Genomic DNA, 144,179 nt, shown 5'->3' with positions numbered 1-144,179 from the left:
GAAACCGTTCTCTGAAAATTAGGATCTTTTATTCAGGCATCAATTAGAAAGAAATCACAATGTAAAATGACTGATACAGGAATAAAGGTTTGCAATATAGCAGATAGCATGTCTGGATCAGTAAAAATCATAATTTCTTTTTGCTAAGCTTTCAGACCATGGTAATCATTAGCAAAGTTAATCCTAGGCAAACTAAAGCGAACATCAGTTTCTCTATGGTGCTGATTGTTTACTTAGCTAACCATATACTCACTAAGCCCGTTACTCTGAGATAAGGACAAAACGGGATCTCAGCATCCAGTTCTTATCTTTTATAATAAACTTAGATTATGGAACTCAAAATGAGAAGCTCTACTCCTGTTCTGTGTGTCCTAAGACCTCTGATGATGTGGCTGTAAACTGTCCCAGAAAAGTTCCAGGGAAAGTCCAGGAAATAAAGTTTATTCTGACATCTTGTCAGTTTACCATAGATCACTTCTCATTTTGCAGCCCCCTTTTCAGAACCTTCTATTGATCCATGTCATTATTCTCATTAGCTTATCTGCGGCGACATGATCTCCCTCAAGGACAATGTCACCATGACCAAAACATCTCTAAACATGTTTGCCCAAATGCAAACATTGGCCCTGGTTTTCCCTGAACAGGTGAGTAGGTCTGGGTCCAACTCAACAGGGCCAGTCTTAGCAATTGTAGGGCCCTATGCAGACTAGTTTGGTGGGGGGCCCCCGCTCCCACCTAGCCCCACCCCTTGTTGACAAAATGTGTTTTAAAATTTTTTTTATTTCAAATAAAGGCAAATCAAGCAAAACTTGTACAGAAAAACAAATTCAAATAAGCACAATCCTATCATAAGCTAAATAAATAAGTCGCTACAGATTTGTCACAATAATGCGGTGGCGTGACTTGGCAAGGTGGAATGGAACTCTCAGAAAACACACCAGAGGGCACTGTAAGGTCAATAGAAAAAACTTGATTAGCTGGCGACAATGTAATACAACAGGGGACATGTTCCATATTTGGTGGACCTGTAAACACGCTCAGGCTTACTGGATAGAGATACTGAAATTTATACGGGATGTCACTGGAGTGACTTTCCCATTAAAAATGGACCATTGTTTGCTGCACTTTAAACCTGAAGGGGTCCAGAACCCATCGATTTGCAGGGCAAGTATTTGTGGCAAGCAAGTTGGTCCTGGCAGCAGCATGGAAACAACCGTCACTACCTGGTCTTGGAAAAGTTTTGCAGAAGCTAGACTATGTCAATCTGATGTCAAAGCTTACAGCATTGCGAACTGGTCGACTATTACAGCACCAAAAAATTTGGAAGCCATATGAACAATGGAAAGCCTCACATCAGCTCTCTGGCCAATAATGAATATAGGAAAAATGGGAAAGACTAAGTTTGTTGTCTGTTAAGGAGAAGGGGGGGGGGGGGTAGGGAGGGAGGAGGGATTCGGGGGGAATAGCCATGTTGTATGATAAATGTTCAAGAAGCTTTGGCTAGCAATTTTGATGTACTAGCAATGTGTTATCTACTGTCAAATATATATATGAAAATAATAAAATAAATGGTTAAAAAAAAAGAAAAAACTTGATTAGTATGTACAAGGGGAATAAACAAGTAGTAGCGCTTTAGAAATGTTAAGTAGTAGTAGTAGTAAACAAGTCTGTTTCCTCCCAGGTTCAATACTCTGCTCTGATCCAGGGTGTTTAACCACCTCACAGCCGGAGACCCACTCCTCTGACATGGCAACTTTAGCACCACCTGCTGTAAGGAGGCTAAACTGCAACCTCAGTGAGGGAGTGTTCCTAGGGCTACCTGCCATTATACCACTCACTCCCTAACAAGCGGCTTCTGATGCGGAGTGCTCATTACCGCTTTAGAGATTGCCAGATGTTTTTTGGGAATGGTGAGTGCTTAATGGTGTAAAAGTTTGAGTTGAAATGCCATATCTTTGCTGATGATATCGGATTATATCTCATGTTGATTCAGATCACAAAGAAGTCAAGGTATTTAAACATGTTTCTGGACGTTTTGGCATAGCATTTGAATACGAATCATCCAAAACTGAAACCAAACAAATTAGAATGTCATAAAAGAGACTGTTAGTGCAGCCCATTATTGTAGGTGTCCAATTGAAATTGATTTCTATTGTTAACAGTTTAGGAGTCAGATAAACAGTAAATTGATGAACTTGCTTTGTTAGATCATTTTTTTACAGAAGGTTGATTTTATTACAACTGCTTATACTCTTGACTATTGCAGTTGTCTTTATGTTGGCATTACCTAAGAAACAGTTGAATACATCCACTAGATTATTACTGGAAAAAAAATCTTAGGATCATATTACTCCTCAATTTTACAGTCAATACGTTGGTTGCTTGTTGAACATAGTATTTTCAACACCAGCAATATCTGGTGATTTATCTGTCCTCATCCTACATACTGCAAAGATTGCTTAATTCATCTAAGCAGTCACTGTACCTGATTGGGTTCATTAACCAAGTACTAGGCTGGGGGGTGGGGGGGTTGCATACTTTGGTTCACAGCTGTAAAGTTCTTTACTGACATTCCACAAATGGTTAAAACCTGGCTTTTTTTTTTTGCAAGTTAAGAAACTCTTTAAGCTGGAGAATGTCTGATTAAATTTTAGGAAAGAATATGGATTGGGAGGGGGATGAAGTGACTGAGAATTAACTGCACTTAGAGTTTATACAGATAAAATGGGAAGAAGGGCGACAAAGATGATACAGGGGATGGGACGACTTCCCTATCAGGATAGGCTGAAGAGGCTGGGGCTCTTCAGCCTGGAGAAAAGGCGGCTGAGGGGAGATATGATAGAGGTCTATAAGATAATGAGTGGAATGGAGGGGTCGATGTGGAGCGTCTGTTTACGCTTTCCAAAAATACTAGGACAAGGGGACATGCGATGAAGCTGCAGTGTGGTAAATTTACAACGAATTGGAGGAAATTTTTCTTCACTCAACGCGTAGTTAAACTCTGGAATTTGCTGCCGGAAAAGGTGGTTAAGGCGGTTAACTTAGCGGACTTGAAAAAAGGGTTGGATGGCTTCCTGGAGGAAAAAGCCATAGAATGTTATTGAATGGACGAGGGAATAATACAGCATTTCTAAGATGGGCGGGACAAATTGCTTGTTCTTTTGGCCGCTGTCGGTGACAGGGTGCTGGGCTCGATGGACCCTTGGTCTGTCCCAGCATGGCAATGCTTATGTAATTATGTACTTAAGATCATTTGGTTTAGATATAGAGAAAAATACTAGTTGGGAGTGATTAATATTGGGTTTTATATTGTAACTTGCCATAAGTGATTTCATAAGGCATGCGATCAAGTTGAAATAAATAAATAAATTATATATATATATATATATATATATATATATATATATATATATATATATATATATATATACAGTGGGGGAAATAAGTATTTGATCCCTTGCTGATTTTGTAAGTTTGCCCACTGACAAAGACATGAGCAGCCCATAATTGAAGGGTAGGTTATTGGTAACAGTGAGAGATAGCACATCACAAATTAAATCCGGAAAATCACATTGTGGAAAGTATATGAATTTATTTGCATTCTGCAGAGGGAAATAAGTATTTAATCCCTCTGGCAAACAAGACCTAATACTTGGTGGCAAAACCCTTGTTGGCAAGCACAGCGGTCAGACGTCTTCTGTAGTTGATGATGAGGTTTGCACACATGTCAGGAGGAATTTTGGTCCACTCCTCTTTGCAGATCATCTCTAAATCATTAAGAGTTCTGGGCTGTCGCTTGGCAACTTGCAGCTTCAGCTCCCTCCATACGTTTTCAATGGGATTAAGGTCTGGTGACTGGCTAGGCCACTCCATGACCCTAATGTGCTTCTTCCTGAGCCACTCCTTTGTTGCCTTGGCTGTATGTTTTGGGTCATTGTCGTGCTGGAAGACCCAGCCACGACCCATTTTTAAGGCCCTGGCGGAGGGAAGGAGGTTGTCACTCAGAATTGTACGGTACATGGCCCCATCCATTCTCCCATTGATGCGGTGAAGTAGTCCTGTGCCCTTAGCAGAGAAACACCCCCAAAACATAACATTTCCACCTCCATGCTTGACAGTGGGGACAGTGTTCTTTGGGTCATAGGCAGCATTTCTCTTCCTCCAAACACGGCGAGTTGAGTTCATGCCAAAGAGCTCAATTTTTGTCTCATCTGACCACAGCACCTTCTCCCAATCACTCTCGGCATCATCCAGGTGTTCACTGGCAAACTTCAGACGGGCCGTCACATGTGCCTTCCGGAGCAGGGGGACCTTGCGGGCACTGCAGGATTGCAATCCGTTATGTCGTAATGTGTTACCAATGGTTTTCGTGGTGACAGTGGTCCCAGCTGCCTTGAGATCATTGACAAGTTCCCCCTTGTAGTTGTAGGCTGATTTCTAACCTTCCTCATGATCAAGGATACCCCACGAGGTGAGATTTTGCGTGGAGCCCCAGATCTTTGTCGATTGACAGTCATTTTGTACTTCTTCCATTTCTTACTATGGCACCAACAGTTGTCTCCTTCTCGCCCAGCGTCTTACTGATGGTTTTGTAGCCCATTCCAGCCTTGTGCAGGTGTATGATCTTGTCCCTGACATCCTTAGACAGCTCCTTGCTCTTGGCCATTTTGTAGAGGTTAGAGTCTGACTGATTCACTGAGTCTGTGGACAGGTGTCTTTCATACAGGTGACCATTGCCGACAGGTGTCTGTCATGCAGGTAACGAGTTGATTTGGAGCATCTACCTGGTCTGTAGGGGCCAGATCTCTTACTGGTTGGTGGGGGATCAAATACTTATTTCCCTCTGCAGAATGCAAATAAATTCATATACTTTCCACAATGTGATTTTCCGGATTTAATTTGTGATGTGCTATCTCTCACTGTTACCAATAACCTACCCTTCAATTATGGGCTGCTCATGTCTTTGTCAGTGGGCAAACTTACAAAATCAGCAAGGGATCAAATACTTATTTCCCCCACTGTATATATATATATGTGTGTGTGTGTGTGTGTGTGTGTGTACTCTAGAACCTTAGCAAGCAATTCCAGTCCTTGAGATCCCCAGGCTAATAAGGTTTTCAGGATATCCACAATGAATATGCAGGAGATTTGCATTCCAATGAGGCAATGAATGTAAATTTATCTCCTACATATTCATTGTGAATATCCTGAAAACCAGACCTCCCTGGGGCTCTCGAGGATCGGACTTCACAATCCCTGCTCTAGAAGAGAAGAGGGAGCAGGGGTCTGAGAAAGGCTGGCAGAGACATAAGCAATTCACAAGCAGTAATTATTTTCTGGCATTCTGCTTCTGTGTAACCAGGTCCCACAATAAAATATGTTTTATGTAAAAAAAAAAGGTCAGGTTATTATTATTATTTTTTAAACCAGATGTAATTTCTAAAACCACAGTCTTTTTAAGGTAAATGATTCCAGTGTGAGCAAGTGCAAAGTGATGCATGTGGGAAAAAGGAACCCGAATTATAGCTACGTCATGCAAGGTTCCACGTTAGGAGTCATGGACCAAGAAAGGGAGCTAGGTGTCATCGTTGATGATACGTTGAAACCTTCTGCTCAGTGTGCTGCGGCGGCTAAGATAGCAAATAGAATGTTAGGTATTATTAGGAAAGGAATGGAAAACAAAAATGAGGATGTTATAATGCCTTTGTATCACTCCATGGTGCGACCGCACCTCAAATATTGTGTTCAATTCTGGTCGCTGCATCTCAAAAAAGATATAGTGGAATTAGAAAAGGTGCAGAGAAGGGCTATGAAAATGATAAAGGGGATGGCATGACTTCCCTATGAGGAAAGGCTAAAGTGGCTAGGGCTCTTCAGCTTGGAGAAAAGGCGGCTGAGGGGAGATATAATAGAGGTCTATAAAATAATGAGTGGAGTTGAACGGGTAGATCTGAAGCGTCTGTTCACGCTTTCCAAAAATACTAGGACTAGGGGGCATGTGATGAAGCTACAATGTAGTAAATTTAAAACGAATCGGAGAAAACTTTTCTTCACTCAACGTGTAATTAAACTCTGGAATTTGATGCCAAAGAATGTGGTAAAGGCGGTTAGCTTAGCGGAGTTTAAAAAAGGTTTGGCTGGCTTCCTAAAGGAAAAGTCCATAGACCGTTATTAAATGGACTTGGGGAAAATCCACTATTTCTGGGATAAGCAGTATAAAATGTTTTGTACATTTTTGGGATCTTGCCGGGTATTTGTGGCCTGGATTGGCCACTGTTGGAAACAGGATGCTGGGCTCAATGGACCTTTGGTGTTTCCCAGTATGGCAATACTTATGTACTTATATGTTGATTTGCAGTTGTATTTTTAAAATGTGTGGCAGTCTGCTTCAGAAATAAGTATTCTGGTAGTTCTGAGGTTGGCATGGTCAGGGATTCCAGACTTCAGTGGTTTCTTCTGTGGGGCAATACTGCCACTGTGTGGTCATGCTGTCAGAAACTGAAGAGGGTACCACTTTATTTCCAAACTTTGATACTGAAAGAAACAAACAAACAAAAAGCTTAGACTATCCAGTGCATCCCAGGATTTTGACCAGAGGCAGGAGGGAGTAGGTGTTCCTCCTGCCTCCAAGGTTAACAAAATAAAACATGGAAAAGAAAATAAGATGATACCTTTTTTATTGGACATAACTTAATACATTTCTTGATTAGCTTTCGAAGGTTGCCCTTCTTCGTCAGATCGGAAATAAGCAAATGTGGTAGCAGATAGTATATATAAGAGAATCATCAAAGCATTACTTTGACAGTCTGACAGAGTGGGAGGGTGGGGGTATGCATGGGGACATCAAAGCATTTCATTGATATTCTAACAGAACGGGTGTTGGTAGGTGAGAGGAGGGTAATAAACAGAGAAATAAACAGAGAAATACAGCTTATGGTATATAATGGGCTATGAATGAAATGCTTTGATGTCCCCATGCATACCCCCACCCTCCCACTCTGTCAGACTGTCAAAGTAATGCTTTGATGTTTCTCTTATATATACTATCTGCTACCACATTTGCTTATTTCCGATCTGACGAAGAAGGGCAACCTTCGAAAGCTAATCAAGAAATGTATTAAGTTATGTCCAATAAAAAAGGTATCATCTTATTTTCTTTTCCATGTTTTAACGGCTACCACACCTCTCTACTCCTGCCTCCAACAAAGGTATGTGGAGGGGTTTGGGAGAGATGGCTGAATCCATACTTACTCTGTCCCATTAAACTATGTTTGTCTATGTGATCTGTCATTTTATTCTTTATAATAGTTTCCACTATTTTGTCCAGCACTGAATTCAGGCTTACCAGTCTGTAATTTCCCAGATCACCTCTGGAGCCCTTTTTAAATATCAGCATTACATTGGCCACCCTCCACTCTTTAGGTACTATGAATGATTTTAATGACAGGTGATCACTAACATTAGATCAGCAATTTCATGTTTGAATTTTTTTAGTACCCTAGGGTGCATACCATCCAGTTCATGTGATTTACTATTCTTTAATTTATTGAATTGGCACAGTACATCTTCCATATTTGCCAAGACTTTTTTCAGGACTAGATCTAAAATAGCTCCCCCTCTTGTCAGTTCCTGGACCAGTTGCTCCAAGAAGCAGTAATTTATTACATCTAGGAATTTTACCTCTCTAGTACTCCCAGATATAACATTTATCCAGTCACTATTGGGGTAATTGAAATCATCCAAATTAAATAAGGGATTAGATGGGGGAAACCCCAAAATCAAATATAAATCCCACTTTTGTCCAATGGGGAACCAAGGCCCACTATTTATTATTTTAACAAAAGAAAGTTGTTAGAAAAAGGCCTCAATAAAACAGGACCTATACACATGTAGAAAGCTGACAAGTAGGTAAGCTGACATTAATCATGTGCCAAATAAACTCCACTATTATAAAAAAAAATGATGGCCACAGATGATATACCTATGTTGGAAGATCTCTTAATAGTAGTGGATGCTTGGAATGCCCTCCCGCGGGAGGTGGTGGAAATGAAAACGGTAACGGAATTCAAACACGCATGGGATAAACATAAAGGAATCCTATTCAGAAGGAATGGATCCTAAGGAGCTTAGCCGAGATTGGGTGGCAGAGCCGGTAGTGGGAGGCGGGGATAGTGCTGGGCAGACTTACACGGTCTGTGCCCTGAAAAGGACAGGTACAAATCAAGGTAAGGCATACACAAAAAGTAGCACATATGAGTTTATCTTGTTGGGCAGACTGGATGGACCATGCAGGTCTTTTTTTGCCGTCATTTACTATGTTACATGTTTAAAATTGCACAGTGCGTCTCTGGTGGAGTATTGTAAACAAGAAACCAGAGGAATTTTCTGGAATGTGGCAGCTTAGATTTAATGCTAAAAAAAATACAGGGTCATGTATATGGGCTGCAAAAATGTGAGGGAACAGTATAGTTTAGGGAGTGAAGAACTTTTGTGCACAAAAGAGCAGGACTTGGGTGTGATTGTATGTGACGATCTTAAGGAAGCCAAACAGGTAGAAAAGGTGACAGCAAAAGCTAGAAGGATGCTTGGGTGCATAGGGAGAGGAATGGCCAGTAGGAAAAAGGAGGTGATGATACCCCTGTATAACACTTGGTGAGACCTCATTTAGAATATTGTGTACAATTCTGGAGACTACACCTTCATAAAGATATAAACAGGATGGAGTCAGTCCAGAGGGAGGCTACTTAAATGGTCTGTGGTCTTCACCATGAGGAGAGACTTAAAGATCTTAATATCTATACTTTGGAAGAAAGGTGGGAAAGGGAAGTGTATAATTATACTACAGCAAGAGGCCCTCACTGGATGCCCACCGGAAGGGTGGAAGGCCAGATTTTAGGACTCGGGCTGTAAAAATACCAGCTGGGTTTAAAGATCTATGACTGGCTGAGCAAGGACTTGCTTTTCCTGCAAGTTAATATGTGTTCTACCCTAAGATGTATCCACTGGAATAGTGGTGGGTCAATTTACATACCTTAAACAGCTTAAACTGCTAAAAGGCACTGACTAGGCCTCATTAGAATTTGGTGTGACATTAAAAAGCAGTGCAAAAGCCAAGATCAAGGAATTGATGGCTAAAATCCTAACCCAGATCACAAAATAATATGAAATTAATATATCCAAATTTAGATATCTTCATAAAAAAGTTGTTTGTTCATGTTTTGATGTTTGGATGTTCGTATCTAAGGAAGTGTTTAGAAAAAGGGAAGTTGCACAACAAGTTGCAATACTAAAACGGAAGAGCACCTGGCCGGAGGGCATGACTCATAGATGAAGCAATATTAGAGCTCTCCATAGACTTGTATAGTGACCAAATTGTATAAAAGCAGGGTGCATGCAAGCCCTCGAGAGTACTTTTCTCCAACGCCTCGAAAGCAGCAGAGCTCCGGTCAGCTGAATCCAGAATTTGTCTGATGAATGTACCTGATTAAAATCTGATATGCAAATAAACTCTCCATTCTAAACGATGGTTTGTGGGCTTCACTTAATGATGAAAGGCTGTAAGTACAAATGCTTTTGCTACATCTGGCTATCATTCGCTGCATTATATAACCTGTAGCCTAAATCCAGTTTGTCATAAGGCTGGTATCTATTCCTTGCCAGTGCTGAGAGGCGGACTAATGCGGGGATTTGAGACCTAACGTCTCTCTCAGTGGCAATTTCTCTTAGAACTTCACAACCCCCTGATTACCCCAGTCCTAGTGCTATTTAGAGATGGAGTCAGATTGAGGTCACTCTAGCCTTCTTGGGGGGCTTGGGACCCCTTTATTCACAACAGAAGATATGATAGAGACATTTAAATACTTATGCAGCATAAGTGTATAGGAGGCAAGCCTCTTTCAATTGAAAGGCAGCTCTGGAATGAAGGGACATAGGATGAAGGTGAAAGGGTATAGACTCTGAAGTAACCTAAGGAAATACTGCTTCACGGAAAGGGTGGTGAATTCATGGAACGGCCTCCCAGTGGAGGTGGTGGAGATGAAAACAGTATCTGAATTCAAGAGCGCCTTGGACAAGTGCATAGGATCTCTAAGGGAGTGATAGGGAGAATGAATAAATGGCATGGATGGACAGACTGGATAGGCCATATGGTCTTTATCTGCCAACATTTTTCTATGTTTCTAAGAAATCATCCCATGTGGTTTGTGAATGCTCAGAGCTTCCACAATGTTTTTGGATGATACAGACTTTGTTAACAAATGGAACATGATTTTAAATCGTTGTTCTTTGGATTTAATGTTGCTTGTAATTAAATGGATTAAAGGGAAAACTGATACTGAAAAGTCAAATTGTGAGGAATTGTTGAATGCACAAAAATGGAAAATGGGTTTGATATACAGTTGCAAGATATGAAAATTAAAATTGATAAATTTAGAAAACAGCTATAAATTCAGAAAATTAAAACATTTCATAGAGATGAACATGACTACAAGGAGGATGTGAGACCCGGGCAAGGGTTATGGGGTGGCCCTGTCAATAACACAGCCGGACAAGTTTGTAAACATGAAATAAGTTCTTTATTAACTTAAATCAGAGGCCTGTTTCTTCACAGGCTTAGAACAAAGGTAAAGTCTCTTATCTTAAGAGGGGGAAAAGATTTTGCATGAGCCTGTGGCTAACAGGGCCCAAAACACAGTCTATGGCCTGTGACAGCCACGCCCCAAATATAGTTATTAGTTTCTCTGTTTCTTTCTTTATATTTCCAGGTCTGATTCCAGCAATACCTTAGAACAAGGCTCACAATTCTTCAAATAAAAGATTGGCTTGCCTCAGCCAGATCACAGCAGCTAGAAGTGTTCAGTAAAGAGTATGTTAGGGCTTCAGATCTTCCTTCCCTAGGCCTTCTTAATCTTAGCCTGGTCCTGTCTTTTAAACCCCCAGGTATTGACTCTGCCCCTTCTGGCTTAGTTCCTCCCAGGGCGGAATCAGTGCTCTTAAGATGAATATCTGCAACACAACGAAACCAAAGCTCGTAATGGACATAATGTAACTCTTCCTCGCTAAGATCCCCTAATGTATCTGTCACACATGAACCTTATTCTACAACATCACTTTGTATTTGTTCATACCGGAATTGGCGAATGCTGATACGGTGCTATGTAAGCCACATTGAGCCTGCAAATAGGTGGGAAAATGTGGGATACAAATATAACAAATAAATAAATAAGATGGCCCAGGCTAGTTAGAGAGGGACTTTTCTTAAGGGTGAGGGGCAGTGTTCTATATACTCTGTCACAGAGGGGTATTTTTACCCTTGGATGAAGAAGGATCATGAAGGACAAACATCCAAGAAAGTCAAGTTTCAATTTTCTTCAGAGTTTATCAATAGAAATCAAACAAAATAAAACATGTAAAAGAAAATAAGATGATACCTTTTTTATTGGACATAACTTAATTCATTTCTTGATTAGCTTTCGAAGGTTGCCCTTCTTCGTCAGATCGGAAATAAGCAAATGTGCTAGCTGACAGTGTATATAAGTGAAAACATTCAAGCATTACTATGACAGTAAAATAGATACTATTGGAGATTCTACATGGAATGTTGCTACTATTGGAGATTCTACATGGAATGTTGCTATTCCACTAGCAACATTCCATGTAGAAGGCTGCGCAGGCTTCTGTTTCTGTGAGTCTGACGTCCTGCACGTACGTGCAGGACGTCAGACTCACAGAAGCAGAAGCCTGCGCGGCCACATTGGTGATCTGCAAGGGCCGACTTCTACATGGAATGTTGCTAGTGGAATAGCAACATTCCATGTAGAATCTATAGAAATCAAACAAAATAAAACATGGAAAAGAAAATAAGATGATACCTTTTTTATTGGACATAACTTAATTCATTTCTTGATTAGCTTTCGAAGGTTGCCCTTCTTCGTCAGATTGGAAATAAGCAAATGTGGTAGCAGATAGTATATATAAGAGAAACATCAAAGCATTACTTTGACAGTCTGACAGAGTGGGAGGGTGGGGGTATGCATGGGGACATCAAAGCATTTCATTGATATTCTAACAGGATGGGTGTTGGTAGGTGAGAGGAGGGTAATAAACAGAGAAATAGAGCTTTATGGTTTATAATGGGTTAGAAAACCCAGATCCTTATTAAGTCCTGTTTGTTGGGTGTCAAAATATTCAATCATTCTTATTTCAAAGGTCTTACGTTCCTGTATTGTTTTAAAATTACCTTTCAGTATTCTTACTGTGAAATCACTGGTGCAGTGTTCTGGTCTTGTAAAGTGTTGGCCCACAGGGGTGGGGGCTTGACTGGCACCGGCTATTTTCATGTGATGTCTGTGCAGATTGAATCTTGTCTTGAGCATCTGGCCTGTTTCTCCAATATAGCATCCTTCGTTACATTTTTTACACTGAATGATATATACCACATTGGAAGATGAACATGTAAAATAGTCCTTTATGTTGAATATTTTTCCCTTGTGAATGACTGTGGGGTCTTGTGAAATGTTTTGGCATAGTTTGCAGCTGGATGTGTTACAGGGAAACGTGCCCTTTTCTTTTTCCGTCTGTGTTGGGAGTTTACATCTGATCAGCTTGTGTTTTAAGTTTGGTGGCTGTCGGAAGGCCAGCACTGGTGGGGATGGGAATATCTCTTTCAGTAATTTATTTTCCTGGCTGTAGGTCTCTTATGATTTTCCTCAGTTTCTCCAGCTCTGGGTTGTATGTCACTACAAGGGGAATTCTGTCTGTGGCTTTTTTTTCTTTGTACTGTAGCAGATTTTCCCTGGGTGTTTTGAGGGAGGAGGCAATATTCTTGGAGATTATTTTGGGGTTGTAGCCTTTCTGTTTGAAGGATGCAGTCAGGGTTTCAAGGTGTCTGTCTCTATCCTCTATCTTCAGACAATTCAAGCAGTGGAATGGATCCTCAGAAACTTAGCCGAAATTGGGTGGCGGAGCAGGTGGGGGAAGAGAGGTTGGTGGTTGGGAGGCGAGGATAGTGGAGGGCAGACTTATACGGTCTGTGCCAGAGCCGGTGATGGGAGGCGGGAAATACTGCTGGGCAGACATGTATGGTCTGTGGCCTGAAAAAGGCAGGTACAAATCAAGGTAAGGTATACACATATGAGTTTATCTTGTTGGGCAGACTGGATGGACCATGCAGGTCTTTTTCTGCTGTCATCTACTATGTTACTATGTTAGTGGAGGAGATCAGAAGGAAACAGGTTTGGAGGATCCCACAGCAGGGGATCACAGACCAGTGGCGTAGCCAGACTGCCAATTTTGGGTGGGCCTGAGCCCAAAGTGGGTGGGCACAAAATTTTGTCTCTGCCCCGCTCCCTTCCTCCCTCTATTCTCCATCTCTTCCCCAGCACCTCCCAACTCAAAATAGAAACAGAAACACTTTAGCTCATGAGGATCCCCAAGCACTATCAGCTGAAGATTTCCTCTGAAGATGGCCAGAACTCCATTTTACCAAGCTTGGCAGGCAGCAGCAGCAACTCCTTGAGCTACTGATGCCGGCACCCCAGGCATGCTTAGTTATTGGTGACTCGAGGATGTTGCCGCCGCCTGCTAAGCTTAGTAGAAGGAAGTTTTGGCTGCCGTCAGAGGAGGTCTTCAGCTTATGGGGCTTAGGGATCCCCTCCAGTCACAACAAAGGTCAAGACTGGTGTTTGACATGCTAGGGCCCAGGGCAGAAAATAAAGATGGTTTCCCCCCAATTCCCTCTTCTCCCTTTCTCCCCTCCAATCTCCCCACCTGCCATTGCAATCACACCAACAGACCCTCACCAAATACAGAACAAGTGATCACAAATTAGAAATAAAAATATGTAGACAAAAAACTGAACTGGGAACCTTGGCATATACTGCAGGTTCTAGGTCAGTTCGCACCTAGGACAATTAACCACCTAACCAATTCCCACTGTCTAGGGAGGACAATTCCCACCCTTAACAATCATGAAACATCACAGTCTTAAATTTATCTCCTTCCCTTTCTTCTTCCAGATAGTTTTTGTTTGGGGGGGGGGTAATGCCCCCCCCACTTAAATATTACCGTTAACACGCCACACCACACCAAAAAAATTATGAATAAGCCAAAATCCAAATTAACACAGAGCACAAAATGTTATATATAAAAACTTACACAAAATATTACCAACACATCCACAACACGCAACGACACTCCTCATAAAAAAATACGATGCATAAGAACCCCCCCCCCCCCCAGCAAAACATCAACACAAAAAACCAAAACAAAACTACATGTCAGTAAGAACTAGCCAGGGGGGAACAGACCTAGGAGGGAATTGTCCACCTTGGGTAAACGTCCTAGGAGGGAATTGTCCAGTCAGGAATTGGTGGGTGGCAACTAGCCAGATACCATACTGCAACAGTGGAGAAATAAAAATAGAAATACAGCTTGGTGGAGAAATGCCTAAGCTTGCAGTGTGTCTGGCAGGGCTCCTATGTATGCAAATTGGCAAACTGGTTGAAGGTGGGACGGGGTAATTAATGACAAACCCCAGTAGCTCCAGCACCTGAATAGTTAGGTGCATTGATGCCAATGCCTCTTCCTACGATGAGCTCTTGACAAGTCAATCGTCTCAGTAGGGAAACACTTACACTCCAAGTCTGTGTAGAATGCTGCAACTACCGCTAGACATTTGGTGAAAACTCTAGGAGCTGAAGCTAGGCCGAATGGCAGAATGCTATACAGATAGTGGCATTTCCCTACTCGGAATCTGAGATACCTCCTGTAACTGGGAAGTATTGAAATGTGGGTATGGGCACCCTTTAAGTCCAGAAAGCATAGCCAATCATTTGTCTGAATCATGGGAAGAAGGGTACCCAGGGATTATGAGGGAAGCAAGGTAATCAGGCTAGCCAAGCCTGAGAGCCTTAAAGGTGAGTATTGATATCTTGAAGATTACGCGCTGTTCAAAGGGTAACTAGTGATGCTGTTTTAGAATAGGAGTAGAGTGATCTGAACAGCGAGCAAAACCTATGGAACTTTGAAAATGAGCCCCAAAGTAACCTGATTGCAGTGTTCTGAAGAGTTTGTAGCTTTTTCAGTGATCAGTTAAGTAAATCTGCATAAACAATGTTGCAGTAATCAAGACGGGTGGAGAAAAGAGAGAGAATGAAGGTATGAAGTTATGATTGAAAAATGACGTATGGTGTGAACCCGACGAAAGAAAACAAAAGAGGCTTTAGATAGTTGGGATATTTGTGGCTTAAAGGAGAGGGAAGAATCCCATATTTATAAATGATGATCTGGAAATGAGAGGGGACAACGAGTGAAGTGATTACATTTGCAGATGACACAAAACTATTCAAAGTTGTCAAAACGAATGTGGATTGTGAAAAATTGCAGGAAGACCTTAGGAAACTGGAAGACTGGGCATCCAAATGGCAGATGAAATTTGATGTAGACAAATACAAAGTGATGCACAGTGGGAAGAATAATTTGAATCATAGTTATCTGATGCTAAGGTCCACTTTACGAGTCAGCACTCAAGAAAAAGTTCTAGGTGTCATTGTAGACAATACACTGAAATCTTCTGCCCAGTGTGCAGTGGTGGCCAAAAAAGCAAACTGGATGCTAGTAATTATTAGGAGAGGGATGCAAAATAAGACCAAAAATATTATAATGCCTCTGTATCGCTCCATGGTGCAACCTCACCTTGAGTATTGTGTTGAATTCTGGTTACTGTATCTCAAAAAAGATATAGTGGAATTAGAAAAGGTTCAAAGAAGAGCAACCAAAAATGATAGAGAGGATGGAACTGCTCCCATGTGAGGAAAGGCCAAAGAGGTTAGGGCTCTTTAGCTTGGAAAAGAGATGACCGAGGGGGGGATATGATTGAGGTCTACAAAATCCTGGGTGGTGTGGAGCAAGTGGAGGTGAATTGATTTTTCCCTCACTCAAAAAGTACAAAGACCAGGGAACACGCAATGAAATTGCATGGAAATACTTTTAAAACAAACAGGAGGAAATATTTTTTAATTCAAAGAATAGTTAAGTTCTGGAACTCATTGCCGGAGGATGTGATAACAGGAGTTAGTGTTATCTGAGTTCTAAAAAGGTTTAGAAAACTTTATGGCAGAAAAGTCCATAGTCTGTTATTGAGATGGACATGTGGGAAGCCACTGTTTGCCCTGAGATTGGTAACACGGGATGGTTCTACTAATTAGGCTTCTGCCAGGTACTTGTGACCTGGATTGGACTCTGCTGGAAGCAGGATACTGGGCTAGATGGACCATTGGTCTGACCCAGTATAGCTAGTCTTATGTTCTTATGTTATTTTCAGATAATCCCAAGGTAGCGAAAGTTGGTGACTGGGGTTGTTTGAGTTCCAAACAAAGTAAGAAAATACATTGGTGGGGGGGGGGGGGGGGGGGTAGGGGATCAGAGAACAAGCAAGCAATGGTTTTGTCAGCATTGAGAACTAACAATGATCATGTAGCCACCGAGAAACTGAATCTAGGCAAGCCTGGAGTGAGGCAACTGAAGGAGCCTTCCCTTCCCTTCGTTCCCTCTCAGTGTCCCGCCCTTACGGACACAGGAAACGTCAGAGGAAGGCGGGGCACTGAGAGGGTACAGTATGAAGTAAGCAGAACTCACGGTGGATTAGATAAGAGCAGTAAGAGGGCTCAGGAAAAGGTTAAATAGTAATAGTGAGAGAATCGAACCCTGGGGGACGACGCAGTGAGGTTCCTTAGTAGTTGAGGAAAAAGAAGAACTAAACTTGAAAAGAACGGTGGGACAGAAAGGATGCGAGAACCAGGTAAGAACTTCACCGATGATACTGAGGGATGCTAGGTGAGAGATAAAAAGATGGTGGTTAATGAGATCAAAAGCCACGTTGAGCACAAGGGAAAATGCCAGGATGATCTTCTGTTGGTCAAGGTGGGTATGGATTTTTCTAAGCAGAGCCATCAGTATGGTCTCTGTATTATAATGGGCTTGAGACCCAGATTGTCTTGGATGCAGGGCAAGGACTATACCAGTGAAATACATAAGCTGATGGAACACTATTTTTTCAAGAATTCTGGACATAAATGACAGGTTGGAGACTGGATGGTAATGGCTAGGAATGAAGGGATCCAGATTAGGCTTCTTTAAAATAGGGTGGACCACTGCCGTTTCCAGAAATCTGGGAATTGGCCCGAAGAGAGACTGAGATTGATTATAGAAAGGAGTGTGGGAAGAAGATGAAGCTCAGGAGCTTTTAGCCATGATGGAGGAATAGTGTCAGAGAGACAGAAGGTGGGTTTCATCGTAGATAAGACTTTAAACAAGGAAAATAGGGTCTGCAGCTGGAAAGAGGACCAAGTGGAGATATTAATGTAGGGTGCAATGGAGAGAGACAACAGGGCAGACAAAGAGAGAGAAGAGTGAGTATGCATGGGAGGGAAAGGCTTAAATAATTTATAGATTTTTTTAAATGAAAAATATGGAAATGGTCTCAGCAGTGGGCACTGAGCTTACCATGATCGTAGAATGAAGAGTAGTAAGTTGACGATAAGTAGAACAGAGGTCTCCCAAAGGATTGAGGGACTGTGAAAGCTTATAAGAGTCGTATTCCTTTTTAGCCTGTTTTAGCAGCAGATTGTATAAACGATGGATCTCTGCACTTCTGCAGGACTAAGTGAGATTTGGATTTTCTCCAGATTCTCTCTGCTCAGAGATATTGATGCTTTAGTAACCAAAGTTTAGGGGAAAACCATGGGTTCTTGTGGGTAGATCTAGAGTGGTAAAAAGTTTTGGGGGCAACAGTATCAAGACCTCATTCTAGAGTAGAGTGCCAAATCTCACATTGATCATTGAGTTTGCTGGAAAATCTGGAGGGACTGAGAATAGCGAAAGGGAGAGAGAACGCACATCAACCTTGGAGAATATCCTAGACCATCTACCTAGGACGGAGGCTGGTGGGAGGGAGATGCCATGGAAGGCTTGAAGAGAATGAGGGAATGATCTAACCAAGACAGGCTCACAGGAGAAATGGAGGCTAGAAAAATTGGGAATCCTGTAGGGTAATGATCAAGTCTAAAGTATGGTCAGCTATATGGGTTGAGAAAGAGACCCATTGCTGAAGAGATAGGTTAGATAAGAAATCCAGAAAAAAACCTGGGTCTCTGCATCGGCCCACTCGAAAATCTTCTTGTTGAAGAAGATGCAGATATAAGGTGACTAGATTAAGTTTGGATGGTGTCAGTATGTTTTTTTTAATAAGGAAAGCAACCTTTTCCACCTTGTCTACAAACACACTGTCCCTTTGGCACAGCACGTCCACTTGTCTCTCCTGAACTGCCAGTTCAAGGTTAGAGACGTGCAGCTATGCGAGTCTGCACCAGGGGCGTAGCCAGACCTCGCCGGGAGGGGGGGCCAGAGCCTGAGGTGGGGGGGCACTGTTTAGCTGCCCCCCCTGAGCCGCTGCCACATTGGACCCCCCTGCCGGCCTGCCGACCCCCTTGAACCCCCCTCCCGCCACCAACCCTCCCCCGCCGTCGCTGCCCGCCCGCTGCATCAGATACCTTGTTTGCTGGCGGGGGTCCCTGAACCCTGCCAGCCGAAGAGAGTCTTCTTCAGCACCGGAGTAGCGCCTTCGTTCAACGAAGTACCTGGTGCGATCAGCTGTTTCTGACGCCTTACGTCCTGCACCGTGCATGTAGCCCCATGCAGGACGTAAGGCGTCAGAAACAGCTGATCGCACCAGGAACTTCGTTGAACGAAGGCGCTACTCCGGTGCTGAAGAAGACTCTCTTCGGCTGGCAGGGTTCAGGGACCCCCGCCAGCAAACAAGGTATCTGATGTGGTGGCGAGGTGGAGGGCGGGGGAGGGTTGGTGGCGGGAGGGGGGTTCAAGGGGATTGTCGGCAAGGGGGCCAGGGCCTCTCAGGCCCCACGTAGCTACACCACTGGTCTGCACATCCCCATGTCCATAGCGGAGAGTGTATGCAACATCCAAAGCAGGGGCATAGCCAGACCTCGACGGGAGGGGGGGCCAGAGCCCAAGGTGGGGGGGGGGCACATTTTGGCCCACCTCCTTGGTGCTCCCGTACTGCCGCCACATCTGCCCCCCCACAGCTTCTGCCTCCTCATCACCGCCACTGATGCTCCCCTGCTGCCGCTGGAAGGTACAGCCTCTGCTTCCCTGCCGCACGCTCCCACCACCACCACCGCCGCCACTGGAAGGTACCTTGGCTGGCAGTACCTTTGCATCCTGGGCCCCCTCAAACTGGCTGCAGGGCCCCCGGTTTGGCTGGCGGGGTCCCCAACCCCCACCAGCTAAAGCATTTGTTCTGCACTGGTCTTACATTGTTGGCGCCCTGTACTGCTTTCAGTGTCGTGCACGCTCGTTTTAATGAAAATGAGCATGCATGCTCAGTTTCATTAAAACGAGCGTGCACGACGCTGAAAAACACGACAGGGTGCCAGCAATGTAAGAACAGTAAGGGACAGACGCCTTAGCTGGCAGGGGTTGGGGACCTCACCAGCCAAACCGGGGGCCACAGAGCCAGTTTGAGGGGGCTAAGGCCCCCGTAGCCCCCCATAGTTACACCACTGATCAAAAGTGTCATAAGCAGTGCTTTTTTCATGCCGGTACGTGCCGGTACGCTTTTTTTTACCTAGGGCCAGCTCACCTGCTCGCCCTTAGCTCCCCGACAGCCCTGCTTTCTGTTCCTGCTGCCTCGCAATGCATTTAAATCTTTTTTTTTTTATCTGAAGTCGCAGCGTTAGTGAAAGGACCAGGCTTGCCTCCTCCAGCCTTCCCTTCGTTCCCGCTCAGTGTCCTGCCCTTGTGGAAACAGGAAATGTCAGAGAAAGGTAGGGCACTGAGAGGGAACGAAGGGAAGGGAAGGCTGTAGGAGGTGAGCCTGGTCGTTTCACTAACACTGCTGCTGGCGCTGCAACTTCAGGAAAAAAAATAAAAGATATGAAGGCATCCCAGGGCAGCAGGAACAGAAAGCAGGGCTGTCGGGGAGCTAAGGGCGTGCAGGTAGGGCTGGGGTTGGTACTGGAACTTGACAGGGGCAGGTAGGGCTGGGGTTGGTACTGGAACTCGACAGGAGCAGGTGGAGGCTGGGGCGAGTTACTGGACATGGAGGGGAGGATAGGGGGCAGAGGAGATCACTGGACATGGAGGGCAGGGGAGAGAGAGGAGAAATCGCTGGACATGGTTGGGGGGGAGGATAGGGGCAAAGGAGAATCACTGGACATAGATGGGAGGTGAGAGGAGAATCGCTGGACATGGATGGGAAGGGAGGGCAGGGGAGAGAGCAGAGCTGCTGGACATGGATGGATGGCGGGAAGGGCAGGAGAAATGCTGGGCATGGATGGAGGAGAGGAAAGACAGGAAAGAGATGCACATGGATGGAGGGGAGGGGAGAGGAGAAATGATGGACATGGATGGAGTGGAGGGCAGGGAAGAGAGGAGAAATGTTGGAGGGAAAAGGAGATAGGAGAAATACTGGACATGGATGGAGGGTAAGCTCTCTTGAGCAGGGACTGTCCTTCCCCATGTTTAAACTTGTACAGCGCTGCGTAACCCTGGCAGCGCTATAGAAATGCTAAGTAGTAGTAGTAGGGTAGGGAAGACAGAGGAAGTAGATGCACATGGATGGAGTGGAGAGGTACAGGAGAAATGCTGGACATGGATGGAGGGGAGGGAAGACAGAGGAGGAGATGCACATGGATTTAGGGGAGAGAGGAGAAATTCCGGACATGGATGGAAGGGAGGTGAGAGAGTTGAAATGATGGACATGGATGGAGGGAAGGGAAGAGAGAGGAAGTAAGATGAACATAGGTGGAGGCGAGGAGGAGAAATGCTGAACATGGATGGAGGGGAGGAGGAGAAATGGTGGACATGGATGGAGAGGGAGAAGAGAAATGCTGGACATGGATAGAAAAAGAAAGGAGATGCATACTGACGAGATAAGGGAAAAGAGAAAAACTGCACATGGATGAATAAAATAGGCAAAAGTTGGATCCATTCTATACCTCCTCCTCCTGTCAAGTCCATGGAGGACCCAGCTTTTACCTATGGATGTAGGGCAAGAAATGAAGAAGGAGGAAAGCAAAGAAATAAATGGAAAGGAAGCCCTGGAAATGGAGTTAAGGGAACAGCTAGAGAGCAGCAGAATTAGAGACTGGGCCCAACATGATTAGAAAAACAAAGTCACCAGACAACAAAGGTAGAAAAAAATAATTTTATTTTCATTTTAGTGTATGGAAGATGTCCAATTTGAGAATTTATATCTGCTGTCTTATTTTGCACTGGGTATACTAGAGTTGCAACAGCTTATAGAAATTATTTATAATGGAAAAAAAATCACAGGCATTGCGGCGGCAGTGAAAAAGATGCTCACGTTGCTCTGATAATTATTCCAAAGAGCAGGGCAGCTGGGGCGGGCTAAAGACCCAGGATCTGCACAATATGTAAGCATCGGCAGTTTCTGGCACCCCTTTGCCATGCATACCCAGCTTACCGTGTTCCACCGGCCCTGTAGGTGCAGAAAAACATTAAGAAAATAAAGAGGGTTGAGGAAAAAAAAGAAAAAATGTATAAAAATTAGGCAAAAATACCTAAAAAACTCACATGGGAAGGCGTGAATAGAAAATTGTCGCATCATGAGAGAGAACACAAGAGATGCATCCTCTCAGCTCTACGGAAAAACGAAGACTGGATACACCTGTACTCGTGCATTGGGCAAGAAGGCACCAGCGCATGTGCAAGGGGCAGGGTCGTGCCAACACGGTAAGCGAGGTAAGCACGGCATGGGGGGCGCCCCGCCGCACCATGCTTACCTCGCCCTCTCCCATGTCCCAACTGCACACCCTCTTCTCCCCCCCCCCAACATGATCCCTTTTAAATTTACCTCCGGCAGCGAACGAAGGCGCAGCATCAGTGAAGGAGGCGGCGCTCCCGACCTCTCTACTAGTCTTCCCTTCGCTCAGTGTTCTGCCTTCTTCTGACGTCAAGGGGGGGGGAGAAGAGGGCGGGCAGTTGGGACATGGCCCAGGGAGCGAGAGGGCAGCGATCACCTTCATGGGGCAGGGGGGCGTGCAACTGTTCGTCTGCAGGGGGGGGGGGGCGCCACAGACCCTTGGCACGGCCCTGGCAAGGGGACACTGTTAGAAACTTCTACAATACTAACTAATCAGCATCCGCAGTGGGCTCCATTGGAATGATGTCACCCAAATGTGAGAACATGAAGGCCTGCTTGTCCTCGGAGAATAAGATATTTAAATCTGTCCCCCAGACCCACTTTATCCTGTTTATATCATTTTGAAGGTATATAAATGTGTGGTGGCAGTTTTGGAAACTGAAATGCATTGTTACAAGATATTGGTGTATTCTGGGATTAGCAGCGTGTAAATTGCCAAATCCAAATTTTAAATAAGAGTAAATAAATACATAAAGTCTTCGTGCCATAGCTCTTGAATCGGTATATAACCCCTATATCAGAGGCTACTTGAAAGTCAACACAACTAAGTATCCATTCCCACATCGCACTGATCTGGTAGGATGATCTAATAGCACAGCCCAGGCGGCGGCAAATCTAAAAACAGGAGCGCGAAATTCGCCGCGAATACACCCGTCCTGTTCGCGCCTCCTCGCGCTCGCTGCTGTGGGTGTGGTCTTCCCTCCTTGATCAGCACTCAGCAGAAGCAAACTGAGGGGCGGAGCGAGCGACTCGGAAGTTAGTGAGACTTCACGGCGGGCGGGGGGGGGGGGGTTAAGACGTGCTCTGTTCCTACTAATCCTGCCTCTGCAATTCTGCAAGTTGCACTTGCAACCACCTGTCGCTCACAGGTTACGGGCGTAAAGCCATGGTGGCTGTTCCTTCCACGCCCTCTCCAATCGTTGCCACCGCTTCCATCCCCGAGGAGGTGGGAGGTGTCAAGATGTTGCTTCATTAGTTTTATTATTTCCGCCCTCCCCTCACCTTGTGTGTAGTAGTGGTGAGTGGAGCGCAGCTGCGGCTGCTTTGTGCTCACCTGCTGGGGAGTCGTACTTACTCTGCACAGCTCCACATTTGGGGTTTCTTTAATTATGTCGTTCCTCATTTATTTTATTAATTTTTAAATTAAGTTTTGGAGTTCTCAAGTCTGCTTAATAATATCACTTATTAATAAAAACTACAGTTCAGCGATCTGCTAATTTTATTTTGTACTTTTGGAGGTTTTGGGCCTGAAATTAAGGTTTTCTGAAAAACTGGTAGTAATTATTTAAGTTTTCAGTATTTATTCCGTTTAAGGTTTTTGTGTTGTTTAGGAAAATTTCTTACTTGTTATGTTTTCATCAAGCAAGAAATAGTGAAATGTACTTCGTTTATAACTAAATTGTAGCTTTTAATTTCTGTTGCAGTTCTAATATTGTTGCTGCTGCTGCAACAGGCTTTAGGAGCCCTTTTTACTAAGGCGCTGCAGGCCTAAAGTGGGCCTACCACGTGGTAAAAGGGCATTACCATGGTAGTTTAGCCAGCAGTACTCCAGCGATAAAATTTTTTAAAAACTTTTTGCCATGGGAGGTGTGCTTGCGCTACCTGATTACCGCAGGACTCCTAAATAGGTGGCGGTAAGGGCTCCCAGTCCCAGAGGTAATGGCCAAGTGCCACCATGGCCATTTTTTAGTGTCTTAGAAAGTGACCAGAATATGTTGTAAGCCCACATACTAATCGCAGTGCTGACCACTTTCTAGCTCAGATTGATAAAAGGACTCCTTCATTAAACGTACTGCTCTAGTGAACTCTTTAATTTAGACATAGATTTATTACTTACATTTTCCAAATCCCAGTGCAAGGCAAATTACATTCAGGTACCTGACATTTATCTGCACCAAATGGGCTCACAGTTTGTTTTGTGTGAAGTAATGGAGGAGGAAGTGAGTTGCCCAAGGTTACAGAACCTGTTAGTAGGTAAAACAGGATTTGAACTCCACCCTTCCTAGTTCATGGACCTCTTCTCTTCCCACTAAGCTACTCTTATACAGTACTTCATTGAAAATGATGCCTCGATGTTTGCAGATCATTGCAGGTATTCTGCCTACTGCTTTATTACATTGAAGGTGACTCACTGTGTACATATCCGAACAAACTGAGGGCCGGCACACGTCTACACCTGTTGTTCAGCATATACATACTAGCAAAATTTCTTGCACATTCAAATTTTGCAAGGCTATTTATGCGCAAAACATCTACGCCTATTGTTCAGCACATATATACTAGCAAAATTTCTTGCACATACAATTTTTCAAGGCTATTTATGCGCAATACTAGCAAACTTTCTTGCACATACAATTTTTGCAAGGCTATTTATGCGCAAAACAATCTTCCACCTGCCTTGCTGGCGCTTGTTCTGGTCACTGAAACAAACAAAAAGAACCCCTCTTGTTACAAGAAATTATTTATTTTGGGGAAAATAGCTCTAGAGCAACTCGCCACTGTTTATAATTTAAGAGCAGGCGCTGTATTTATAAGTTTTAGGATATTAATTTCTCCACCAATCACCAAAGGTGATAATTGCAATAAATTAAATAAATTAAGTATATATAAAAGATACCATATACTCAGAACACAAGGAGACCGTATTTTTAGCTTCAAAAAGGTTGATTTAATATACAATTGCACACGAGAGGTTGGTTTTAAGAGATCTTTACAGATAATCTGTGCATAAAATAGAACAAAGTAGCAGGTAGGTTAACTTACAAGTCCTTGTTACAAGCATGCTATGGTCCAGCTGATTGATGAGCACATGTTGAGGAGCAAGGCATCAGGGCTTCTGCAGTGAGTGGATCTGAGTTGCTTGCAGTTGAAGAGAATCTGACTCTTGGGAAACAGCTTGTCCTTTTATATCTTGCAAGCTGCAGGAGGATATGCCATGTGGATCTTTGTCCTGGTTTCCACACGACCCTTGGGCATTTGCAAAGCATTGTGGTATCTTGGTCTCATGTCTGCACACGACCCCTGAGTTGGTCTCATGTCTTACGACATCACGAGACTTGCTGTCTGGATTTTGCTGGCAAATGGTCTTTTAATGTCCTGTTCAGTCTCTGGGGCAGATACACATTACAAGTCCTTCCTTTCTGCACATGTCTGAAAGCTGATGGGAGGGGCAGGTATACCTTTGACAAGCAAATGTCCTGTTTATGCTTTTCCTCTGAGTTCTTTGTTTTCAATGGGGTATTCAGGTGCCCACCTTAGTCAATCTTTTGTTAGGTGGGAGGGCAGAGGAAGCTCTTTTGTGTTTGTTAAGTGTTTGTAATTAACTATCCCTGCTATCAGAAGTTCCCGGAAAAAGGGATGGGGAGAGAGGGGCTTGAAATGAAACTATTCTCTTTGCTGCAGTGTCAAATATATATTTTTAAAAGCTGCACAAATATATTGGTGTATATATATGTATCTGATCCAACACAACATCATGCTACACATTTAATTCTGATGATTGGCTTAGACCATAACACTCTTATTTAAACCCCCAAAACTGTTGTCTCGACCAACTTTTCTACGCTGCCCGGATCGGGTGGAAAATTTTGTATGCCGAACTCTTGTTAAAAGCCACTGTTTTCTTCTGTGCATTGTGGAGGAATACTTATAATAGCATCATTACCATTCATTTTAATGCAATGTATGCCCATGTGTACTGTGTAAGTTAACATCATGCTCAACCCCTTTCTGCATTATGTGGCCAGTAATGTGCACAGACACCCTGTGGTAACTGTGTGAATTGGCCTATAGTAGCTTCTGCATTGACCCCTGAGTAAGGTATAAAGGGAATATTCCCACAGTTCATTTGAAGTTTAATTTCATTTGTATTTCAACTGGATTGCCCCAGCTCCTTATACAAAAAAAAGATTCCGATTTTTGCAACAGAAGGAAGCAATTGTGGTAGGAGTGTACAGGTGGTCAAATTATGGAAGACTGAACTATTTAATCACCCACCTTCACCACATGCATCTTGCAATATTGAACTTCTGCATTTATGTCATAGCCTTTCAATCCTCTTTCACAAATCAATATATTTATTTATCTATCACATTTGTATCCCACATTTCCCCACTGATTGCAGGCTCAAAGTGGCTTACAATAATGTTGTAATAAAGTTACAATGCAAAGAAGTACAATTTTGCAATTAAGAGCGAGATAGAAGTAACAATTGAACAGCAATTGGTATTGAGAATAAGAGAGAATTAATAATTAATAATAAAGAAAATAGTAACGTGTAATTGGTAGCAAAGCTAAGGACACTGGAGCCTCATCTGTCATAAGATCTTTATCAATTGCTTCCCTACTTTATAGAAATCCGCACATAGCATCTCTAGCAGAAATATAGTAAGAAAAGGATCACTGCCATAAGAACTGCCATACTGGATTAAACTAAAGGATATGGCGCCCTTATGCAACTGGATCTTTCCAGTGCTTTTGATTTGGTGGACCATAATTTATTGCTGGAGATCTTGGATAAATATTTATTTTTATTTATTTTATTTATTGCATTTGTATCCCACATTTTCCCACCTCTTTGTAGGCTCAAAGTGGCTTACAATATATCTTGGATAGTGGAAATGAGAAGAAAGTAGACATTTGGTGTTATAGAAGAATTTTGGGTTGCGTGGTGGTGGAATAATACATGGTAGTGATATGACAGAAGGCATAATTAACATTGCTGGATATCATATACCTGATAATGTACTATCATGGTTTAGAGGATTTTTGACTTTACGAACTTATTGTGTCAAATTTAAGGATCAGATCTCTGAATACTGGGCCTCTCCCTCTGGTGTATCCCATGGATCGCCACTTTCTCTAGTCTTGTTTAATATTTTTATGTTCTCTTTGGGTCATCATTTGGAAAAGGCAGAGTTTAAAAGTTTTATTTATGCAGATATCACAATTGTATTCCTGGTTGCTTTCAGTTTACAGGCTTTGCATAATGATGTTTCCTATTGTTTTTCTATAATTACAAACTGGATGAACTCCCATTATTTGAAACGGAACAGAGATAAAACCAAATTTCTTTTTATGGGAACTAAACATCATCAGGATTTGACATTAAATCTGATAATAGATGGGAAATGTTTCATTTTAGACCAATCCATTAAAATTTTAGGTATCAGCCTGGATAATAAACTTTCCATGGAACTACCGATAAAGTCACTAATTAAAAGTTCATTCTATACTATGAGAAGGTAACGGGCTATTCGTAAATATCTGCCAGTAAAATTATTTCAACTGGTGGTGCAGTCTGCGATTATTAGCAACCTGGATTATTGCAACATTGACTCCTTGGGGTTGCCAAAATACTTGCTGAAGAAAATCCAGACTATCCAGAATGTTGCTATTCATTTAATTTTCTTGCTTAAGAAATCAGATAAAATTACGGATTATTTTATTAAGCTTCATTGGCTTAATGTTGAGGAAAGGATCATTCTCAAATTAGGATGTCTTTTGTGGACGAGAACCCAGGGTATAGTACCACAATATATAATTTCTCTGGTGCATTATTCTCAGTGCATCTTTTCTAGCAAAAAAGGTGCCGGTACTCAAATGCTAGGCCACCCTTCAAGGGTGGGGTGATCACTGAGAGACCCACTCATAATAGCCAGGCCCCCTGCAACCAGTCACAGAATCTATGACAAGGCAGAATTGGTGTGTAGAGCCTGAGCTCTTTCATTAAAACTTGGGGTCCATGGGTCAATTTTAGCAGACAATGAAAAAGGTGCCGGTACTCAGTACCCCCTCAAAAAAAGCCCTGATTATTCTCTAACAGGACAATATTGTGATACTCGCAAGCAGTTCTTATTTATTTTTATAAGTCCCCGGGGTATCACTTCTAAGAAAATTTTCTCAGGTTTATTTGTATATCAGGTGGCTAAATTCTGGGAATTTTTACCACCAAGTATGAGATTTTTACCTAGTTATGGCCTGCTTAAAAATAATCTTAAAACTTTACTGTTTAATAGATATATGATCAACAAATAATTATACATAGTTGGAAATTTTAAGAAGGAGTTGATCTTTTCTCATTGCCAAATTGTGACATCCTAGGCGAATTGTGTCCTATTGTCTTGCTGTAACCCACTATGAACTATTTGATATGGTAACATGTAGAGAGTAAGCCTCTGGTTGTTCGCTTTATGAGAGGTTTGCTTTTGTCAAAGCCCCCTGTCAAACCTCCACCTGTTTCATGGAACCTCAACATCATTCTCATCCAGCTGATGAAAGCTCCTTTTGAGCCACTGGATTCCTGCCATCCAAAGGACTTGATCTGGAAGGTCATCTTTTTGGTGGCTGTTACTTCAGCTCGCAGGGTCAGTGAGCTTCAGGCCTTAATGGCGGATACACCTTATACTAAGTTTCATCACAACAGAATAGTCATCTGCATGCATCCTAAGTTTCTGCCTAAGGTGGTGTCAGAATTCCATCTGAACCAGTCAATTGTCTTGACAACATTTTTTCCCCAACCTCATGCCCTTTCTGGTGAGAGCACCTTACACACCTTGGACTGCGAGCACTGGCCTTTTACGTGGTGCAGACTAAGCCCCACAGTCCACCCAACTTTTGGTTCTTTTAATCCCAACAGGATGAGGGTCACCATCAGGAAACACACAATTTCTAATGGGCTGGCAGATTACACTTTTTTTCACTTATGCCTAGGCTGGGCTGACCCTGGATGGGTCGTGTCAAGGCTCAGAATGTCAGAGCCATGGCTGCATCGGTAACCCACTTGTGGTCATCCTCCATTGAAGAAATTTGCAAGACTGCAATATGGTTTTCAGTTCACATATTCATATCACACTACTGTCTTGAGCAACATATCCAACATGACAGTCAGTTTGGGCAGACAGTGCTGCAGAATTTGTTTGGGGTCTAGAATCCAACTCCACCCCTTTAGGCCAGTTTTATTCTGTTCCAGGCTGCACTTTCACTCAGTTTCTATATAGTTTCAGGTTAATCTGTGTTATGTCTTCGCTGTTGTGAGGCCCAGTTGACCAATGGAGGTGGTTTTCAGTGAGCCTGTTTGCTAGGGGTATAGAAAATAGGTGCTTAGGGGTGCGTGCAACTGAGTCCAGACTGTCCACCATGGGTGTGGGGATACACAGGCTCTCTTGGTTGTGTGTGTCTCTGATCTAGAACCAGTGGTTCAGGAGAGGCTGGCGGACGCTTCTTGCCGAAGTGACAACCTGTTTAGAGATGAGGTAGAAGAGGTCACAGACTTCATCAAGGAGATCTGGGAAATTATAGACCGTTGAGCCTGACGTCGGTGCCAGGCAAAATGGTAGAGATTATTATAAAGAACAAAATTACAGAGCATATTCAAAAACATGGATTAAGGAGACAAAGCCAACATGGATTTAGTGAAGGGAAATCTTGCCTCACCAATCTATTACATTTCTTTGAAGGGGTGAACAAACATGTGGACAAAGGTGAGCCGGTCGATATTGTGTATCTGGATTTTCAAAAGGCATTTTGCGAAGTACCTCATGAGAGACTCCAGAGGAAATTAGAGAGTCATGGGGTAGGAGGTAGTGTCCTATTGTGGATTAAAACTGGTTAAAAGGTAGAAACAGAGAGCAGGGTTAAACGGTCAGGAACGTTTGTATACATAGCTTGCAATACCTCTCATAGAGAAGACTTTGCTGAAACTCAAGCAAGACCAGAGAGTTATGATCATAATCATGCCTTATTTATTTATTTATTTTATTCATGACATTTATACCCCACATTTGCCTGAAATAGACTCAATTTCAATGTGGCTGCGCCTTGCCTTTCCACGGCTTCCGAAATTTCTTTAAAGGTAGGGTGCTCAGCTGGTTGGAGGGAGCTGAGGAGGGTAGGCACTGGGTTAGGGGGGGTGTTGATGCGCTGAGGGGAGTGTCATTGTGCTGCACCCGGGGGGGGGGGGGGTGCAACGGCGAACCGCCCCGGGTGGCAGCCCTCCTTGCTACGCCACTGCTCCATATCTATCTCAGTAGCGAAAAAAAGGGCGCTAAGCACAGTTCTATGAACAGTGTTTATGGAATTGCAACTACATTGTCACTATCATTTACACTCATGAAACCTTGGTGTAAATCCCCTGCCTAAATTAGGCGTGGATCCCCCTTATTCTATAACAACATGCCTAAATTACAGGAATGTCTCTGATCCACTCGTGAGCCACCGTCTTGGTCTCGTTTGCTTCTGAAAAGGATAAAGTGTTGATTTTGAGGTCTTGTTTTAAGAAGAAAGATTATCTGCTTTGTGGAAGTAAACTTCAAATATTTCCTGATGTGGCTTGTGCCACACACAACTGCATAGAAAACAATTTCTTCAATTAAAATCTCGTGCTTGCTGTAGGGGCAACTTTTTTAATGTTCCCCCGCAAGTGCATAATAAAGGTTTCTAATTTAAGTTATACTTTTCGATAAAGAAGCTTAAGTGATTTTTGGATAATATATTTGTAATTATCAATTAGGTGAGGTAATAGTTATGAATAGGTCTAATTGTATAGATGCTGAGGTGGCACAATGTTTTCTGCTTTGAATTTCTTTGTTTTGTACTCCAGTTCTCTCCATGATGTGGACTTGTGAGTTTCTTTTGCATATGTGTATATGTATGATTAAAATTTTCAATTAAAAAAAAAGTTGTTTTGTGTGTGGTAGTAATGGCAGGTGGGGAGATCAGAGGGGGATTATGGGTCCTCTCCTTAATTTCTGCCCTGGGCTCCAGCATGTCTAAAACCAGCCCTGGATATGATAGTTCTACAAAATACTGAGTGGTGTAGAATGGGTAAATGTAAATTGATTTTTTTGCTCTTTCAAAAAGTACAAAGACTAGGGGACACGGATGGAAGTGACATGGTACTGCTTTAAAAATGAACAGGAGGAAATATTTTTTCACTCAAAGAATAGTTAAGCTCTGGAACTCATTGGCAGAGGATGCGGTATCTGGATTTTGAAAAGGTTTGGACAAGTTCCTGGAGGAAAAGTCCATAGTCTGCTATTGACAGAGACATGGGGAAAGCATGAACCTTGCTACTTTTTGGGATTCTGTCAGGTACTTGTGACCTGAATTGGCCGCTGTTGGAAACAGAATACTGGGGTAGATGGACCATTGGTCTGACCCAATATGGCTGTTCATGTGTTCTAATGTTGCTTTATTAGAATTAACCGTCTTTTTGAAAACACATGCACCCAAGGTGGTGTATAGCTAGATCAAGTCGAACATAGGCAACAGATAATATTCACATAACAGTATGTAATATAGTATAGTATGATACTATGAGGCATATTTTTAAAGCACTTAGCCTTCCAAAGTTCCATAGAAACCTATGGAACTTTGGAAGGCTAAGTGCTTTGAAAATATGCCTCTAAGTCAACACAACACACACAATAAAACATCTTAATAGACAGCATTGCCTGTAAATGGAGGAGGAACATATAGACAGATAAGATAGAGTAATAGGAGTTAGAAAACAAGGGGACTAATTTATTAATTTATAATATACAAACAAGTACTTGTAAAGAAAATAACATTGGCATACACACTATAATATACATAATAAAGTTTAAGAAAATTTACTAAAGTCCACAATAGTGAGATTCAAGATAGGGAAATATGGATATATTTTCAAGAAATAAACGCAGGAAAATTGACTGTGTCGGTGCTTCTTACAGTACCCCAAATTGCTTCACTGAGAGCTATATTCCAACACCCCCTGTAGTCGCTTTAGCTGCCAAGAAGGTGGAGAGCTGTGAGGGTTCAAAGAATATAAACTTGTTCGACTGATATTTTATAACACACTTGCAAGAGTATTTGAGGAAAAAAGTTCCACCCAATTGGAGTACACCTGGTCTCATCAATAGAAATCTCTGTCTTTGTTTCTGCGTTTCTTTAGTAACATCAGGAAAAAGTCGAACCTTAAGTCCGAGAAAGCTCTTCTCTTTATTTTGAAAGAGAAGTCTCATTAACCAGTTCTTGTCCGGTGATAAAGCCGTAGCTATCAATGTAGATGGAACTATTGAATCACTACCTGAGGCTTCCAACAGCACCGAGACATCTAGTTCTGGTTTATTTTCGGATACAGGGTTTTTTGAAGGTAAATAATATGTCTGTGTGAATGGAGGTATTACTTCCTCTGTAACTCCAAGTATCTCGTTAATATATTTTCGTAGCATTTCCAGTGTGTTTTTTCTAGCAAAAAAGGTGCCGGTACTCAAATGGTAGGCCACCCTTCAGAGGTGGGGTGATCACTGAGGGACCCACCCCACAATAGCCAGACCTCCTGCAACCAGTCACAGAATCTATGACAAGGCAGAATTGGTGTGTAGAGCCTGAGCTCTTTCAATAAAACTTGGGGTCCATGGGTCAATTTTAGCAGACAATGGAAAAGGTGCCGGTACTCAGTACCCCCTCAAAAAAAGCCCTGGTAGTATCCCAAATTGTTTAGGAAAATTCAAAAATCTAATATTATTATTCCTTGTCACATTTTCCAGAAATTCTGTTCTCCTTCTAAGTGTTGTTAAATCCTTTATCATTGTCTCTTGGTATAAATGTAACTCTTTAATTTCTTTTTCCATTTCTTTATGCTGGTTCATTAATGACTCTACCCTGATATCGGTATCTTGTGCTCGTTGATCTAGACTAGCTAAATCTTGAGTAAGTTGTTTTATTTGTGGATTTAGGGATTTCCCCAAATTGACAATTAAGGTCCATAAGGTATCAAGTGTTACTTCTTTGGGTTTTTCAAATATAGGAAAATTTAAATTTTTTACCTCTGCATCAACAGTTAAGGAAAGTTGTTTCTGTGTTTCTCCACGGGTCTCCCCCCCCCCCCCCCCCCATTTTGGTAGAATGGCTGATGTTTCTTCCTCCTTCTGGTTGCCCGGATCTTCAATGGGCCCAGCTCCTACTGTGGGTCTTATTTCCTCCCTATCCCCCCATCCGCTCCGTGTCTCGGTAGCGGATTAGGAGGTTCCTGCATTGGAGTACTGGTATCAGAGGGTTGTGGGGGAGGTAGGGGGCCTAATTTAAAGGAAGTTGCATGTGAAGTCAGAAAGGTGCATGAATATGAAGTTAGCTAGGTTAGGAGTAGATAAGCCAATGTCTATTCAGCCAGTTTTTAAAACGTTCTATCTGAAGTAGAAAGTTCACCTGACTCCACATTTAAATAAAGTATGCTTCCCTGCAGCAGTAAAATTAGAAGTACAGTGAATTTTCCAAAGGGCAAAAAATGTGGCCCAGGGAGCAATGCTGCTTGACAAAATTGCAGCTAATGTACTTTTAGATGCATAATATTTTGTTTAATATTATGGTTTTGAAAAATTACAATTAAAAAAAATACATGCATCAAGAAGCCAAGAAAAAAAACCTCACTTCCATACTACATAGTCCACATCTTGGAGGACGTGGAGAAAGAAAATCAACACAACCTGGAATTCTCACACCTAGATATCATCTAGAGAGAGCTTGGAAATTTCAGTTGCCTTACCTAAACCATGACATTCCAAATATCTTTTATTATGCATTTTTTTGCCTTAAGAAAATATTCCAGTTGCATGTGATCAAAGAATCCTATATAATAAAAAGCCCCTCCAACATTCTGAAGCTGACTCCGTGGCACTGTAGGGTTCATAAGTCTGTAGTTCAGCGTTTCATTGGCTCTCACTGTCAACGAAGAACCAATCAGACAGAACGGAACTTGGAGGAGGGAAGTAGAGTGGATTGAATCTCTAACAAACAATCATATACAGGGAGGTACGAACATCAGTGGAGGCAAGTGCACAGAACGGAAGGGAAGACAAACATTTAATCACTTTGTCACACACACACACACTCACACTCACACTCACACTCACTCTCTCTCTCTCACTCTGTTCTGTGTATCTCTCTCTTACACTGTCTGTAAAACACACTGTCACTCTCAATCTCTCACATGGGCAACTGTATGTTGCATTCTCACGAGTAAGGAGCTCTTCTGATGTGATTGTTAAACTGATTGAAGGGCCTGAACAAGGAAAACTTTTACCACATTGTAACACAGTTTACACAAAAAATATTGTATATAAAGAAATCTTACACATGTAAACAACAATTATATTCAGAATACAACTGTGGAAACATTAATGGCAGGAACTCATTACATTGCTAGCACCCGTTTCATTGCGTTAAGAAACGGGCCTTTTTTACTAGTACATATACAGTGGTGGAAATAAGTATTTGATCCCTTGCTGATTTTGTAAGTTTGCCCACTGACAAAGACATGAGCAGCCCATAATTGAAGGGTAGGTTATTGGTAACAGTGAGAGATAGCACATCACAAATTAAATCCGGAAAATCACATTGTGGAAAGTATATGAATTTATTTGCATTCTGCAGAGGGAAATAAGTATTTAATCCCTCTGGCAAACAAGACCTAATACTTGGTGGCAAAACCCTTGTTGGCAAGCACAGCGGTCAGACGTCTTCTGTAGTTGATGATGAGGTTTGCACACATGTCAGGAGGAATTTTGGTCCACTCCTCTTTGCAGATCATCTCTAAATCATTAAGAGTTCTGGGCTGTCGCTTGGCAACTCGCAGCTTCAGCTCCCTCCATAAGTTTTCAATGGGATTAAGGTCTGGTGACTGGCTAGGCCACTCCATGACCCTAATGTGCTTCTTCCTGAGCCACTCCTTTGTTGCCTTGGCTGTATGTTTTGGGTCATTGTCGTGCTGGAAGACCCAGCCACGACCCATTTTTAAGGCCCTGGCGGAGGGAAGGAGGTTGTCACTCAGAATTGTACGGTACATGGCCCCATCCATTCTCCCATTGATGCGGTGAAGTAGTCCTGTGCCCTTAGCAGAGAAACACCCCCAAAACATAACATTTCCACCTCCATGCTTGACAGTGGGGACGGCGTTCTTTGGGTCATAGGCAGCATTTCTCTTCCTCCAAACACGGCGAGTTGAGTTCATGCCAAAGAGCTCAATTTTTGTCTCATCTGACCACAGCACCTTCTCCCAATCACTCTCGGCATCATCCAGGTGTTCACTGGCAAACTTCAGACGGGCCGTCACATGTGCCTTCCGGAGCAGGGGGACCTTGCGGGCACTGCAGGATTGCAATCCGTTATGTCGTAATGTGTTACCAATGGTTTTCGTGGTGACAGTGGTCCCAGCTGCCTTGAGATCATTGACAAGTTCCCCCCTTGTAGTTGTAGGCTGATTTCTAACCTTCCTCATGATCAAGGATACCCCACGAGGTGAGATTTTGCGTGGAGCCCCAGATCTTTGTCGATTGACAGTCATTTTGTACTTCTTCCATTTTCTTACTATGGCACCAACAGTTGTCTCCTTCTCGCCCAGCGTCTTACTGATGGTTTTGTAGCCCATTCCAGCCTTGTGCAGGTGTATGATCTTGTCCCTGACATCCTTAGACAGCTCCTTGCTCTTGGCCATTTTGTAGACTGATTCACTGAGTCTGTGGACAGGTGTCTTTTATACAGGTGACCATTGCCGACAGCTGTCTGTCATGCAGGTAACGAGTTGATTTGGAGCATCTACCTGGTCTGTAGGGGCCAGATCTCTTACTGGTTGGTGGGGGATCAAATACTTATTTCCCTCTGCAGAATGCAAATAAATTCATATACTTTCCACAATGTGATTTTCCGGATTTAATTTGTGATGTGCTATCTCTCACTGTTACCAATAACCTACCCTTCAATTATGGGCTGCTCATGTCTTTGTCAGTGGGCAAACTTACAAAATCAGCAAGGGATCAAATACTTATTTCCACCACTGTATATTCCCTTGGAAGGAGACCAAGCATTTACCAGGAAATTCAACAAAACTAGCACCAAGTGACAAAAACCTTGGTTATATAACTAAATGAAAAGTCAACATCTTGCTTGTGTCATTTTACACATATCAGGAAGATATGTATTATTTTGTGGACACAAGATACATCTTTCTGATGGAAAAATGGGTTTCATCATTTTAAATCTTATCTAGTGCACAAAGAAAATCGTTCAGATGATTTTAAAAAATGCAGTCAAATTTGGACTGTTCATAGATGTTACTATATTGAGACCACATCGTGGTCATTATCAGTCAACTTTTTAGAAGGTACATAATAAAACTTAGCGATGCCAGATTCCAATATCAAGCTCCTTAGGAGTATGAAGTATAAAAACTAATTATTTAGCACACTTTCCTGCACTGAAAGTTATTTCATATGCAGGTGATTTGCAAGCATTAGCATGAAAATTTTCTTCACCCGTCACATAAACTCTGGAATTCGTTGCCGGAGAACGTAGTGAAGTCGGTTAGCTTGGCAGAGTTTAAAAAGGGGTTGGACGGTTTTCTAAAGGACAAGTCCATAGACCACTACTAAATGGACTTGGGAAAAATCCACAATTTCGAGTATAACTTGTATAAAATGTTTGTACGTTTGGGTAGCTAGCGAGGTACCCTTGACCTGGATTGGCCACTGTTGGGGACAGGATGCTGGGCTCGATGGACCTTTGGTCTTTTCCCAGTATGGCATTACTTATGTGCTTATGAACTGTAGCTCAAACTAACACACTTTTAGCACACACATTTTTGGAGAGTTCAACTCCTACCTGTACTGGAAGTAATTTTAGCATACAAATCTATGTGCTATAAACATAGTGAACATTATTGCATTTCATCTTTAGCATAAAGAACTTCTGGAATAAGTTAACATAGGCTGGCGCATCTGTTTTGTGTTCAAAGCAGCAAAATTTGCAAGGCAGTACTTGATTTAAGTACAGCTTTCTTTAAAACATGCAATAACGTAATTAATTGACTAACAACCCGAGGTCATGAACTAGATTTTACTTGTCAGCAGGGCCGGTCCGACATGGTAAGCAAGGTAAGCATGGCAGGGGGGCGCCAACCTCTGGAGGGCGCCGCCGCGCCATGCTTACCACCACTTATCTGCCCGCCCTGGCGCCCTCTTCTCCCCCCACAAGGATCCTTTTTCTTTTATTTTAAATTTACCTAACCTCCGCTCCGTCCGAGTCCGACCGCATGGGCAGCAGCATCAGTGAAAGCGCTCCCCTCTCGAGTCCCGACGTCTCTAGTAGAGGGCGGGACACTGAGAATGAACGAATCAGGAAGCTTCTACTAGAGACGTCGGGACTCGGGAGGGGAGCGCTTTCAGTGACGCCCATGCTGCGGTCGGACTCGGAGGTGGTAAATTTAAAATAAAAGAAAAAGGATCCTTGTTGCTGGGGGGAGAAGAGGGCGCCAGAGCGGGCAGGCAGGCAGTTGGACATGGGAGCGGGAGGGCAAGGGAGAGAGGACCTGGACATGTATGGCAGGGCTCAGGGAGAGAGGGGAACTGCTGGATAGGGATGAATGGAGGGGGCAGGGGACAGATGGGCATGGATGGATATGGATTGCAGGGCTCAGGGAGAGAGGGGAACTGCTGGACATAGAGGGGAGGGAAGAGAGATGAAGGAGATGAAATGAGGGAAAAGGAAGAGAGGAGAAAAACTGCACATGGATAGAGAAAATAGGCAAAAGCTGGATCCACGTTATACCTCCTCCTGTCAATTCCACGGAGGATGACCCAGCTTTTACTTATGGATGTAGGGCAAGAAATGAAGAAGAAGGGAGGAAAGTAAAGTAATAAATGGAAAGGAAGCCCTGGAAACGGAGTTAAGAGGATAGATAGCAGCAGCAGAACCAGATAACAAAGGTAGAAAAAAATCATTTTATTTTCATTTTAGTGTTTGTAATATGTCCACTTTGAGAATTTACATCTGCTACATCTACTATCTTATTTTGCAATGTATAGCAATGTGTTTCTTTCTGTTTTTCTAGTATTGTGCTGCATGCAGGGTCTAACTTCTTAGGATTTCAGGTTAATTTTTGAAGGATTTGAAGAAGGGCTATCTCTGTTCTGCATGTGTGACTGCAAGGCCAAATGTCTGAATAGGGATCTGTTTGGTAGATTCTGAGATTTTGATAACACATTGTTTTTCAGAGTTGGCAAGACTGTGTGTTCTCCTAATTCCTGGTCTGTGTGCTAGGTTATTTTTCTTCTACACTGGTGTATATTTTCAATGATGCCATGGCTGGTAAAAGGGGTGTGTCTACTATAGGGGCGGAGCCATAGTAATCCCGCCCATGGATGGGTAGGGGCGCCGACCAGGGTTGCCAGATGGGCAGTTTTCCCGCCCAATTGGGCGGTTTTCCGCAACCCGCCGCGGGAAACTTTTGCCCGCAGCGGGTTGCGGTTTTTTGGGCTGGTTTTGGTTTTTTGGGGGCGGGTTTTGGGGTGGTTTTTCGGCCGGCGGGGGGGGGGGGGGCTAATGGTGACAGAGGCAGGGTTTATGATGTTTTGGGCGGGGGTTGCTGACGTATTGGGCGGGGGCGATGACGTTGGGGGCAGGGGTGATGACGGCGGGGGCAGGGTTGATGACGGCGGGGGTGGGGGTGATGACGGAAGGGGTGGGGGTGATGACGTCGGGGGTGGGGTGTGTGCGGTTTTTGGGCTGTTTTGGGTGGGAATTTTTTTTTTATATGGCAACCCTGGCGCCGACTAATAGGCTGCAGGAGGGCGCCAGAAACCCTAGGACCGGCCCTGCTTGTCAGAATACTGAAAATATTGTGTAAAATTCAAGTTGATGATAGCCCTAGAGCTGAAAGTTGTCAGGCCGATATGCAGATGTCATATGTTCACCAGCTGCTGGTGAACGCATAACTTCTTTTTCCATTGATTTTTTAAGCACACAGATTATGCGCCCCCCTTTCTTATATAGAGAGTAAGGACAGACCACAAAATTGGCATTTGAATATTGCCACTATCCAGATCCGTTTAGTTTAGGCCTGAATAGCAGATGGACTGTATTGCACATATATTGAGTGCCACTCATCTACAGCAATACTGAATAAACACTGGCACCAACCTTTACATTAACATGGTCACCATACTTGTTCAATATAGTTGTTGATAAGGGCCACACACACGTATATTCTCGTTAGAGCTTCCATTAGAGATGTTCATTTATTGACGTCTGGCCTTCCTTCAGTCTCTTGTTTCAGACAGCTTGCATTTGGTCAAACTCGGTTAGAACATTTTGAGCGTTCTTTCTCATATAAGTTTGATAAGAACCATCTAAAGTCATCCTAGGCTTCTGTAGCTACCGTGCCACATAGTTGACATGAGCTGTGGCGTGGAGCGCAGAGAGGACTACATTACCCACAGTACTTCCACATACTGGTTCCACCGTGACATCAGAGCATTACATGGCTGATGCAGGATACGTACGAAGCAGGAGAGCAAACATGTCAGGCAAAGCTTTTGTGCTGGACGCACCACCAGCATAAATGGTATTTAGCTTGAGAAGCGATTGTAAATGCTGAATCGTTTGCAAGGGGAGCCGGTGGTTGTTCTTGTGCAGTGGTGGTGGTTGCTGTTGCTACTTGTGTCTTGTAAACGCCTTGGGGAGATATACCAACGCCGCAGCCTATGCTGAAAAGCGCTGTGTCGTACAGTTTAGTTTGACTTTGTAGTATTAACCCACCAGGACCTGTCGTCTGTTGCTGGTGGTAGTCAGCTGAGAGTTAATTGCCCTAAATACTTTTTCCTGTTTTGATCGTTAGACGGGCTTAAGGGGGAGGAGACTGGTGGAAAGACGCATAGATCGTAATAACATGGCAACAGTTTCTATATTGCTACTGTAACTGAAGTATCCCATAACAGCAAATGTTGAAGAGCTGGTTTTTTTTTTACTATGAGCTGAAGTTTGTGATTTGGCGGATAATTCAGTTTCTTACTGAACTTCTTTTATAGGTATGGCGTGTTTTAACAGTTGATTTACCTTTTCTCTAGTTCATGTTCCGTGGTACTAAACTCTGTACCCCTCTGAACGCCTCTTTGTTGCCGCTAAGGCTGTAGAGCTGAAATAGCAGTGGTCTGGATTTTCTTATTTTTTTCATTCGTTTGACATACTTTAAGCCTTATTGTCTTGTGCAAAGAAACATATATATGTGTGTTTGTGTCAGTATTTGGGGGTAATATATTTCAAATAGATACTGAGATCCTTGATGTCGATTAACCTTGGTGGAATAGTAGTTTTCATTTGTATGCAAGAGGATTAAATGATCCAGTCTAAATTACTGTTACTGTAAAACCAATGTTTTTATGCTAAAGTATTTGCAGCACTGATGGTAACTAATTTTCAAAATGCTAGACTTTTACACTCACTGTAAAAAGCTTTGGCCTTAGTAAGACTACAGCTTTGGTCTAGGCAAGTGTTGTAGAATACAAAAATCAATGGAGTATAAAGATAAATGTTATGTGCACATAGGTTATCCTAATATCACATGATTTCTTATTGAATGAAAATTGGTAATATAGACTTAGCTTAGAGTATTCCTGTTCGCTCTCACTCTTGTATTTAAGACAAAGCTATTCTCTGCACCTTCTTATCTTTTCATTCTTCTTATCCCCTACACTCCACCATTTCTTCATTCAGCTGACCAAAACCTTCTTACTCTCCCCGTCCCTACGCAACTCTGTTTAATAACAACTCTTGACGCTGCTTTCAGTTACCTGTGTCATAAACTCAGTCTTCCCTCCAACATCCCTAACCAACTCTCTCCAGACTTTTAAATGAGCACTGAAGACCCATCATTCAAACCTTTTCTTCTACTTTGACATAATTCACTTTTTTTTTTCTAAGCTTGGGTTTCAATGTTTGAATCTTATATATATATATATATATATATATATATAGTATATTTTTCTAATTTTTGTTTTGTAAATCTTGTTATGTTGATTTGTTAAGTTTCATAAAATAAATAAAATACATTGTTTTCACTTTCCTTGTAATAGTGAGAGTCTACTGCAGGGTAAACTACTTGCATAAACAGTAACTGCCTGTGACCAATAATTTAGAAACATAGAAATGCAAAAAGTGATGGCAGATAAAGCTCATATGGCTCATCCATGTCATCCACTCTCTCCAGAGGCGTAGCCAGGCTCTGATCTCAGGGGTGGGGGCAGACTTTTATAAAATAGGAGCCGGTTGGTGTCAGTTAGACAGCACTGCCTGTGTTGTTGCTCAGGTGCTATGGTGGGCAATGATTAATACAGGCTGTCTCTGTTGCGTCCTGCCTGCAAGGAAACAGTAAGTTACATCAGGAGGCAGGACGCAGAAGAGGTCCCTGGGCTGGCCAGAGCAGGCAACCTGTCTTCTTAACTACAAAGTAAAAATATTCAGGAATAGCACACATACTCCTTCCACTGCTACACACCTTGTTTAAATCAGATGGACTTTTGTTTGTGTGGTGACTGGCAAAGGGGGTACTCCAGGACTGCCCTAGAACACAAAACTTACCACACCATAACAGCCCTAACCCACCTATCAGAAAACAGTGCCTATATATATTATACTGGACTGTAGAGCACCAATATACCTACTATTGGGAAACTGGAACAAACTGCACTTACTCATTCATACACAGACACTACATGCTAGCACAATCTTTCACCTCACTCACACATGCAGAACATGGACAGACCCTCATCTATATAAACATAAGATTAGCCATACTGGGTCAGACCAATGGTCCATCTAGCCCAGTATCCTGTTTCCAACAGTGGCCAACCCAGGTCACAAGCACCTGGCAGAAACCCAAATTGTGACAACATTCCATTCTATCAATCTAATACAGAATAGGGAGCCACAAAAAAAACAACAACAACAGAATTAAAATAGAGACCCCCCCCCCCCCACACACACACACACTCTTTGTCCAAGGAAGCCAGACTCTATAAACAGTGCAATCAATACTGGTTAAAAAAAAGAGACAGAAATGCATTTTCTCCTGTACATTTTACAAAGCAGGTTCATCTCAGTCCTTACAAGGCATTAAATAAAAATTTCTACGTTTGTTGTCTGAGAATTTGGCTGGTCCCAGTCTTTTTTTCCATGTTCCATGAGTCAGCCTTACAAATTCTTTTCTAGGTTGGCCTTTCCATTTCTTCCCTCACCTCATGTCTTCTTCCTTTCCTTCTCTACATTTGTTTGGCACAGATCTTGCATTTTACGTCCCCACTATCAAATAGCTGTGTATAGAGCTGCCACGCGATCCAGTCCTAGTGTGAACTCACATCCCAAATTCATATGGGAATTGCAGTCCCTAATTCTACCCATCAAAATCTGTGCTGCAGTACATCCAAAATGACTTAAGAAAATGCACTCGGACCCCTCTACTGTTTGAACAATTTATTTTCTCATTTGCTTTGGTCCCACTGTCTCTTTTCTGTTTTTCTCTGTTTCCTCTCTCTGCCTTTACAGGGTCTTTTGCCCACCTGACATTTCTTCAGTCTCCAAGTGCACCATCCTTCTTTCCTCTTCACCATTATTTGTCCTGTCTAGCATCTCCCTTCTCTGTCCCTTGTCCTGATCCTACCCCCAAGTTCATCATCTGCCATTTCTGTGTCTCCATCTCCCCCCCTTTTGTTAGCACAAGCCTACCTGGTCTCCTCATCTCCCCCTTTTCTAGCATCTGCCGTCCAGGTGTCCCCATCTCTCCCTTTTTCTAGCATTGCCCTGTGTCCCCATCTTCCCCCATTTTCCAGCACTACCCCTGTGTTACCATCTTCTCCCTTTTCCAGCATTACCTCTTTGTCCCCATCTCGCCCTTTTTTCACCATTGTCCTCATATCTCCATTCCCCCTTCCAGTGGTGCCCCTCTGTGTCCTTATCTCCTCCTCCCCTTTTCAGTAGTGCCCCTGTGTCCCCATTTCTTCATTTTCCAGCACTGCCTCTTTGCTTTCCAATGTCCCTCTCCTATCCTCTCCCTGTCCAGTATTGACTCTGTGTCCTTCTCCCTCCCTGTCCAGCATTTACCTTTCTCTCTCTCCCCATGTTAACCTTCTTCCCCATCTCTTTCAGTTCTCCCCATCCTCCTTGGGGCCACATATCTCCCTGGTCCATCCTCTGGCAGCTCCAAGAAGGTTTAATAGACAGGAGACCAAGTGACATCAAAATGTTGAAACCAGTTAGGCCATCTCACTTTCTCCTTCCCCACGCAGCTGTCATTGCTGTACTCTCAAAACAAAGCAAGCAAACCTATGAGCTGCTGCATCCACGTTGTCACTCTTTATTGTTAAAAAAAAATAATAATCCTTTATCCTCCACCTTTGAAGACACTGCCTATCCTGCTGGATAGTGATGGCACAAGGAAAGCAAGTTTGGTCCAGTGTGAAGACTAACTCAAAATAACCTGGGCCCTAGTGTTACCGTATTAAAAATGCAACCATACCATGTCTCTGTGGCTATGTTCCACTAATGTTAAACAATGAACTAGATTTCTTGAAAGGATTATATAAACATAGGATGCATGACTAGGGGCACAAACATACACTTATTTATTCAATATCACAATTGCTCATGTAGAGCCACAAAACAACTTTTCAGGGCAGATAGTGTTCCTTTTATTATCGACCAGATAGAGGTAGACTTTTCAGTTTTGACACAATATAAGTCATGTTTAAACAAAAGAGATCTGCATGAAACAAAATATTTAATTTTATTTTGACTTATAAAACAACTTGCCCCTGAAACACGTTCAAAACAGAATAATCCCTTTGTGTATCTAAAAGGTAAACATCTACAAAACAGATGAAGATGTGATTCCATGTGCCCCAATGAAAGGAGAGTTTAATTCTACTTCCATTTAATTTCAGGATATTCTATCTTTATAACACCAGGCTTCTGAAGGCAGATTACAACTACAGTTAAGGTGAACCCATCAGGAAACAGGATAGCCTCACTGAAATCTGGACATCTCTATATAAGAACAGTGAAGAAAAATGAGCACAAACTATAGAGTTTATAATTTTAGTTTCTTCCATCTACAATAATATTTGAAGCTGTTTTAGTGATATTCAGTTGTTATTTCTTTTCTTCTCCACCTTTTAAAATGGAGCAACAATAAAGAATAAAGTGGATGCAGCATCTCATAAGTTTGCTTGCTTTGTTTTTAGTGAACTGAAATGACGGCTGCGCAGGGGAGGAGGGGGGTGGAAAGTGGAAACAGATTAACCAAATGGGCTTCCTTGCTTACAATGGACTAGATAGGCTCACTTCCACTCTGGTCTTGGCCAGCGCTTTCTTCCCCCCCCCCCCCCCCCCCCCGAGTTTTGCATCTTTCTCCCCCCTCCCCCCCGAGTTTTGCATCTTTCTCCCTCTCTTTCTCGTCCGCGTGGTCACTTCTACTGCCCTGAAGCGTCGTTCTCCCTCCGGCACTGTCGATTCAGTCAGCCTTCTGCCAGCGTTGGGGCCTCTCCTCAGGCGCGTCCCACCTCTGCGGAAAACAGGAAGTTGCATTAGAGTAGGTGGGACGTGCCTGAGGAGAGGCCCCGATGCTGTCAGAAGGCTGACTATGGGAATCGCCGGACTATGATGTATACAGAGAAGCCATCACCATCTTTTTCCTGCTGGCCATTCCTCTAACTGTGTGAGCATCCTTCTGGTTTTGCTGTGACCCTTTCTACCTGTTTGGCCACCGTAAGATAGAAATGATCACCTCCCAAGTTCTGCTCTTCTTTCACGTAGAGAAGTACTCTCCCGCCCCCCCCAAATGGTATAGCTCCCTTGGGTTTCTGTAGCCCAAGTGCATGACCCTGCTTTTTTTTTTTTTAGCATTAAATTTTAGTTGCCAATTTGTAGATCACTCTTCTAGTTTCACTAGATCCCTCAGTATGCTATCTGTGTAGCCTATTATAGAGCTTTGTATCATCTGCAAAGAGGCAAGTGTTACCTGTCAGTTGTTCCGCAACATCACTCATAAAGATGTTAAAAAGAGTTGGGCCAAGGGCTGATCCCCCATGATACACCGCTGGTAACATCTTTTTCTTCAGAGTGAACTCCATTTACCATCATCTTCTGTCTTCTTCCCCTTAACCAGTTTATAACCTGGTTAGTCACTTTTTGGTCCAGACCGAGGGCACTCCGTTTATCAGTTGCCTGTGTGGAACTGTGTCAAAGGCTTTGCTAAAATCCAAGTACATCACAATCAATGCTCCCCCAACTGTTTGGTTACCCAGTCAAAGAAGTTAATTAGATTAGTCGGACAAGACCTTCCTCTAATAAAACCATACTGCCTTGTGTCCTGCGATCCATTTGATTCCAGAAACCTCTCTATCCTCTGTTGTAGAAGCGTTTCCGTTAATTTACTCTCCACAGAAGTAAGACTAACTGGCCTGTAGTTCCCAGCCTCCTCCTTCTGCTTTGTAGAGAGGGACCATGTCCGCCCTCCTCCAGTCCTCTGGAACCACTCCTGGCTTTAGAACATTATTGAAAAGGTCAGACAGTGGAGCCGCCACCACTTCCCTCCCTAAGTTCCTTCAGTATCCTAACAGAAACTCTAACGTTTGTGTATTGTGTTTGCTATGAAATTTCTAAGCCTGAATTTATTAAGTGCCTTCCCACACCAGGGCTGTTGAAGATTTTGCTGCCCAGAAGATCAGGTGACCCCTACAGGTAAGAGTATATACGGGGGAGGGAGGAGGGGGAGGGCAACCACTGAATGACCTGAAAGAAATAGAAATAAAAATAAATGCCACTAACATGATGATACCTAATTTCCACCAAGTCCAGAAATCTGCGCTAGCCAATATCACCCTTTAACCAGGACCTAGAGTAACAGTTTTGCAATAAACAATTGGATTCAGTCAGCAATTTTGCAAGTCCAAGACCTGACTCTAATGCTGTATTAAATGGATAGCAAATAGATATTAAGAAAATCAGCAGCCTTATATTTTTTTTGTTACATTTGTACCCCGCGCTTTCCCACTCATGGCAGGCTCAGTGCGGCTTACATGGGGCAATGGAGGGTTAAGTGACTTGCCCAGAGTCACAAGGAGCTGCCTGTGCCTGAACTCAGTTCCTCAGGACCAAAGTCCACCACCCTAACCACTAGGCTACTCCTCCACTAGCAACATTCCATGTAGAAGTCGGCCCTTGCAGATCACCAATGTGGCCGCGCAGGCTTCTGCTTCTGTGAGTCTGACGTCCTGCACGCACACTCACAGAAACAGAAGCCTGCGCAGCCTTCTACATGGAATGTTGCTAGTGGAATAGCAACATTCCATGTAGAATCTCCAATAGTAGCAACATTCCATGTAGAATCTCCAATAGTATCTATTTTATTTTTGTTACATTTGTACCCTGCGCTTTCCCACTCATGGCAGGCTCAATGCGGCTTACATGGGGCAATGGAGGGTTAAGTGACTTGCCCAGAGTCACAAGGAGCTGCCTGTGCCTGAAGTGGGAATCGAATTCAGTTCCTCAGTTCCCCAGGACCAAAGTCCACCACCCTAACCACTAGGCTACTCCTCCACTAGCAACATTCCATGTAGAAGCCTGCCCTTGCAGCCGCGCAGGCTTCTGTTTCTGTGAGTCTGACGTCCTGCACGAACGTGCAGGACGTCAGACTCACAGAAACAGAAGCCTGTGCGGCCACGTTACTGATCTGCAAGGGCAGGCAGGCTTCTACGTGGAATGTTGCTAGTGGAATAGCAACATTAACATTCCATCTAGAATCTCAAATAGGGAAAGGGAACTGGGACTTGATATGCTGCCTTTCTGTGGGGTTTACATAGTATATACAGGTACTTATTTGTACCTGGGGCAATGGAGGGTTAAGTGACTTGCTCAGAGTCACAAGGAGCTGCCTGTGCCTGAAGTGGGAATCGAACTCAGTTCCTCAGGACCAAAGTCCACCACCCTAACCACTAGGCCACTCCTCCACAGTTTGGTATCACAATATTGCTAATTAATCAGGGGGGAAGACAGTTGAAGCAGTATAAGAGGAGTACAGTGAGGAAAAAAAAAAAAGAAAGATTTGGAAGGCAGAACCAGTTGGCCAATATGCACCTACTACCAGTGTAACTGTCCTTGTGTGGATGGACAGTCAGCAGCAGTTGCGGTAATGTGGCAAATCTTCCACTTCTTTCCTCTCACAAGGACAGAATTGGAATTGTTTTGGAATCCCGTTAAACTTTGTTACCTTGGTTGGCTGAACTATCTGCAGTCTGCAAATCATAGCTCGTGGCAGCACTAAGTTCAACTATACTAAGGCATGAATTACTACTACTTCTACTTAACATTTCTAAAGCGCTACTAGGGTTACGCAGCGCCGTACAGTTCAACAAAGAAGGACAGTCCCTGCTCAAAGGAGCTTACAATCTAATGGACAAAATGTGCAGATAATCAAATTGGGGCAGTCTAGATTTCCTGAATAGAGGTATAATGGTTAGGTGCCGAAGGTGACATTGAAGAGGTGAGCTTTGAGCAAGGATTTGAAGATGGGCAGGGAGGGGGACTTGGCTTATGGGCTCAGGAAGTTTATTCCAAGCCTAGGGTGTTATGCCCAAAGTAAAGCCTAACACCTATAGGAAACTGCATATTTGCAGTGTTATGAGAACAGTTTTCAGAGCTTTTTACCCTGGTGCAATGGATTGGCTGAAAATTGCATTCTACTGCATTATTAAAAGTATGCACTTGACTTTACAGTATGCATACTTTAAGCAGGGTTAAAAAAAAGACGTGTGTGGGGGGGGGGGGGGGGGGGGGATGTATTTAGGTCAGAAGAAGGAGACTGCACATGTTTTTGATTTTCAAGTAGATATTGCATGTGTATTCAGTATTCCCTACTCAGTGACCGTGCAGATTGAACCTGACTAACTGTACAATCTTAAAGCACTTCCTTCCCCTTTTCTCCTCCCTCTTTCCTATCCACATTTTAGTTCTACCCTCTTACCCTTTTGAGTCATGTGCTGTCATTGTAAATATTTGTTGTACTATTTTAATGTAAGTTTTAGCATGTAAGCCACCTAGACATTTGCCTTGCTAAGCGGGAGGGCAACCCCTTGTTAATCATGAAACTTTGGAATAGGAAAAACAAGTGCAGAGATCAAATTTGCAGATGACAAAAAATTATTCAAAGTTGTAAAATCACAAAAGGAGTGTGACATTTACAAGAGGCCCTTGCAGTAACTGGAAGACTGGTCATCTAAATGGCAGATGAAATTAAATGAGGACAAATGCAAAGTGATGCACATAGGAAAGAGCAATCCAATCTATAGCTATACAATACAAGACTACATATTAGGATTATAAAAGGTGGCATAGAAATATTTTTTAATAAACCTAAACTGTTCAAGGATCTAAGTATAATCATGGATAATATATTGAAATCCTCTGCCTGCTTCTTGGCGGGAGCAGCCAAGAAAACAAATAGAATGTTAAGAATTATTAAGAATCAAATGGAGAATACATCCAGGAATATCATTGCTTTTGCATTGTTCCAAGGTGCAACTGCACCTTAAGTATTGTGTGTAATTCTGGTCATCACATCCAGTGGCATAGCTAGGTGGGACCACAGGGGCCTGGGCCCCCCTAAATGTGCTCTGGGCCCCTGGTTGTCTGGTGGGGATCCCCAGCCCCCCGCCAGCTGAAGACTTCATCTAGCGCTGGTCTGCGGCAGCACCGCTGCATTGCCTGCCCTACTCTCTCTTCCCCTCACGTCGGGCACATTCCTTTTAGTGAAATCGAGCAGGCTCAGTTTCAGTAAAAGGAGTGTGCCGGATGTGAGGGGAAGAGAGAGCAGGGCAGGCAATGCGGCGGTGCCGGAGACCAGCGCTGGATGAAGTCTTCAGCTGTCGGGGGTTGGGGACCCCTGCCTGCCAGCCAAGGTATTTGCAGCGGCAGTGGGGGGCGAGGTGGCGGAGGGGGGCAGCTACCAAAATGTGCCTCCCACCTTGGTCTCTGCCCCCTCCCACCTTGAGGTCTGTCTACGCCCCTGGCCACATCTCACAAAAGATATGGTGCAATTAGAAAAGGTACAGAGAAGAGTGAACAAAATGAAAAACGCGTGAAATAACCATCTTCCCCCCCCCCCCCCCCCCCCCCCCATGAGAAATGGCTAGAGTAAAGCTGTTCACAGTAGCTGTCTCCATCAGCTTCCTAGTCAGGTCTGAAGACCCATCAAGCCCAGTATCCTGTTTCTAGAGTAGACAATCAAGATTATAAGTATTTTGCAGGATTCCAAAAGACAGACTTCCGTGCTGCTTATCCCCTAGAAGAGTAGTTTTTGATTCCTCTCAACTACAGATTTCATTGTTTTAACTTTATTTCTTTCCCTGTGTAGGTAAATCTGAAGAAAGAAAGAAATGGATACCCATCTGTTTTCTCCATTTGGAATTGCTTGTATGTCTCCACCTCTGGAGTCATCCCGTTTATATAGTAATTGGTCGGTTTGTGGGATGATTCCTCTGGATTGTCTCATTTACAAGATTTTACAAAAAAAAGGTAGGAATTAGTAGCTTTATAATATTACTGATAATTTGAAACAGTTTTTATTTTACTTTTCCAGAGTCTACTTTGAATATTGATATTTCTTTTCTTGTTCAACATTTGATAAACTGGAAAATCACTTAGCCACATAATAGCTACAATTGGATTTCTTGCCGTAATGACAATTGGGCATTATGCACAACCATATGGTTAATATATTTAAAACAACTGGTATCAAATGTAAAAGATTTCCAGTATATAAATCAACATTATGTAATATAACCCCCCCCCCCCTGGTTTACTAAGCCACGCTAGCGGCTGCCGTGCGCTAATGCTGGCGCCGTTATTGCGGGGGCGGGGGGGTAAGTTAGGGGTCCTTTTACTAAGCGATAACAAATGGCCTTAGCTCTCCCTTATGCATGTTACTCTCTTGGCCATTTTTACTATGGCCATAAAAGCCCCAATTTTCTAGTACTGATCCAGAGCAAGGCAAACAACAATGAATTGACAGCAGCAAAAATGGACTATACTGCTGTCGCTGTACTTTTTAAAATCATTTAAAATTAAGTTAAATAGGAGCGGATCTAGCACCAAAAGACTTGCTGGTTTAAGAATGCTTTAAATGATCATAAGAAGAGAAAAACAGAAGAACAAGAAGAATGTTCTGCAGAAAACAAACAGCAAAAAGCAGAGACAGCCAAGGGCTTAGCAATGTCACTGGAACCACACCTCAGGAGCTTAGTCAAGATCGGGAGACGGGGCTGGTGGTTGGGAGGCGGGGATAGTGCTGGGCAGACTTATATGGTCTGTGCCCTGAAGAGCACAGGTACAAATCAAAGTAGGGTATACACAAAAAGCAGCAAATATGAGTTATCTTGTTGGGCAGACTGGATGGACCATGCAGGTCTTTTTCTGCCGTCATCTACTATGTTACTATGTTTATAAATTTTATTGTTGACCCAACAGGCTATGTTTTGACAAATTCCTGCTTCAGGGTCCTAGCATTAAAATGACATTATTTCCTTAGCATCAGCAGGAGATGAATCCAGAGACTTGTGGGTTGTGACCATTTACCAAGAGGTGGAGATAGAGAAAGCTGAACTGCACTGCCTTATAGGATGGAATGCTTCCTCGTCAGTCAGTATTGTCTATCTCCAGCAGGCGGATGGATGATCTCTCATGAGCTCCTGGTCTCATCTGTTGCAGCTGTTCTGGGTCTGTCGGTTCAGTTGAGCTTTGGGGTGTGCAGCTGAGCGGTGCCGCCTTTAGGGGCGGTATGCCTGGTCACTCCAGGTCCCTCCACCACCCTTCTGCCTTTCCTCCATTCTCCTTCACAAGATTTATGTTCACTCAACCAGATAGAAAATTTACGCTGGGTTTTTCCCACGTACCAATTCATACAGGGACATTAATTTGTTATAAATAAAAAACAACAATTTTACAAGCACTAAAATAACTTGCCAGAAATACAGAGAAAATAACACACAAGAATTATTTCAATCAGGTAATTCTATACTCTTCCTTAGACCACAAAATAAGGAGAGTGAAACAAGACAAGGAGATCAATTAAACAACAGTAAACAAAGAAAACGTTGTATTAACCTGTTTATCCCCAGTTATTATTTATCTGAATCATTATTCCACATTGATTGTCTGGTTGGCTTCTTCAAACCCAAAACGGTGTATAGTCAATTTATTTCGTTGGAAACATACTTATTATCCAATATTAGTGGAAATAATACACCTGATTTCATTTTTTTCTCTTTTAAAACCAGAAATTATTTAACAATACAAACACTTGAGTCTCAAATCCAATTCCCACTCATTAAGGTAATCCCAGTTTCACAGGCTTCACTCCTTTTGAATTAATATACTAAGAGGAATCACTTCAGAGGAAAAAACTTTAGGAGTCATACCCAGAACTCTGGGAAAACAACAATCTCGATATTAATCATCTGTAATAATATTCATTTTGTTCAAAAATTTCTGGTCTATTATTATTTTCAAAATCTTAACCGTTTCCTACTCCTGTAGAACTTCATTTGCTGTATCAATTTTTCATTCTCAAAGGATTCGATTAGGTTATCCATGTGGCACACTAATAAAATTATATCTGAAGCAAAATTATTTACTACCACCGTTAGATCCTGGAGCGCCTTCCAGATGATATTCAATGTAACCTCCACGGGAGCCAAAAACTCCAAGCTGATAGCTCTTACGGGTTTAGGAGTGGCACCGCCGACATGGGTTCAGCTGTAAACGACTTCCGTTTCAGCATAGACTCCTAACTCAATCCTCCACTCCTTTGGACATGGCGGTTAAATGATTTGGGAGCGATGAAGTTGTTTCCAGGTCCAAGAGCATTGACGCTCCTTCGCCGGCACTAATCAAAGGTCTCACCAACCCAGTCATCTGTGGGCAGCTCGTCGCGCAGCGGTCCCACACTTGCTGCACAGGGGACAAAACGCTGGCCATCGGTGGTTGACCCCCCCCCCCATTGTCCCCTTCCTTTCAGAGGAAATTTCAAGTAAACAAAGACAGAACGTCAGAGGACAGCTGGGCCGTTGAGCGTACGAGCTTCAGGTCGCCATCTTTCCACTCTCCCTAGTTTGGGACACTCTTTGTCTGGTTTCTCCTCAGAGGCCTGTCTGATATGGGTAACCCTTCAGCATAGCCCTCTGAGTCATTGAAACACAGAAGCCCCTCCACCACTACAAGGTAGTGTCCCTTTGGAGGGGCATACAGGGGCATTGTAACACATACACAACGTACTCCGATGCACATGTTGTGTCAGATCGCAACTTGTAGGTCCTCCCATCTCTAGGGTTGGTGAATTCTGTGCACTCAATTGATGTATCAAAATACAGACAGGAGCCGCACTTGGAATGTCCTTCCGAATTAGACCCCCTGTCACATAGACGAATTTTATAAAAAGCGCTAAAAAATTGTGTGCATAAATTTGAGTATGTACACAATTTGCACATTCAGTTTAACTGAATGAGCCAATTAGCACGGATAATTGATCTTAAGCAATTATTGGTGCTAATTGGAATTCATTAAAATTTATGAGCGTAAATTTAGGTGGGTCCAAAAAGGAGGTATGGCCATGGTAGGGGCATGGGTGGATCAGGGATGTTCCTTTAATTCATGCTTATTGTTATAGAATAAAGGGGATCCACACCTAATTTAGGTGCACGGATTTGCACCAAGGTTTCGTTGGTGTAAATGATCACGCCTAAATGTAGTTTCGGTTCCTGGCTGTAAGCGCTATGTTCTAAACAGCGCCTAAATTTAAGCGCTGTTTATAGAATAGTGCTAAGCGCTGTTTTTCTGGCACTGATTTTTTTTTTTAGGTGCCATTATAAAATGTAGTGCTTTGTGCAGTTCTGTTTGCTCCATCTCAAAAAGGATGTAGAAGATTTCAAAGGTTCAGTGAAGGTCAATAGAAATTAGAAAGTCTGAACAGGTTATGGTTTTTCAGGTTGGAAAAGAGACAAATGAAAAGGCAGATGACAGCAGTTTATAAAATCAGGAGTGAGTAGAATGGTTAAATAGGGGTGGTTTAATATTTCAAACAGCACTAAAGCAAGAGGGCACTCTATGAAACTAACAGCTACTATTACTATAAATCATTTCTGTAGCGCTACCAGTCGTACGCAGCGCTTCACAATTGAACACAAAGAAAAGACAGTCCCTGCTCAAAAGAGCTTACAATCTAAATCAGGACAGACAGACAGGACCAACAAGGGATAAGGGTAAGACAGACAGAAGGACAATCTAACAACCAGTAGATTGAAAACAAATTGTAGAAAGTAATTGTTCATGCAGTACAGAAATATGCTGTGGAATCTGGTGTCAGAAGATATGGTCATAGTAACAAACATAGGGGTCCTTTTACTAAGGTGTGCTGAAAAATGGCCTGCGCTAGTGTAAGCGCGTGTTTTGGACACGCGCAGATCCATTTTTCAGCGCACCTGTAAAAAAATACCTTTTTTTAACAATTTTGTCCGAAAATGGATATGCGGCAAAATGAAAATTGGTGCGGTATCCATTTTGGGTCTGAGACCTTACTGCCACCTATTGACTTAGAGGTAAGGTCTCGCGTGTTAACCGGGAGGTAATGATCTACGCGCGTTGAATGTTTTTTAGTGCCTGGTTAGTGCCGCATGCTAGAAAATAAAAATTATTTTCAGTCGCGCATAGTGGCCACATGTAAAAAATGAAATTACCGCCTGGGCCATGCGGTAGCCGGGCCGTAATTCCAAATTGACGCACACTGGGCACGTGTAGGCGCCTATGCGGCTCATTAAAAGGGCCCCCTAGTAAGGTTTTAAAGAAGCTTGGAGGAAAAACTGAATTGATTTGCACAGACTCCATGATAAACAAAACGCATAGACTTTAAGTCAGAATATTAGGTAAACTTGCAAGTGTTTTGCTTTTTAGAATCTGCCAGGTACTTGTAGCTTGGCCAGACTACCATCCAAAACAGGATGCTAGGCTTGATGGAACTTTATTTGATTCAGCATGGCTTATTTTATGTTCTTACTCTTTCTCTTCCCTCTCTCCCACCCCCCTCCCCCATAGTGCACCAGGAAATCTTTCTTCTGGAAATGGCCCTGATGTGATTGGCTTAGTCTCTAATACTCTAGAGGAAGCAAAGAAGTTGGATCCTGTTACAGATTGGTAAATTTGCAAAGTGATTTTTACAAAAAATAATTGTATAGATTTTGAACTTGCTTTATTCCAAATGTGCATATTCGTTCTCTTTCTGCAATGTGTTCTTCATATACAACTAACAGGTTTATATAAATGCTTACATTTATTTCCCAGATGTACTGTAATTATTTTCTCTCTGCAGAAGCTTTAAATTGTGCAGTAAAAATCTAAAAATAATTTTAGTTGAAAGAAATTCTTCGAGGACAAGCAGGTCGTGTTATTCCCACATGTGGATGGCATCATCCGACGGAGCCCCAGTGCAGATGCTGATTCGCTAGCAGCATCCCACAGTATATATATGCTGGTGCCTTCCTGTTCGACGTTCTAGTCCGGGTCCCTCAGTCTCCTTTTTTTCTGCAGAGCTGAGAGGATGCGTTTGCATAGTACATAAGAACATAAGAGTAGCCATACTGGGTCAGACCAATGTTCTATCTAGCCCAGTATCCTGTTTCCAAACAGTGGCCAAGCCAGATCACAAGTACCTGGCAGAAACCCAATTAGTAGCAACATTCCATGCTATCAATCCTGGGGCAAGCCGTTGCTTCCCCATGTCTGTCTCAATAGCAAACTATGGACTTTTCCTCCAGGAAATTGTCCAAAACGTTTTTAACCCAGATACGCTAACTGCTGTTACCACATCCTCCGGCAAAGAGTTCCATAGCTTAACTATTTGTTGAGTGAACCAGAACTGAACGCAATACTGAAGGTGTAGTCGCACCATGGAGCGATACAGAAGCATTGTAGTATTTTCAGTCTTACTCACCATCCCTTTCCTAATAATTCCTAGCATCCTGTTTGCTTTTTTTGGCTGCCGCCACAAAAGGTTTCAGCGTATTATCTACAGTGACACCTAGATCTTTTTCTTGAGTGCTGACCCCCAAGCTGGACCTTAGCATCAGGTAAGTATGATTTGGATTATTCTTTCCAATGTGCATTACCTTGCATTTGTCCACATTAAATTTCATCTACCATTTGGATGCCCAGTCTTCCAATTTCCTAAGGTCTTCCTGCAAAATTTCACAGTTCACACACGTTTTAACCAGGGGCGTATCTGGACTCCGGCGGTAGGGGGGGCCAGAGCCAGAGGGAGGGGGCACATTTTAGCCCCCCCCCCCGCCGCCCCCCCCCCACCGCCACCAATGACTCTCTCCACCCCCCTCCCGCCGCCAACCCTCCCCCGCTGCCGTTCTTACTTTTGCTGGCGGGGGACCCCAACCCCCGCCAGCCGAGGTCTGCTTCCACCTGCCGCTGCCGTAAAAACATCTTCTTCAGCCGGCGGGGGACCCCAAACCCCCACCAGCCGCCCCGCGGTGTTTAAAATTCATCTTCGGCCTCCGTGGCCGTGCTGCTGTGATAGGCGCTGTTGAAATCCACTTCGGAGTCTGACGTCGCAGCACGTACAACGTACAACGACGTCAGACTCCGAAGTGGATTTCAACAGCGCCTATCACAGCAGCACGGCCACGGAGGCCGAAGATGAATTTTAAACACCGCGGGGCGGCTGGCGGGGGTTTGGGGTCCCCCGCCGGCTGAAGAAGATGTTTTTACGGCAGCGGCAGGTGGAAGCAGACCTCGGCTGGCGGGGGTTGGGGTCCCCCGCCAGCAAAAGTAAGAACGGCAGCGGGGGAGAGTTGATGGCGGTAGGGGGGTCCAGGGCAAAATCTGCGGGGGCCCAGGCCCCTTAGGCCCCACGCAGATACGCCCCTGGTTTTAACAGCCTTGAATAGTTTTGTGTCATCTGCAAATTTAATCACCTCACTTGTCGTTCCGATTTCCATATCATTTATAAATATGTTCAATAGCACTAGTCCTAGTACTGATCCCTTCGGCACTCCACTGTTCACCCTCCTCTATTGAGAAAAATGACCATTTAACCCTACCCTCTGTTTTCTGTCCAATGACCAATTCCTAATCCACACCAGAACCTTGCCTCCCATGATTTTAATTTTCTCATGAGGCAAGACTTCCCTTGGCTAAACCCATGCTGACTCTGTCCCATTAAACCATATTTGTCTACATGTTCCATAATTTTGTTCTTTACAATAGTTTCCACTGTTTTGCCCAGCACCGACGTCAGGCTTACCGGTCTGTAATTTCCTGGATCACCTGTAGAACCCTTTTTAAAAAGCTGTGTCACATTGGCCACTGTTCTCTTCGTGCTGCGCTTTTCAAAAAATGTTTTGCTATTGCGATTGCCTTCCCCTGCAGGTAATTATCCTCACTTCCTTGTATGTTTTCTCTATTTTGGGGTTTTTTTTTTGGTTTCCTTTATTTTTCGCGATTGGCTGCACGATTAGGCCACAGCCCTGACCTCAATTTGACTGCTTCCCCTTTTTTAATAGTTCAAGATTGAGGAGTTTAATTTAGCCAAAATTCTTTTTTCAATGTCCCAGAAAGCTCAGTGGCTTCAAGCAGTGCACCAAATATCACAGCGTTATTTCACTCACAGACCCGCACAACTGGTGCATTTGGGTGCCTTGGGCCAGATCATGACCCTTCACGACAATATGAGAAAAGTAGTATAAAAGGCCCGTTTCCGAAACAAATGAAACGGGTGCTAGCCAGGTTTTCCTCTAGTGTGTATGTCTGTGAGGGTGACTGTGTCAGAGAGAGAGAGAGTGCGTGTGCGATTGTGTGTCACAGAGAGTTTGAGACTCCATCTCTGTTGGCTGTTTGTAAGAGTGCAGTTTTAATTTTTATTGTTTGCTTTTTTTGGAGGGGGGTGCTGGAATGAGTGTCTGTGTGAGAAAGTGATAGAGTTGGGGGTCAACATTGCTGGGGGGGTGTCAGTGATTGATTGTGTGATACAGAGAGAGAGAGAGAGAGAGTGAGTGTCCATGTACTGATGTCCTGCAGCACTGTGTGTGTGAAATGGGGGGGGGGGGGGGGGGGGAAATTGGATTTTGCATCAGTTGCAATGGACAGGGAGGGAGGGAACTTGGATCTTTCATCAGTGTGTGTGCTGACAGGGTTGATGCTTCTTTACTGGGAGAGGTCGTTGGGGGGGGGCTTGGAGGGTGGTCACCATCGCTAGGGGGGGGGTTGTGTGTTTGTAAGAGTGCAGTTTTTGTTTTTTTTAAAATCTTTGCTGGTGTTTTTTTTTTGTTTCAGTGGCAGGGGTGCTGGAATGAGTGTCTGTTGGACAGAGTGATGGGGGGGTGTTAATGATTGAGGGGGGTGATCGTGGGCTTGGAGGGGGCTCGGCGTGGCTGGAGTTTTTTTTTTTTTTGTAACAGTGCAGCTTTGTGTTTTCTTCTTTCGTTTGCTATTGTTTTGGGTGTACTTTTGACATATAATAGGCTCGTACCTTCTTCTCCTGTTATCAATCTGACCTCCTTGGGGCCACTCCATCTCCTGTCCTTGCCACTAATCCAGGAGTTGCCGGAGGCACAGCCATTCTTCGTCAGGTTGGCGGGTCAGTGACGCGAAGAGTGGGTGGAGGGGCGTGTCCTGTTCTTGGCTTGCGGGGGCGGTGCAAAGGCGGAGTCGGAGTAGCTGTGTTTCGCGCTTTCTTTCTGTCTTTTCAGAATAAACACACTTCAGGGCGGGTCTTCTGAACGGAAGAGGGTCGGTTGCTTTCGGTCTCGTGGTGCTAATCCAGGATTTGCCGGAGGCACAGCCATTATTCGTCAGTTTGGCGGGTCAGTGACGCAAAGAGTGGGTGGATGGGCGTGTCCTGTACTTGTCTTGCGCATAAGGGGGCGGTGCAAAGGCGGAGTCGGAGTTAAACACACTTCAGGGTGTGTCTTGTGAACGGAAGAGGGTTGGTTGCTTTCGGTGTCGTGGTGCACATCTGCTGCTGGATGCTCCTCCCTTCTTGCCATTTGTCTGTGTTCCGCCCTCGACGTCATGACGTTTGACGCGAGGGCGGGGCAGAGAGACATGGTGATGAGTTGGATTGCTTCACCACCATGAAGTAACGAACCCTTCAGGGAGTGAGTTGATGGCTTCAGAACGTTGTCTTCAGAACGTTGAGGGTGCGTTTTATTATAGTAGATACAGCAAATGCTAATGCAAAATCAAGGTAACCTAATACTAACAAAACAGCAGCATTAGCCTGTAACGTTCAAAATTGCTGAAGAAATACCTTTTATAGGAGAAAAGCCCTCAGAAACTAAAGGACCATCGCTTTTAGTATGATCTAGTTTAATATTTCAAACCAATACTCCATTTCTATCATCGGGCAAAAAACTCCACTCTTTTTATATTTTTTCTTTTTCTGTGCATTTATATAGACATTATTAACTCTTCCAGAAGGTGAGAAAAGGCAGCACTTAACTTTCACTGAGTCCGCCGTTTCACCCCAATTGAGGCTTCATCAGGAACTAGTGCTAAAAGTACAGAACACCAAGTGACATAGGCTTTCTCAGCTCTTTCACTTAAAGACCCCTCTGTTTGTTTGTAATCTTTGTCTTCATATGCAGGTGAGGACACAGAGAGTGTGATTGGCTCAACAAGAGAAGCTTTTTGGCTCTTTGAAGGCCAGATGATCATCTTCAACACCAGTGGCATTGACCTTCATGGCTGCTGGTTCACCAGTAACCATTGGGAGTGGATTGGCATTGAGTGGGTCTCCCACTCTTCGACACCGGGCGCTGTTAGCAGGCCATGGGACCAGTCAACATTGGACCTGACACTGGGGAGATGGTTATTTTCAGCATCAGCACTAGGGAATCGAGGCTTTATGCATCTAGTGAAGACCAGGAAGCATAAGCATCGTTCCTCCTCAACGCACAGTTGCGGGAGCGCCAGGGCATCAGACTCTCCAATACCCGAGAAATGCCCCTCTGTGGAAGTGGTGCCGGTGCGCCAGTCATTGAGCGGCCAGATCCCCGTCACCAGTTTGGCACTGATGACTTTGCAGGTTGCCTCCGATCCAGCTCCCATGCCTTTGCCGATGTCCGCCCTCGATGAGCGGTTCCGTAGCATGCTCTGAGAGAAGCTGGTGCAATTGTTGCAGGGAACTCCCGCTTTGGCTTCAAGGGTGCTTGTGCTCTCAGCAGAACAGCCTCAGACCCTCTCTGAGGCTCCACTGATGCCCAAAACATGGATACCTCACAGGGTGTCGGAGCCGAGGCCTGAGCAGGCAGTACCCCCTCTGACATCAGGGGAGAAAACTTCCCTGGAGTCTGAGAGAAGGGCTGCACCTTGACTCTCCTTGGAGTGTGGATGTCGTTCCACTAGGTTGAGGCCAGTGCAGACTCAGTCTCCTGATTCTGAAGAGGAAGAGGAGTCTGATTGGAACAGCTCATGGGTATGAGACGACGATCCACATTACTTCTTGGAGGAGGAGTCATATGAAATTCCATCTGATCCCTCACCTCCTCAAGAGAGACGAAAAACTCCGGAGGCGTGCTCTTTTACAGGTTTTTTCAGGGAGATGGCTGCGGCCATCCCATTTAAGAAGGAGACAGAGAAGGAGCCCAGGGCAGAGATGTCTGTCTTGGTCTATAAGTCTCCTCCTAAGGGAGTGGTGAGGCAACTGTGCCATTGCACCCTATCCTTAAGGTTGCCCTGATGAGGAACTGGGAATTTCCCTTCTCAGTGCAAGTAGCATCCAAAAAGATGGATACGCAGTATTGTATTCAGAAGGCTTCTGGATTCAAGAGGGCCCAGTTGCCTCACCACTCTTTGGTAGTCGAATCCGCTCTCAAACGAGCTAAGAGCTCTCGGTCTCCTGCCTCAGCGCCCCCGGGATGAGAAGCCAGAACCTTAGACTCGTTTGGGAGGAAACCTTTTCAGGCCTCAATGCTCATTGCCTGTATCCAATCTTAACCAGCTCTACATGAGAAAGTTGTTTGTATAAGTACATAAGTACATAAGTAGTGCCATACTGGGAAAGACCAAAGGTCCATCTAGCCCAGCATCCTGTCACCGACAGTGGCCAATCCAGGTCAAGGGCACCTGGCACGCTCCCCAAACGTAAAAACATTCCAGACAAGTTATACCTAAAAATGAGGAATTTTTCTAGTCCATTTAATAGCGGTCTATGGACTTGTCCTTTAGGAATCTATCTAACCCCTTTTTAAACTCCGTCAAGCTAACCGCCCGTACCACGTTCTCCGGCAATGAATTCCAGAGTCTAATTACACGTTGGGTGAAGAAAAATTTTCTCCGATTCGTTTTAAATTTACCACACTGTAGCTTCAACTCATGCCCTCTAGTCCTAGTATTTTTGGATAGCGTGAACAGTCGCTTCACATCCACCCGATCCATTCCACTCATTATTTTATACACTTCTATCATATCTCCCCTCAGCCGTCTCTTCTCCAAGCTGAAAAGCCCTAGCCTTCTCAGCCTCTCTTCATAGGAAAGTCGTCCCATCCCCACTATCATTTTCGTCGCCCTTCGCTGTACCTTTTCCAATTCTACTATATCTTTTTTGAGATACGGAGACCAGTACTGAACACAATACTCCAGGTGCGGTCGCACCATGGAGCGATACAACGGCATTATAACATCCGCACACCTGGACTCCATACCCTTCCTAATAACACCCAACATTCTATTCGCTTTCCTAGCCGCAGCAGCACACTGAGCAGAAGGTTTCAGCGTATCATCGACGACGACACCCAGATCCCTTTCTTGATCCGTAACTCCTAACGCGGAACCTTGCAAGACGTAGCTATAATTCGGGTTCCTCTTACCCACATGCATCACTTTGCACTTGTCAACATTGAACTTCATCTGCCACTTGCACGCCCATTCTCCCAGTCTCGCAAGGTCCTATATGTGAGCAAGAATGAGACACTTTTTTATGTGCGTGAGACAGAGTAGCAAAAGTTGTGGGTGGCTCTGAGAGTGATGCTTTGTGTAATTGTGTGAGAGAACACGACTATATATTGAGAGAGCTTGGATTTGGTTGCTTGTACGTGTTTTTTTTGTTAGTGATAAGATGATATGATTATTTTGTGGATGTGTGAAACAGAATGGATGAGAAAGAAATAGGGAGGCAGTATTAGGTGTGTGTTCCATCTGATTTCCATCCGTGGCAGTAGAAAACTATAAAACTTCACCATACAGTGATGATAATTGATCAAGTGTAGTTGAAAATTTCATTGTTACACAAGGCATTAGATGTACTGTAATTGGATCAGCGGGTAACTAGTAACTTATGCACTAAATTATAATTCTGGTACAAGTCAAGTCTCCTATACTCTATTGCCAACCTTCCAAATGGATCCCAATATTTCCAAAATATGAACTCTGTGATAGATTTTTTTTAAAAAGGGGGGGCATTATGGGTTATATTGCCTTTACTAGCAGTGTGCTTTCATTTGAAACTTGGAGATATGAAAAACAGAGGCTTAAACCTTAGTGGGAAATTTTTTCAAACTTCTTGCCTAGATGCAAAATGCAAGGGACGTGCACAGGGCAAACATTTTTGGTTTGTTTTCAGTTCATTTGGCCTTTCATCCCAATTTTAAGATATTTTGTGTTTCATATATTCATTTTAATGATACATGTTTAATGCGTATTAAAACTTTTTATGCATGGTAATTGAATTAACGTGCTTTAATTCATGTGTATAAAAATCAATTTATTATGCACTAAACTTTTAAGGTACGGTAATGAACTAATTTGCTCATGGACCTTATACCTAATTTTCAAAGGCAAAGGAAAGATGTGCATGTATTTTCCCTTTGAAAATTAGGCGATGAGATTTCAGTAGAAAGTAATGTGCATAGATTCAGAACTCTATATGTTTTCCTCCTGAGCCTAAACAGAGCTCCATGACTTGTTCCTCACAGTCTGGCAAAAAGTCTGCTTAGTGTGAAAGATCGCACATACTTTTAACCAAATTTAGATAACCGGTTTACTGTGGTAATTGCTGTTCATCTTCTAAATGGCTTTGAAAATTGTCTTCAATATGTTAAAGTAATCTGAGTAATCCTTTCTAGGTCCTTTCACCTTGCCTCTCTCTTGATATGTATCTCTGTACATGTGTAAAATGTAACTCTATATTTATTCTTATAAACTTCATTTTTTGCAGGAATTCATTGTCCAAGTTGTTTCCACCAGTATGGGTAGGAGATGGTGGAGATTGCTCAGGGCATTGTCCTAAAAACACCGTAGAGAACATTAATTTCACAAATTTATTCGGCACAATCGGTTATCATCAAGAACATACGCAAAATTCACCTGGGATAGAAAGTCTGCAGGGAGGATTTGAAGACCTCAGTCTTGTGGAGTCCTGGCTTTCTCCTCCTGGCAGTGTCCTTCACCCACAAAATCCTACATTTAAAACGAATGCCACCGTCCAGCAAAATGAGTTTGTAGTGCAAAATGGAGGATTCGGTCCTGAAGATTACAACAAAGTAAACTTAAATAGTGATTTTGAAAAAAATAATCCTGATTTCAGCATTTACTCTCCTCAAAACAGAATTAGGGATAGTACAAATATTCATAAAGAGCACTGGAAAACTGATAGAGTAAGAAACAAGTTTATGAAAAATGGCTCAAAAGATCAAATGAAGTACTCTGATAATATCTCCAGTGCTCCTTTTGATAATACTTGGAGCAGAACATTCCATGAAAACCGGCGAGTTTCTATGAAATATGAAGATTATGGTACTAATATATCTCAAATGTCCAACTATCCATCATCCTACCACTTTAATGAGCAGTTACCTAAAGACAGCAATTACTCTGGAGTGATGAATGGAAAATATCATACAGACTGCTCCAAGAACAATCACAGTAGCTTTCCCTTTAGAGGTAACTTTGTAAAGTCTGAAAATAAAACTCATCTGAGTCTTAAAGATGATTTGCAACAGTCCCCTGAATATGAGTCATCTTTAAATAACGTGCCACAAAATGAAAATCATGGTTCTTCTTACAATGGGCACATTTGGTTGGATGGAAAAGCCTTAAGTGCAGCTTCTACATCGAATTCCACGTTTGAGAATCAGAAACAAGCGGGAACAAGCCCTCAGCTATCTTCAGGAGTTTCAACCATGCCAAGCGGCTCTCCCCCACATAATTCAGTAGCTCAGCCTTTGTATTTCTCACAGGTATCGCCGGTGCCTGCGTCAGAGAAAGATGGAAGATCACAAATTCCAACCACTATCCCTAGTAGTTTGGGGTTTTGTAACACAGTCAATCACAACCAAAAATGGAGTAAATCGGTTGGACATTCCCACTTTGATACTTTGGCTAATAAAGAGCAGGACATAAAAATGTCATCTCATTGGCCATCTCAGCAGCCATCTGTGAATAACGACCACAGATTTCATAGAAAACAGATCCAGGATAGTAACAGTAATAAAGATGACAGAAGAAGCAGAAAGACCTGGATTCCCCAGCCAGGTTTAGGTCAGAATCACCATCAGTTCAGTGTTTTCCAAAAGAAGCAAGAGAGGAATGGAGGCAACGTGTCTGATTTTATCAATCCTTCTTTTCTTCATTCTTTCCCGTTAATATCAGATTTTAAGCAGAATCCCAATTTTTCTCCATTTAATCCACATGCATTTCCTTCAGCAGCTAATTTTGGTTTTCCTCCATCATCATTTCCCTTTTCAGAGATTGTTGACCTTTTTCACAGTGACTTTAACCAGTTGAATCCCTTTGTTAATGATATTTTTTGTGGAGAAATAACCACTCCATACCTTGCCTTTCCAACACCTTTTAACAAGTATAAGCCTTTAAGAAATCGCAGTGGACCAGCTAATGAACTTTACACCCGGCTAGAAGAATGTTGTGAACAGTGGAGAGCACTGGAGAAAGAAAGAAAGAAGGTAATTTTTTTTTCTTTTTAGCTCATTGGGATTTTCCTGACACCTTGTAATAAATTGTCCAACCACATTGTTTCATTGATGTATTTCAATTTTTTTAATGCAGTAAGTATTTTGTGAATTATGTGGACTTGATTATTTGCCTTTACCCAACCTGAACTCAAAACACTTGATATTTCAGGTACATCAGGCATTTCCTTTTCTCAAAGGGTTTACAATATAAGGACTAGATTTATTAATGTATGTTGATGCATTAACATGTGTTTGTGATTTAACATGTGTTATTTAATTCAAACGTCATTATTTTTACTTGGCAGGTTAACATAGGTTGGTAAATCTAGTGCTAAGTTTGTAGCTAAAGCATATTTCAGATGAGCATTAACTTCATTTTAATGCTATTTGAGGAAAACTGTAAACATTTTGATGTTCAAAGGGGAAATTTAGGGGAATGTTTACTAAAGTGCAGAAATGTTTTGCACTTTCCTACTACTACTACTTAACATTTCTAGAGCACTACTAGGGTTATGCAGCGCTGTACAGTTTAACAAAAAGGACGGTCCCTGCTTCAAGGAGCTTACAATCTAATGGGCGAAATGTCAAGTTGGGGCAGTCTAGATTTCCTGAATAGAGGTATGGTGGTTAGGTGCCGAAGGCGACAATGAAGAGGTGGGCTTTGAGCAAGGCTTTGAAGATGGGCAGTGAGGGGACCTGGCGTATGGGCTCAGGGAGATTATTCCAGGCATGGGGTGAGGCGAGGCAGAAAGGGCGGAGCCTGGAGTTGGCGGTGGTGGAGAAGGGTACTGAAAGGAGGGATTTGTCTTGAGAGCGGAGGCTACGGGTGGGAACGTAAGGGGAGATGAGGGTAGGGAGGGGCTGCAGAACGAATGCATTTGTAGGTTAATAGGAGAAGCTATGCGGTACCTGATCGGAAGCCAGTGAAGTGATTTGAGGAGAGGGGTGATATGAGTATATCGGTCCAGGTGGAAGATAAGACGTGCAGCAGAGTTCTGAACGGACTGAAGGGGGGATAGATGGCAAAGTGGGAGGCCAGTGAGGAGTAGGTTGCAGTAGTCAAGGCGAAAGGTGTTAAATACAAAAAATATGTTTTAAGTGCAAAGGCTGTATGCTAACTGTTGGGAGTGTTCCCATCAGGTATCCATACAGTTACCGCATAGGCAAGTTCTTTTCCATGTGTTGTGTATTTGCAGTTAGCATAACTACACTAACCACCTCCTACTTGAAAAGGCAGTAAGTGCATCTACACAAACTGCACAAGTGACAGCATGGTAAAGTACCCTGTGCCAACTACAATATGAAGTTCATGTCTATTCGCCACCTATAACCCGACCCATAACACAGCATGCAGTTAGTATGTGAATTAGGGCATGCTGTCATATGAGCGTTACATAGTTTGTATGCTGATAGAGCACGCTAATTTGCATGGTAACTGGAATTTAGCTGACTGTCTATAGCAGCTTTATTTCCTTGTTTGTCAGGGGAAGAAAGCTAATTTTAAAGAAAGAAAAGAAAATGTACTACCCAGACTCGGAGGAGCAAACAGGAGAACAGCAGGGGACCCGTTCAGTCCCAGGCCCCTTTATACAGGTAGGCAGCTCAGTGGCCAAGTGTGCAGGCAGGCCTACTAGCTGATGCTGCACTGCCTGGTTCCCTCTGCCTCAACTGTGCTGGACCATTTTCAACTGCAGAAATGGTCGTGAGGGGGCTTAGGGGACTGGATCGGGGGATCCCCATTGCGGATAGCACCTCAGCTACAGGAACTGTGATCTTGATGGCTTGGTGGGAATGGCAGCCACTTGGTCACCATTCTCACACTCTGTGCAGCCACAGAAGCTGCAACCTGTTATTGGGCTTGTGTGTGTGGGGGGGGGGGGGGGGGGAGGAGTGCGGGGGGACCCATTCTCTCTACATACAGCTCTCAGGGGTTGGTCTGTGGTCTTTCACCCTGTTGATGCAGGAGGGTGTTCCCTCTTGGGGCCCATTCCTCAACCTGCAGACCTTGGAACTGGTGAGGTGCTGGTCAGCCTGGCCTATGGGGCTCAGTTCCAGGATGCCAGTATTATGGGGGACCCAGATCTTAGCCTCCAGGCCTTCAGCTTTGGAATTAAGGAGCCAGCAGGGCTCCTGTGAGACCATATCCAGCCAGGGATAAGTATTGTTTCTTTCTCTCACCCCACAGCTGGTCATCAGGGCTTCTCATATAAATAAATAAAAAGGAAGAAGGGGAGCCAGTATGTTCTGTGGACCTGGAAAAGTTAGAGTTAACATTTTATCTGTTAAAAATGCAAGAAATTGTCTTAAGTGAGTTACATGACAAATTCTAATTTAGCAGATTCCACTTTATATTGTGAAAAGAAGGCCAGAATGTGCAAATATAAATTATTGTTTACTGCAGACCTCTTTATCTATATTGACAAAGAAAGGCCTTTAGATAGAAGAGGTTAAAGAAGGTCAGAAACTGACCAGTATTTGTGGTAGATGTCTTCTTTTGGAAATGTAAATCATACTCTGTGTTTAACTAAAGAGAACAAGCTATAAATGTTAGCCTGTTATTAAATATAGTTGATAAATACTATGTAATAGACTTTTTCCATTGTAGTATGCCTTTAGACTTTTAGCATATTTGCTTAGATTAAGTTCAGAATTATAAAAAGATGTCTTGCTGATGCTGTGGAATTTTGTGTATATGGATTACTTACGTCATATGTAGTTGAGGGTATAAACGGAAGTATTTGGATTGTCAAACTTCAGGGAGACTTGGAAGAAGAGAGATTTCTCTCCCAGTGTTCCCTCTTTGTCAACAATAAATATTATGCAACTGTAGCAAAGGACCAGTTTTATTGATCTCTTTTAGTACAATGAATTTTATTTCCCAAAATTTGATTACATTCCACAGTTCCGAGTCTGCTTTTCCTGCAGGTAATTAGGGATCCACTACTGCTAAGGTGGGAAGACCCTTGCTTGGAGCTATTAGCAGGGAGTCGAGTGAGCTCCTCTTCCCATGAGGAGAACCAGCCTTCCTTTGCAAATGCAGATAGGTGCCATCTCGGCTATGCGGCTGTCAGATGTAGCCACTGTTGCGGGTGGACAGCTGGCCTCCTCCTTTTGATGCAAGTAAGTTAGTGGTTGCAACTTACCTGAATACGCCAGACAGGTCACTGGGAGAAGAAGCAGATCTGTGTGCATCATTGAGGATCAGAGGAGAGGCCCTGTCGGTAGCGAGAGGTGTTCCTCTCCCGCACTCTGTTCAGCACTATTTTGGATTGGCCTTTGCCTGTGAGCCTCTCATCAGAGAGATATGCTTGGTGGGAAGAGCCACCACAGACTTTGCCAGTGAAGAAGGGTGACTTCAGGGGCCATTGGGCTGGTTCTAGTGCCGTGTTAGGTCCCTGAATATGCAGTTCAAAGCTACAGTAGCTTGCACTGTGCATAGGTTGCAAGGTAGGTGCAGCATCAGACCTGATGCAATGATAAATTGGCATGTCATCTGTAGGAGTTCACCCCCTGTCTCAGCAACTGAATATTGCAGGTCCCAGTGAGGATCCTCGAGTCGAGTCTTTCTGGATAGCAGTGGGGGCTCAAGTCTGACTTGATAGGAGGGCTACCAAGGGCCCACAGACTCAGGAAGAATAATTTAGGGGGAAAAAGAAGATATGAACCCCAGGGGTCTTGGTTCAGGCCAGATGCAAGGTTCAAAAGATAAACCTTGCTTTCTCTACCTCACCAGCTCTCCCTCCACTAGTCCGTTCCCTTCTCTCTCCTTCCCCTCATTCCCTTTCCTCCTTTCCTGAAGTTACTATTGAGGAAACTACACTTCTCCTTTCTTCCTCAAATGTACCACCTGTTCCTCTGATCCCATTCCCACCCACCTTCTTAATGCCATCTCTCCTACTCTTATTCCTTTTATCTGTCACATTCTCAACCTCTCACTTTCCACTGCGACTGTCCCTGCTGCCTTTAAACATGCTGTGGTCACACCTCTCCTTAAGAAGCCTTCACTTGACCCTACTTGTCCCTCTAATTACCGACCCATCTCCCTCCTTCCTTTTCTCTCCAAATTACTTGAGCGTGCTGTTCACCGCCGCTGCCTTGATTTTCTCTCCTCACATGCTATTCTTGACCCACTACAATCTGGTTTTCGCCCTCTCCACTCAACCGAAACTGCGCTTACTAAAGTCTCCAATGACCTATTACTGGCTAAATCCAGAGGTCAATATTCCATCCTCATTCTTCTTGATCTTTCCGCTGCTTTTGACACTGTCGATCACAGCATACTTCTCGATACCCTGTCCTCACTTGGATTCCAGGGCTCTGTCCTTTCCTGGTTCTCTTCCTACCTCTCCCTCCGCACCTTTAGTGTTCACTCTGGTGGATCCTCTTCTACTTCTATCCCTCTGCCTGTCGGCGTACCTCAGGGTTCTGTTCTTGGTCCCCTCCTCTTTTCTATCTACACTTCTTCCCTTGGTTCATTAATCTCATCCCATGGCTTTTCCTACCATCTCTATGCTGATGACTCCCAAATCTACCTTTCTACCCCTGATATCTCACCTTGCATCCAAACCAAAGTTTCAGCGTGCTTATCTGACATTGCTGCCTGGATGTCTCAACGCCACCTGAAATTAAATATGACCAAAACCGAGCTTCTCATTTTCCCCCCCAAACCCACCTCCCCGCTCCCCCTGTTTTCTATTTCTGTTGATGGCTCTCTCATTCTCCCTGTCTCCTCAGCTCGAAACCTTGGGGTCATCTTTGACTCTTCTCTCTCCTTCTCTGCTCATATCCAGCAGACCGCCAAGACCTGTCGTTTCTTTCTTTACAACATCCGTAAAATCCGCCCCTTTCTTTCCGAGCACTCTACCAAAACCCTCATCCACACCCTTGTCACCTCTCGTTTAGACTACTGCAATCTGCTTCTTGCTGGCCTCCCACTTAGTCACCTCTTCCCTCTCCAGTCGGTTCAAAACTCTGCTGCCCGTCTCATCTTCCGCCAGGGTGGCTTTACTCATACTACCCCTCTCCTCAAGACCCTTCACTGGCTCCCTATCCGTTTTCGCATCCTGTTCAAACTTCTTCTACTAACCTATAAATGTATTCACTCTGCTGCTCCCCAGTATCTCTCCACACTCGTCCTTCCCTACACCCCTTCCCGTGCACTCCGCTCCATGGATAAATCCTTCTTATCTGTTCTCTTCTCCACTACTGCCAACTCCAGACTTCGCGCCTTCTGTCTCACTGCACCCTATGCCTGGAATAAACTTCCTGAGCCCCTACGTCTTGCCCCATCCTTGGCCACCTTTAAATCTAGACTGAAAGCCCACCTCTTTAACATTGCTTTTGACTCGTAACCACTTGTAACCACTCGCCTCCACCTACCCTCCTCTCTTCCTTCCCGTTCACATTAATTGATTTGATTTGCTTACTTTATTTATTTTTTGTCTATTAGATTGTAAGCTCTTTGAGCAGGGACTGTCTTTCTTCTATGTTTGTGCAGCGCTGCGTATGCCTTGTAGCGCTATAGAAATGCTAAATAGTAGTAGTAGTAGTAGTCTTTGCCTTCCTGGCTGCATGTGATCCCATCTGGCCTTGGACACTATATAGGCTTGGGTCAGTTTAGTAGTCGGAAGGGGGGCCACCTGGAACTTCTGGGCTGAGACCTTGCAGTGGTCACAATTGGCAGTAGCCCAACAGTCTGGGAGCGTTGAACACTCAATCAAACATGGTAGGCGGGGAGTTCCAATTCAGGGCGGTGATGCTGCTTCCTACTTCTTAGAGCTTATTCAGAACCTTGAGGGACCATCATGGTTAGAGATGCCCAAGGGTATGGAAGAGTAGACTATTGGTCCGTACAGGGACTGACCCTAAGATAACTCAGGTTGAACCCCAGTTCAACTTTGTTTGGTTTGGACAAGTCACTTACCTGCAGTGGATCTCTCGCTCACATGCAGATTAGTTACCCTGGACTCTGGATGGAGACGCTGTGTTCAGTTATTGACTCAGTGCGCCCGGGCAAGTTCTTTCCCTCCCTGTATTTGGCGGAGGCTTGCCTCCACATTGAGAGACAGCCGCAAGTGCTTTCTGAGCTGTCTGTCTTATGATAGTTCAGAAGCAGAAAACTGACTAGCATCTTCAAGAAATATGGACTGACTCTTGGAACCTATACACATGACTTGTGCTTGTCGTGCCTTGGAACTATACAAAATATCTCAAGCTCTGCCACTTGTGAAAAGATGACATCTAGAGCTCTTTGAGGCTGTCAAAAGCACATGGAGAAGCTCTTTGTTTCTTTTCTTTTTGTATTTAAGACAACATGGAGAGGTGGACCTATTGATAAACAACTTATACGTAAAGAACAGCAATTTTTTTAAAATTTAAAACTCTACATCCTGATGGTTTAAATATGGAAACAGACTTATCTGTTTTTCTTTGATGCGTGTTAAGTATAAATGGGACATTATATGTTCACTTTCTTATGGTTTATTCTAGACTCTTTTTCCCCAGTTTTTAATACTTGTTTTTTCCATTTTTTTTCAGTTTTCATAACCCTAAGAGCTACTGATTTTTGGTATGTGTCAGTGATCGTTCATGTTACTTTTACATGGTCTATTAAGGACCAGTATCAGCATTTCTTGTTTATATTTGTTTTTTTTAATCTGACATTTCATTCAATCTCTTCATTAGCTATTTAAGGTTTTGTTTTGGTTTTTTAAACACCATTAGTCATTTTTTACTTTAGCGGGAAAGGTTTAATGTCAGTTAATTTGTGCTTACATTGCTTCACTTATGTATCTCGGCTATAGTTAGTAATTAGACTGATTGTGTTCATAGTTATCTTAGCGTTTTTTTTCTGCTTTTGGCTTTAATGCTCTTTAGTTTTACTTTTTTCTATCGGTTGACTTTTTATTTGAGCTGGACGGTTTTTAGGTTAGTGATTTGTGTCTTTATGTCTTCCAGCATTATTGATTAGTTGTAGTGTGTCATTTTCTTATGTCACTCTCTTATGGTCTGTTAGACACCAGCTTTTGCGATCTTTTCTGCATCATTTCATGTTACTTTTGCAAAGTACCAGCTTTTGTGATCTTTTCTGGTATTTTACTTGTTTCATCTAGCATCAGTGTTACCTGGATTTTTGTGTTGTGCCTTTTATTTTTATGCCTCCTAGAGTTAGTGCTTGTCTTTTCTGCCATTTTTTGCATCTATTTGTACTTATGACATGAGCTACTGCATATTCATTGTAGCTTTTGGTGACGTTATTTATTTATTTCTTGTTTTTTCGGTTGTTATTAGTCATTATTAATTATCTTCTTCTCCTAGGAATCCCATGTTTTGTTTTGTTTTTTGTTACATTTGTACCCCACGCTTTCCCACTCATGGCAGGCTCAATGCGGCTTACATGGGGACAATGGAGGGTTAAGTGACTCACAAGGAGCTGCCTATGCCGGGAATCGAACTCAGTTCCTCAGTTCCCCAGGACCAAAGTCCACCACCCTAACCACTAGGCCACTCCTACACTCACATGTTATGTGATTTGTTTCTTATAGGCATTTTTAGGAGCATTTTATGATATTCTTTTTGGCGGTACTAATTCTCTGACAGTAACTGTTGTGTATATTCTTATTCATAGTACTGCTTTTATATTATTAAAACAAAGTTTTGCAGTTCAGTACTTTTGTATTCTTGCTTGCCTTATTGGCAGTGTATGATTCTGATTTAATCCCTTGGGTTGTGAATTATTTATTAATTTTTGTTGGCAACCAACTGACCTTTGAACTCTGCACAGGTATAAGTAACGCTGGTTGCTCTGTCGGGTTTTTTCCAGCGATACCGGTGTGTGGTTACATGCAGCAATCTCCTGGAGAGTGGTAGGTTTCAGCCTTATATTGCTTTACTTATGTTTCTCGGCTATAGTTAGAAATTAGACTGATTTTGTTTATTCTATCGAGTGACTTTGGTGCCGAGTATCCAGTGAAGGTAGAAAAGGCATTGGCCATGGTCCTAATTGGTGCTCAATGTTGTGGAACAATCTGCCATTCCACTTCTTTCTTCCTAATCTGGCTAAGGCATATTGGAAATCCACCAGAAAGAATGTCTTCTATTTTCTAGCTCCATTTCTATGGAGCAATTTTCCTCTCTCTTTGCGTATAGAGGCCTCTGTTACAGCAAGTTTAAAGGAGGGTTTAAAACCCACTAGTTCTCTCAGACCTTCCAGTGACCCGCAGCATATGTTTTCTGAATGGCCAGCAGCCCTGTGTATACGGAAGGAAGTTCTCCACAGTCCAGTGAAAAGGTTGCATGATTGTGCTCTTTTATGAATGTCTATTTGCTTTCCTTTATTTTATTTGTAGTTCCTTTAAAGTTTTAAAAATTATTCATTGCTTTGATTTATGCGATTATAACAAATAAACATAAACACCTGCCAAGCTTCCCTGTCAGTGAGCAGATTGGGGGGATCGCAACCTTCTTCAAGGTTGCAGTGTCTAGTTACCAAACAAGTCAAGTGACCCAGGACTATGTCTCCTCACTTTCTGTATCCTAAGTGGCATTGGCATTGACCGTCGTTGATAAGGAGTTGAAGAGGAAGGTTCAGGAGATACTTTACTAGCAACCTAACCTTCACTGATTTGTCAGGAGATTGGCATAGGTGATTGCATTTTAAGTTGGAGAAGGAGGTAGAGCCCAGGGTACAAAGGCTGTGCAATCTCTTAACCCTGCCCATCCCCAAAGAAGGCACAATGCTTAGAAAGCACAGAGAAGAATGTGAAAGGACCCCCACTTTCTCTATGCATCATGTCAGCAAAAAGGCAGACCCTAGACACTAAGTCCAGAAGGTGCTCAGATTAAAAAAAACAAAACAGCAGCTACTTACACCAGTAGTCACTCTCAAGGCCAAATGGATGAGGATACACTCTTTGGTGCCCTATGGGAGGGTTGCTTATACTTTGGACCACCTTAGGAGGAAGCTTTTTCAGAGTGCTATGCTTATGTCTTGTATAGCTTCTTACCAGCTTTTCATGAGCCTGTATGAATCAAACTTTCTGGACAAAGTGGAAGGTGGCGTTTCAGTTTCTCCCTCAAGATAAAAGTGATGGCATAGGACACTAGTAAACCAGTTAATAGACTATCGAGAATGCATGGTTAGGTTGATCTATAATGCTGTCAATAAGATATTGAGAGTTTCTGCCGTGGTTATTGCCTGCAGACTCTCACGGCTACAAGCATCATGGCTGCGAGCATCAAACCTGAGATGTGTTGATAGAGCTCACTAATGTGCCCTGAAAGGGAGATACACTGGTTCCTTGACCGTTTCTCTAAAGAGATGATCAAATCATGGACCAGTGCTACAGACCCTCTCTGCATCCACATCTGACTTGTCCCTTCTCTTATTCCAGGAGGTACCCAAATGGGGTACCAGGGAAACCTTTCTCCAAAGAAACATTATCTTCCACTCTCCCTCAATCCCACCAGGAATAGGAATCTTGCTGTCACCTCAGATAACATAGAAATCACAAAACACATCCAGCTTTCCAACAAAATCTTGGGATGTGGTTGTGTCTGCCTGAATCCAGTCAGTCAGCATTCCAGTGCGCATTCCAGAGAAGTTTCCTGTAGGGCAGGGGTGGTCAACCTTTATGCACAGAGGGCCACATGAATATCGGTACTATCCTTGGTGGGCTGCATCATTTTGTAATGTTAGAACCAGAAATGTACAGAGCTCCATAAACTACCTGCAAGTAGTAAAAATTTAACGAAAAACTATGAAAATAAACTGATAGAGGGCTATTCTGAAACTATTTGTGAAATACAGTATTTAAAATCGCCAAAACTCTGGTTAATGACGTTTTCAGTGTATACTTCCTATGGTCTTGTAAGCCGCAGAAATTCAATGGTGGACTGCAGGTTGCCCACCCCTGCTGTAGGGGAATTTGTAAACTGTTGGCCCAATATAACCTCAAACACTAGGGTTCTCAGAATAATATGAAATAGTCTGTATCTACGTCTGTTGGAAAAATGCCAGATGACCCACCAAGATTATTATGATGAAACTCACAGCATCAGGATTTTACTTTTAAAGCAAGTCTCCTCCTCCTTAAAGACTAAGGGGAAAAGTGCAATTTCCTCATAAAAGCAAAGTTCAAGATGATTTTCCTGGATACCATGATCCCAGAGGAGACTAGCTGTGCACTGTGGAGTTGAAAGACGCTTATACCCACACTCAGATACAATCAAGCTGCAGGAAGTATCTCAGATTTCTAAAAAGGAAGAAACCAGCATTAACCCTTTAGTGTCCAATGTTCCCATCAATCTGTTCCCATATGGCTTATTACGGGAACATTGGACACTAAATTAAGCCCTGTCTTTTGGCTTAGACTCATCACAATCTAAACATTCTTTATGCTGATATTTTCTTTGTCTTACATTTTTTTCCATGGCAAATAAAGACTATTTGGTATTTGCTGTGGATGAAATAAGAGCATAGAGTATGAGATTATTGGGTCTTACAACCAATCTATATGCTAAACCTTGTGGACCTACCTTCCAGAAACGCCATAAGATCAGCCCGCAAATTTCTCAATCTGCACTTCCCCAGCTGTAAAGGACTAAAATACAAGCTGGTACACGGCACCACCTTCTCTTACATGAGCACGCAGTTGTAGAATGCACTACCTACAGCCCTGAAAACTATCGACGAAATAACTAACTTTTGCAAATCTCTGAAGACACACCTCTTCAACAAGGGCTACAAAGATAACCCATAGCCTCACCAACCCATCCAGCTATTAAAGCCCACCTTCTACACTATCCTGCCTAACACCTTCCTTCTCTCTTCCCCTGCTTAATCTTTGTACATTACCAATTGTATCTGATATCCTGGAATTGACTATGTCATAACAATACTCTGTAAGCCACATTGAGCCTGCAATAAATAAATAAATAAATATAATGCCCTGGAGCATCTCAGTGTAATATACCGGTAAGCCCAATGGACCCTGTTCTCTCAGTAGATTCATGCTACTCAGAATTTGCAAAATACCATCTAACTCAGCCAGAAGCTCAAGGACACTCTGACCAGGCAATCTGTGCAGGGGCTTCTCCTTCCAAATTTTTCAAACTCTATTGTCCAAACAATGGATTTGTCCAAACTGGGATGGGGAGCTCATGTTCTGGAGATAAGACCATATGTCCTATCCAGTCTGCTCATCCATGCCATCTACTCTCCCGTTCACTCCCTTGAATATCCTATGTACTGTTAGAAACTCCCTTTGAGCCACTAGACTCTTGTGAGCAAAAGCATATCTGACTTGGAAGCTCATATTTTTGGTGGCTGTCACTTGCACATACAGTTAGTGAGCTCCAGGCTTTAGGAACATATCCACCCTGTACGAGTAACTGTAGGCTGAGTGCTTATGTTCTTTGAGTTTTTGTCGTGACTTCAGTGGATAGTCTGCTACATGATCTGCTGTTTCTCTTCTTGCATCTGCTAATTTTCATTCCGTTTTCCTTATTTTATTCTTTTCTTGATTTATTCTTTTCTGGGATTTATGTTTTTGTAAACTATTTTTATGGCATTTTATCTTATAAATTTGCAGTATTATAAACTGCTTCAAAATATATTGTGAAGTGGTAGTGTATCAAATTATTAAACTACACTCAACTACACTCAGTGAAAGTCATATGAGCTATTTGTGTGTTTCGTTGCTTGTCATTTGAGAATACATTCAAACTGTTCGGAAGGATTCACTTTGTGAAACCTGTTACACTTTCTAATATAATGGAGTGGAGGTGTAGCCTAGTGGTTAGAACATCTAGCTGACAACCAGGGAAGCCCAGTTCAAGTCCCACTACTGCTCCTTGTGATCTTGGGCAATTCACTTAACCATTGCCTTAGGTACAAAATAATGATTGTAAACCCTCAAGGGAAAGGGAACTACCTCCTGTACCTTGAATGTAACTCACACTACTACTGAAAAAGGTGTGAGTTGAACCAAATAAATGTTAATGTCTTAACATTTTATTCTATTTAGCAACAATCTGTGGTAGGTCCTTACAGCGTGTACATTTTACTGCAAAATTCTTAACCCTGTGATGATTTTTTCCTTAGACAGAAGCTGATCTTGCAAGAAACTTTCCTGGAAGGCGAGTATCTAGCTCAAACAATACGCACGTTTCAAGACTTCCTCTTAATCCTTCACGAGTAGATCGCTTGATTGTGGATGAATTACGAGAGCAGGCCAGAGTAAGTGTATTTCAATGAAAAATAAAATCCATCATTTTGATTAGAAGCTATTGAGTTGCAACATTTGAGCAGACAACATGAAAAAGATGTCCACAGCAGTCTTTCAGTTGTATTTTGTGCCTTGTTCAGCAGAAAAATTGCCCCCATGCAGCATTGAGCAACACAATTGTTGATGAATATTGGACACATTCAACTAAGTTTGGCTATCTTTATGTATTATTTAATTTGAATCTTTAAGTGCATATGTTTTTGACTGCCTCCAAGATACAGTGAACATTTACAAATCTTGAGGAGAGAATTTGGCAATTCATTTTTAACATATGGACATTTGCTTTTGGGTCACTAGTGGATATTATAGTTCCCATACAATCTAGAAGACCTATGATGGTGAGAGTATAAATGAAATGCTGAAATACTGGTGCTTTCACTATTAAATCTCATTGAACTGACTACTTTGGTTCATTTTCTGAGGGTTCTGTCACTTCGCTATTATTTTATTGATATAACTTTTTTTTGTATTGAGTTGGTTCATATTATTTTTGAAGTAATAGTGCAAATTTCTCTCCATGAGTAGTTACATATATTGGGTGAGCAGTTTGTGGACATAGTCTCAGTTGAAATGACATGACATTTGTTCCTTATTGTTCAACCATCATGTTCTTTCTGATTTACCAAATTGTTATTTATATATTTATTTATGTATTAATTATTATTATTATTTGTTACATTTGTATCCCACATTTTCCAACCTATTTGTATGCTCATAGTACTGGAGAGGAATTTGCAGACTCCGGTGTAAACAAATACATAGTGAAGTTGTAGTAAGATAAAGTTCATGTGGTGTAGTCACATAAGGGAATCGTGCCACGGAAGGGTTGTGTTATGTCCATTATTACCATTGATTGTATTAGGTTGCGAAATGTTTCCCTTGGGAAGAATTGTTTCACGAGTTTGAGTTTTCACATTGAGTGGAACATTTTCTTTGTTGTGGTTTTTTATTTTGTTACATTTGTACCCCACGCTTTCCCACTCATGGCAGGCTCAATGTGGCTTACATATTGTATACAGGTACTTTTTTGTACCTGGGGCAATGGAGGGTTAAGTGACTTGCCTGTGCCTGAAGTGGCCTCTGAAAAGGACTCCAAACCGTCTCTTCCCAGCATCCTGAGCAATCCAACCTCAAGCTCCTGGGCCCCTTTCTCACTCAGGGTGAGCTGGTTCTCAGTATGCAAATTGTGTGCAGATTAGCATGTTATCCTTTCATGCTCAGGGTGTCCTGGTTCTCCAGAGGCAAAATTAAACAGGTCTTACCAACAGCATATTCAGGCAATTCTTTATTCCAGCCCCTGGGCACAGTTCTTCTAGCTTAAATACTTTATACATTTACATATCTTCACACTGAGCCTCCCCACACAGATTCCTGGGCTCAGCATTAACCTCAATACTTTGGGGACTTCTAACCCCAGGCTTTGCAGCCTGCTTCTCAGTACTGGGGGACACAGCCCTACTTCTTCTTTGGACACCCAGTCCTTCCTTCCTTGGACACCCAGTTCTCTCTTTCTTTAGACTCACAGTCCTTTCTTTGAACACACAGTTCCTCTAAGTACTGAGGCTACACAGTCCAACACTAATGCTTTAGGGACTTCTTACCCCAGCCTGTTTTTCTTCCTTGAGCACACAGTCCACCACAAGTCCATAGGGTTTAGCCAGTTCTTTCCAGGGGGGATCCTCTTGCTTCAGCTACCAGGTCTCTTCCTTTTCACAACTCAGGTGGGGTATAAAGTGGTTAATAGCTACACAGGACCCAGCCCATAACCTCCTACACCTGTGGACCTCCCAGGGCTCTCCCCAGTCCTAGCGACCTCCATCTATTCTCCTAGCGCCCTCTAGTGGCCTACCCCGGACATCCTGAACATTTTTAGGGGAATTTAGGGGAACAGCGCCATCTAGTGGCCTGCCCCGGCTAGGACAGCCTCTTATTTATCACAATGTTCAGGTCAGCAAGTCTCTCCTTGTACGGTTTGCAGTGCAAGTCCCATACCATTTTTGTAGCTTTTCTTTGCACCGCTTCCAGTCTTTTTACATCTTTAGCAAGATAAGGCTTCCAAACTTGAACACAATACTCCACGTGGGGCCTCACCAACAACTTAGTGGACTTTCTAGAAGCCAACGGGTTACAAGATCCGAGGCAACACGGTTTACCAAAGGAAAATCCTGCCAAACACATCTGATTGACTTCCTTGACTGAGTGACCAAAGAACTGGATGAAAGACATGTGATAGATGTAATCTACTTGGATTTCAGCAACTTTGATATGGTCCCTCACAGAAGACTTGTAAATAAGCTGAGAGGGCTGAACTTAGGACCCAAAGTGGTGAACTAGATTGGAAACTGGTTGACCGACAGGTGGCAGAAGGTGGTGGTAAATGGAATCCACTCAGAGGAAAGGAAGCTGAGTAGTGGAGTGCCTCAAGTGTCTATGTTGGGGCCGATTCTGTTTAATATATTTGTGTGAGACATTGCTGAAGGGTTAGAAGGAAAAGTTTTACTTTTTGTGGATGACACGAAGATAGCCAACAGAATGGATACCCTGTAGGGAGTAGAAACCACGAGAAGGGATCTCCAAAGTTTAGAAGAATGGTTGAGAGTTTGGCAGTTAAAATTTAATAGTTATTCACTGCTGGGGTACAATACTGCATTCGGTTTTTATTGATACTACTAAATATTGCTTGAAAAACCTGTATATTCTCTCAGTAATCTAATAGTGCCCACTGTGCGTTCATCTTTCTTTTTTTTATATTTGCTATTGTGCTCAGTGATAAGGGAAACCGGCTGGACCTACTCACAATGATAGCCTGTGATTATTCCCGTTGTGACATCATCGCACTCCTACATCCTCCCTCTCTGGATTTCTGTTTTATGATTAAACATACTTTTTTTGTTGTGGATGTTAACCAGATATAATTTGTAACACTTATCTTAGTAGGAGGTGAACACTTGTGTCAACGGCTCACTGTATTGGCCCGTTCGGAGTCCCCACTTCAATTCAGCTGCTTCAGTCGCAACTTGTAAAATTTGCAGATCTACGAACTCTGCAGCTCCTATACCATCTTTCTTATCTTTCCTGTTCCCAATGCAAAAGACAGTGACAGTCGGTGCTTAAAAAGCTGCTGATTGCCACCAGTTGAATATTGACCACAAAATTAAGTACATGCAAAGTAAAAAAAAAAAAAAAAAAACCCTGTGAGGAAGGGAGTTAAACCCTAAACAACTCAGGAATAAAAGGATCACTTAGAGAGGGTGAAGCCATAGAGGAACATTAAATTAATTTTTTACTTCTGTCTTTAATGAAGAGAATATTGAGGAGATGTCCATGCTAGAAATGTCCTTTGATGCTTATGACTCTCAAAAAACTGAAGCACATAATGGTGAACCTGGAGGATGTAATGGAGCAACTCTGACTAACCAAAGAAAAGAAATCATCAGGACTAGATGTTTGAATGTCCAGAGTTCTGGAAAATGAAGTTAGACTTATTACCAGTAATCTTTGGCTTTCAATAAAATCAGCCAAGGTGCCTGAGGATTGGAAGATGGCCCATGTAACACCATTCTTTGAAAATAGCTCCAGGAGTGCTGTGGGAAATTGCAAAGTGGTGAGCCTGATGTTGGTTCTGGGGAAAAAATGGTAGAGGCTATTCTGAAAAACAGTGTTACTGGCCGTATGAATAAACACGGGTAAATGGGGCACAGCCAAGATCGATTTAACAAGGGGAAGGTCTTGCCTTTTATATTTTTTGAAGGTATTAATAAACATGTGAATAAGAGCAAGCTGATTGATACAGTGTTACCTGGATTTTCAGAAGGCATTCGATAAGTCCTTGATGAGAGAATCCAGAGGAAAATAAAGTAGGCAATGTCCTACTGTGGGTTGAAAACTTGCTACAAGATAGGACAGAGAGTTGGACTATACTGTCAGGTAAATAGTGGAGGGCCCCAGGAATCTATACTGTGGCTATTGCATTTTAACATATTTACAAATAATCTGGAAAAGGAAGTGAGGAGTTGCTAGTCCCCCAGTCACACTGGTCCTCCTATATTTAAACTAGACTTTGAGCCCGTAAAAACGGGCTATTATAGGAAGGGGGGGTTGAAAGGCCCGCCCCCACCGCCGAGTTCGCCGCTGCCCCTCCCCCTCCGAGTTCGCGCCCCCCCCACCGAGCCGTCACCACCCACCTTCCACCCGGCCGGGCCCTCGCTCCGCTATTGAAACAGCGAGGGTCCGGGAACGCAGCACTGAGCTCTGCTGAGCTGCCGACATCGGCCTTCGTTCTTCTTCTCTGCCTGTCCCGCCCTTGTGTGACGTAACGTCGTCGAGGGCGGGACAGAGGCAGAGAAGAAGAAGGAAGGGCGATGTCGGCAGCTCAGCAGAGCTCAGTGCTGCGTTCCCGGACCCTCGCTGTTTCAATAGTGGAGCGAGGGCCCGACCGGGTAGAAGGTGGGTGGCGGCGGCGACTCGGGTGGGGGGAGCGTTAGACGGCGGTGTCCCTCCCTCAGCAATGCGCAGTACAGACCCTCTGTGTTCCGCCCCCCGTCATCACGTATTGATGTGGGGGCGGGGCAGAGAAGGTCTCTACTGCGCATTTGCGAGTGAGTACGGTCACTCGCCGTTTATATGTTTGATAGGTGATGAATTTTAATGTGGGCTTGCAAAGTAACGTATATAATGGAAAATAATCTAACAATAGATACATGATAGTCTCCATATTAGGAGTCAACTCTCAGTTGTCAGTGTGGATAAATACATTTAAAATCCTTAATTCAGTGTGAAACTGCCGTCGAAGTAAAGCAAATAGAATGTTAGGAACTATCTAGAAAGAATGGAGAATTAAACAGAAAATATTATACCACTTCTGTATCAATAAATGGTGTGACCATATCATCAGTATTGTGTGCAGTTCTGGTCACCCCATCTAAAAAAAAACAACATGTAGCTGAAGTAGAAAAGGTATAGAGAGGAGGTTAACCAAAATGATGAAGGGGCTAGAACAGCTCTGCTAGGAAGAAAGGCTAAACCGGGCAGTGCTCTTTAATTTCAACAAGAGACAGCTGGAAGCAATTTGACAAAGGGCAGTGTGTAAAACATTTTAAGTACACTGATGTGGTAGCCCTGTTAGTCCACTTTTAAAGGTAATAAACAGAGAAAAGAAAATAAGTTAATACCTTTTTTTATTTTTTTTATTAGCTTTCGAAGGTAACCCTCATTTTTCAGGTCAGAAATAAGCAAATGTTGATAAATAACAGTATGTATAAGTGAAAAACCAATGCATTCCAATGGCAGTCTCACAGGGAGAGGGTGGGATGGATAAGGTGAGAAACAGGGGGAGCTGGGTGAATGAGAGACAGGGAGAGATGCAGGTTAGATGAGAGGATGACAAGGTAGTAGAATTTTATGGTTTATAATGGGCTAGAAAACCTAGATCTTTAAGTCCTGTCTGATGGGTATCAAAATATTTAATCATTTTGACTTCAAAGGTCTTACATCCCTGGTTTGTTTTAAAGTTTCCTTTTTGTATTCTCACCATAAAATCATTGATACAGTGTTCTGGTTTTGTAACATGCTGTCCCAGAGAGGTGTCATCCTGGTTGGCACTGGCATTTTTCATATGATGTCAATGTAAATTAAATCTCATCTTTAACATCTGTCTTGTTTTGCCAATATTTTTTTATTTTTGTTACATTTGTACCCTGCGCTTTCCCACTGATGGCAGGCTCAATGCGGCTTACATGGGGCAATGGAGGGTTAAGTGACTTGCCCAGAGTCACAAGGAGCTGCCTGTGCCTGAAGTGGGGATTGAACTCAGTTCCTCAGGACCAAAGTCCACCACCCTAACCACTAGGCTACTCCTCCACTAGCAACATTCCATGTAGAAGCCTGCCCTTGCAGCCGCGCAGGCTTCTGTTTCTGTGAGTCTGACGTCCTGCACGTACGTGCAGGACGTCAGACTCACAGAAGCAGAAGCCTGCGCGGTCGCATTGCTGATCTGCAAGGGCAGGCTTCTACATGGAATGTTGCTAGTGGAATAGCAACATTAACATTCCATGTAGAATCTCAAATAGTAGCAACAGAATCTCAATAGTAGCAACATTCCATGTAGAATCTCAAATAGTAGCAACAGAATCTCAATAGTAGCAACATTCCATGTAGAATCTCCAATAGTATCTATTTTATTTTTGTTACATTTGTACCCCGCGCTTTCCCACTCATGGCAGGCTCAATGCGGCTTACATGGGGCAATGGAGGGTTAAGTGACTTGCCCAGAGTCACAAGGAGCTGCCTGTGCCTGAAGTGGGAATTGAGCTCAGTTCCCCAGGACCAAAGTCCACCACCCTAACCACTAGGCCACTCCTCCACTCACACGTTTTACATTGAATGATATATACCACATTGGAAGATGAGCCTGTGGAGAATTCCTTTGTGTTGAATATTTTCCTTTGTTAATGTCTGTACTACTCTGCATTGTGCTGAACTTGAGGCGATATTTGTTATTTACTTGGAGAATAGTTTTCTTATCTTGTGCCTTAAAATGCCAAAGAGGAAATGGAAATACAGAGGGGCTCCTCCTGATCCCTCTGAGTGCCCCCCCCCCCATCAGACAACAATAGCCGTGCACTTTGCTGGTGCTGCTAATTCTCCCAGGATGTTGCTCATTGGTTCTGGAGGGGGAGGGGAACCTCCAAAACCCAGAGCTTGAAGTTACACTCTCCCCGGAAAATAGGGCTAGGTTGCCCCATTTGGAACCAGAGGGTCTGCTTGCTGAACCAGCTACTGGAGCAATGAGAAGAGGTCAGCAGTATTGCCTACATGAGAGGAACACCTATGATGTAACAGATCCCTCGATTATGGATCTGCGGCCTGCAGAAGATCAAGGCGATGCTGCTGTATTTTCCGTGGGGATAAAAATTGTATCAGCGGTTCAAGAATTCACTAAGGAGGTGTTTTACTAAAGATTAGTTAAAGTTATCTGTAGGAATAATATGGACCCTGCTGGAGATAACTCGAGCTAATCTTTAGTAAAAGACCCCCTATGGTATGCGGGTTACCCATGGTTGTAAAACAAACCCAAATTACTTTGGACTCATTGTGGACAGTTGACGCTTTTGTTTCAGTGTCGGTGAAAGTTTGCACTGGAACTTTTTATCGGTTTACAGTCTCAGGAGAAAATATTTGTTGGAATGCAAAACACGGGTTGCGGAAGTGAAACAAAAAGTGGAGAAGTTAAGTGCACAGGTTTAGAATTTTTCTGTTGTGATATTTTTTTTGGGGGGGGGGGGTAGGAGGGTGGTAGTTTAGGGGAGTATAGGGATGACCTGGTATATTGAGCTCAGAGTTGTGGGTTCCATTCTGTATTGTGAATATTATTATGGCTGGGCGATCATTATATGTTGTGTTCCAGTTGAATATTGTTATGGTAATTAAACTTCAATAAAAAAAAAATTTTAAGTGAAAAAGAAGTGGAGAAGTAACACCTGTACAAAATAGTTTGATGCAAGATAAGATCTGTGTCCATAGGAAATTAAACAAGATGGAGAACAGATTAAGGGCATTGAATTTGAAGGCCCTGCTCTGGTGAAATCTTTTCAGATAGTTTGGATGTCTCTGATTTGTTGGAAACTAAGAAGAAGAATCAGTGAAAGCTGTGCTCTCTGTGCTTTTTGTAGTCCCTTCAGATAGAGATCATATTCTGAGACTTTTTTTTTTTTTTTTTTAACAAAAGGAATGCTTTATTTCTTGGACAGAAAGTTTGGATTTTTCCAGATCTCTGCAAAACCTCTCCGGAGCAGAGAAAGAAGTTTTATTTTTATGCTTCCAGATGTTTTGGTTCTGGGTGCTAATCTTCTTCAGTTTCCTTGCAAGTGCTTAACTAGATTTTGGAATAAGCAGTTTTGATCCCACTTTATACATTTCTGGATACTCACAATGTTCCATTGTAAATAGAGTTGTAATTTAGCCTGTATTAATTTATTTATGGTAGATCTAACCTCTTGATACCTTTCTTTTTCCTTTAATTTGAACTTCCCCTGTGTATTTTCTTTGCCCTTTCCCAAACATTCTTGTAGACCTGAGCTTTGTTTTTTTTTTTATTATTAATGTAATTATTTTTTTCTATTCAAGGTGTAAATACTTGATGTTACATTGTTTAGATGCTACAAAAAAAAAAGATGTAGTTAAGTCAATTAGCATAGCTGGGTTTAAAAAGAGCTTAGAAAATTTGTTTGAGAAAAGTTCACAAACTATTCTTAGCCATGTATTCTTGGGTAAGCCATCACTTGTATCTGGGTGTGATCAGTAAGGAATGGATCTCCTCCTTGAGTGTTCCACCAAGTACTTTCGACCTGGGTTGATTTGATCCAGCGGCACATCTTATGTTCTTATGCAAAGCTATGATGTAGAGCTTAATCAACATTTTCATATTTTATTGTCCGGACATGGAGATCAGACAGTCTTAAAGAAAGGTCATGTCCTTTTCAACATCTTTTCTCCTAGGGCCTATTTTATAATGTTGGCTATCTTCCCTGTCTAAAAAAAAAAAAAAAAAAATTGAAAGAAAATATATATTAAAAAAAATTGTTGGAATAAACTAATTTCCATCTTTGACAGTTCTTCTTAGGCAGATTTTTTTTGTTTTGTTATCAAAGGCAACCTGTAGCTAGGTAGTTACTCTTCTGTGACATGGTGGCCTTGTTTGACTTCAGGGAAAAGAAGTTTGTGTGCCTGTAACAGATGTTCTCCATTATATGTCTGGGCTTAATGGGAACTGAGAAATTGTAAAATTGTCAGAGTGTGGGATTATACATATATGTGCAGAAAATCTTTCTGTAATGCTCTGGAATTCCATTACACATAGAGGGGCATAATCGAACGAAAACGTCTATGTCCATGGGCGTTTATCTCCAAGAACGGGTCCGTGAAGGGGCGGACCGAACCGTATTTTCGAAAAAAAATAGACGTCCATGTTTTATTCGACAATTTGTGAGCTGGGCGTTTTTGTTTTTCAGCGATAATGGAAAATGAAAGCGCCCAGCTCAAAAACGAATAAATCTAAGGCATTTGTTCGTGGGAGGGGCCAGGATTCGTAGTGCACTGGTCCCCCTCACATGCCAGGACACCAACCGTGCACCCTAGGGGGCACTTTTACAAAAACAAAAAAAAAGGTAAAAGAGCTCCCAGGTGCATAGCACCCTTCCCTTGTGTGTTGAGCCCCCCAAATCCCCCTCAAAACCCACTGCCCACAAGTCTACACCATTATTATAGCCCTAAGGGGTGAAGGGGGGCACCTACATGTGGGTACAGTGGGTTTGGGGGGGTTGGACGACTAATAAGCATTAAGCAGCACAATTGTAACAGGTAGGGGGGATGGGCCTGGGTCCACCTGCCTGAAGTCCACTGCACCCCCTAACAACTGCTCCAGAGACCTGCATACTGCTGCCAGGGAGGTGGGTATGACATTTGATGGTGAAAATAAAAAGTTGTGAAACATCATTTTTTTGTGGTGGGAGGGGGTTAGTGACCACTGGGGGAGTCAGGGGAGGTCATCCCCGATTCCCTCCGATGGTCATCTGGTCATTTAAAGCACTTTTTTGGGACCTGTTCATGTGAAAAAAGGGTCCAACAAAAGTGTCCTAAATGTTCGCTAAAAACGCCTTTATTTTTTTGATTATCGCCCTAACGCGTACATCTCTCCTCGGCCTATAACCACGCCCAAGTTCCACCTTCGCCACACCTCTGACACGCCCCCATCAACTTTGTCCGCATCCGCGACGGAGTGCAGTTGAAAACGTCCAAAATCGGCTTTCGATTATACCGATTTATTCGTTTTTGTGAGATAAACGTCTATCTCCCGATTTGGGTCGAAATCTAGGCGTTTTTCTCTTTCGATTATAAGGTGGATAGTAACATAGTAGATGACGGCAGGAAAAGACCTGCACGGTCCATCCAGTCTGCCCAACAAGACAAACACATGTGTAAACCTTACCTTGATTTGTACCTGCCTTATTCAGGGCACAGACCGTACAAGTCTGCCCTCTACTATCCTCGCCTCCCAACCACCAACCCCTCTTCCCCCCACCGTGCAGGTCTTTTTCTGCCGTCATCTACTATGTTACTGTCCAGCTTATAATCGAACGAGAAAAACGCCCAAGTTCCGACCTAAATCGGGAGATGGACGTTTATCTCACAAAAACGAATAAAGCGGTATAATCGAAAGCCGATTTTTGGGCGTTTTCAACTGCACTCCGTCGCGGATGCGGACAAAGTTTATGGGGGCGTGTCAGAGGTGTGGCGAAGGCAGAACTGGGGCGTGGTTATCTGCCGAACAAAGATGGGCGCATTTCAGCGATAATGGGAAGAAAGTATGCGTTTTTAGCTAGAATTTAGGACACTTTTCCTGGACCCTGTTTTTTCACGAATAAGGCCCCAAAAAGTGCCCTAAATGACCAGATGACCACTGGAGGGAATCGGGGATGACCTCCCCTGACTCCCCCAGTGGTACCTAACCCCCTCCCACCACAATAAAATGATGTTTCACACATTTTTATTTTCACCCTCAAATGTCATACCCAGCTCCCTGGCAGCAGTATGCAGGTCACTGGAGGAGTTGTTAGGGGGTGCAGTGGACTTCAGGCAGGTGGACCCAGGCCCATCCCCCCCTACCTGTTACAATTGTACTGCTTAATGCTTATTAGTCGTCCAACCCCCCCAAACCCACTGTACCCACATGTACAGGTGCCCCCCTTCACCCCTTAGGGCTATAGTAATGGTGTAGACTTGTGGGCAGTGGGTTTTGAGGGGGATTTGGGGGGCTCAACACACAAGGGAAGGGTGCTATGCACCTGGGAGCTCTTTGACCTTTTTTTTTGTTTTTGTAAAAGTGCCCCCTAGGGTGTCCGGTTGATGTACTGGCATGTGAGGGGGACCAGTGCACTACGAATCCTGGCCCCTCCCACGAATAAATGTCTTGGATTTATTCTTTTTTGAGCTGGGCGCTTTCATTTTCTATTATCGCTGAAAAACAAAAACGCCCAGCTCACACATTGTTGAATAAAACATGGGCGTCTATTTTTTTCGAAAATACGGTTCGGTCCGCCCCTTCACTGACCCGTTCTCGGAGATAAACGCCCATGGAGATAGGCGTTTTCGTTCAATTATGCCCCTCTGTGTGTAATGGAATTCCAGAGCATTACAGAAAGATTTTCTGCACATATATATATAATCCCACACTCTGACAATTTTACAATTTCTCAGTTCCCATTAAGCCCAGACATATAATGGAGAACATCTGTTACAGGCACACAAATTTCTTTTCCCTGAAGTCAAACAAGGCCACCATGTCACAGAAGAGTAAGTACCTATTCAAGAGTAAGTATCCTATTCATCCATGTGACCCAGTTGTGGGACTGGTGAACTACATTCTTTAAAAAATATTTACTGCTGCTGAATACACTTGCTTTACTGTCCATCTTCATGCCAATAAAATAAAACCAGAATTGCCAGCATGTCTATGTTTTGACCTGGCAAGATTTGTCTCAAAGACAAATTATTTTCAGTAGGTAAGCCATTTTATAGAAAAGGGGCAAGGGAGTGGCCTAGTGGTTGGGGTGGTGGACTTTGGTCCTGGGGAACTGAGGATCTGAGTTCAATTCCCACGTCAGGCACAGGCAGCTCCTTGTGACTCTGGGCAAGTCACTTAACCCTCCATTGCCCCAGGTACAAATAAGTACCTGTATATACTATGTAAACCCCACAGAAAGGCAGCATATGAAGTCCCAGTTCCCTTTCCCATTGGAGATTCTAGATGGAATGTTGCTACTATTGAGATTCTGTTGCTACTATTTGAGATTCTACATGGAATGTTAATGTTGCTATTCCACTAGCAACATTCCATGTAGAAGCCTCCCCTTGCAGACCAGCAATGCGGCCGCGCAGGCTTCTGCTTCTGTGAGTCTGACGTCCTGCACGTACGTGCAGGACGTCAGACTCACAGAAACAGAAGCCTGCGCGGCTGCAAGGGCAGGCTTCTACATGGAATGTTGCCAGTGGAGGAGTAGCCTAGTGGTTAGGGTGGTGGACCTTGGTCCTCCGGAACTGAGTTTGATTCCCACTTCAGGCACAGGCAGCTCCTTGTGACTCTGGGCAAGTCACTTAACCCTCCATTGCCCCATGTAAGCTGCATTGAGCCTCCAATGAGTGGGAAAGTGCGGGGTACAATTGTAACAAAAAATAAAAATAACCTGCATTGTTTCCAATATTTTTTGGCTGCATATATTACAGCAAATTTTCAAAAGAAGTACCTGTGGTGGTGGTGTTTTAAAATTATTATTCATGAAGTACTCATAGTAAAACTGACCATGTACTTTGCACTTTGTTCAGGTGACTGGACAAGAGGAAGAAAAGCACATAAATTTGAAAAATGAATATACATACATTGTTTTACTTTGCTGACTTAAATATCTCACTAGGATTGTTTCTTTTTAACTCAACATGCTGTGAAATTGGGCACATACTTTTAGCTTTGCAGAGAAGGCTAATTTTTAGCCAAGGAGAACGAATGCAGAGTGTACCTGTATTTGTTCGCAGTGATCGCTAGTGAGTACTAATTTTGTCTCTGATTTTGACTTTGCGTTATTTTCAGTGCTCCAGTAGTATCATATGCTCAACAGGACATCAGCATATTGACCCCTGATGAAGGCTTTATAGCTGAAACACAGACCGTGTAGGGTCCTAATAAAGTCTATTTGGAGTTTTCATTCTGTTGTGAGTTTTGACTGGTTTCTTGGATTGGATTTTCTTCCACTCTGCATTCGTTCTCCTTGGTGATTTTGTGGAAGGTGTGAACCTCCTCTGTTTTCTTAATTTTTCCATTTTACATAGCTTTGAAAATTTTCATTAGAGGTTTTCAGTAGTATCCACTTAACTCAGGGGTAGGCAACATCAGTCCTCAAGAGTCACTACACAGTTAGGTTTTCAGGATTTCCTCAATGAATATTCATGATATCTATTTGCATGCATTGTCTCCGTTGTATACAAATAGAGAGCATCAATATTTATTTGGGAAATCTTGAAAGCCCGACTGTGTGGTGGCCCTTAAGGACTAAGATCGCCCATCCCTGACTTAACTCATAACTGAGCACTATGTGTTAGTATTTCCTGAAATATTTGTAAGGTTTAAAGATTTTTTTTTTTTAATATGTTCTTTAGGTGGTCACATTAGTAGACAAAATGGAAAAACTGCGTGGTTCCTCTGTTCATGGTAACATATCTGCTACCCTTGAGCATCATTTGGAAGCTATTCTTTTCACACAAGCAAGACGCAAGGATGAGATCGTTAATGCTGCTAATCGTCAAAGACAGGGAGTACCTCGCTATAATAATGAGAAAGGTAAGTGTTCTATTCCAGATGTGGCAACCTTGAGGTCAATCCTGAAATTATGGAGCTATTAGCAGTATCTTTATTGGAAAGTGGATAGAACTTTTCCTATCATTCACAGGACTTCCCAAAAAACATTTCTAGGTTAAGATCATAAGAATAGCCATACTGGGTCTGACCAATGGTCCATCTAGCCCAGTATCTGCCCATCTTCAAAGCCTTGCTCAAAGCCCACCTCTTCAATGTCACCTTCGGCACCTAACCATTGTACCTCTATCCAGGAAATTTAGACTGCCCCCACTTGACACTTGACATTTTGCCCATTAGATTGTAAGCTCTTTTGAGCAGGGACTGTCCTTTTTTGTTAAACTGTACAGCGCTGCGTAACCCTAGTAGCGCTCTAGAAATGTTAAGTAGTAGTAATAGTATCCTGCTTCCAACAGTGATCAATTCATGTCACAAGTACCTGACAGAATCCCAAAGAGTAGCAAGATTCATACTACTAATCCTAGGAACAAGCAGTGGCTTTCCCCGTGTCTATCTCAATAGCAGACTATGGAGTTTTCCTCCTGGAACTTGTCCAAATCTTTTTTAAACCCAAATGCATTAACTGCTGATATCACATCCTCTGGCAACAAGTTCCGGATCTTAACTATTCATTGAGTGAAAAAACTATTTCCTCCTGTTTGTTTTAAAACAGTACCATGTAACTTCCTTGAGTGTTCTCTAGTCTTGTACTTTTTGAAAGTGTTTTGTAGACCTCTATCATATCCCCCTTCAGCCTTCTCTTTTCTAAGCTGAAGAGTCCTAACCTCTTAAGTCTCATATGAGAAGATTTGGAGGAACAATATACCTTTTTGCAGATGACATGAAGATTTGGAACAGAGTAGACAACGTGAGAAGAAAGAGACCTTGTGGTGATAGTGTCTGAGGATCTCAAGGTAACAAAACAATGTGACAAGGTGCTGGCCATAGCCAGAAATATTCTAGGTTGCACAGAGATAGGTATAACTAGCAGAAGAAAGGAGGTGAGGCTTCACTTGGTGCATTATCTCACTAAGGACATAAAAAGACTTGAAGTTCAGAGGAAGGTGACAAAAATGGTATGGGATTTGTGGCAAAAGACATATGAGAAGAGGCTTGAAGACCTGAACATATTTTGCCTTAGAGGAAAGGATGAGTAGGGAATATATGATACAGATGTTTAAATCCAGGTATTAACGTACAAACCAATCTTTTTCAGAGATAAGGAAGCAGTAAAACCAGAGGGCATGAATAGAGGTTGCAGGATGATAAACTTAGGCATAACATCAGGAAATAGTTTTTAACACAGAGGGTGGTGTATGCCTGGAATGCCCTCCCAGTGGAGGTGGTGGAGGCAAAAACAGTGACAGGATTCAAGAATGCATGGGATAAACACAGATGATTCTTATATAGAAAGAGGATGGAGTCAAAGCAACATAAAACTTACGTGACCTCCCAATTATTGAGGTGTTATGGGCAGGGATGGGCTTCAACGTCCACTCCAGTAGTTGGTAAGTAAGGCCAGTACTAAGCAGACTTTTATAGTCTGTATCCCAAAAATGGCATATCAGGATCAAGTATGCATATTTAAAAAAAATCTTTTTATTGAAGCTTAACAATTAAAGCAAAATAAACAGTTTACAATGTAGTGTGAGACTTACAATTGTAAATTTGACTGTAGTATGTAACGTATGTGACTGTGCTGATAATAACAAAAAACACTTTCTGGAAAATTGGCATGGTGTTGTGGTATTATGTTAAAAGATAGCATCACATATATCAGGATCTCTGCTCAAAGTATAGCGATTCGCAGACTCTCATGGCTTCGTGTCTCTGACTTGGAACCTGCGGTTCAGCAGAGGGCAGATGCCCCTTGCCAGGGGGATAACCTTTTTGAAGAGAAGGTTGAGGAGGTCGGAAACCAAATCAAGAAACACACTGATACCATCCATTCTTTTTCTCGCTGGGCGCCTTATGCATCTGCCACCTCCTCTAGGAGGTATTTTGACAAGTCGAGGATGCTACCTCCTGTCGCCCGCCTCAGCAGGCTCGACCCCAGTGCTCTCATTCCCGTCAACAGCGTGCGTCTAGGGCCCCAGTTGCTCCCCAGTCGATGTAAAGGGCAAGCTATTGACTGGCCACTGTACCAGTGTCAGTCCTGGATGACTTGCCGGTCAGGGGGGTGGCTGAAGTTTTTCCAAAAAAGGTGGCCCCTTGTAACCTCTGACCTGTGGGTTCTTCAAATAGTCTGTCTCGGTTATGCCCTGCATTGGCGACAAAGACCACCAAATTGCCCACCAAGAGCTCATTACTTTAGCTCTCAGCACGAGCAGATATTTGCAGAGGAACTCTTCTGAAGGTCCATACGGTCGAGCCCATTCCACCAGGAGAAGGAAGGGCAGGGATTCAAAAGAAGAAAGGGTGGGGATGTTGTCCCATCCTAGACCTAAAGACCCTGAACAAATTCCTGGTGAAAGAAAAGTTCAGGATGGTTTCCCTGGGTACCCTCCCCCCCCCCCCCCCCCCCTGATTCAGGAAAACGATTGGCTATGCTCTTTGGACTTGAAGGATGCTTACACTTACATCCCGATATGTCTAGTTCACAGGAAGTATCTCCGATTTTAGCTGGGAATGCAGCACTTCCAGTACCGTGTGTTGCCTTTTGGCCTTCAATCAAAACCTCCAGAGTATTTACAAAATGTCTAGTGGTAGTTGCAGCATCGGTACACAGACTGGGAGTCCATGTGTTTCCTTATCTAGACAATTGGCTGGTGAAGAGCATGTTGCAGGACAGTGTTCAGGAGTACATGCGGAGGACTATTTGGTTGCTTGAGCTACTAGGGTTTGTTTTAAACTACCCTAAGTCTCATCTACACCCTGTACAGCAATTGGAATTCATTGGAGCCCTGCTCAATACGCAGAAGGTTTGAGCCTTTCTCCCAGAGCCAAGAGTGGCCGCTCTAGTCGCACTGGCTTCTCAGGTTTGAGCTTCTGAGCAGGTCACGGTTCGACAGATATTGAGGTTGTTGGGCCACATGGCGTCCACAGTTTGTGATACTCATGACACCTCTTCACATGAGAACTGCCCAGTGGACCCTAGCTTCTCAGTGATACCAAGCCACGGGGAACTTGGCAGATGTTATTTGAGTGACCCTAGAGCTGACTTGCTTCCTGTTGTGATGGACAAATTCGATCCAATTTGACTCTGGGACTTCCATTCCAAATTCTTCAGCTGCAAAAGATGCTGACAACAGATACATCTTGCTTGGGGTGGGGAGCTCGGTGGGGAGCTCTTGTAGATGGGCTCCACACTCAATGTGCTTGGTCCGCCCATGAAACAGTTTTCCTCTACATCAATTTTCCTTGAGCTTTGAGCTATTTGGAAAACTGTAAAGGCTTTCAGAAATCACTTATCTCACTAAATTGTTCTCATTCAAACAGTCTGGTTGTGAGGTACTACACCAACAAGCAGGGGGGCACCAGATCACACCTGTGTCAGGACGCCAATCAGAATGTGCTGTTCAGCATTCCAACATGATATTCTCCTCCATACCACTTATCTGGCGGGCAAAATCAGCAGTCTGGCTGACAGACTGAGCAGGGTTATGCAACCGCAGGAGTGGTTTGTCAACATGGGTGTCACCTGGTGATCTTCCGAGCATGGGTCCACTGATTTCAGTCACAAAGTCCATCAGTTCTGCTCCAGGCCCACAACAGACTAGTGTCCGATGCCTTCCTCCTTCATTGGGGGTCAGGTCTTCTGTTTGTGTATCCTTCCATGGGGAAGACTTTGCTGAAACTCAAGCAAGACCATGGGACTGTGATTCTGATCACTCCTTACTGGCCACAACAGATCTGGTTCTCTCTTCTTCTGGAGTTATCCTTCGAAGAACCATGGAGATTGGAGTGTTTTCTGACCCTCATCATGCAGAACGAGGGATCTTTTCTACATCCCAACATCCAGCCTCTGGCCCTCACGGTTTGGATGTTTAGAGCCTAGCATTTGCTTCCTTGTGTCTTCTAGAGGGTGTCTCCCAGTTCTTGATGGCTTCCAGGAAAGATTCCACTAAAAGGTGCTACTCTTTTAAATGGAGGAGGTTTGCTATCTAGTGTGAGGGCAAGGCCCTAGATCCTGTTTCCTGCCCTACACAGACCCTGCTTTAATACCTTTTACGCCTTTCCAAGTCTGGCCTCAAGTCCAACTCCGTAAGGGCTCACCTCAGTGCAATTAGTGCTTATCACCAACATGTAGAAGGTAAGCCCATCTCTGGACAGTCTCTAGTTGTTCGCTTTATGAAAGGTTTGCTTTTTTCAAAACCCCCTGTCAATTATCCACCTGTAACATGGGACCTCAGTGTTGTTCCCCCAGCTGATGAAAGCTCCTTTTGAGCCACTGGATTCCTGCCATCTGAAGTAACTGACCTGGAAAGTTGTATTTTTGGTGGCAGTTACTTCAGCTCGTAGGGTCAGTGAGCTTCAGGCCTTAGTGACGGATGCACTAAGTTTCATCACAATAGAGTAGTCCTCCACAAGCACCCTAAGTTCCTGCGTAAAGTGGTGTTGTGTTCCATCTGAACCAACATTTTTCTCCCTGACCTTCTGCCCATCCTGGTGAGAGCGCCTTGCACACCTTGGACTGCAAGCGAGCAATGGCCTTTTGCTTGGGGCAGACTAAGCCCCACAGGCAGTCTTCCCAATTTGTTTTCCTTTTGATCCCAACAGAATGGGTGTCAACATCGGGTTATACACAATCTCTAATTGGCTGGCAGAGTGCATTTCTTTCTCTTATGCCCAGGCTAGGCTTACCCTGGAGAGGGTCATGTCAAGGCTCAAAATGTCAGAGCCACGGCTGTGTCATTAGTCCACTTGCGGTCAGCCTCCATTTAAGAAATTTGAAAGACTGCAACATGGTCTTCAGACCACACATTCACATCGCACAACTGCCTTGAGCAGCATACCCGATGCAACAATCAGTTTGGGTAGACAGTACTGCGGAATTTGTTTGGGGTCTAGAATCCAACTCCACCCCCTAGGCCCATTTTATTGTGTCATGTCCCCTAACTCAATGTAAGTGGCATCCTAGGGCTGCACAGGGTCCTGTCGACACACACACTTGACTGGCATAGCCCTGAGCCATGTGTATGTAGTTCTGTGGCTGCAGGCTCCTTGATTGCTTTGCTTCCATGCACCTGGGTCTGCTCTCTCTCTGCCTGGCTTCCAGGTTCCTTGATTGCTTTGCTTCCACTCACCTGTCTGCTCCCTCTCTGCCTGGCTTCCCTTGCTTCTCTCCTATTGGTCTTCCGGTTCCTCCTTCCCCTGCTCTTGTCCTATGGCTGTGCTCCTCCCTGCTGGTCCCTGCTGATGTCAGACGCCAGCACTTTATCAGCTGAGCTTTTCCTGGACTTTAGGCTTCGACTTCTACTTTGGTAGGTGTTGCTTGCTTAGTAGTTTGCTTCTTCTCTACTTTGTCCCTCATTGCTGACTTTGCCTGTACCTGGATTACTCTATTTACCTGCTGCCTGCCTACTGACTTTGCCTGTACCTGGATTACTCTCTTTACCTGCTGCGTGCCTACTACTTTGCCTGTACCTGGATTACTCTCTTGACCCGCTGCCTGCCTGTTGACTTTGCCTGTATCTGGATTACTCTCTTGACCTGCTGCCTGCCTCCTGACTTTGCCTGTACCTGGATTACTCTCGTTTTTTAAAATCATTTTTATTGAGTTTTCAAGAAAATTTAAACCAATATAACATACAAAACCAAATGCATTACATATAGATAAATGTGACAATTTAAGTATAAATATAAAAATCTAATCTCTATGAGATGCTGATGTTTTGTTGTAATGATCAAAAGGAGCCCAATGCTTCTTAAAAGTAGGCAATTGATGAAATGTAAAAGCTGCAGATTCTTCATAGTTTCTAATAGTACAAAGATGACTCCACCATTCACAAATGTTCAAATGCAAATTTTTTTCCAATGAAATACTATAAGATGAGTGGCTAGAGCCATCATTATATCAAAAAGTTTTTGATATTGATCCTCAAGTGTAAGTTTAGGGGTTGAAGACCGGAGTATTATCACATCATATGTCAAACCAACAAGCGAGGAGAAGGGAATTATTGAACATATTCTTTTCCATATTAATTTCCAGTAGATGGACACATGGGAACATTCAAAGAGTAGATGCTTCAGGTGACGAACAGGAGCAGAACAAGACCAACATTTTGGAGGAGATGTTGATCTGGTTAGTTTAGACATTTTGAAAGGAGTCCAATAAGCTCTATGAAGAACAAAAAATGATGATTGTGTTATAACAGCAGAGAAAGTAGGTCTATTGGATTTAGACCAAAAGGTTAGCCAATCAATTTCATCATGACAGAACAATTCCAACTCCCATCTATGTTGGAGCTCAAGACAAGGGTTTGTGAAAGATTACTCGCTTGACCCGCTGCCTGCCTATTGACTTTATCTATGCCTGGATTACTCTCTTGCCTGTTGTTTGCCTATTGGCATTGCCTGTACCTGGATTACTCCCCTGCATGCTGCCTGCCTGTTGACATTGCCTGTTCCTGGATTACTCCTCTGCTTGCTGCCTGCCTATTGACTTTGCCTGTACCTGGATCACTGTCTTGCCTGCTGCCTGCCTGGCTGATACATTCACCACCCCGCTTCCAGCTCCGTCTCGTAAGTCCTGCAGGCCGCCCGCACCTAGGGGGCTCAACCTCTGGGGAACGGCGGTCAGTGCAGGTGAAACCCGGGGTTGTCCGGCCGCCAAGCAGAACTTGGTCCGAGTACCAGGCTCAGCAGCGCTCTACTTGGTTCAAGAACTCAGAAGTCTGACCTATTGTGTTCCAGGCTGCACTGTTACTCAGTTTATATATAGTTTCAGGTTAATCTGTGTTATGTCCATTTGTCCAGTGGTTGTTGTTTTCAGTGAGCCTGGTTGCTAGGTGTTCCCCATGTTTGAGAATACATAGGTCTGCTTGTCCTCGGAGAAAGTGAAGATACTTAACCAAAAGCAGGTATTCTCCAAGGACAGCAGGCCTTGTATTCTCACAACTCTCCCACTTCCTCTTGGAGTTGTCTCCTATTTTTGTTTTTATTTGCTGTAGTATTGTACTGTGGTAACTGCGCTTTCACAGTGGGCGGGAAGGCACTTGCGCAGTGGAGCGTATCTCTCGCTGCACAAAGCTCTTACTAGCTTGTTATAAGCTCCGGACCTGGCAACGTGAGATTGCGTTACCCATGTGTGAGAATATAAGGCCTGCTGTCCTCAGAGTATACCTGCTACAGGTAAGTATTATTCCTAAAAGCAGGCTGAAACATTCAAGCTCTACCATAGTATTTCTAAAAGAAGGCTGCCCATTCTATCATCATGTTTAATCCCCGGGGTTGCACTGTATCTAGAAGAAATATCAATTTCTATTCAGTTTGGCACAGAATTCTGTGAATGTTCCCACAAAATTTGGATGGCTGCAATTGCTGCAAAACTATGTAGTGTAAAGATTCAAAAGTACCATCACAGTGAGGCACCAGCAGTGCCCTCATCTTTCTGGTATTTAAACAGTGACGATGTTCAGTTAATTTCACTTTCAAAGGACATGTTTGACCTATCTAGATGCAATAGATTACAGGGACCTGTCTATAAATAAATCTCATTAGAAGATTGACAGGTAGTATTACTTGTTAACTGTTATCTCTTGCCTATCCTGTGCTCTACGTATTCTGTGTAGTGTGTCGTTATAAAGCACACCAAGCAATGGCCACAGCTCCTATGACTACCCCCTGTATTTTCTTTAGGGATCTGTGGATTCCGAATATCACTCAGACTCAACTTATCCTCCTAAATTACAGTTAGGTTGAAAAGAAAAAAATATTATAGAGTCTGCTAATTCTGATAATTTTAAAAGCTCCAAATGTGGTTTAATCTTTTGTTTTAGTCTTTCTGAGGCAGATATCTTCTTTCTTGTGGTTTGGATCTATAAGAAAGCAACTGCTCATTGAGGTTATAACTAGTAGCAGCTCTATTCACCACATGCTGTGGATAACCCCGATCATTACATTTTCCTTTTAAGTTGCCACATGTGCTTTGAAGGACTCAGTAATATCACAAATATGGCAATATCTGAAAAATTGAGAAAACGGTATATTTATACTCATATATCAAGGATGTATGCTAGAAAAATAAAGCAACGGATTAGATCAGTAGGTTTAGAGAACACTAATGTTTTGAAAGATTTACCATCACATTATATTGCCACATCTAAAAATGTCAAACGTGAAGGGTTAAAGTCACTTCAGATTTAATAGAGCAATGGCACTGATTCAAATACTGTAGAAACGCCATAGTTCTTCTTGTGTCCTCAACCATCTATGAATCATACACAACTGACCACCTTACAGAGTAACATAGTAACATAGTAGATGACGGCAGAAAAAGACCTGCATGGTCCATCCAGTCTGCCCAAGACAAACTCATATGTGTATACCTTACCTTGAATTTGTACCTGTCCTTTTCAGGGCACAGACCATATAAGTCTGCCCAGCAGTATTTCCCGCCTCCCAACCACCAGTCCCGCCTCCCATCACCGGCTCTGGTACAGACCGTATAAGTCTGCCCTCCCCTATCCTCGCCTCCCAACCACCACCCCCTCTTCCCCCCAACTGCTCCGCCACCCAATTTCAGCTGAGCTTCTGAGGATCCATTCCTTCTGCACAGGATTCCTCTATGCATATCCCACGCATGTTTGAACTCCGATACCGTTTTCATCTCCACCACCTCCCGCGGGAGGGCATTCCAAGCGTCCACCACCCTCTCCGTGAAAAAATACTTCCTGATATCTTTCCTGAGTCTGCCCCCCTTCAATCTCATTTTATGTCCTCTCGTTCTACCACCTTCCCATCTCCGGAAAAGATTCGTTTGCGGATTAATACCTTTCAAATATTTGAACGTCTGTATCATATCACCCCTGTTCCTCCAGGGTGTACATGTTCAGGTCAGCAAGCCTCTCTTCATACATCTTGGAACGTAAATCCCATACCATCCTCGTAGCTTTTCTTTGCACCGCTTCCATTTTTTTAACATCCTTCGCAAGATACGGCCTCCAAAACTGAACACAATACTCCAGGTGGGGCCTCACCCACGTCTTATACAGGGGCATTAAAACCTCCTTTCTTCTGCTGGTCACTCCTCTCTCTATACAGCCTAGCAATCTTCTAGCTACTGCCACCGCCTTGTCGCACTGTTTCGTCGCCTTCAGGTCCTCAGATACTATCACCCCAAGATCCCTCTCCCCGTCCGTGCCTATCAGACTCTCCCCGCCTAACACATGCGTCTCCCTTGGATTTCTACTCCCTAAGTGCATCACTTTGCATTTCTTCGCATTGAATTTTAATTGCCAAACGTTAGACCATTCTTCTAGCTTCTTCAGATCTTTTTTCATGTTTTCCACACCCTCCGGGGTGTCCACTCTGTTGGAAATCTTGGTGTCATCCGCAAAAAGGCAAACTTTACCTTGTAACCCTTCGGCAATGTCACTCACAAATATATTGAACAGAATTGGCCCCAGCACCGATCCCTGAGGCACTCCACTACTCACCTTTCCCTCCTCCGAGCGAACTCCATTTACCACCACCCTCTGGCATCTGTCCGTCAACCAGTTCCTAATCCAGTTTACCACTTCGGGTCCTATCTTCAGGCTGTCTAGTTTATTTAAGAGCCTCCTGTGGGGAACCGTGTCGAAAGCCTTGCTGAAATCTAAGTAGATGACGTCCATAGCACGTCCTTGATTTAATTCTCCTGTCACCCAGTCAAAGAATTCAATGAGATTCGTTTGGCACGATTTCCCTTTGGTGAAACCATGTTGTCTCGGATCTTGCAACTTATTGGCTTCCAGGAAATTCACTATCCTTTCCTTCAGCATGGCTTCCATTACTTTTCCAATAACCGAAGTGAGGCTTACCGGCCTGTAGTTTCCAGCTTCTTCCCTATCACCACTTTTGTGAAGAGGGACCACCTCCGCCGTTCTCCAATCCCTCGGAACCTCTCCCGTCTCCAAGGATTTATTAAACAAGTCTTTAAGAGGACCCGCCAGAACCTCTCTGAGCTCCCTCAGTATTCTGGGGTGGATCCCGTCCGGCCCCATGGCTTTGAACACCTTTAGCTTTCCAAGTTGTTGATACACACTCTCTTCTGTGAACGGCGCTCTATCCACCTTATTTTCAGGTGTACTTTTGCCAGTCCCTCTCGGTCCTTCCCCAGGGTTTTCTTCAGTGAAAACAGAACAAAAGTATCTATTTAGCAAATTGGCTTTTTCTTCATCATTTTCTACATAGCGTTTTGTTGTATCTTTTAGTCTCACAATTCCCTTTATAGTCTTTCTCCTTTCACTAATATACCTGAAGAAGTTTTTGTCTCCTCTCCTTACATTTCTAGCCATTTGTTCTTCCGCTTGCGCCTTCGCCAGACATACCTCTCTCTTGGCTTCTTTCAGTTTCATCCGGTATTCCTCCCCGTGTTCCTTCTTATAATATGTTGAATAATACACCCGCTGATCTTCAAAAGATATAATCAAGTGGCCACAGAGGGTGCAAATGACGCCCCCATGGCTACACCTGATATTTACTGGTAGAATTTGTCATCAAACAAAACATAGCCTTGTGCTAAGGCTATCTTACTGAGATTCGCCAACAACTCTGTCGGTACATCATGCGGACCAGGTCGTTGTTCCATAGTATTCCTTATTTCCATCACTTGACCTTACCTGCCCCTCCAACTACTGCCCCATTTCCCTCCTACCCTTCCTCTCCAAGATACTTGAATGCACCGTTCACAGCCGTTGCCTTGATTTTCTCTCGTCTCATGCCATCCTCGATCTGCTTCAATCTGGCTTTCGCCCCCTTCACTCAATAGAAACGGCACTATCTAAAGTCTGCAATGACCTGTTCCTTGCCAAATCCAAAGGTCACTACTCCATCCTCATCCTCCTTGACCTATCCGCCGCTTTTGACACTGTCAATCACAATTTACTCCTTGCCACACTGTCCTCATTTGGGTTCCAGGGCTCTGTCCTCTCCTGGTTCTCCTCTTATCTCTCCCACCGTACCTTCAGAGTACATTCTCATGGCTCTTCCTCCACCCCCATCCCGCTCTCTGTTGGAGTTCCTCAAGGATCTGTCCTTGGACCCCTTCTTTTTTCAATCTACACCTCTTCCCTGGGCTCCCTGATCTCATCTCATGGTTTCCAATGTCATCTTTATGCTGATGACACCCAGCTTTATCTCTCCACACCAGACATCACTGCGGAAACCCAGGCCAAAGTTTCGGCCTGCTTATCCGACATTGCTGCCTGGATGTCCAACCGCCACATGAAACTGAACATGGCCAAGACCGAGCTTATTGTCTTCCCACCCAAACCCACTTTTCCTCTCCCTTCACTCTCTATCTCAGTAGATAACACCCTCATCATCCCCGTCTCATCTGCCCGCAACCTCGGAGTCATCTTCGACTCCTCCCTCTCCTTCTCTGCGCATATCCAGCAGATAGCCAAGACCTGTCGCTTCTTCCTCTACAACATTAGCAAAATTCGCCCTTTCCTCTCTGAGTACACCACCCGAACTCTCATCCACTCTCTCATTACCTCTCGCCTTGACTACTGCAACCTACTCCTCACTGGCCTCCCACTTTGCCATATCTATCCCACCTTCAGTCCGTTCAGAACTCTGCTGCACATCTTATCTTCCGCCTGGACCGATATGCTCACACCACCCCTCTCCTCAAATAACTTCACTGGCTTCCGATCAGGTACCGCATACAGTTCAAGCTTCTCCTACTAACCTACAAATGCACTCGATCTGCAGCCCCTCCCTACCTCTCTACCCTCATCTCCCCTTATGTTCCTACCCGTAACCTCCGCTCTCAAGAGAAATCCCTCCTTTCAGTACCCTTCTCCACCACCGCCAACTCCAGGCTCCGCCCTTTCTGCCTCACCTCACCCCATGCTTGGAATAAACTCACTGAGCCCATTCACCAGGCCCCCTCCCTGCCCATCTTCAAATCCTTGCTCAAAGCCCACCTCTTCAATGTCGCCTTTGGCACCTAACCACTCTACCTCTATTCAAGAAATCTAGACTGCCCCAACTTGACATTTCGTCCTTTAGATTGTAAGCTCCTTTGAGCAGGGACTGTCCTTTCTGTTAAACTGTACAGCGCTGCGTAACCCTAGTAGCGCTCTAGAAATGTTAAGTAGTAGTAGGAATACTTGTATATAATGAGCACACATTCAAAGAAACTTGTAGCCATGAAGATTTAAAACATGACATTGATAAAGATGGCAATAAATTAAAAAAATGAGTTGTATCCTAAAGATACAATTTGATCTGTGCCAGAAATGGAGATAGAAACATATTTACATATTCTTTCCAGGAGGGAATTCCTTGCGGAAACTATCGGATAACTGAGGATTTTCCAAATTTTTATATATTTTATGTATATAGCAACTATTCCCAAGCAGAAATGCATACATAGGTGCATTTTACTGATGATTACTGCAGGTTCTGTGAGGCTATTTTATAAACTAGACACCTACAGTGGTGTGAAAAAGTCCTGCATCACCTGTTCAGAAAATAATGTTTTTGTTTATTTGTCTTTCTGCTACTGTATGAGTTAATGAAACCAAATTCATATATTAAGTTCATAAGTAAGTTGTAAATTCAATTTTGAATGTACTTAGCATTGAAATTTTTTTTATTTAGCACCATCTATCCTTATTTTTGAGCATCTATAGCATGATGCTAAGTGTATTAAGTGTGGAGGACTAGCCTAGTGGTTAGTGCAGTGGACTTTGATCCTGGGGAACTGGGTTCAATTCCCACTGCAGCTCCTTGTGATTCTGGGCAAGTCACTTAACCCTCCATTGCCCCTCATACAAAGTAAGTACCTGAATATATTTAAACCGCTTTGAATGTAGTTGCAAAAACCTCAGAAAGGTGGTATATCAAGTCCCATTTCCCTTTCCCTATTGAGATTCTACATGGAATGTTGAAACTATTTGTAGATTCTACATGGAATGTTACTACTATTTGAGATTCTACATGGAATGTTACTATTCCACTAGCAGCATTCCATGTAGAAGCCTGCCTTTGCAGATCAGCAACGCGGCCGCGCAGGCTTCTGTTTCTGTGAGTCTGACGTCAGACTCACAGAAACGGAAGCCTGCGCGGCCGCATTGCTGATCTGCAAGGGCAGGCTTCTACATGGAATGCTGCTAGTGGAGGAGTAGCCTAGTGGTTAGTGCAGTGGACTTTGATCCTGGGGAACTGCGTTGGATTCCCACTGCAACTCCTTGTGACTCTGGGCAAGTCACTTCACCCTCCATTGCCCCTGGTACAAAATAAGTACCTGAATATAAGTAAACTGCTTTGAATGTAGTTGCATAAACCTCAGAAAGGCGGTATATCAAGTCCCATTTCCCTATTATGTATATCACAAGTTCAAGTGTTGAACTTGTGATATACATAATACACAGCATCATAGTGTTAAATTTATTTTTACTTTTTTCTTAATTATTTTTTGTATTAATTCTATGGTCCTGAAAAGGACCGTTTGAAACAATTTATCAACTTTAATACTTTATAGGCCAGCCTCTGCTCTTTCGAACAAGTCTGCATCTTTCCAGCATGGAGTGAACCAGTTTTAGCAGCAGTTCTGGAGTAATAATTCGATTTCAGGCAGCAATAAGTTCTCGTTTGGTCCTGGGCTGTCTCTCTCGTATTTCCAATGAGATTTTATACCACAGGTTTTCAATGGGGTTGAGATCTGGAGATTGTGCCGGCTATTCCAAGTTCCTTACCCCTTTCCTTTTCTTCTACTCGTTGACTGTCTTTGCATAGCCCAAAATAGGTGTCCTTTTGGTTTTCCTATCTAGGTGTTATGTAAAATGCCTAGATATTGAAAGACATCCCCTGCCCAATACTTCAGAAAGAAATCTATCTACTGTACAAAGGTGAATCTGGGCTCTGCAGAGCTAAAGCTTTAGATTTATCCAAATTGAGTTTTAGGCCTGAAATTGCCTCCAAATGAATACCTGATAGATTTTGGTTATGCTGTCCTGAAAGGCAGCAATTATAAATACAGCATCACCATTGTGAACTCCCTCGAATTCCTCCTGTACGTGAATTGTTTGTAACAAGGTGAAAACGGTATTTTAACGTGGCATTCTTTTCCTCTATCCTAGATGTTCTCGCCTTGGCAGCTGCTATTAAAGAGCTTGCCGCTGCTACCCGCAAAGCACGCACTGCACTCTGGTGTGCCCTACAGATGACTTTGCCTAAAACCTCTTTAAGCAGTCTGGCGAAACAGGAAGACTTGGAAAGAGCTTTGCAGGAGCTATGCCCTGGGGTTGCTAGTATGTGCTTGGAAATCCACGCTGTACAGGAAGGCAAAGGATGCGAGAAGAATAAAGGCGAAGAACAGTCAGGTTCAGGAGCGAGTGCAGAGAAAAATATCTAAAATGGAAACATGTTGCATTGTGCATTGGAAAATTTTGGCCTTATATTTAAAAAAAAAAGGAAAGGTAATATAACTGATTGGGGAAATAGTTTCACACCTTGGATTCACATTCAGAATTGTATCTTTTTAGTAGCATTTTTGCAGATGTAGTGCTGCAAATATGGCATTGTTTAGTATATACAGTTTAGATGACAAAAGGAAGTGGGAATGGAAACCTGGATTCCCAAAGTCTGGAGCACAGTGGTTGTGAAAATAAAATAAAGTTTATTAACCAATGTCATTTTATTGGTTAATAAACTTTATTTTATTTTCACAACCACTGTGCTCCAGACTTTGGAAATCCAGGGTTCCATTCCCACTTCCCTTTGTCATTTGAGTTTCTCCGTGGGACTTCTTGAGTTCTCCACGTCTGTGGATTCTCTTTTGGTTTTATACAGTTTAGATGACATTCAAAACCACTGGGCAATAATCGAATATGTCTTTGGCCTTTAGTGGCCCACAGTTAATTAGCCATCTGTTTAGTCATGAGCAAATGGTTGAGTGGCAAAGCTGCCAGAAAACGTTATTTCTTTATGTGAAATGGATTTAGCATCTCATAAAATGCCTTGCTGATTCAGTTGAAAGTCAGTTAATCATGAATCATTGTTTAAGTGCCAAAGACTTTTGACAGGTTATTTTATTTATACTTTGGCATTCCATGCATACTGCAGCAGTATTGTGCAAAGTTTTTGGAAGTCAGCCCGTTGAGGTATTTACTAAACATGAGTTAGCTGCATGACCTGCATTTTCCAATTTGCTTTGCCAGCATATTGTTTATATCAATGTAAACCAAAATTTTCTATATACAGTTATTCATATGGCAAAATGAGGTTTGTTATGTACAGTTCCTAGATATCAAACTGCAAAAAGTGTTCCGATGCAGGTGAGTACTGCATTGAAAACAGACAAGCAGTGGATTATAAAATTGTCACTCAGGATTAGAATTACAATTTACTAATGCCTCATTAGTTAAAAAGAGTTACTTTAACTTTGTATGCACTTAATCAAAACGACACAGTTATTAATATTAGTTTATAGTACTCTTCTGCAATTTTTTTAGAAACATTCCATATTTATTTTCATGTTTTAACTAAATGTGTTCAAAATTCTATACTAGCAAGGTGTACGTATGTATATATATGCATGTGTGTTTTTGTTTTGCCAAACCACCTTAATCAGATTTAACAATTTACTCAGGAACTATGTATTCCCCCCCCCACACACACACACATCACATCACTTCCACATTAGGGTTTTGAGGTGATACTAGATTACCAAAGCTTTAGAACTTGTTTTTTTTAGTTAATTTTTTTTTAGTTAATTTGAATGTATTTAATTGCTAGTACTGGTCTTCATCCTGTGGCTTTGACAATCAGAAGTGTTATGTTTTAATGTGAATGTACAGTATGAAGTAACAAAATAAGACAATTTGATTTGTTTTCATTGCTCTACTTATGACATATTTAATGCTTTAAGAATTACATCTTAATGTTGGATTTGTTAAGGAACAGGTGTACTAGCAACCAAGTAGTGTTTGTTAGTATGTAGAATGGAATCTCATTATAGAAAGAATTATGTTACAGAAAATATGAGTAGAGGCAGACGAAACTGCTAAATGTTGCTTAGTATTCAGATAAATTTGACATTTTAAAGGCAATTCTAGAAGCTGGCACCTAAATTTAGCCACCAATCATGTGCCTAGGATTGGTGCCAATAATTGGCAGTTACACGTGTAAACGCTAGGTGTTATTCTGTAAACAGCATGTCAGTCACTTAGGGGGAAATTCTATCAAGTCTGCTGAAAGGCACCAAAATGCTGAGCGCTAAGCATGAATTCTATAACACCCAGATTCCATTATAGAATACTAGCGTAAGTTGGCATTTAGGTGCACCCACTTATACCACGCTTATAGCGGTCTAAATGGGCATGCCTAAATATTGCACTTTGGAACATAAATGACACTATTTTATAACATTTGCATATTAATTGTGGAGGACACCCATGCACTGCCCATATGAACACCCCATTGGAATTGCAAACTATGCGAGTTGCATGCTAAGATTATAGAAATACAGCTTAGCGTTCAACTACCACTTACACATGGATCAGTAACGTTCATGTGCATAGGTGCTAGTATTCTATAATTTGAACGTGCAAATGGCACGTACATTTAGGTGCTTATATTATAGAATTGGGGGGAGGGCTTAACGTGGAACTGTAAAGGGGCATATACGGTGGAGCATGGGTGTGTCACCAATCAACACATGTAATTTATAGAATACTAGTAAAAAAGGCCCGTTTCTGACACTAATGAAACGGGCGCTAGCAAGGTTTTTCTCGGAGTGTGTATGTTTGAGAGAGTGTATGTGAGCGTGACTGTGTGTGAGAGAGAGAGTGAATGTGCGAGTGTGTGTATGTGAGACAGAGAGAGTGAGTGGATGCGAGTGTGTCTGTGAGAATGAGAGTGTGTGCAAGTGCATATGTGAGACAGTGTGAGAGAGAAAGTGTGTTTCACACAGATACAGTGTGTGCGACAGAGAGAGAGTGTGTGTGAGACACAGACTTTCTGTGAGACTGAGTGTATGAGACCAAGAGAGTGTGGGTGACTGTGTGACACATAGAGAGTGAATGTGTTACAGTGTGAGACATAGAGTGTGTGAGAGTGAGAGAGAGAAAGACATTGACTGTGAGAGAGAGAGTGTGTGAGAGAGAGAGTGTGTGTGTGACAGAGATACCTCCCCCCCCCCCCTCTCTGGTGTCAGGCCCCCCCCCTCCCTCCCTCTCTCTGGTGTCTGAGCGTTACTGTGCAGGACGCTGAGCTCTGGCTGTGCTTCAAGGAACTGACCAATCCTATTTAATAGAATGCACCTCCAACATTCTGAAGCCGAGAAACCTCGTGTGGTTGGTCACTTCTGCTTGTGACGAACCCGGAAGTACGTGATGTCAGTTCAGGAGATGGATACAGAGAGCAGGAATGCCTCAGCCATGCAGTCAGCTTCAGAATGTTGGAGGTGCGTTTTATTATATAGGATGTCAGTTGTGCACATTGTGGCGCATTTAGGTGTGACCACTTATGCCAGTGTACCAATGTGGCTTTGCACTCGTATTCTATAACAGTTTAGGTGCACCCTTAAACTATTATAACATTGGAGCTAAGTGCATCCCATTGTGGCATCTACATCATGGTACCTAAATGGGGAAAAAATGTTCTGTTGCATAGTGTATTTACTAAGTATTCAGAAGTGTGTATTATTTTGAATTGTATGGTTATTTTTTTAGACAAATGTAATCTCATCATAGGTCAATTGTCAATATATGAATAAATACAAGAAGAATTTTATATCTGCATAGCAGTAGAAAATCATAAATTTCATATCACTGTGATATGACCTAATTCAAATTTCTACATAGTAATCAAAATTATTGAAGCCAGCATCTTATTCAAAATCTGTAAAACTTTCTAAAGAGGGTTAATTGCACCAAAGTGATTTTCAGCCTTAGTTTAGATAGAAAGAGCAAACTGGTACCTAATGAAAACTTACTTTGGTGCTAGGTGTGTCTGCACAGGTGCTGTTGATTTGCACAGCATTTCAGAAAGTCAGATATTTGCAAAACCTAATTACAATATTTGGTGGTCAAACTAACTTTAAAGTTTACAATACTCAAATGGTATAAATTATTATAAGTTATGAAATTATGCTGAATTAATTGAACTGAATTTGCAAATAGCTTTGGTTTGTATTTACAGCTATATGCGTGTTTACAGGACAATAGTAATGATTGTGCCAGGCATGGCATACTAGTTCTTTTTTGCAATTTGTGTTTTAAGTAATATTGTTGTGAGGGAATGTGATTCTAATCAGTTTATGAAATGGTTAATGTGCCTTTTTTTAACAGTTTAAGTTTTTCCAAAATGACAAATAATTGTGTGTGGTCACTTTATTGTAATGTATGAATACAGTATGCTTAAAGGGATTATAGTGCAGATGTATTTGAGCGTAGATGAGTGGTAGCATTTTAGTTTTGTGATATAATGTTTGATTGTTATATATCTTTATTGATGGTTGGAAGACTTCTCATGTTTGCAGAAGACTTCATTTGTGTTGTGAACATGCAACATTGTGTCCTATTTTGTTCATATTTTATCTGCTTGTTTTGTTTATACCACAAAGAATTTAAGGGGTGCTTTTACAAAGGTGCGCTGAAAAATGGCTTACGGTAGTATAGGTGCGGGTTTTTGGCGCATGCTGATCCATTTTTTAGCGCGCCTGTAAAAAAAAGGCCTTTTTTTCTGCTGAAAATGGACGTGTGGCAAAATGAAAATTGGTGCGCGTCCATTTTGGGTCTGAGACGCACGCCAAAATGAAATTACCGCAAGAGCCACGCGGTAGTCTGGCGGTAACTCCATTTTGGCGCACGTAGACGCTTACACGGCTTAGTAAAAGGGCCCCTAAGTGATTGAAGAGCCATGCTCAGGTGGCTTTCTATGTATTTTTCTAAAACACCCTGTTTACTTAGGTGCACTAAAAATGAGTGCATGCCAACGCATAGGAATATATGGGTGTCTCTAACGTTAGTGCGCCTTAGCAAACAGGGCTCTGAATCAGTTATTTATGCCATTAACCTTGCCTAGTAAGAGAGAAACTCCTCTTAGAAATACAGATGAGTAGATATGTACGTGACAACTCAAAGGGGGAGGGGGTGGAGGAGAAGTGCTCAGTCTCGGGTATTTTCACATACATCGCTAAATGCTCGCAGACTGCATTTTCTTATGGTCAAACTGGGCTGACTCTAGAGGGTCATGTTACAGCTCATAATGTTGGAGCCATGGCTGCATCAGTAGCCCACTTGAGGTCAGCCTTCATTGAGGATATTTGAAGAGTTACAATGTGGGGGAGTTGGAATATATTGCACTAAATGAAAAATTAGATATAATAGGCATCTCTGAGACCTGGTGGAAGGAGGATAACCAGTGGGACACTGTCATACCGGGGTACAAATTATATCGTAGTGATAGGGTGAATCGGATTGGTGGAGGGGTAGCATTGTATATTAACGAGAGCCTTGAATCAAATAGATTGAAAATTCTGCAGGAAACAAAACACTCCTTGGAATCACTGTGGATTGGAATTCCATGTGCAAAGGGGAAAAGGATAGTGATAGGAGTGTACTACCGTCCGCCTGGCCAGGACGAACAGACGGATGCGGAAATGTTAAAGGAAATCAGGGACGCAAACAAACTGGGCAACACAATAATAATGGGGGATTTCAATTACCCGCATATAGACTGGGTTAATGTAACATCTGTACACGCAAGGGACATAAGATTTCTTGATGAAATCAAGGACAGCTTCATGGAACAGCTAGTTCAGGAGCCGACAAGAGAAGGAAAAATACTAGACTTAGTCCTTAGTGGTGCTCATGATCTAGTGCAGGGGATAACGATACGAGGGCCGCTTGATAACAGTGATCATAATATGATCGGTTTTGATATTGGCATTGAAGGAAGTGAAACTAGGAAATCAAGTACGCTAGCGTTTAACTATAGAAAAGGTGATTATGACAAAATGAGAAAAATGGTGAAAAAAAGACTGAAAGGAGCAGCTCGCAGAGTAAAAAACTTGCATCAGGCGTGGATGCTGTTTAAAAACACCATCCTGGAGGTTCAGGACAAATATATTCCACGTATTAGAAAAAAGGGAAAAAAGACTAAACGTCAGCCGGCGTGGCTAAACAGTAAGATAAAGGAAATCATTAGAGCCAAAAAACAATCCTTCAGAAAGTGGAGAAGAGAACCAACTGAAAGTAACAGGATAGATCATAAGGAATGCCAAGCCAAATGCAAAGCGGAGATAAGGAGGGCAAAAAAGGACTTTGAGAAGAAATTAGCGTTGGAAGCAAAAATACACAGTAAAAATTTTTTTAGATACATTAAAAGCAGGAAACCGGCCAAAGAGTCGGTTGGGCCGCTGGACGAAAATGGTGTTAAAGGGGCGATCAAGGAGGACAAAGCCGTAGCGGAGAAATTAAATGAATTCTTTGCTTCGGTCTTCACCGAGGAGGATTTGGGGGGGAAACCGGTGCCGGAAAAAATATTTGAAGCGGGGGAGTCGGAGAAACTAAACAAATTCTCTGTAACCTTGGAGGATGTAATGGGTCAGTTCAGCAAGCTGAAGAGTAGTAAATCACCGGGACCTGATGGTATTCATCCCAGAGTATTAATAGAACTAAAAAATGAACTGCGGAGCTACTGTTAGAAATATGCAATCTGTCCCTAAAATCGAGTGTAGTACCGGAAGACTGGAGGGTAGCCAATGTTACTCCGATTTTTAAGAAGGGTTCCAGAGGAGATCCGGGAAATTATAGACCGGTGAGTCTGACGTCGGTGCCGGGCAAGATGGTGGAGGCTATTATTAAGAATAAAATTGCAGAGCATATACAAAAACATGGACTGATGAGACAAAGTCAGCACGGATTTAGTGAAGGGAAGTCTTGCCTCACCAATCTAATGCATTTTTTTGAGGGGGTAAGCAAACATGTGGACAATGGGGAACCGGTTGATATTGTATATCTGGATTTTCAGAAGGCGTTTGACAAAGTGCCGCACGAAAGACTCCTGAAGAAATTGCAGAGTCATGGAATCGGAGGTAGGGTATTATTATGGATTAAGAACTGGTTGAAAGATAGGAAGCAGAGAGTAGGATTGCGTGGCCAGTATTCTCAGTGGAGGAGGGTAGTTAGTGGGGTCCCGCAGGGGTCTGTGCTGGGTCCGTTGCTTTTTAATGTATTTATAAATGACCTAGAGATGGGAATAACTAGTGAGGTAATTAAATTCGCCGATGACACAAAATTATTCAGGGTCGTCAAGTCGCAGGAGGAATGTGAACGATTACAGGAGGACCTTGCGAGACTGGGAGAATGGGCGTGCAAGTGGCAGATGAAGTTCAATGTTGACAAGTGCAAAGTGATGCATGTGGGTAAGAGGAACCCGAATTATAGCTACGTCTTGCAAGGTTCCGCGTTAGGAGTTACGGATCAAGAAAGGGATCTGGGTGTCGTCGTCGATGATACGCTGAAACCTTCTGCTCAGTGTGCTGCTGCGGCTAGGAAAGCGAATAGAATGTTGGGTGTTATTAGGAAGGGTATGGAGTCCAGGTGTGCGGATGTTATAATGCCGTTGTATCGTTCCATGGTGCGACCGCACCTGGAGTATTGTGTTCAGTACTGGTCTCCGTATCTCAAAAAAGATATAGTAGAATTGGAAAAGGTACAGCGAAGGGCGACGAAAATGATAGTGGGGATGGGACGACTTTCCTATGAAGAGAGGCTGAGAAGGCTAGGGCTTTTCAGCTTGGAGAAGAGACGGCTGAGGGGAGATATGATAGAAGTGTATAAAATAATGAGTGGAATGGATCGGGTGGATGTGAAGCGACTGTTCACGCTATCCAAAAATACTAGGACTAGAGGGCATGAGTTAAAGCTACAGTGTGGTAAATTTAAAACGAATCGGAGAAAAATTTTCTTCACCCAACGTGTAATTAGACTCTGGAATTCGTTGCCGGAGAACGTGGTACGGGCGGTTAGCTTGACGGAGTTTAAAAAGGGGTTAGATAGATTCCTAAAGGACAAGTCCATAGACCGCTATTAAATGGACTTGGAAAAATTCCGCATTTTTAGGTATAACTTGTCTGGAATGTTTTTACGTTTGGGGAGCGTGCCAGGTGCCCTTGACCTGGATTGGCCACTGTCGGTGACAGGATGCTGGGCTAGATGGACCTTTGGTCTTTCCCAGTATGGCACTACTTATGTACTTATGTACTTATGTGGGCTTCAGTCCACACATTCACCTCTCACTATTGCCTAGATCAGGATTCTCAAACTTTGGTCAGACAGTCCTTCAGAATTTATTTAGGGACTAGAATCCAACTCCACTGCCTTAGGCCCATTTGTTTCTGTTCCAGGTCATTCACAAAATAAATAAATAAATCACAAAATCAAGTTGCAGTTCAGCTTCGTTGTTAGGCCTTGCCTACTATTCTATTCTCTGGTAATATAGACTGCTGAATCCCAAAAACGTTCAAAGCAGTATATAAAAGTTTTACATATAACCACACTACATACAATGATGAAAGCAATCATATATACAAGTAATCAAGATAGATGTGTTTTGAAACATTTGCAAAAATGTATATAATATTATTGTTGTATAACAGATAATAGAATATTATTCCAAATCTGAACATCTTGAAACTGTGTAAAACTTTTTAAAAATGTACTACTACTACTATTTAGCATTTCTATAGCGCTACAAGGCGTACGCAGCGCTGCACAAACATAGAAGAAAGACAGTCCCTGCTCAAAGAGCTTACAATCTAATAGACAAAAAATAAATAAAGTAAGCAAATCAAATCAATTAATGTGAACGGGAAGGAAGAGAGGAGGGTAGGTGGAGGCGAGTGGTTACAAGTGGTTACGAGTCAAAAGCAATGTTAAAGAGGTGGGCTTTCATGTACACTTGTAAAAGCAACAAAACAATCATATGAGAGTTCTCCTAAAACATGGAACTATAATCAAATTAGTTAAATGCAAAGGTACCTGGCTGGAGAGTACTTTAACACAAAACAGGCCATCCTTCAGTTATTCTAGATTCAAGAGGGGGGGCCAGTATAGTCTAATTAACAATAGAGTAGCTCTTTCAAATTTCTTAAACCCATAAGTCATCCTAGCAGCAGTATTTTGTATAAGTTGTATATTTCTCAATAATCTAGTTGAAATTCCTAAATACAATGAAGTACAATAATCTAATTGTGACAGTATTAAGTTCTGTCCCAAAAAAGCAAAATGATTAGCCAAAAAATAAGACCAGAGAAGCCTAAGATGTTTAAGCTTGAAACATGCTTTATTAAACAGATTATTCACCTGGAGTTCAAAAGAAAGGGAGAAGAATAAATATACACCAAGTATTTTAGCAGGTCACTCCACGTTTAGACAATCAGCAAAATGTAAAGGGATTATGATAGGAATGAAATGAACAGAGTTATAGAACTATGGCACTTTTGTTTTATTTGCATTCAATCGCAGCCTATTGGAGGAGTAGCCTAGTGGTTCGTGCAGTGGACTTTGATCGTGGAGAACTGGGTTCAATTCCCACTGCAGCTCCCTGTGACTCTGGGCAAGTCACTTAACCCTCCATTGCCCCAGGTACTAAATAAATACCTGTATATAATATGTAAACTGCTTTGATTGTAACCACAGAAAGGCAGTATATCAAGTCCCATCCCCTTTCCCTTTCTTAATTTAACATTTTTGGACCAAGATTCTAGATCTAATGTTGAAACTGATCAGTGTAAATAACTAAGGGGCCTATGTACAAAAGGACAGTAGGTAAGGGCAAATATTGGACATTTTTTATTGTACTTAAAATGGCCGCATTATTATCACATGTCATAAGATACTAGATACAAAAGTGCACTGTGATAAAAGTTTGAGCATCTATCGCGCGGTGAGGTATGATTACAGAAAATCATACCAAAGTAACACATTTTCTAAAGAGGGTTCAGCATACCTGGAACATTCTCAATGTAGAAAGTTTGTCACAACTAATATCCCCTAGGAGGATATACAAGGCATGTCTCTGCAAAGCAGATTTTGACAGGGCTGTGAGGAAGGGGGTACCTGTGGACTCAAGTGTTGGCAGATTTGGCTTGTTATGGAGAGCCATTTTGCAGCAGTGATTGACTGTTGAGCCATATTCCTTGGCTTGTTTGATGCTTTTCTTGTGTTCTGAAATGAAAGAGAGCATGTGAGTGATAGTGGCAAGTTCTGGTTGATTGGTAAGAACAGAGCACACTGTGAGAAGAGGCTGCGTGGAGAGAAAGATCGAGGGGAAGCAGGCAGAAAAGGAGCCTCACGAGGCTGGATCCAGTGCTAGGAAAGCTGGAAGAAACCAGTCACCCTAATCTAGACAAATAATCCAGAATGTGAAGCTCTTACGTGAGGAAAAATGAAATCCCGATGGTCACACGGATGTCCACAGCATTTAAGGGCATTATTTGAAGGGACATTGCAAGGAGCATCTCCACCACAGAAGTGTATTGCAGGTTAGTGGACAATATCAAGAGATGGCTCTGAGACTAAAAGTAGCTCCTGACTAGGATTGTGTGTATCCTGGGAGGACCAGATTCCAGATATCTGATTTCAGTTGGAAAACCATTTAAAAGTGTCCATGGACTAGAACAAGTCAAGGATGCCAGGGTTCCAGAGAACTGGATATGGCTGTGCTGCAGTTTGAAGAGGAAATAGCTGGGAACACCCACGCGGTCTTTACATATACGGGTTTACAATGAAGTAGTAGGGTACAGTAGAGTTCTAGGTTCCACATGACATGACATAGTAACATAGTAGATGACGGCAGAAAAAGACCTGCATGGTCCATCCAGTCTGCCCAACAAGATAAACTCATATGTGTATACCTTACCTTGATTTGTACCTGCCTTTTTCAGGGCACAGACCGTACAAGTCTGCCCAGCAGTATTTCCCGCCTCCCAACCACCAGTCCCGCCTCCCATCACCGGCTCTGGCACAGACCGTATAAGTCTGCCCTCTACTATCCTCGCCTCCCAACCACCAACCTCTCTTCCCCCACCTGCTCCGCCACCCAATTTTGGCTAAGCTTCTGAGGATCCATTCCTACTGCACAGGAGTCCTTTATGCATATCCTACGCATATTTGAATTCCGTTACTGTTTTCATCTCCACCACCTCCCGCGGGAGGGCATTCCAAGCATCCACCACCCTCTCCGTGAAAAAATACTTCCTGACATCTTTTTTGAGTCTGCCCCCCTTCAATCTCATTTCATGTCCTCTCGTTCTACCGCCTTCCCATCTCCGGAAAAGATTTTTTTGCGGATGAATACCTTTCAAGTATTTGAACGTCTGTATCATATCACCCCTGATATGACATCACAGGTCATCGTCTTCTTTTTCTACAGCTCCTACAATATACATAGGGAAGGCGGATTTTAATTTAGTTGTGTCCAAGGAAATTACAAAGGAAACATCGCTGCTTTCCAAGAAGTTACCAAAGATCAGGAAGATGGAACTTATGGAGGATGTAACAGAGACACAATACTGATACCAGCAGCAGTGTGGTAGTCTGAGAAGGTGATATAGCTGATATGACAGCTGGAGGGACAGCTGTAAGTGGAGCAGATATAAAGGGATATCTGTTGTTCCCTGTCCCTGTCGTCATCAAAACAGCAACCTGTGTTGTCCCATGCTAAAAATACCAGAGTTAGTTGGCCATCCCAACTGTTTTCACTATTTCCCTTTTATAACTTAAAATTGCTGTACAAAGCCTTTAATAAAAGGCCACGAGATGAAGTACTTCCATTCCCTAAGGATATCTGTGTTTTCACAGCACTATGATGGAAACTAAGTCCATGCTTACACAAATAATACATTGGACTCTACAATGCAAATATTAGTTAAGGGGCTGGTAAAGATGGTTAAGGTGAGACGGAAGCCCCAAGAAACCAGCCAAAGGACTCAAGAAATCACAAACCTCTAATATAGAATGGAAGAGCTCATCCTAATGATACTTACACCACTGTAGATGTCATTCTGTAGGGGTTTTATTCTACTGGCAATGCTCAGCCCTCTTGCTTAGCTTGCAAGATCACAGTACTTGGTATCTGCAGTCCTGCAAGTGGAATTTAAAAGGAAACTGCCAAATCAAGGAGGAAATCCCTGCATGTACTTCTGACCCACATTGACCTTTCTCCAGTGCTGCACATGTTTTCCTGCTGAGGATGATTTTGAAGAGATTTAGTTAAACTTTCATTTATCCCATTGAAATCCTTTGAAAATTGCCCCATCAATGTGTATAGTTTGGTTTTCCACTGTGCCTATAGAAGCTTTAACCATACGACTGCTGGCTATTTGCTTAACCACTGTGCCTTCTTATATATGCTATTGAGGGCCTCCTTTACTAAACCACGCTAGCGATTCCCTGCATGGCAAATGTGCCGAGAATGGGCTGCGTCACATTTGTCGTGTGAGAATTGCTAGTGCAGTTTAGTAAAAGAGGCCCTAACTTTGCCTAGATGTACTTTATCTGTTGCTACCTTGCAATATACATTTTTCTTTTACTTCTGTTTTCCAAAATTGTATTTTTATAATATTGTACTAATTTACCTATAAAAATAATTGCATATGTAGGTCCTGGCCAATATTCATCTGGGGCCTGTATAACTCCACATAGCCTTTACATGTCCAGTGAGAGCCAGATATCCAATGCCAGTGCCCAGATATGGCATGCATTGAATGTTCAGGGCTAATCTAGTTGGCAACGGTCAGTATTTTAAAAAAGTTGACCTCCACCAGCTGAATACTGACTGGAATATAGCTATGTCTAACTTCAACTATAACTGTCAGAGTGGAAAAGACTAGAAACTGTGATAGTGCCTGGAAGTTCAAAGCACAGCAGTTCCTGCAGCTTGTTAAAATACCAGCTATATTTCCTCAGTTCCATTTTTCAAATTCATCATTTCTAAGGGGCTACGTACCTCATCCTTGCTATCAGAACTTGACAGGGTCTGGGGTGAAGACTGCAAGGAGTCATAACCCTGGTGCTCATATGAGTAATTCAGAGCTGAGATAAGAAGTCGATAGACCAGATACTGACCCCAGTTACTGTAGGTGACTTCCTTGTAGTCTAAGCAGACCTGTTCTGTGTAAGTGAGAATAGGAGAGACGCGCTCAAATGGTGCTCTACACATTTTTCTAAAACACATCATCAGTTATTTATGCATTTAACCCTCCCTAGTAAGAGAGAAACTCCTGTTAGAAATGTAGACAATAAATAGAAAACTGTAAATCAACACCAACCTAAGTGGCTTTTAGCTTGCTGTTTTATTTGACCTCTTTTTGATTATTATCAAAATACGACCAAGTAATAACTAAAGAATGACCAATAGCCTCTGGGGAGAGGAAAGAGACCAACTATGGGGTCCTTTTACTAAGCTGCGTAAGCGTTTACACGCACCCAACTTGTTCCAAAATGGAGTTACTGCCTGACTACTGCATGGCTGTTGCGGTAATTTCATTTTTGGTGCTCATCCGATACGTATGTCTGAAAAATATTTTTTATTTTCGGACACGTGTAACGGACGCGCAAAGGTCATTACCGTCCGGATTCTTTACTGCTAGGTCAATGACTGGCAGTAAGGTCCAGTTTCCAGTCCACAACAGAACATTGCCTTCTATCCCAAGGCTTTTAAATTTTCTCAGGGTCTCTCATGCGAAACTGTCAAAAGCTTTCTGAAAATCTAGATACACTACGTCAAACCTTTATCCATCTGTTTGTTTATGTCTTTGAAAAAAATGTAGCAGAGTGGTGAGGCAAGGTTTCCTTTAGCTGAATCCATGTCAACTGTCCCATTAAACCATGTTTGTCTATGCGTTCAGTAATTTTGTTCTTTGTAATAGTTTCTACAGATATGATTTAGTTTCTTTGAGCTTGACATGATGGACATATGTAATATATATTTTTTGATGCACTTGTGTTGTTGAATACAAGCTGATGGAAATGCATAAACACTTATACAGATATGTGGAGTTTGGCCACCAATTTAAAACTTCTTTATATGTGTGGACAAATAATGGAAATATGCCAGTAGTTTTCAAACCACTGCTCAGGGACCACCTGGCCAGTCAGGTTATCAGGATATCCTCAGTGAATATACATGCATGCACTACCTTGTTGGTATGCAAATCTCTCATGCATAGTCATTGTGGATATCCTGAAAACCCAACTGGCTAGATGATCTCTGAGAACTGGATTGAAAATCAATGAAATATGCCATTGTTGGTTAAGCATGCTTTCCCCAAATTTCTATACAGGGCATGGGAAGCATGATAGGCAAACTTATACAACACATTCATAATTTTCATATGTGCATCATAACCTACTTGCACATTCCAGAAAAGAGCTTCCAGTTGTAATATGTGTCAAAGAAAAAACAGGAAAATATAAATCAGAACAGGTTCCAAAGGAGTTGATAGAGGATGAGACACGACTTCACACGTGTAAAAACAAAGCAGGGGCGTAGCCAGACAACAGATTTTAGGTGGGCGTAGACAAGAATTGGGTGGGCACTAAGTGTTCTCCCTCCCCCCAACCACCACCAAAAAGATATCTCAGCTGGTGGGAAAATGCTTCTTTCCACCTTGGCAGTCTGCAGCAGGCATGCGCTGAAAACTGAGAATGCGCAGATGCTGGTATCGTAGAGAGTAGTGTTTTCATTACCTTCGGGGAAGTCTTCAGCTGGAGGAGCTTGGGATTCCCACCAGCTACCGCTAAACGTGTGCTACTGTTGGATGGGCCTGAGCCCTAAATGCAGGCCCACCTGTGGCTACGCTACTGGAACAAAGATTCTTTATTCAAAGCACTAAACTTGACATATTTCTGTTTTGAAAATGGCTATATTCCCCACTTGAATTCTGGGAATTTTTAGCAAAATGTCCAAAGTTGAACTTAGATGTCATATCAAAAATGCCCTTCATTGTCTGCTTTCCAGCAGCCTTTTCCTACATAGCAGTACATACAGGAGCTTTGTTATTCAGAGCAATTGTATTCAACCCCTGACGCAGGTGTTTTTTCTGCTGAAACATGGACCGACGTCGGGTCAAGTTTGGTGCTTTGAATAAAGAATCTTTGTTCTCCTTATACATGTGAATTCATCCTCTACTTCATTTGTAATATACCGTTTTCCTTTCACAAGATGGTGCTAGTGCAGTAGTGTTATAAAAGATCATTTTGATGTTTTGTTAGGCTATCCAATCACTAGAAGGAAAAATATAATTCATGTTGCATGTTTTCAGGGCTTGTAGAATTGACTGAAACATCTGGAGAAGCTGCAGTGCCCCATATTGTTACAACCACATTGAATTGAAAATAATACAGAGGCTTGAAAATGTAGTCCATTGAAAAACCTTGGTATGGTATGACATTTGGTTGTCAGAGAAACAACCTTCCCTTTAATCTTCTCATATAAAGCCCCAGTTACTTGTGCACTTTACCTGTAGCTATGCTTCACTTCAGGAAGCTAAAACGGCGTTGCCTCTTTCTTGAAATTCTGAGCCTGTGCTGCCTAGACGTTCTCTTATGTTCAAATTTCTCTTCCTTCTTCTTGACTTCTGTAGCTTAATCTCTCTCGATCACTTTTGTGTGGTTTCAATTGCGATACAGTGGAAAATGTCTTACGTGTGGGCTTTTATAGTTGTGAATGGTAGTTATTGCATACCTTTAGGTGAGAAATTTTAATATTAAAAATAGGTGTGATTTATCAAATTTATAGTGTAGTTTAGTACATACCATAGAAATACTAAGATTATTATTTGTCTCTATCATGACAACTTACATATTGCCGTGCAGTAATTTTATTGCACTACTGAACTTCTCATTTACCGTATCTAAATAGTCACATTAGTGGTAATTTTATAAAGTTTTTCACGCATATGTGATCACATATTCTAACCAGTGTAAAAGTAGACATGATGGTGTGTACTTTGCAGGTAATCATGCATAGGGGCACTACATGATAAGTATGTGTGTAAATTGGCCTATTGTATAATCTAGCACATGCATTTACACCTGCAAGGTAGGCTTGATTTCTGCCATTTAAACTAGTGCTTTATAAAGACAAGTACTTACCTTCTTAAACCAGACACCCTGTTATCTTCAATTAGGGTAATTTTATAAGGGAGCGCCTAGTTTAAGAGGGCAAGTAGATGTCTACTTAGGTGCTAATTTATAAAGACACACAAGTGCCTACAAAAAAAAAGCACGAACCATAAAAACTAGCATAAGCAGCAGCATGCTTAAATTGCAGGTGTGTACATTTACACCTGCTCTCTGCACCTAGATTATTAAATATATGTGTAAATTAGCTGATTTTATAATCTACATTCATAAAACTGTACCCGTACTCTGCCCATTACACCCTCCTACTGGCAAAATGTGCACCATCGTATCATCATATATGTTTTAATACTGGTCAGAATTTTATAGCAGACTATTTATGTGCAAAAATGACTTTATAAAATTACCCCCAAATAGGAAGCGAGGCCAATTACTGGTTCAATCATTCACTAACAACAATGACTCAGAAAATATCTCCTTTCAACCTTCTTACCCTCCATGCTCTTCCCAACTTCTCCTTTATCGCCCCACCTCCTTACCTATCCCTATCCTTTCTCTCACATCCCTTCTATTCCATGTACTCCTTGTTTATTTGTCCTATTACATACCTCCTTTGTTGATACTACAGATTGTATTCTTTTGTTACTATGTAAGCCACATTAAGCCTGTGATGAGCGGGGAAAGCGCGGGGTACAACTGTAATAAATAAATAAAGTAGGTTCCTATTTTGGGGCTATTTTATAAAGATACAGAGGGGCCTATGTGCCTTCATAAAATACCAGCACAAAATTTTCCCAAATTGTGGTTATGGTGTAGCCGTGTACATTTTACACCTGTTCAGCAAGGCATAGGTGCTTTCTTTAATAACCTATGCAAATATTTTGCTGCCTCTGCGCATCTGTATTTGAACTGATTCTTTTTCGGTACAGAATTGCAGTATATATGGGCTACTTATGCATTTACCAGTGAATATATTTGGAAACCAGTGTGACCCCTGACGAAGGTTATCCAAAACTTGGCCAGGTTGAGTCTAGTTTCCATTAATTACATTTGAGTAAACTTTTGCTGTCTCGTCCTTCCTTGCAACGCTGCTGCTTTTTGTACTGTATATTTTGTCTCTATGTTCACTCTACCCAAATTTCTACCCTCAGCACACCTACAGCCCAACCGTATACAAGTTCATGCCTACTTGTTATAATGCATTTGTACACAAGGGCGATTTCATAAAAGGCTTTTTACACTTCAGAAATCATTTATAAAATTACCCGTTAAGCTTTTAATACAGTGGGCAGTTAAAAAAATTTTTTTATCAGCCTTTGATATATTACAACGCTACTAATATACTAAGGAAGATCTTATAAAGGTAGAAAATCAGGGAACCTAAAATGGAGGGGGGGGAAGCCTGTTCAGACCAAGCCCACCTCCCCAAAATTGGAGAGGCTCTTAAGATTCCTTTTACTAAATGGTATTGTGCCCTTAACATGTTAACGCATGCAAACAGGCTACCGCAGAAAATGTTTTATGGTGTTTTGCCTGTTTGTATGTATTAACCCACTTTCCTAATTTTGGAAAAACATTTTTAGAAGGGGCTAGCATGGGCAGGAACTGGGCATTCTGAAGTTATCCAGCTAACATGTTATGATTAAAGTGTGCTAACTGGATAACACAATTTAACATGGGTGCACCTAGTGCCTCCTAAATACTACTTATTTCTAAAGCGCTACTAGACGTAGGCAGCACTGTGCACTTGAACATGAAGAAGACAGTCCCTGCTCAACTGAGCTTACAATCTAATTAGGACAAACAAACAGGACAAACAAGAGATATAATAGGAGGCAGTAAGTGCTTCTATGTTAACTTCTAGCAGCTACTGCCACACCGATTGCAATATTAGCTCCTGACCTGAATAAAAGAAAAGTAAAAAGTGTCCTAAGGAATGCCTTGTTAGATGTTGAGTGAATGCATGGGAAAATCCCACGTTAAGCCATGTTAACTCCAAATCCTAATGCATTTTAGTAAAAGGGCCCTCTAGATTTTTCCTTGTAATTATGTTAATTCTCTAGGCATCACTTTTACTAAAGTGTACTAAAGTGTAGTAAAGGCTCCTTTTACTAAGCGGCGGTAAGCCCAACGCGGGCATACTGCTTGCTATACCGCTGGCAGCCTGGCAGTACTTCCCAGCCCTAGCGCGCCATCATTTCTGATGCTATAAAAATTTAGTTATTTTTGTATCGTTGAAGTGCCCGCTTACCACTGGGTTAACTCAGGAGCCCTTACCGTCTGGCCATTTCCTGTAAGAAAGTGAGACTTCCTTACCAGCTGCGGTTAAAGGGGGCCTCATCGCCAGTGCCGGCCCCCTTTTGCAGCAGCTTGGTAAAAGGGGCCCGCAATCATTTAAACACATTATTTTATTATTTTTATTACTAATCATTTCTATAGCACTACTAGATGTATGCAGCGCTGTACACATTATATGCTGGTACTTTCTCTGTCCCTAGAGGGTTCACAATCTTAAGTTTTTGGTACCTGGGGCAATGGAGGGTTAAGTGACTTGCCCGAGGTCACAAGGAGCTGCAGTGGGAATTGAACCCAGCTCCCCAGGATCAAAGTCTGCTGCTCTAACCACTAGACTACTCCTAACTCCTAACATTGTCAATTCAACAGCACTCTTTAGCTCATAGGCCCCTAAGATTCCATTTCAGTTAGAGAGAGTTTTATGTGTTTTGTTTTGTTTTGTTTTTTTACTAAAAGTAGCAAAGCGTCCAAAAGTACCCAGATTGGTTTATGGTCTGTTATCCTTGTTCAGAAACTATTTGGAATTCTATTTCTTGCTTTACGGCCAATTGAAAAATGAATGTTAGGTTTTGAAAGCTATAGGAAAAGGGGTGGGTAACCTGTAGCCTGCGAGATCATGGGAAGTATACACGGAAAATGGCCCAAAAAAGCATCATTAACCAGAGTTTTGGTGATTTTAAATACTGTATGTCACAAATATTTTCAGAATATCAGCAGGGATCTCATTAAACTTTTAGAGTAATTACAGACATATGCGGCAACAGACCATTTTGGTAATAATTTATGTTCATTGTCATCATTTTTGTTGGCGATGAATTATATGGCGCATGTGTTAATTTTATGTGTGTGGCCCGCTAGGGATAGTACTGGCATTCTTGTGGTCCTTTGTTTATAAAGATTGCTCACCCCTGCTCTAGAATTTTTCAGGAGGTTGTTGGAAGTATATATAAGCCATTCACAATATTTAGTTAGCATGAAGTGTAGTGTTTTCAGTTCTCCACCTATGTGCATGATTTCATGCTTTATATACATACTAGCCGTTGAGCCCATAAAACGGGCTAGTAAAGGAAGGGGGGGGGGTTGAAAGCCCCCCCCCCCGGATAGGTCGCCCCCCCCCCCCGGAGCCCCCTCCACCCGGGCCGGGTACCTGGCTTCACTATTCAAACCGCCGGAACGCAGCATACAGCTCATCTGAGCTGCCGTCAGCCTTCCTTCTTCTCTGCGTGTGTTCCGCCCTCGTGTGACGTAACGTCGGCGAGGGCGGGACACAGGCAGGTAAGGAAGGCCAACGGCAGCTCAGATGAGCTGTGTGCTGCGTTCTGGGCGGTTTGAATAATGAAGCCAGGTACCCGGGCCGGGTGGAGGGTGGGTGGCGGCGGCGGCGACTCCGGGTGGGTGGGGGGAGCGGCAACCCTGGGAGGGGGGGAGCGGTGGCGACGGCAGTTCCCTCACTCGCAGGTGCGCAGGTTCCCTCTCTGTCACGCCCCCGTCATCACGTATTGACGCGGGGGCGGGGACAGAGAGGGTCTCTACTGCGCATTTGCGAGTGAGTACGCCTCTTGCCATTTATATGTTTGATTATGAATTTTTGCTGTAGGCTGTCGTCAGGATTAACTCCATACTACTACTACTTATTTGTACAGCACTGGCGGATTTCTCTTCCTTAGTACAATTAGAATTCCTTTTTACTGGTAGTTCTTCTAACTCTTCTAAGACTTTTAGTATAAGTTGTCTAAATATGGTGATCGCCAGTTCTGGGGTGGTTGGGGGAACTTATCGAGGAGGTTTTTTAGCCGATGATGAATGGATTGAACTCCCTAACGTTGAATTTATTATTTATTTTTTGTTACATTTGTACCCCGCGCTTTCCCAATCATGGCAGGCTCAATGCGGCTTACATGGGGCAATGGAGGGTTAAGTGACTTGCCCAGAGTCACAAGGAGCTGCCTGTGCCTGAAGTGGGAATTGAACTCAGTTCCTCAGTTCCCCAGGACCAAAGTCCACCAAAGTGGTTAGGGTGGTGGACCAAAGTCCACCACCCTAACCACTAGGCCACTCCTCCACTCATTCAACAAAGGAGTACCCTATCATCGATTGAGGCTTTTCCTCCTTTATAATAACAACATAGCTACAATTGTTCAGTGGATATCTTCCTGTGTAGATTATCCTTTTTAAAATTCTTCATGGTTTAGTTCCTAGTTATCATTTTCATTTTGCAATCTCTTTAAGATCTAGACCATGTGACAATGCTAACTTTTTTTTACATTTTTGTCTGCTAAGGGTAAAAGGAGACTGTTAACATTTGCGAAAACCCTAGCTGTCAAGGCTTCCAGATTATGAAAAGATGTTGTAGGTATATTCTCTACTGCTCCTTTCTATCTTTTATTTAGAAACAGAGTCAAAACTTTTCTTTTTAAGGAATATGTATCTTAAATTTTGACTGTTTATTTGAGTGTAACTCCCTGATATTTGTTCTGGCATCTTTATATTTGTACCTGCTCAGAACTGCAAGTTGGTAGTGGGATATAAGTCCTGATGTTAATGCATGTTGAAAAAAAATTCAGTACCATGTATTTTTGTATAAAATGTACTGTATGTTGAGTTGAGATCAGTGCTTTTTTTGTAGAAAAAAAGGTGCCGGTACTCATTGTGGGCGGGGTCACCACATATGGCTCCACCCCTATGATAGCCACACCCACATTAACCACACCCCCTATACCAGCCATGGCGCATATAAACAGACATCATTGAAAATATTACAGTACTATAGGAGAAAAAAATAACGTGATTTTTTTTCATTATAAATAATCTCTGTAAGCTCTTACAGCTCCAGTATACCCAGTGCAAAATAAGACAGCCAATGTAAATTCTCAAATTGGACATATTACAAACACTAAATGAAAATAAAATGATTTTTTTCTACCTTTGTTGTCTGGTGACTGTTTTTCTTTCCATATTGGTCCCAGTCTGTGATTCTCCTTTCCTTTGTTTTCGCTTAACTCTTCTGTGCCATTTGTCATTTTTGTCTCCTTTTTCATTGCTTTCTTCAATATTTTTCAGGCTCTCTCTCTGTCCAGATTTAATTCTTTCTTACTATCCATTCTTTAATTTCCTTCATCTACCTGTGGCTTTTCATCTTTTCCTCACCCTTGTTCTCCCCATGCCCCTTCCTCTTATTCTCCAGTCTTTCTCTATTCCCCTTTTCCATCCAGCAGCTTTGCTTTCTCTCCCCATCCTTCCAGTGTCTCCCCTATTTCTTTCTGCATTCTTCCATCCAGCGTCTTCCCTCTTTCTCTCCCTATCCTTGTTTTCCCTCTCTCTCTCCCCATCCTTCCATCTGTTTTTCCCCCCTCTCTCCCCAATCTTTCCATCTGTGTTTTTCCCTCTCTCTCTCCACCCTTCCATCTGTTTTTCCCTCTCTCCCCAATCCTTCCATCTGTGTTTTTCCCTCTCCCCACCCTTCCATCTGTTTTTCCCCTCTCTCCCCAATCCTTCCATCTGTTTTTCCCTCTCTCTCCCTACCCTTCCATCTGTTTTTCCCTCTCTCCCCAATCCTTCCATCTGTGTTTTTCCCTCTCTCTCCCCACCCTTCCATCTGTTTTTCCCCTCTCTCCCCAATCCTTCCATCTGTTTTTCCCTCTCTCTCCCCAATCCTTCCCTCTGTTGTTTTCCCTCTTTCTCTCTCTCCAATCCTTCCCTCTGTTGTTTTCCCTCTCTCTTTCTCTCTCTCCAATCCTTCCCTCTGTTGTTTTCCCTCTCTCTTTCTCTCTCTCCCCAATCCTTCCTCTGTTGGTTTCCCTCTTTCTCTCTCTCCCCAATCCTTCCTCTGTTGGTTTCCCTCTTTCTCTCTCCCCCCAATCCTTCCCTCTGTTGGTTTCCCTCTTTCTCTCTCTCCACAATCCTTCCCTCTGTTGGTTTCCCTCTTTCTCTCTCTCCCCAATCCTTCCCTCTGTTGATTTCCCTCTTTCTCTCTCTCCACAATCCTTCCCTCTGTTGGTTTCCCTCTTTCTCTCTCTCTCCCCAATCCTTCCCTCTGTTGGTTTCCCTCTTTCTCTCTCTCCCCAATCCTTCCTCTGTTGGTTTCCCTCTTTCTCTCTCTCTCCCCAATCCTTCCCTCTGTTGGTTTCCCTCTTTCTCTCTCTCCCCAATCCTTCCCTCTGTTGATTTCCCTCTTTCTCTCTCTCCACAATCCTTCCCTCTGTTGGTTTCCCTCTTTCTCTCTCTCTCCCCAATCCTTCCCTCTGTTGGTTTCCCTCTTTCTCTCTCCCCCCAATCCTTCCCTCTTTCTCTCTCCCCCCAATCCTTCCCTCTTTCTCTCTCTCCCCAATCCTTCCCTCTGTTGATTTCCCTCTTTCTCTCTCTCCCCAATCCTTCCTCTGTTGGTTTCCCTCTTTCTCTCTCCCCCCAATCCTTCCCTCTGTTGGTTTCCCTCTTTCTCTCTCTCCCCAATCCTTCCCTCTGTTGGTTTCCCTCTTTCTCTCTCTCCCCCCAATCCTTCCCTCTGTTGGTTTCCCTCTCCCTGCCAAGTTTCCCGCGAACGGCGCGAAGTCGCGATGCACGTGGCACCAGCCCCTATTTCCGGCCGCTGCTGCTTCTCCTGTTGAGCAGCAGCGGCCGCTACACAAAGAAAAAGAAGATTTAAAAAAAAAACTTCAAACCTGGCTGAAACGCGGCACCCCGGCACTGTAGACAGCCATTAGGCATTGGCTGTTGCCCCGCAGCCGCTCCTCCTCTTGCCTCTACGTCACTGCCCCTGGTGGAAGACCCCGGAGGAGCGCAGTGACGTAGAGGCAAGAGGAGGAGCGGCTGCGGGGCAACAGCCAATGCCTGATGGCTGTCTACAGTGCCGGGGTGCCGCGTTTCAGCCAGGTTTGAAGTTTTTAAAAAAATCTTTTTCTTTGTGTAGCGGCCGCTGCTGCTCAACAGGAGAAGCAGCAGCGGCCGGAAATGGGGGCTGGCACTGCGTGCGGGACATGGACTCACGGGGCGGGGGGAGGAAAAAAAAAAAGGTGCCGGTACGCCGTACCGTTGCGTACCGGCACAAAAAAAGCACTGGTTGAGATTGTGTGCTACTAGTTGGATTCAAAGTAATTTAAGGGAAAAAAAAGTTTATCCACCCTGCCTGGATTGTGTGGATTTTAACACAGTTAATAGTAACTATATTCCCAGTCATCGAAAAGCATCTTTGCGTGTGGGTATAAAGACATTTGCAGTTTTGCACCTTCCTTACTTGCCTGGTAGAAATGCAGCCTTAATTTTCTCTAGATTATCTTGTTTTCTCTCTAGTCACCAGCACTTTTTTTTTCTAAAGCTCATTGGAGGGAAAAGTTATACAGTTTATTATAAATGCTTTAAAAGATAAATGTATCAATTTGCTTTATAAAACCAATGATTTTACTGGTTTCAACTACAGTTTGCAGTGTATCAGTATTAATACTGCAGCCAAAGCTGTTTAGTATATTTTAATGTGGTGACTCTAGTGTTCTGTTTTTTTTATCAAATAAGCAACAGAAAAAATGTAAAAATAAGCTACTTATTTAATGTATCTGAATCAGATAAAGATTTGAGCATATTTTTAAACGGAAGAAATAATTAGAAATACTTTCTAAGCTAATCTTTGCATCTTTTGATGAGTTTTAAGAGGGCAAATAAGTATAAATAGATTATTGAATAAAAGACACTACAGTTCAGACTAGATCTGGCGAAGAATCATTGTCATAAAAGTTGGATTTACATTTTTTAGAGAATGTAAATGGTCCATATAGCCTTATTTATATAGTAATGATGCAAGGTTCTAGACTCAATAATTTTCCCTTAAAAGATTTTTTGTTCTTTTTATAATAGGGTCTTTTAATAAAAATTAGTTAATATCTACTTTATATGGAAAAACAATATTATTTGATTTTATTTTTACTATAAATTATGTATTTTAATGTACTGTTTTACATGGGAAGTTTATTATTTGATTAGTTGACAGTCTTTGTAACTTAAAATTACACAGTTACTGAAATATTACCAGAAAAAAAAGGGGATGTAGCAAAGTTTGAAATCCAAAGTTCATGATCACAATATATAAAGTACCAATATTTGCGCAAAAGGGGTAGGATGTCAGTTGGTAATCTGGTATTGAGGTCTTCCTTTGCAGCAGTTCACCAGTTGCGATATCTTCATTGGACCAACATGAAAGAGATATTCAGCAGCTTTCAAACCCAGTTAGGACCCTTCTTCAGATGTCAAGATGTATTTAGGTGGTCTCAAAAGTTCTTGTACGCTATAGTCTTTGGATAATATGTTGCAGTACACGGCATGCAAAGTTGTTGTGTGTGTGTTTGGGGTTTTTTAACCATGATCAATACTGGAATTCTTCTTTCTAATGAACAGTAGTATAGCAGAATATCCCTTTTACAATTTGCTAGGATTATGCTGGGAGATAGAATTTGAACTTGCTATAATACTTAACAATACCTTATATTATCTTAGGACAGTCTTTCTGTAAATGACTAAGGATATTTGGTACAAGTTGCAAAATAAAATCTCACTTCTACCTCATACATTCTATAGCATTCTCTAAAAATTTCTATTGGCTCCATAGGCAAGGTTAGTACAACTCTACTCTGAATAACAACGGTACATTTTCTTTTATGTCTGTGCATTCTGTGAGTGAAAAGGACTTTCTTGGAGCTGAGATTAGACTGTAGTTGTATGTGTAAAGTACCCTTTAGGGCTCGTTTTCAAAGCATTTAGATTTACAAAGTTCCACAGGTGCTTTGAAAATACACCTCTAAGTGTTCATGTTTTTATTACCTGTGCTTCCTGATGGATTATGAGCAGGTGCAACATTAATACATCACTCTAGGATTTGTTCAGTGTGTCTGAAAAATTGCAGGCTTGTAAGAAGATCTTGAAATATGTCATAGCCAGTGTAATTTTTCTAGTGTTTCTCTGATTGTTTTTAATTTATATTTTACAGATTTGCCTAATAATTAGTAATGAAGCTTGCTTCATTCCATTTTTATATATGTTGTATATCAGCTGTTTCCCCTGTGAGAATTTTGTATTCAGCACTGAAATAACAAATTGTGTTTTTGGTAACACAGTCATAGAAATGAAAGTATTTCATATTTAAAATCACTGTGATTTATTATAATAAATAGGCATGGCATCTATATAAAATGTGCTTAATAATGTATGCAGTTATAGTAGTTAGATGACTCCTTTTTGGCTATTTCCTACTTGACCATTCCCATATTCTCCCAAATATCGTACTTCAGGCGAAAGCTTTTGTCCTGCCATTGTATTATGTAGTACTCCATGGACAGTAATTTACAGTATATATTTTGCAGCCAAATCCACAGCTTGTCAACCCCTGTTTTATAGTTACTATGCCAAAGGATCTGAACATTTTGCTGCTTTTTTAATAACCTTCCAGCTAATAAAATGAGCAGCAGGTATGGGTATTAACCACTTATATGAAACTTTTTCTGGGTGCAATTATTTCTGCTTGTCACATTGGAATTAGATATTGCAAAAAAGGAGTCATCTCTGCTGAAACTGATGTTTTAATATACTGCTTTACTCCTAAGAGTTTTTATTGCTAACCAAATACAAGGATTTGTTAAAATGTATATCATTTAAAAGTAATAAAACCATTTAGTCTTTGATTTTGTCTTTTGATGTTTTTGATATTTGTCTGTTCATTCTGTCAAACTATAAAGCCAATGTAGTGCATACAGTAATTATCAAGCTACTGGCAACCCAATTTTTTTTTAATTTAACAAGGTCTTTTATTAAAGTACTGTGCAGTATAAAAGTGCAACCAGAATATAACTGAAATAGAAGGTACTTATGGTCCACACAATACTAAAAAAGGACAAAACAAAAAAAAAATTCCTAGTGTACCCTACAACAAACCCAAACACAAGCATAGAAATATGCAGGAAAAAAGATAGAACCTCACTTTTTAGTTTTTAAGTATTTAGACCATAAAACAAACCCAACACCTAGCCAGCCTCCCAGAACAGCCCACTCCACCCTCTAGGCAGAGAAAGGGAAATGGGACTTGATATACCACCTTTCTGTGGTATTTTGCAACTACATTCAAAGCGGTTTACATATATACAGGTACTTATTTTGTACCTGGGGTAATGAAGGGTTAAGTGACTTACAACCCAAACCTGTAAAGTTTGAAGTCATTACTAAACTTTCCAACTGCTGCTTCTGGAACTCCACGAAGGGCTCAGCAACAGATGAAATGAGTCTTCTCAAGAACATATAGATGTGAGTGGTCCCCCCAGTTTTTCCCACTTTGTCAAAGCTTTAAAATGCGCCGCCCAAAGCTTCCCCATGATATATATAGATAGAAGTCTGAAGCAAAGGAGGTTCAAGGCACTTCCAAAACTGGACCTGAAAGTTATGTGCATTAGTAACGCCAGGGTCAGATTTATATAGCAAAAAGACCCTAGTGTCCTACAAGATATCATATCCCAATAAAACTTGGATCCTGAATTGAACAGCCTTTCAATATGCCTGGACCTTTGGACAATGTCACCAAATATGTCCCAAGGTGCCACATTGTCTCCAAAAACTGGGCAAAACTCTAAAATCACACTGATGCAAGCATGCAGGAGTAAAATACCATCAATACATTATCTTAGCCAAGTTTTCTTGCAAATTAAGCTCTTTGGTAGTAGCATACTTTGCAGCTTCCATCTTGTCTCATTCAGCTAGGTCCTACCTAACCCCAGCTCATACTCCCATGTAGAGTGATGAGCAACAGGCTTGGACCTCTGCTAATGCAGATGTTTATAGAAAAGGGAGTGGCCTAGTGGTTAGGGTGGTGGACTTTGGTCCTGGGGAATTGAGGAACTGAGTTTGATTCCCACTGCAGGCACAGGCAGCTCCTTGTGACTCTGGGCAAGTCACTTAACCCTCCATTGCCCCAGGTACAAATAAGTACCTGTATACAATATGTAAGCCGCATTGAGCCTGCCATGAGTGGGAAAGCACGGGGTACAAATGTAACAAAAAAAAAAAACTCCTCATTAATAAATAATCCTCACAACTCCTGCAAGTAGGCCTCCTCTCTTATGATTAAACTCTTAATCTGCCTATTTTACTCACAAAATGTACTAAATTCAAGTAGGCGTAATAATGTTGCCTAGGTAAAAAAAAAAAAGGAACCAACCAAGGTGTCAAAATCAAAGTATCATTATATTAAAAAACAAAACAAAACTGCACAAGCCTTTCCAAACCCCTAGCCTTCCATCGTCTATAAGGCCCAGGTTACAACCCTAGCAGAAAAGAGGGTTGTGAGTGATTGGGGAGTAACTTGAAAGTTGAAACATGGAATCAACATACATTCGATCCCAAGCACAAAGAGTGACAACTGATGCTAGTAAGCACTGAGCTGAAAACAACCACATGAAATAAGGAAGCTTCAAGATCCCATAAGATGTTGCTCCAGCCCAATCCACAACTTGAACTCCAAGTCCTGAAAGCATCCACTAGCAGCCCATGCCTGGGCAGCTCAGTGATAAAGTATGAAATTTGGGATATCCAACACCCCTAACTAATGCTTCTTATACAATATCTGCCTAGCTAGCTTGGTCTGCCAAATAAAGCAAAAACGTTTGCCAAGAAGTGAAGCGGGGTCAGAGTCAACACCTGGAATAGATACAATACTCTAGAGAGAATATTCATTTCAATGATCCCAATCCTTGTAAACCACACAAAAGGTAATAAAGCCTAACAACAAGAAAGCATTTGGCTGCCGACACGTGGCGGTTTTGTTGAAAGTGGAAAAGGCTTTATAGAACTAGTTTTGTTTGGGCGCTGTTTCATTTGGCGCCATCAAGTCAAGTTAATATTGATTGTTTCTTCTTAGCATAGAGTATGATCTCTTCTACTTTCTTGTCTAAATTATTGTAAACCTACAGTTTTCACAAATAAGAAAAAAAGTTAATATTGAACACTTCAGTTTTGGATATATTAATCTTAACAGTATCAGCAAAAACAAAGATCAATTTCACTGCATACTCTACCGATGATCATCAAACTCTCACACAGTGAAATAAAACGTGACTTCTAAGTGAAGAGGGGAAAATGTCTCATACATCTGTGTCAACACTGTAACTTTTCAAGTGCTCACAGCGTAAAAAGTAATCATAGGCATCAGAAAAACCCCCAAACACTTCTTTTTGTTTTATCTTCAAAAATGTGCAAAATATATATTTTTTATTTTCTTACTCTTTTTCCACACCTCTACCAAGCTCATAACCACCAGAGAGACGTATGGGTACCAAAGTTTCTACATGTCCCATATTAGTCTCTTCAAGTATCTATCCTCCTGACTCAACTTGGGAAGTCTGTTTGTCGCCTTCCCCGGTTCAATCCAGGGATTGCACAAATATTCTGGAGGCAAGGTGGTGTTCAGCCACTCCTCAAGATCTTCTTGCCCAGCTTGAGAGGGTTCCTCTACTCCTCCCGACTGCTCTTGAGCCATGCAGCCAGCATGAAGCAGGCGATCCACCTCTGCACTCTGTGCTATCCACACAGAGCCAGCTCCAATGACACTGATACATCCACTATCTTCGTGGCCACTCAGAGGTAGAGCAGCAAAGTGTCTGGCTGCGTAAGGCCCGTCCCATACCCCTCGGGACACTCAAACATTCCCCGGTAAAGTTCCGGCAATGCCACTGGCTTTTGCTAGCCCCCTCTGGGATTCTCCTCTGGTGAAGATGGCATAATATGTCCCGAGGAATCCATTTGACTCGGTCCTCACCCCCCCCCCCCCCCCCCCCGTGGCAGAGTCAGCAGTGTGTCTAGGCTGTCGGTGGGGTCAGCGGTGTGCTAGTGTACAATATACTACAATGTAAGGACTGGGCTCAGCTCTCTCATTCCCTGGTTCTCTCCTGGGCTGCCAGGTTCCACTATCTTAATCCCTTCTCCATTGGTAGTAGGGGCTGGGGACTCTCCTGTTGTAAAGACCCACAGGAACAAATGTTGAAAGGCTGTTTATCAGCAGCCAGGAGGCAATCATTATATAGGGATGAGCCTGTACTGTGCAGGGCGGGGTGCCTTCCCCCCCCTCCGCCCCCATTGAATCATCACTAATGCAGAGCTGCCAACTTACGTATTCTAGGAGGGAGACTTTTTAGCTGGTACTGGTGGTAAACCTACATCCCAAAGAAGTGAAGTATATGTAGTCCATTATGATATCTATTGAAATCAGTGCAGAAAGTCCCATAATGCACAAGGATGTCAATGACAGAAATCCAGGAGTGGCCAAGAGGTCTCTCTCCTGCAATGGGTAAGTTGCCAGCTCTGCAAATCAGTGGCTATGTATGCTTTCCCAACCTTGGTGATCCTGTCTCTGTGCTCTGTACAACCTGTTCATATTTCTTTTTTCTTTACCCACCTACCTGTGCCTAGCACTTTTGGTTTCTCCTTTACACAGAGCCCTATATCCTTGGCTCCGGTGTAGCGGCATGTAGAGGCAGAGATCTTTGGAAAGCTTGAGAATGGCATTCTCCACATAATGTGTGTGCAACAGGCCATGAATATCTTGGCAACCTTCCCTGGCGAATAGAGGAATTCCCCTCCAGAACGGTTGAAATATCGGAACCTATTCTTGAGCTGTCCAAAGTTGTGCTCTATGATGCCACGTGTAGTCCAATGTCTGTTGTACTCCTCACCAATGGTTTGGGGGTGCAGTAGCGGGGTCATGAGCCAGGTCCACTGTGGTTGTCCTTTGTCACCTGTAAGGGGAAACAGAATGAGAGACATGGGTGTGTATAAGCTGGTCTGGGTCCCTTGTGGAGGTGAGATGAGACTTGTGGGATGTGGTTACAATTGGAGGGAGACAGTGCAGAGGGTTTGTGGGTGCAGGGGATAGGGGTTTGGCTGGTGTCTGTTGCACTTACCTAGGAGCCAGCCGCCGGTGATCTCCCCTCGGTCAAACCTCCTATAGATTCCTGAATGCTGTAGTATATATGCCTCATGTGTTGAACCTGGGTATCAGGCACACACGTCGACAGTCTCCCCCTGGGCATCACATACAACTTGTATATTCATGGAGTGGAATGCCTTTCTTTTCCTATAGGTGGCCTCGTGTGCCCGGGGGGGGGGGGGGGTGCTCTGAGTGTGACATGTGATGACACCTATGACCAAGGGAAAGCGAACTTTGCTGTAGAACTGAGCCATGTTGCTCTGCAGGGCCTATGAGTAGCAGTGAAGGTGATGTATTCCGAGGTGTGGATGAGTAAGGCATCGAGGAACTGGGTGAGGCAATTGGAAATGGAGGGCTGGGTGAGGCTGGCGTTCACTGCTAGAACAGACCGGAAACTACCAGTGGCCAGAAAAGCAAGGGAGCCAGTCACCTTCAGGTGGGCATGAATAGGATTGTTCCTATGGGTTTGGGCCTGTAGGAGAGGTTTGAGCTGCTCACACAGGTACTGGATGGTAGCTCTATCAAACCTGTACCTAGTGAGGTATTGGGCACCTGTGAGATCCAGAAAAATGGAGCGAGGCCTTAATACCTGGGAATGGGAGTATCTCCTGCATTGTCTCTGCTCTGCATCGCTCCAAACCCTCTTCCACCTCTATCAAACCTTGAGCCACCAGTGCATACAGTGCATCCATGCTCACCACCACAAGTGCAAATGACATCCAAAACTAAGTATGCTCTGCACCTATTGCACCTGGTGAGTGTAGTGAGTCACTCCAAAAACAGACAGTGCCCAGCACTCACTCTCCCACCACCAGCAAACAGTCCTGAGACACAGACACAGCAGCTATCACTCGCTCTCCCAACACCAATCACAGGGCCAAACTGAGACTGGACAAACAGAAGAACACTGCAAGAAAGAGGACAAGCAGGTAAGGGGGTAGATACATGGGAAGGGATGGATGTTACTAGGGGAGGGGGGATTGGCAGGTATGGGAAATGCACGGAGGGAAGAGAAAGATAGGAGGCAAGGAGGGAAATGTGACAGGACCAAGGTTCAGATTAGGGCAAACAAACGGTAACACAGTGCTCAGGCACTCTCAACTTGCTCTCAAAATATCACTTTCTGCACTCTCCAACTCCTCAAATTTGCAAATGGGCCTAATGATGCTTTTGCTGTTATCCTGGATGCTGTTATATTAGGTCTAATTGAAGACGCTGTTCTTCCTGCCACTGAGAAACCATATGGGTTGGAGATGTTCATTCTCTAAGACCACCCAAGACATGCCTTTGAGATGCCCCCTCTGGAAGCATTCTACTCTGGACATTCTAGCGATTTAGACCATTATTTTGTCTTTTTTTATGATTATACAACTTGGATGTTTTTTGCTGAGATAAGCATCCATCTGCCTTTTACGTCATTTTTTAGACGTTTTTCTCTTTCAAAAATGAGCCCTTTAGTAACATAGTAAATGATGGCAGATAATTACCCTCACAGTCCATCCAGTCTGTCTAACAAGGCAGCCAGAGCAACACAACAATGTTGCAAACTGACAGTTTTACTTGCTATCAACCTTAAAATGTCTTCCCCTCCCCCTCCGAGTCACATTCCTAGCCTATGACAAGAATATGATATAAAATACACATCTTCTTTCTGTTTAGGGATCCTCTGTGCGTATCTCATGCCTTTTTAAATTCTGTCACCACTTTTGTCTCCACCACATCCAATGGCAGTTTATTCCATGTATCGACCACCCTTTCTGTGAAAAAGTATTTCTTGACGTTACTGTTGAGTTGACCACCCTGCAGCTCGATTCCTGTTCTCAGGTTTTACCATGTTCCTTTCTCTGGAAAATGTTTGATTGTATTTTAATACCTTACAGATATTTAGGGCCTTATTTTATAAAGGTTATGCTCCTAAATTTACGTTCCTAACTTATGAGCCTAATGAATTTTGGAACATAGATTATGCTCATAATTTAGAAGCATAACCTGTAAAGGATAAGGCCCTTAATGCCTGTATCATATCTTTCCATCCCTTCTTTCTTCTAGGGTACACATGTTTAGGTCTTCAAGTTACTCATATGCCTTTTGGCATAAACCCCATACCATATTTGTTGCCTTCCTTTGATCCACTTCAAGTCTTTTTTAGGTCCTTAGCAAGATACAGCCTCCAAAATTGAACACAATACTCCAAGTGGGACCTTACCAATGACTTGTATAGGGGCATCAACACCTCCTGTCTTCTACTGGTTATGCCTCTCTATATACAGCCGAGTATCCTTCTGGCTACAGCTACTGCCTTATCACATTGTTATGTTGCCTTGAGATCCTCAGACATTATCACCCCAAGGTCCCTCTTCTCTCTACATATCAGGCTTTCACACATACAGCACCCTTGAATTTCTGCTCCCCAAGTGCATCAGTCTGCACTACTTCACATTAAATTTTAACTGCAAAACATTAGATAGTGAAGTGAATTAAAAGTAGAGCACAGTTCAGAATTTAGGGAAGGGATACGAGCTTAAGAGAAAGTAAATAGAAGGGCTATGCAATGAGATTATGGATAAAATAGAAGACAAAAAATGGGAATCCAAACTGTGAACTATTTGGAAAAGATATTGAAGAGAAACAGAAAATCCCTTTTTCAAGTAGCAGCTGCACAGGAGAATGATGGATAATTTGAATGACAATCAAGTCTTCACCAGTGAGTAATATCTCACTTTGGAGTCCAGCATAGAAAACAAGCTTCTATAGCTTCAGATAACTTGCAGGAACTTTTAAAATGTCATCCCTGCATGTTGCATACTTCTGACACTGTGTTGTTATACCTTGTTTTTTCTTCTGCGGAGCCAAGAGGATGTAATTCTCATCAGTCATTCAGGTGAAATTTATGCTTTTTTTTTAATTATTATTTTGCACATCTCAGTGTTGCACACACAGACGTCCATGCCCTTGAATTCTTTACAATTTTCAGATGTTTGAAAGTTTTTAAAAATTTTATTCCACATCACTTTATCAGTCTTTTTTTTATGCTTAGTATTTCAGCCAAGCCTATTTTTGCATTTGATTTTGCTCTGTCTTCATTTTTGTTGGTGAAGTTAAACCACCTTACGGCAGGTGGCGGTAACCTTCTCAGGCGGGGAGGTGGTTAAATGCCCTGGGACAGAGCAGATTATGGAAGCCCTGAGGGAAGAGCCTTTCAGGAAGGAGGTCCCAAGTGCAGAGGTCTCCAGAGGGGGTGACTTCAAGGGAAGGAACCCTCCCAAAGTGGTGGCTGGGCTACAGTACTATGACGGAGTCCCAGGGAAGCAAGGACTGGCCCGGGATCCGAGGTTTGCATCCTGGGTTAAAAAGTAGACACCTAAGGATTGCATGAGAAGAAATAGAAGACTGCAAAGGTAAAGAGTGCCTTTATTTTGAAGACCCAGGGCCTGAATGTCGCAGCCGGAGCCAGACCTGGATTTATGTGTAACCTGAACTGTGCTGAGGAAGCCTGACAAGACAGAATTGAGATGAGGAAATAATTGTCCCATGTTTGAGCCTAAGTCTGTGACAGGAACAGACTGTGCCATTTTGATTGCTGGTTCAATAATAAAGCTTTTCTTTGTAACTTACACAACACTATGCCTGTGTCTGTGAGGGCTCCATGCTTGTTCATCAGCCACACTGCCACAGTGTCTCAGAAAAAAAAAAGCCTCCAAATGGCTTTACAAAATTCAAGCTCTACAGCAAGACTGTACCTAGAGCAGACACTCTGTAACTTGTACTTTTAGTACCTTGGACCTAATCGTAAATCCTTTGGCGGGCCTAGTAAGATGGACGTCCTTCAGCAGTTCTGCAAGAAACACGTCCTTGTTACTGTACTTTGCACTTATGAATGTTCCTTATATTTCCCATACCTGGATGTTCGCAACTACATACACTGCACTTGCGGAACAACCAGGTACATCAGAGAAGTCCAAAGTATAGAACCGCCGAAGGACGTTCATATGACAAATGTTGGAAAGTACAGTGAATGTATTCATTTGCTAACATTTGTATTGGGGACGTCCTTTGGTGGTTCTGGAAGATGGACATCCTTTTTTACTGGACGTCCCTGATTTGGGCGTTTCGCACTGCGATAATGGAATGTCTAATGACGTCCATACTATTTTTCGATTATACCTACCTGATTTTGGACGACTTCGCAAGGACGTCCTAATTCATACTTGGGCGACCTTTCGAAAATACCCCTCCACATCCTCTTACTGCTTTGGTTCTTACTAGTGGAGGAGTGCCCTAATGGTTAGAGCTATAGGCTGAAAATTAGGAAGCAAGGTTCAAATCCCACTGCTATTCCTTGTGATATTGAGCAAGCACCTCCATTGCTTCCCATACTAACTTAAATTGTAAGCCCTCCATGGAAATACCTACCTGAATGTAACTTGCCTTGAACCTCTGAGAAAGACATAAGATAAAAACTCACTTACCAGCATACTTTCCTTTATAGTACAGCCTTGATTATCCAACTTTTGCTAATCTGACCAGCACATCCGACAGACCCCCCCCCCCCCCCCCCAAAGGTGATATCATTGCATTACTGTTAAGAAGCACATCATGGCTTCTCTTTCTGTTTTCTGGCGTAACACAGAGGGAAGTTTTGCACCCGAGACAATTTGTTTCAGACCTGGGACCCTGCCTTTATTGCAAAACAACACCGTTGTGACCTGAAACCCTGTTTTACTGCAAAACAGCATCATTGTGACCTGGGACTCTGCCTTTGCTTATGCGTTGTTTGAGGACTTTTCACTTATCTGACAAGGGTCGGTCCTGTTTACATTGGATAATCGAGACTGCACTGTACTAGCATAACAGGTAAACTATGCACCTATAATTTAGGTGTGAGCACTCATGTCAGCCATAGTGCTGATATAAATGCTCACGCCTAAATTTCTAAAACATACAAGTAAATTATGGTATTCTATAATTTACCTGCATAACTTTGCACCTTGCCCGCACTCTACCAGACTGTACCCATGTTCATGCCCACTGTCAAACTATGTGCCATCATATTTAGATGCCTTTTTATGGTGTACTGTGTAGCCAGTCTTGTATATGTGCACATATACTCTCATATATGCCAGTACTTGGCACCTAAAGGTTGGCACCTACTTTATAGAATTACCCACTTTATGTAAGATAGAAGAGTTCACAGTTTGGACAAATCTGCCAAGCCCAGGTCATCAGTGGGTAGGAGGCAGGAGTATTGAAAGCACATGGGCAGATCAACCTTTGAAGATTTTGAGATGGCATTGAGAGCTTTTGCTATGGCCATTGAAGCTCACAGACTCTTATAATGACAAATGTAAGACCTCTATTATGACATGCAGGAAAAGCTTACTGGCATGCAATGTCAGGGAGAAAGACTCTTTAGAGATAGCATCAAGGAAGCAGTTTGTCATAAAAGAGCATTGTGGCCTACCTCCAACTCGTGTACTAGGAGCTTTGTGAGTTGGGTTAGAGAAGAGGGAATGGAGGAGTAGCCTAATGGTTAGCACAGTGAGCTGAGAACTAGGGAAACTAGATTTGATCCCCACTGTGGTTCCTTGTGGCATTGGGCAAGTCATAGTAACATAGTAAATGTTGGCAGATAAAAACCTATACAGGCCACCCAGTCTTCCCATGAGTTATATCTAGCACTCTACACATGTTCTAGTTCTTCATGATTAAACTTTCATTATAAACAGAGCAGCTGGGAACTTGCCATGTTGCTAACCTCATATAGGCAGTTATGTGATGTAATCTTGGAACACAGTACTGTTGCTTTCAACCCTAAAAATGTCTTCCCCTTCCTCCCTCTCCCCTCTCCACTAACTAGCATCAATTTTTGGCTAATATAATTCTGCCCCACCCCCCGTAGAGTTATGCTGCACCTGCAATCACATCCTATGCTTTGAATGCGACATGATGTATGCATACTTAATCTCTATCTCTCCTAATTCTGGGGGCACAAACCATAGACATTTGTCCAACACTGGCCCTACTTCCCAATTACTGGAGTTGCCATCAAAGCTCACTCCAGCTTTAATCCCAATTGTTTTTTTGGCATGTATGGGACCCAGACCATAGAAGGCTGCCCGGCACTGGTCTTTCTTCCCACCCTCTGGAACTGCTGACAAAGCTCACTCCATCTATGAGGTCATTTAAGTTTTGTTTTAACCTGATTCCATTCTTTTTCTATGTAGGGATCATCTGTGTTTATCCGATGCTGAATGCAACTCCAACCTGTCTGCCCTCCTTCAGGTAAAATAAACACAAGTCTATACAGATGCTAACAGTGTCCACCACTGCAGCAAATAAACTGCTTTATAAATGACTGAAAGAAGGAGACTCAGACACAGAAGGCTATTAATATGAGAATAGACATTTTTATTAAACTTACCAATTAAGTGTACACTGGTATATGATTATTCCAGACTAAATGGTACAGCACATCAATATTAATCAGAAAAATTCATAAGCGATTCTCATATGAGAGTGGTAAGACCAGGCCGCAGAGCGTTTCCATAGGCATTACTTCTCTAACTTCCAATGCTTACAGCTGTCAGTTATATACCCTTTTAATCACATGTTTTTGCATCATACATATTTCTGCTCTCATTCTTCTTGTGCAATTATAATCACTAATTTACTCGGTATCAAATTTACTTGGCATCAGCATTAGTGAATTTCCATAAAATCAGCAATTAGTTACTGGAACTTATTTAATTTTCTATTTACAGCAATTTCGCCTATCATCAGGGTCATTCGCACTTGCAACATAAATGTCTCTGTAACCACAGCTTCTGTTTACTCCTTACCACCTGTTGGACTACCTCAAAATCTCCCTTAAATCATCAGAGTCTATAAACCATTTTCTAATGATGTCATATTTCGGTTCCTTAGCAAACTGTTTGCAAGCCACATTCACTTCCTTGTTAGCCCATGTTGCAAGGTCTAAAACAGACCATCTGTCACATAAGCATTTCAGTAAATGTACAATTGCAAGCATTTTACTAGCTTAACACACAATCAGGCAATGTGCTATGGTTCTATGGTCATGTCCAGCATGTCCCAGATATTCCATATTAACAATGCATTCTTGAATTCCAACATCGTTTTTGTCTTTGCAACGTCCCCTGGGAGAGCATTCCAGGCATCCACCACCCTTTCAGTGAAAAAGTATTTCCTGATATTGCTTCTAAGTGTAACACCCTGCAACCTCAACTCATGATCTCTAGTCCTATCATTTCCCTATCTCCAAAAAAAGATTAGCTTGCGTATTAATTTATTTATTAGGATTTATTTATCGCCTTTTTAAAGGAATTCACTCAAGGCGGTGTACAGCATGAATAAGTCAAACATAAGCAATAGACAATTACAGCAATAAAAATATTCAAACAACAATACATAGTATGGCATAGTATGCTACATTACAATGTCAACACAATACACAATAAAACATTTTAATAGACAGCATAGGGTGTAAGCAAAGATGGAACATATAGATAAAATAAAGTAACAGGAGTAAGAAAATAAGGGAGGTCAGATTGCACCCCCTTCTTCCCCTCTAGTCCTCAAATCTCCCTCATTACTTTTCATCTATGAACTTTGACTACCCTTCTCAGCCCATTTTCCCACTCTTGCCCTGCCATTCTCCATTTCATACTCACTTCTTTCCCAGCCCTCATCTGCTTTCCTCCATTTCTCATCACCACACTGCTTCCCTGTCATTCTCTCCAATTCCTTTCTTCTGTTTCTTATCCCTATTCAGTTTCACTGTGCTCTTTTATCACTTCTCCAGCTTTTTTTTCTATCCTCCTCTCAATCATCTCATAGAAGCATAGAAAAATGAAGGCAGATAAAGACCATATGGCCTATCCAGTTTGCCCATCCATTCCATCTACTCTCCTCTTCATTCCCTTAGAGATTCTATATACTTGTCCCAAACTTTCTTAAATTCAGATACAGTTTTCGTCTCCACCACCACCAGGAGTCTGTTCTACGAATTCACCATCTTTTCCATGAAGAAGTATTTCCTCAGGTTACATCTGAGTCTGTTATGATTGACTCTAACCCTTTGTGTGGATGCATTTCTTTCATATTTTTCTAGTTCTTTTCTATTTCTATATTGTTAGATTCTACACCACTGAGCTCTGCCTGTCAGTAAGGGTAGTATAGAAAATCTACTATAATAAAACTCACCCTCAACATTCTGAGGACACTGACATCAGTGAAGCCAAGCCCTGACTTCCTTCAAAAAGGTTCGAAGGTTCGTGGTGGTGAAGCCACCAAAATCGCTCCAGGTCCCGCCCTCGAGGGCGGAGCAATGGCAGAACAACGAAGGGTTTGGCAGGGAGGGAGGCAGGGAGGTTGTGGGTGGGAAATCGCTCCGGGCCCCGCCCTCGTGTCAAACATCATGATGTTGGGGGCGGAGCAATGGCAGAACAACGAAGGGGTTGGCCAGGGAGGGAGGGAGGGAGGGGGGGGGTGTTGGCGACGAAAACCTTGCTAGCGCCCGTTTCATTTGCTCTGAAACGGGCCTCTTTTACTAGTGTTAAATAAACTGTAAACTGAGGCTCTCTCCTTTCACATTCATCCTATACCCCTCATTCCAGAGCTTCCTTTTAATTGAAAGAGACCCAACTCCTGTGCATTTATGCCACATAGGTATTTAAACGTCTCTATCATATTTCCCCTCTCCCGCCTTTCTTCTAAAATATACATATTGAGATCTTTAAGGCTGTCCCCATACATTTTATGATGACCACTGACCATTTTAGTAGCTACCCTCTGGGCCAAATCTATCCTGTTTATATTTTTTTTGAATATGCGGCCTCCAGAATTGTACACAATATTCTAAATGAGATCTCATCAGAGGTCTTATACAGAGGCATCATCGCCTCTTTTTTTTTTCCTACTGGCCATTCCTCTCCCTATGCACCCAAGCACCCTTCTAGCTTTTGCATCACCTTTTCTACTTGTTTGGTCACTTCAAGATCACAAATGATCATACCCAAGCCTCGCTCCTCTTTTGTGCACAAATCTTCTTCATCCCCTAGACTGTACCATTTCCTTAGGTTTTTGCAGCACAAATGCATGGCCTCTTCCACATGGTTCATCCATGCCTAGCAGCTCCCCTTTTTTTTCTCTCCTTCCCGCTGTACTCCTGCATTCCAGCATCCTTCCTCTCCCTTTCCTCCTTACAGTTCAACATCTTTCCTCTCTGCTTCTCTTCCTATTGTCTAGCATCTTCCCTCTCTCCTTCTTTTTACAATGATCCAGCAGCTTCCTGATCCCCTTTCCCCCTATCAACAGTCTAGCACAGTGATGGCGAACCTATGGCACGCGTGCCAGAGAGGGCACGCGCGCCGTCACCTCAGCCAGTTCCAGCCCCCCCAGCCTGCCCTCTGAGCACCAGGGCTCACCTCCGAATAAAAGTCATACCTGGTCGGGGTTAAGGCGGCGTCGGCAGCAGCAGTAGTAGTGAAAAGCGTGCTGACTCGGCGTGCCTTCAGCCTTCCCTTCTGTCTCTCAAGCTCTGATCCCGCCCTCATTTCTTGTTTCCGCAAGGGCGGGACCACAGAGCTTGAGAAACAGAAGGGAAGGCTGAAGGCACGCCGAGTCAGCACACTTTTCACTGCTGCCGACGTCAACGCTGCCTTAACCCCGACCAGGTATGACTTTTAAATTTCGGAGGGGGGCCCTGGTACTCGGACGGAGGGAGGGCGGGCTGCTCTGGAAAAACTTTTGTCTTTGACGCCATTGGTTTTCCTTGGCAGACCAGACTCTATGTAGGGTTGCTGGTGTGTTTTCACTATGACAGCACTGCAGGATTAAATAAAACACCGTTCCGTTTGTGGGGCACAAAGATTGGCTACCACAGTAGTAGGAAAATGCTGATAGGAGAGAGTCATTGAATGAGCAGTATTCTGGTTCCTCCCACGATAACCCTGGGACGGGGAGGGGGGGGGGCCTGGCCCTGGAACTGGAAGGGAGACGGGAGGGGGGATCCAGGCCCTGGAACTGGGAGGGAGAGGGGACCCTGGAACTCGGGGGGAGGTGGAGGGAGGACAAGGGGGAGAGGGAGGAGATGAGGGAGAGGGGACAACAGGGAGGGGACAAGGGGGAGTGGGACGAGAGGGGTAAGGGGAGGGGGAATGGCACTTTGAGATAAATAACTAGATTTTGGGTTGCTG

The 144,179-nt window shown here is 42.8% G+C and overlaps 1 protein-coding gene across 1 annotated transcript; it reads left to right on the top strand.

The window, feature by feature from the left end:
* The first annotated feature begins 39,255 nt into the window (after nucleotides 1–39,255).
* LOC115466276 (meiosis-specific coiled-coil domain-containing protein MEIOC-like) lies at nucleotides 39,256–104,268 on the top strand. Its single transcript, XM_030197436.1, is given in 8 exon segments — nucleotides 39,256–39,335; nucleotides 49,173–49,282; nucleotides 49,285–49,333; nucleotides 53,903–54,001; nucleotides 62,028–63,771; nucleotides 75,884–76,018; nucleotides 89,274–89,454; nucleotides 103,704–104,268. Coding segments are annotated over 7 exon segments (2,571 nt in total). The 5' UTR covers nucleotides 39,256–39,335; nucleotides 49,173–49,194; the 3' UTR covers nucleotides 103,979–104,268.
* Nucleotides 104,269–144,179: the final 39,911 nt, after the last annotated feature.

This window comes from Microcaecilia unicolor, chromosome 1, assembly GCF_901765095.1.
Source record: "Microcaecilia unicolor chromosome 1, aMicUni1.1, whole genome shotgun sequence".
Taxonomy (NCBI): Eukaryota; Metazoa; Chordata; class Amphibia; order Gymnophiona; family Siphonopidae; genus Microcaecilia; species Microcaecilia unicolor.
The sequence above is the reverse complement of the archived record's forward strand: the minus strand, read 5'-3'. Positions and strand labels throughout refer to the sequence as shown.